General features: G+C 50.2%; 2 protein-coding genes across 3 annotated transcripts; both read left to right on the forward strand.

Annotated features, from left to right (window-relative positions):
• The first annotated feature begins 314 nt into the window (after positions 1 to 314).
• ALPK3 (alpha kinase 3) lies at positions 315 to 41730 on the forward strand. 2 transcript variants are annotated; one of them, XM_084869015.1, is made up of 14 exons: positions 315 to 528; positions 5797 to 5835; positions 9333 to 9454; positions 20740 to 20857; positions 21427 to 22657; positions 30582 to 32577; positions 33544 to 33691; positions 34043 to 34170; positions 34299 to 34334; positions 35020 to 35300; positions 36049 to 36137; positions 37317 to 37537; positions 39513 to 39561; positions 40164 to 41730. In XM_084869015.1, the coding sequence occupies exons 1-14, from the start codon at positions 383 to 385 to the stop codon at positions 40501 to 40503; spliced, it is 4944 nt and encodes a 1647-aa protein (XP_084725141.1). In that variant the 5' UTR covers positions 315 to 382; the 3' UTR covers positions 40504 to 41730. The 2 variants fall into 2 exon arrangements, with proteins under 2 accessions (XP_084725141.1, XP_084725142.1); XM_084869016.1 differs by lacking the exon at positions 5797 to 5835 and having other exon boundaries at positions 345 to 528.
• Positions 41731 to 44574: 2844 nt separating this feature from the next.
• Positions 44575 to 89642, forward strand: SLC28A1 (solute carrier family 28 member 1). The gene is made up of 19 exons (XM_084869129.1): positions 44575 to 44675; positions 53742 to 54324; positions 55569 to 55680; positions 56429 to 56517; positions 58351 to 58442; positions 60101 to 60284; positions 61833 to 61974; positions 62661 to 62774; positions 65145 to 65222; positions 72573 to 72653; positions 74523 to 74603; positions 76458 to 76583; positions 81194 to 81324; positions 83636 to 83804; positions 83909 to 84106; positions 86840 to 86921; positions 88114 to 88212; positions 88326 to 88437; positions 88658 to 89642. The coding sequence occupies exons 3-19, from the start codon at positions 55585 to 55587 to the stop codon at positions 88728 to 88730; spliced, it is 1947 nt and encodes a 648-aa protein (XP_084725255.1). The 5' UTR covers positions 44575 to 44675; positions 53742 to 54324; positions 55569 to 55584; the 3' UTR covers positions 88731 to 89642.
• Positions 89643 to 106974: the final 17332 nt, after the last annotated feature.

Below are 106974 nucleotides of genomic sequence, written 5' to 3' on the forward strand. Positions count from 1 at the left end.
GACGTCGGGAGTCGCGGAGGTGCTCGAGCAGCCGCTGAGGGAGCAGCCGCTGGGGTCTCTAGAGCGCGCCCCTGCTCTGACGCCGGGCGACCCCGCGGTGGACGCCAGACGACGCGTCGCCCACGGAGCAGCCGTCGGGTTCTCCAGGGCGCGCCCCTGCCCCGACGCCGGACGACCCCGCGGGGGACGTCGGACGCGTCGCCGACGGAGCAGCCGCAGTGGCCCCTCCGGCCGGGCCCGCCGGGGGAGGGACAGCGGCAGGTGACGGCCGCCGGGGCTATAAATAGGGGCGCGCGTCAGCCGCGGGCGGATCGGGCGGCGGCGCTGGGCCGGAGGGCGCGCGGGGCCAGGCGGGCGGCAGCGGCGGCGGCGGGGCAGCAGCATGGGCTCGCGGAGGGCCCCCAGCCGGGCCTGGGGCGCGGGCGGCGGCCGGGCCTGGGCCCGGGGCGAGCGCGAGGATGACGGCCCCGTGTGGACGCCCAGCCCCACCAGCCGCAGTTACCTGCTGGGGGTGCGGCCGGAGACCAGGTGAGTGGCGCCCTGCGGGGTCAGGGCGGGTGGGGCGGGAAGGGTAAGATGGGGGGCACTGAGGAGGACTAAGCCTGGGAGCGGGGGGCCGGGCCTCCGTGGCCTTCAGGTCCCCTCAGGCTCCTTCCGGCCCCTCACAGCCCGTGGGCCTCAGGCCTCACGCCACTCGAGGCTCCAGAGGAGACAGGGCTTTCTTGGGGCGATTTCACAGGGGCCCCCAAGGCGTGCTTATGGCCCCTGGCCTGCCTCCCGCCCTGTGGGTGGCCCCCCGCGCCCCACACTGGCTGCTCCTGCCTCGGCCTCGGATTCCACAGGGAGAGATAAGGAAGCCCGAGCGAGAGCCTGAAATTCCTCGGGCTGGAGGGAGGGGAACAGACACCAGGTGGGAGGTCGGGAGTGGGGGCTCTGAGCTGGGGGTGGGGGTCACCGGGTGGAAATAAACCAAAACCAGTGAGGTTCTTCCTATGGGCCCAGGATTCTGCAAAGTCTGCCCGGGATCTTTGTGGAGGGGTGGGAGGGAGTGGGGTGGTGAGGTGAGGGGGTGAGCTGGGATGCTGGTTGGCCCTGTCTGAAGATTGCCCTGCCCAGTTTTGGGGAGCAGGAAGCTAAGGGAGGAGCCGAACTGATGTGCCCTTGACTCCTTTCGGGGAGTCCCAGAGGTGTGGGGTGCTTTGTTATAAGATCTGTGTATCACCCCAGGTCTAGAGAGACACAGGCAGTGGAGGAGCAGGCAGGCACTCAGGAGGCACGCAGACACACAGGGACACGTGCATTGCCATGGAGATGACCCTTCCTGACCCCATCCGGGCAGCTCAGTTTCCCTCCCACCCCGGAGCATATTTTCCAGAGGGAATGGCGAAGGTTGGCCCCAGAACCTGGGCTTTGTGGTCGTGCAGAAAGCAGCCAGCTCGGGGGGAAGCTGCCGGGACACCTCTCTCTTTGTTCTCAGTTCCCGAAACGGCACCAAAACAGTGCACCAAGGACATTTAGGAAAAAGTCCCGGGCACTTCCTCGTGAATTGGCTGCGTTCTGGTGACCTTGGAGTCGGAAAAGTTCAAATGTAACCGGAACCTGTTTCTGCATAAAACTCGTCAAATGGTATCACATGTCTGGGGCAGGGCCGAGGGCTTGTGTTAGGGACTGAGTCAGACTGGACACGGCCCCTGGCTGCCAGGAAAGAATGCCCCCTCGCTCCTAAGTCCCGGCTCTACCAAAAACACTGGCATTCCAGCCCGTGGGGAAGCCGACTGCCTTGTGGACACCTCACACTTGTCTCACACTTGTCACAGTGACTTATCTGAGCTTGGTCTCCCATGTCTGGCCTTTGTCAATACCCGTGGAACAAGTAGGAGAGAGAAGCGGGGTCTTTCTTGGAGACAGAAGCATTGGAGGGAGGGAGGGGGGGGGGGAAAGGGTGGTTTCAAAACCAGGCAGAATGGGGGGCGGGGGCAGCGGTCTGGGTTGTTAGGGACAAGGCTGGAGAGTGGACATCATGCTCACTATCCAGCTGCCCGGCCGAGCAGGAGTCTTGGCTCAGGTCTAGAACCTCCCCTTCCCACAAACCCTGGCCCTGGAGAGGTTTCTAGTCCATAGTCAGCTCAAGGGTATTTCTAATGTCCCCTGGGGTCAGAGATCCAACATATAAGCAGTCCCACCAAACTGTAGGCCCAGCCTCCTAGGGAGTCCAGCCTCTAGCACTTCAGCCCTATAGGCAGGTTAGGCTAGGGGAGGTTAAGACACTACGGTGGGATGGATGCAATTACAGCTGCCTCATTTCTGAGGGACACTCAGAAGTCCCAGAAGTCCTTGCCCCCTCATTTCGTGGAGGCCCTGGTCCAGCCAAGTGAGCTCAGAGGAGCAGCAGAACCTACGATGTCTGCTACAGATGACTTTGTAACACCTGCTTTGCTTAGGGTTGTCTAGGGCTTTCAGATCAGGACTTTCCAAGGGCCCTTTATGGCCCCAAATATCCGAAAGCCAGAAGGATGGGAGGCCTCCAGTTTCCATGGCCAGGCCTGGTTCTCTCCAGGTCCGATTCTATTTTTATGAAGAGACATTCCTTCCTGAGCCCTGAGTTTCCATTCTTTACAGTTAAAGTGACATTAAGAGCTCCTTTAGGCCTTTCTGCCCCAATGCTTGACATCTCTGATTCTGACCCATCAGAGCCAGTAAACGAGGAGTTCCCTGCCTGTGAGAGCCCTGAGGGTCAGCAGGGTGTAGTCATTTTTCCACCTTCTGAAGACACGGTGCCTCCATCGCCCAGGATTCCTCCTGATCTGGTGGACATCTATGGTGGACCCCAGAGAAAGCAGGACAATGGGGTGAGGGAGCAGAAACTCGCAACCAGCCCCGGAGAGAGAACCGGGGAGGGTCCCTCTCCCAGCTGAGTGCCTCGCCCACTTGCAGGTGGAAGCTGTGGAACCTGTCGTTTTTTCTCTGCAATTTAGATGATTCTCTCCCTCTACTTCTCAGGGAAGAAATCCAGAGCCAACAAAGGAGAAATCTTACTCGATTCTGAGGAGAAAGGCAAAGGAAGTTCATGGTCAGGAAATGATGGAGTTGGCCAGTGCCTCGGAACCATGGGAGATCCCTCCCACGAGAGGATTTTTTTTTAAGGCTCTGAGCAAAGACTGCATTCTTGCTTTCTCCCTCCCATCTTCTCTGGAGCAGCAGTTCCTTCTGGGAGGCAGGACCTTTCCTGTCTGAAAGATGCACTTCCCTTCTTTCCTCCCCTCCTCTTCCCTTCTCCTGTTTCTTTATTCTATTCAACAGTTGTTGAATACCCACCGTATGCCTAACACTGTGCTAGGGGCTGTAGAAACCACTAAAAGATCTGGGTTTGAAGGCTGGGTGGGCAGGATTTAGTTGAACAGAAGGAAAGAAGAAGGGCTTTGCAAGCATGGAGGACAAAAGTAAGGTGACCAGACGTCCCGCTTTTGGCGGGACAGTCCCGATTTTTGGAAGGAATCTTTTGGAATTTTTATTATTTTTTTATTATTTTTATTTTTTAAAATATATTTTATTGATTTTGTACAGAGAGGAAGGGAGAGAGATAGAGAGTTAGAAACATCGATGAGAGAGAGAGTCATTGATCAGCTGCCTCCTGCACACCCCCCACTGGGGATATGCCCGCAACCAAGGTACATGCCCTTGACCGGAATCGAACCCGGGACCCCTCAGTCCCCAAGCCGACGCTCCATCCATTGAGCCAAACCGGTCTCGGCTCTTTTGGAATTTTTAAAAACACCACGGGACATGGGACAAATTGTTAAAAATCGACTGTCCCGCCAAAAGCAGACGTCTGGTCACCTTAGAGAAAAGGAGTCCAGTAATGGACATGTCATGCCAGTTAGGAACAGGCCTGGTTATAGTAGAACCTGACTAAGTGTTGGAAATCAGAGAACCATGGCTGTAGTGGGAGTGTGAGCAGATCAGGGAGGGGCCTAAGTGCCCAGCCAAGGAGTAGAGACTCAATATAATATATGGTGGGGGGACTGTAGCTTTTTATTTTTATTTTTCAGGGGAGGGGTGTGGTATGAGGGGTGAAGGAGAAGGGGGTTGAGGTGGTCATCAGCTATAGAGCCATGAGGGTCTAGGTCAGAACACAATAGCTGGAGTAGACAGAAAGGGAGAAAGAGGGCCAAGAAGTGTTGATTGACTGAACTTGGTGGTTGAAGGGGAGAGAGGAGTCCAGAATGGCCTGGGTTAGAATTCCTGAGTTTGGGTGAGTGCTGGTGGTATCCACAAACCCACTGGAGTGGAAGCCAGGTTTTTTGGATAGAGAGGACGAGTTTGGCATTTTGAGTAGAAAGAGAGAGGCTGGCCGAAACCGTTTTTGGCTCAGTGGTAGAGCGTCGGTCTGCGGACTGAAAGGTCCCAGGTTCGATTCCGGTCAAGGGCATATACCTGGGTTGTGGGCACATCCCCGGTAGGGGGTGTGCAAGAGGCAGCTGGTCGATGTTTCTCTCTCATTGGCGTTTCTAGCTCTCTATCTCTCTCCCTTCCTCTCTGTAAAAAAAATCAATAAAATATATTAAAAAAAGAAAAAGAAAAAAAAAGAGAGGCTGCCAGAGGAGCTTTCTTGTGGTGGAAGATGTACACCTCGAGTGCCATTGAGCAGGCGGGGCTGCTGACAGTGAAGGGAGAGCTGTTCCCATGGTAGGGACAGCGGCAAGGAGTGAGTGTGGATGGGGTGGCCCCCGAGGTCTCCCGAAGAGCTGTGGGAGGTGGTGGTCCTAGACCTCACTGGAGATATTTGTGTCAGGAGGGAGGAGGGAGAGCTAAAAGTTGGCTCATGTCTAGTGGCCTGGATCTCCACTATGGGGCAGCCCTAGGTGGGTCCTCCTCACCAGCCAGTGGCCTACACATCCCCTAGCTAGTGCCCACTCTCAGCTGCCCGGTGGCAGATGGATGACCAAGGCTCTAGGCATAACGGCCCTTGTGCTGGTCTGACTGAACTGGGCACCTCCTGGTTCCTGCTGAATTAACTGCTTTGTTTATTTCCTCATCACTGTCCCAGCTGATTTGCCTCGTGTGGCCTCTTTAACCGAATTTTAACACATTAATGGGTGTTCTCCAAGCCCCCTGAATCCTCCCCAGCCTATGAGGGGATTTCTAGGAATGGGGGTTCTTTTCCCTCAAAAGGCTGAGGGTTGCCGAAACCGCTGTGGCTCAGTGGATAGAGCGTCGGCCTGCGGACTAAAAGGTCCCAGGTTTGATTCCGGTCAAGGGCATGTACCTTGGTTGCAGGCACATCCCCAGTGTGGGGGTGTGCAGGCGGCAGCTGATGGATGTTTCTCTCTCATCCATGTTTCCAGCTCTCTATCCCTCTCCCTTCCTCTCTGTAAAAAATCAATTAAAAAATAAAATAAAATAAAGGCTGAGGGTTGAAGCAGGAGCTGCCCTGAGGATGCTATGCTGCGGGTGGAGAACCGTGCCATGCAGCTCTAAGCCTTTTCTCAGGGACAGTGACTGAAGTGCCTGGGACACAACTTTCTCAAAGCGCAGCCCTCATGGGCTTCCCTTCTGCCTAACCATCTCCCCGGACTCTGCTGCATTTAGTGCGCTCTTGGTTTCAGAGAGACTGGTGTCTGGTGGTGAGGCCACTTGCTAACCGGAACAGGCCAGCTAAGACAGCTGGTCCCTTTTAATAGAAAGGCCTCTGGGCCCTAGGTGATGGCTGGTTAATACTTTGCAGACTGTTGATCTCGCCTCCCCCCCCCCCCTTGCTTTTTTGGCCTAATGATTCCATTTGCTGTTTTTGCTTAGCTTATCAAGCAGCCGGTTGTCTCTCCCCAGCTCTGGAAGGTAAATGCACTTTGCATTACATTTCTCTGACTGCCTTTTTCTCTCGGGTATGGACACTGAGGGGCCCTTGGGTGACTGCTTGTGCACTGCTAACCAGGCTGCATGGCATGAGGAGAGGGCTGGAGGGTGTGTGGTGGAGGATGTGAGAGATTCTCGCGTGAGCATGGGTTTCACAGGGGCCACATATGACGCTTGCATGGACCATTTGAAAGGGGCGCAGGGACCCAGAAATAGGCGTGGGTTCTGAGATGTCTACACTACATCTCTGTGCACTTGGGAGAGGCATCATGGAACCAGAACAGGGAGCCACCGGTCATGTGACCCACTTCTTCATCCTAGGCTTTCATGGCTTTTGTGACCACATATCTAGGTTTGACACCTCATATCTATCTTCTAACCATGGCTATTGCCTTACATTTTTTTTTCTTCAGTCACAAGTCCTCCTGCCACCTCTCATTCTGAATTTCCCGTTCCTTTGGCTCCTCTATACGCATGCAGACTATGAACTCTGTGAGGTCAGGGGGCACCAGGTTAGTGTATTCCTGCATTAGCTTGTTCTCTGAATCTGCTGCACAGCCAGGGCAGGGCCAGAGCAGGCCATAGATGGGGTTTGCCCATTGAATGGCTGCCTCCTGAGCTGGGAACAGCTCCTTACCCCTGACTATTATAATCCGTTGGGAGCATTTCCTGGCTATTCCCACCACTTGGACCTCATCCCAGACTGGTAGATTGAGGGAGTTTGCTATAATTTCTTTCAACAGAGAAGGATTTCTAAGTAGCTAACTGGTCTGAAAAGCTAATATTGGTACCTACCATGTAGGTTTCCTTTGATGGGGAGGACATCCTTTGAACATTATGTAAACCACTGATTCTGGTTCTCTGGAACAGCGGTCACCAACCGGTGGTCTGTGGACCACTAGTGGTTCATGAGGTCTGAAAGATTGGTGGCTGCTGCTCTGAGAACACAGGATTAGGCTGTGATTACCGTACAGAGTCACAGAGTTGGAAGGACTTACAGGTGTCAGGGTGGGAAAAGACCAGTTTCAGGTGTGTGGACTTCCTGGAAGCACACTGACTCCATCCCATGTCAGAGTGGTTAGGAAGATGGGGTCAGAAAGCATGTGACCTTCAGTGGCACATGACAGTGTCTGCAGTTATTGTCCCCTGACATGCATCCAGACCCACTCCCCTGGAGGGCCTCATCCAGGCATGCCCTCCAGCAGTTCCCATGATTTTCCAATTTAAACATATTTTTTTTTTATATCATAGCTTAAGACCTAGTGTGGAAAGTTTGGGGAGGTGTGTTTTTTCCCCTTCCCAAAAAGTAATAACACAAAATGACTACCTGTTGTTGAGTATCTAGCTTGAGTGCTTGTCTCTGCAAATTTTCTTGAAGCTTGATTCCCATGTTTTCTTTCTTACTCAATAGTTGAAATTATTTTCTTAATCTTGCTCCAGGAGCTTCATCCTAAGAGCCTAAGCTGAATATTACATCCAGGCTCATGTTCGTGAGTAAGATAGGATTCAGACTGAGCAGGGAGGACATAATTAGGAATGTTTTGAATTAGTTGCAAAATCATAGAAATATGATTGCTTTTGGCATGGCAGTTTCCTCCAGAAACCGTTGGCTGGGATTTTGTATTCCCCAAAGTCAGAAATTGCTGTTAGTACAAGAACTGCAAGAAATGTTTTCCGATGTTATATTTCCTGAGTGTCAGGGAGTTGACAGGCTAGGTCCTGATGGACCCTCTGTTTTTGAGTGGATTAAAGGGAAAGAAAAAGACACTTACTGGACAGAGGAGTTGTAGGTGAGAATGTTGCAGGGAGTGTCTAACTGAGACCTCAAGCGTTCAGTTATTAGAGGTCAGTCTTTGTTGGGGAGGACTCCTGTTCTCCCGGAAAGTCTGGGCATCTGGATTCCTGTAGAGACGCCATGGCTGCAGCCATCCGTCTAGAAGTCTTACTTGATTTTAGATACTTCTCTTGGGATGCTTCCTTTTTCCTCAAACTCAAGTCCAGAATGATCTCCGCGGAAATGACAAATTGAATGTGAAAGGTATAGGGTTGTAGTTCTTGTTTGCTTGTCCCCACAGAATCTCACCCTGCCTGCTCCTGGTAGGAGAGATCATGGGGAGACACACCCACTGCCTGTGGGTGACCACCCCCTGCTCTGAGGCGCAGAGAAAGGCAGCTTTGAATGATTTGTCGTTTTCATCACAGTGCTTACCGCTTCTCTTCACTTTACCTCTCACGGTCCTCACCGCTGCTCACAATGGGGCGTGTGAATTGGAGGGGGAGAAAGGCTGGGCACAGCTTGTGTTCCATACCACCTGGCTATGTGGTTACGCTTCACGCCCAGGGACGCACTGAGTCTCTGCTGGCCCACGAAAAGGTCTGGCATGGTGGTTTGCTTCCTGTGCCCGGGAAGGAGAGGACTGTAAATGCTGAGCAGTGTTGGTGAGTCTGCGCTGGACTCAACGAGCCCACAAATGCCTCTGGATTCTGCGAGTTGGACTGCCACAGGGAACTAAAAGTCCTGTTTGCAGTTTGGCAGTCCTGCTGGTTGGTCTTGGAGCTGCCAGCCATGTGTTCACTTGAGCATGTGGTTTCCAGGGATGGAGCAGGGGGCCATGGCTGGCTTCCCATGGCAGGTCCATAGCTCTGTTTAGGGTCAGAATTCATTTAAGTCTCTCTTTCAATACCCCTAGGAACTTGGGTCTAGACCAGTGGTCGGCAAACTGCGGCTCATGAGCCACATGCGGCTCTTTGGCCCCTTGAGTGTGGCTCTTCCACAAAATACCACGGTCTGGGCGAGTCTATTTTGAAGAAGTGGCGTTAGAAGAAGTTTAAGTTTAAAAAAATTTGGCTCTCCAAAGAAATTTCAGTCGTTTTTACTGTTGATATTTGGCTCTGTTGACTAACGAGTTCACGGACCACTGGTCCAGACCCCTGGCATTGGCTGGCTTATTCTTTGTCTGCTATGGGTCTGTGCTTGCAAATGCAGGCCCCCCCAAACCCCCCAAATCCCAAGCTTTAGAATAGGCTCCTGAGCTCCTAGGACCCATGTATCCTTGAGAGTTGGCCAGCTTTTCCCTCTCTGGCATGAGTGGAGGATCTGCTATGCTGAGGTCTCCCTCTCTGAGGCTGGGTCTATACATGCACGAGCTTCCATGGAGGCGAAAGGTGGAGGGTGAAGCAAGGCCCCTAATGAGGATGGGTGGGATGCCAGGCTGGTGACTGGCATGCTCAGGAGTCTGGCCTGTGGTCAGAAGGCTTCCTAGTATAATGGGTCTGGGTCAGGATTCCCTTTAGCCCTTGGTACCTCGGCTGTCCCCATCTGACGAAGAGGCCTAGGCTTCCTTGAAGAGACTTAGTTAAGTGCCGGCCATGGCCCCAGGATGACACATGGAAATGGTAAGACCTAAGCCGCCGCGGGCTACACCAGGCTGTGGCATATTGTGGGGAGGCTGCTCTGAACAGTCCTTTGCCTTTCCTAGGAGCACCTTCTGCTCCATCATTGCTCAGCTCACAGAGGAGACCCAGCCAGTATTCGAGACCACACTCAAGTCCCAAGCTGTGTCCAAGGACAGCGACGTCAGGTTCACCTGCATCATCACAGGTAACGCGGCCATCCACAGGCAGAGTCCCAGGGGGCTGTGGGATGGACGTGGGGGGGGGATTGGCCGCATGCACAGAATTATGCACGTTGACATTTGTCTTCTTAGTTTTTCTCTCCAGTTTAATCACCCTATGTCGGCTGGGGTCCCTTTCACCTCCCATTCTGGAGCCATATATACACTCTGCCCTTTTTTTTTTTTTTAAATATATTTTATTGATTTTTCACAGAGTGGAAGAGAGAGGGATAGAGAGTTAGAAACATCAATGAGAGAGAATCATTGATCAGCTGCCTCTTGCACACCCCCTACCGGGGATGTGCCCGCAACCAAGGTACATGCCCTTGCCCGGAATCGAACCCGGGACCCTTCAGTCCACAGGCCGACGCTCTATCTACTGAGCCAAACCGGTCCCTGCCACTCTGCCCTTCTTCAAAACTCATCTTCAATGAAGGTTCCTCACCTTCAAGCATATACATACGCTACTGATGAATCTTAGTTCTAAGGGAAGAGGCAATTCAGTTGAAAGTTTTTGAAACCATCTCTCCCTCAAATCCCTTTTTTACAGATGAGTAGTTTGAAGCTTGGGAGTCCCAAGCCTACAGACTATTGTACAATGATTCTGACTGCAGACCTTGGAGGCAGACTGTCTGGCTTGGAATGCTGGCTTTCCCCCTTTTCAGTCATGTGATACTGAGTAGGTTACATAACCTCTTAGTGCCTCATCTGCAAAGTGGGGAATGATAATAATATGAACTTTATACTGTTATTATGAAATGAAATGCATCAATACCCGCAAAGCATTTGGAATAGTATCAGGCATACAGTAAGTACCATATAAGTGTTAGAACAGAAGGCCATTATTATTTGCATTTCACTGAGCTCCCTGGTAGAATCTGAAGCCACAGGTTGGTAAAATAGGAAGCAAAGTGATGTTTCTTAGAAGGGGAGGGTAGAGGAGTGAGAGTACTGGAAAGCTGGACCAGGCATTGCCCCTCCCTCAAACCTCTCAACAGAGTCTCCCACTGTACCAACCTGACCCACTTCAGGTCCCGCAGGACTCACCAATAGATGCCTACCCCTCCCAGCTGTGCAGCCAGCAATTCAAGGGTTCTAGGTCAAGGTTCCCTCCACAAGCACATATTTTATTATTATTATTTAATTTTTTAAAACATATTTTATTGATTTTGTACAGAGAGGAAGGGAGAGAGATACAGAGTTAGAAACATCGATGAGATTGAGTCATCAACCAGATGCCTCTTGCACACCCCCTACTGGGGATATGCCTGCAACCAAGGTACATGCCCTTGACTGGAATCGAACCCGGGACTCTTCAGTCCCCAAGCCGATGTTCTATCCATTGAGCCAAACCGGTTTCGGCTATTATTTAATTTTTTTAAATTTTTATTGTTGAAAGTATTACACATGTCCCGTTTTTTTCTCCCATTGGCCCATTATAGCCTGTCCCCACTTCCCGCCCCAGGCCTTTCTCCCCCTATTGTCTGTGTCCGTGGGTTATGCCATATGCGTACAAGTTCTTTGGCTGACCTTTTCCCACCAACCTTTGTCCTCCCTCTGAGATTCTATAGTCTGTTTTGGCATAGCAGTTTCCTCTAGAAACCGTTGGTTGGGATTTAGTATTCCCCAAAGTCAGAAATTGCTGTTAGCACAAGAACTGCAAGAAACGTTTTCAGATGTTTTATTTCCTTCTATGTCTCTGGATCTATTTTGTCCAGCAGTTTATTTTGTTCATTAGGTTGCACATATGTGTGTGATCATGTGATACTTGTCTTTTTCTGACTGGCTTATTTCACTTAGCATAATGCTCTCAACGTTCCTCCATGCTTTCTCAAAGGATAAGAGAGCCTTCTTTTGTATAGGACAAGCACATATTTTATATCAAAGGCATTGGTGGTTTCCAGCTGTGATATGTCCTGATTCTGGGGGACTTGTCTGCTCCAGCCAGCTAAGCCACTTCTCTGGGATTGGGTTCCCCTGGGCAGTTCTCACCCTTACCCAGAACCCTCTGAGCTCCAGTTTGAGAACGCTATCTATTCCAGGGGACACAGAGATGTGCCTGCTTCCCTTACCTTTGCACAGCATAACACATTTTACAACATCTGTTTCCATCGTCATTGAATTCTTACAAAACCCAGTGAAGTAAGTGCTATTATTCTACACAGAAGGAAACTAGAATAGTTTAGGTGATTTGCCAGAGCCTACATAGCTGGTAAAGAGAGATACAGCCTTTGCTCTGCAGCTTCTGATGCTGTTTGCTTATGCCTGCTTCTCCTATCTTACTGTGGCACTAACTGTTAAATGTGGCTCTCTCACAACTCTAGGCTTTTGCATATATTTTCCCTCTCTATATATAGAGAGAAACAGACAGACAGACATTGATGTGGATCAGTTGCTGCTCGCATGTGCCCCAACTGGGGATTGAACCCATAACCTAGGTATGTGTCCTGTCTGGAAATTGAACTGGCAACTGTCCAGTGCGTGGGACAATGCTCCAACCAACTGAGCAACCCAGCGGGGCCCTAATAGCCTCTTCATACAATTTCCTGCTAAGTCATTGCCCTCAGTACTCTGTCACTTACTTCCTTGGAGACATCTCTCTTGCACATCTCTATTCTTCTGGCTGAACCGGTGGCCTCTTAGGTCTGATCCACTGGTGGCCTATTAGGCCTTGTCCATAGCTATTCTCCTTGGTCTTCCCTTTTTCTTTCTCCTGGGTTGACTCAGTTTCCTGGGTCTCACATCTTCCATCTTTTTTGTTTTGTTTATTGTATGGCTTTATTGAATAACATCCTTCAATAGTTTCAGCAGGTCTTAAAGATGGTACAATGGCAGGAGGCATTGTGATGACCAGATCTCAACCTGTCTTTCCTGTGATTCATTCTGCACCAATGTGATTTAGTTGCATTCTGTGTCCAGTGCATGGCTGACATCCTACGTTCTCACTTCACTGTCATCCTGTAGATTCCCTTTATATCTCTCCTGTAATGGATTTCCTGTGTTTTGTATTCCAGGTTTTTCTTTCTTTACATTTTTGTCTTGGTAGATTCCTCGGAGGAATATTTGGGAAGTAGATGTTAGACAACTTATGTCTGAAAATGTCTTTTTAGCTACTTTACTCTCTATAGAGCGTTTGGCTGGGTATAGAAGTTGAAATTGAAAATAACTTCCCTTTAGAATTTTGACAAGATTGTTCCATTGCCTTCCTGCTCCTAATGTTGCTCTTTGGAGCAGGAAGAGAGTTTGGTTCCTAATTCTTTGCATGAGACAATTTCCCCCCACATACCTACCCCCCTATGGAAGCTTGTAAGAATGTTCTACTATTTCATAATGATGTATCTTGATATGGGTCTCTTTTCATCCTGGGGCATGCTTGGGCACTTTCAACCTGGAAGATGAATGCTTTTAGTTCCGAGAAACTTGAGATTATTTTGATTTTGATTCTTCCTCCTGTCATGTGGACATCCTCCTCCCAAGGACTCATTCTCTTCTTTTCTGGTCCTTTTTTTCCTTTCCGTCTGATTATCTTTCTGCTCTACTTTCTGGGACATTTCCTCAGTGTTACCTTTCAACTCTTCTAAAATTTTTAAATTTCTAAAATATCTTTGTAAATCCTTTTGTTGTTGTTTTGTTTTGTTAATCTTCACAGGAGGATATTTTTTCCATTGCTTTTTTAGAGAAAGTAGAAGGGAGGGAGGAAAGAGGAGAGAGAAAGAAAGAGAGAGAGAAAGAGAAAGAGAGAAACATCAGTATGAGAGAGATATATTGACTGGTTGTTTCATGTATGAGCTCCAACTGGTGGCAGGGAGTGAACCCACAAATCAGATATGTGCCCTTGACCAGGAATCGAACCCAAGATCCTTCAGTGCTCAGGCCATCATTCTAATCACTAACCATTTCAGCTGTCCAGGGCTTAAATTCTTTTCTATAGAATCCTGTTCTTTTCATGAATGTAATATCTTCTCTTTATTCTCTGAGACTACTAATGATACTTTTCTAAGAGTTTCCTTCTCCATGTATAGCTTGTGTTTCTTCCAGTTGGCTTTGTAAAAATTTGTTTTGGTTCATAATCATCTATTTACAGGCTTTCTTTAGATATCTAAGAGATGACTGGCTGGTAAGGTTAAGAGTGGGAGACTAAAAAGCTGATTGGAAGTTCTTAGCAAGTAGGAGGGGCCTGAAAACTTGGGTCTTCTCTGTAGGGTGATTTGGGGGCCACTGTTAGGAACCGCCACTGTCTTTAGTTCTTTTCTCTTGGACGGCAAGATTCCTCATTGTGTAATCTCCAGTATCTTGTCTAGAGGGTAAAGGTTTTATGGGAAACACAGATTAAAGGGTTGAGTGGGCTTTCTGTATAAAGCATTTATTTTATATGTATGGTTATTACATTTTTTCCATTTTCCACACAATAGTCATGCCCTCCATGGCTTATCCTCAGGGCTAAGTTTTATCTTTCTAGTTATAAATCTCACCTTTGGGGAAGGAGCTGTCACCCAGGGGTACAGAGTGGATAAAGAGACCCAGAGAGGTGATTGTTTTTCAAATAACTTTTTACCTTTCCAGCTCCTCCTCTAGCCCCAGTTTTTTGTTTTTAATATATTTTATTGATTTTTTTTTTTTTTACAGAGAGAAAGGGAGAGAGATAGTTAGAAACATGGATGAGAGAGAATCACCGATCAGCTGCCTCCTGCACACCCTCTACTGGGGATGTGCCCGTAACCAAGGTATATGCCCTTGACCAGAATCGAACCTGGGACCTTTCAATCCACAGGCCTATGCTCTATCCACTGAGCCAAACTGGTCTCGGTTCTAGCCCAGTCTTAAAGGCACATGTGGCCAGTTCTTTTGCCCTTTGGGGGTTTTAGTGTAGGAAGGGTAGTTGTCAGTTTTCCTCATGCTGGGGTAGGGTCAGGCAGTTTTGGGTCTGCTAAGCAGTTTATCTTTGTCCATCTGCTTTCCAATTTTCAGTGCTGTTGCTCCTATTGCTCTCCTTGCCTGTTCTCCCTTACTTGTGGTTTTATATCTTTAAGAAAAAATCTCTTTAGTGTAGTCTTAGTGGTTTGGGGGAGAGAGAGAAAAATAGATGGTCTGCTTATTTGGACTTTTTACCTAAAAGCCTACTACTTCTTTGCCTGGCAAATTCCTTCTCATCTTTTAAGGCCCAGCTCAAATGGCTCATCTCCAGGGGGTCATCTTTAGTATTTGCATTTAGAGCTCTTGCTCTCTCCTCAGTGCCACAGTCCGTTTATACATCTCTCTCTCCAACAAGACTGTGGGATCTGTGAGGTTAGAGCACCCCCCTGACACATTGTGCCTCTTGGGAGCAGGCACAAAAAGGTGCTCAGTATGTATTTGCCCAATGACTTTGGAATGAACAATATCCCCATCTTTTCCACTTTCCATGTTGCCTGTACATTGATTTCAGCTGCAGCTTCGGTGCCTTGGCAACAGCACCTGCTGTGGGGGCCTCTGGCCACTTGAGAGGTGCAGGCCTCAGGGCTGGCTTTCCCTTCTCTCCCTTTGTCCTTCTGTCCTTTGTAGCCATGGACTCTGAGAGCAACGTAGAGATCCCAACATGAGTCTGACATATAGGACGTTTTATTGAACTCTTCCAGTGTCATCAAGGGAGTGCGCTTTTCCCTGCTTCAAGCCCAACCCGAAGGGGCGAACTTGTCTCCCCTCAGTTGCCATGACACCCAGGTCTCCTGAGACGGGCTGGGGTTTTCTGTGCAGGAGCCCCTACCGTGCTGAGATCTATACTGTCAACAAGGTTGTAAGATTTCCAGGATTCTGTATCTCTACACTCCATACCCGTGTCCATTGTTGTACCTAACTCTCTCTCCCCGCTCCTCACCTCCACACATACAAACTCTCTCGGGTTACCTGGGTTTTATGCAGCAGATTAGGCAAGAATTCTCTGTGATCACCATAGTAAAACTGTAACTAAGCCATTTCCAATTAGCAATGAGAAAAGAGAAAATACAGACTGTAGGAGAGGGGGAAGGGTGATGCAGAATGATCAGAGAACAAAAGAAACAGGGTCAGAAATCAGCTTCCCAAGAGGAGAGATAGAAGTGGGTAAAGGGTACATGGTGATGGAAGGAAGCTTGACTTGGGGTAGCGAACACACACTACAATATACAGATGATACGTTATAGACTTGTATACCCGAATCCTATATAATTTTATTAATCTCTCTCACCTCAATAAATTCAATTAAAAATATTGGCTCTCCACATATCGGAAAGGTGGGTGGTGGTGGATGGGTGGATGGCTGAGATGGGTCTGTGTGTGTGACTGGCATGGTAATCCTGGCTCGTTTCCATGGAGACAGTAATTACAGTTGCCTCTCTCCCTCCACCCTGCTGGTAGCACTGTCTGTACTAGGCGGTGATGAGTCAGTTCCTGGTGGGTCAGACCTAGTCCAGGTGAGGGAGAGGCGGCTGTGCTGGCTCCGTGTGGGCTGAGCTGTGAGGGATGCCCTTTGGAGGCCCAGAGAGGAAATGTTTACCCTGAGATTCTTCTCTGTCCGTGTTGCCAAGTAGGAGGGTAGTGGTCCCTGACTGGTCCTTCTGCCTCCTATCTCCCCTAGGAGCCCCTCAAGCCAGACTGCTACTATCTTCCTTGAGGCTGTCTAGCCCATTGCTGTCTAGCAGAGTGGCCTCCTTCCCCACTCTCCTCAATACTGTCGTAGATTCAATGTTGGCGTGTGTGTGAATGTGTGTGCGCAAGTTAGGGCAGGAGGAAGAGGAAATACCAGCGGCAGGCCAGATGGATCAAGGGACTGAGCCTTTAGACAGAACCAAGTTCCTAAAGAAACTTTTTTTTTTTTTAAATATATTTTTTATAGATTTTTTTTAACAGAGAAAGAGAGAGGGCAGAGAGTTAGAAACATCGATGAGAGAGAATCATCGATCAGCTGCCTCCTGCACACCCCCCACCGCGGATGTGCCCTCAACCAAGAAGGTACATGCCCTTGACCGGAATTGAATCTGGGACCTTTCAGTCCACAGGCTGACGCTCTATCCACTGAGCCAAACCGGTTTTGGCTAAAGAAACCTTATTAGAGACATAAGTCTAACTAATGACTACTGGTGCAGAATGATCACTTAGCAGCTGGATGAATTTGGTAGGAGCCTTCATTTCATAGGCCTTGATTTTCTCTTCCTCAAATTGGGAGTTAATAACATTCTTCACAGGATTTATGAGGATTAGATGAGATGATACATGAAAAATGTTCCGCTCAGTGCTTGACTCAAAGTAAATCATCAGTAAACATTAGCAATTGTTTTCCCAGGATTGTCTCGAGGGCCAAACAAAACTCTGTGCTTGAAAGCTCTTTGAAAACTTGACATTTACATTCATCATGACTCTTGAATCTGAGCGTCTCCAAACTGGGAATGGTTGGGAGGAGTCGGCCAGTTCCAAGCTGAGCCCCAGACTCAGGTCTGCTGGCTGTGAGGCAGAGTCACAGGGTGTGACAGGAAAAAGGAAGGCACGGCTCCAGTGCCACTCTGGGCACATACTTCAGCATGTATGTGTGTGCAGCAGGGAATGAAGGATCTCTCCTGCTTTTATCTGTTTTATTTTTATTTATTTTTAAAAATATATCTTATTGATTTTCCACAGAGAGGAAGGGAGAGGGATAGAGAGCTAGAAACGTTGATGAGAGAAACATCCATCAGCTGCCTCCTGCAACGCCCCCCCTCCCCTCGCCACACACACACTGGGGATGTGCCCGCAACCAGTGTACATGCCCTTGACCGGAATCGAACCTGGGACCTTTCAGTCCACAGACCGATGCTCTATCCACTGAGCCAAACCGGTTTCAGCTGCCTTTGTCTGTTTTAGAATACAGTTCATATTATACAGGGGACAAGACATGTTTTCTCCCCAGTTAAAGTTGTTTCCAAAACTCATTGTTGCCATGGAGCCCTGAGCTGTCAGGTTGGTCCCACTCTGTGAAGAGGCACAGTGGGTGTCACGGGGGCTTTGGCCCCAGCCTTGAGGCTGTGGAGTTCAATCAGTGTCCACCTTCTCTCCCCATCCCTGCCCCCTCGCTCCCTCCTGGCTGGACTCAGATGCCCTGAGGCCGAGGTCAGGTCATGGGGCAGGGAGGCTGGGAGCCGGGCCCTTGTAGGGATGAGATCATCCCACAGGATGGTGAGGGCACCCATCCTGGTCCTGGCCATACGCATAGTGATGTAACCAGGGGCTTTAGCTCCCAGTGGAAACATGGGGTTCACTTTACAGCCAGGGCTGCCCAGAGTTTGTTCCTGGCCGACCTGGCTGCGGCCCTGCCTCTCTTGTTCCCAGCTCCTGTACACAGTTCCCAGGGTGCCCTCTGCTCTCGCCCCCCCTACCCCCACTCTACTGTTGTGCTCCTTTGACAGGCATGCCCTTCCTGTCACCTCTGATTTGTTTGTTCGCTCATTCTCTTACTTACTCACATACTCAGTTATCCAGCAGGTTTTATGAAGTGACTGCTGTGTACCAGGCACTGTCTTAGTTGGAGGGGATATACCAGTAGCAGTAAGGAAGACATGGTTCCTGCCCACATGGGGCAAAGTCAAGGAGGGGAGGCAGCCAAGGAAATAGTCCATTACAGGGCTGTGAAGGGGAAGTGAAGAGGAGATGGGATCCAGTGTGGGTGGCCCACATTTTCTGGTCCGCCCTTCAAAGCTAGTTCAAAAGCCACTCCTACCATAAAGCTGTTCCTGATTCCCCAGCCAGGAGTGCTTGCTCCCTTCTCTGCACCCTGAACACTTAGCGCATTGCTTCATTCATTCATCTATAAATACGTAATGAGCGATTCCATAGCTGGCACTGTTCTAGAAACTGGTGACACAACAGTGAATAACATAAGTCATGCAGCTGATATTTCCATGGGCACCCTGGAGAGGATGGACGTAAACTAACAAGATCATAATGTATAATATGTCAGGTAGCCATGCATTCTGTGAAGAAAGATAAAACAGGGTAAGAGGATTAAGAAGTACAGGGAGAGGCTTCTCTGAGGACAGACAAGGATTTGCTGTGTGATGTTCACATGGTGTGTGAGGAGGGAGCCTGCAGGATTGTGGGGCTGGATGGTAGGAGGTGAGGTCAATGTGCTAATGGGCCCCAGATCAGGAGGCCTTAAGGAAATGGGAGATATTGGGGTGTTTTGAGCAGAGGAGCGTCATGGCCTGACTTTATTAATTTAATATATTTTTACTGATTTCAGAGAGAGGAAGGGGAAAGAGAGAAAAAAGAGAGAGAGAGAGAGAGAGAGAGAGAGAGAGAGAGAGAGAGAGAGAAACATCAATAATGAAAGAGAATTATTGATTGGCTGCCTCCTGCACACTCTCTTCTGGGGATCGAACCTGCAACCCGGGAATGTGCCCTTGACTGGAATCAAACCCAGGACCCTTCAGTGCACATGCTGATGCTCTCTCCACTGAGCCAAACCATCTAGGGCCTGACTTTATTTAAAAAGGCTCCCTCTGGTTGCTGTGCTGAGAATGGATTGAAGAGACTCAGGGTGGGAGTAGTGAGACCAGAGAGGAGGTTATTGCAGAAATTGAGGTGTGAGATGATGCTGATTGACAGAACAATTGTTGGAGAGGTGTCCCTGATGAGACAAGAGGAGGGGGATCCAGTGTGGGCAATTTACCCATAGACAGTAGGGAAGGGAGAGCAGGTGTGTAAGGACCTGTCTTGTCTTGTTTTGCTGTGCAGTAGGTTCCCTGAGAGCAGATACCCTGTCCGTCAAGCTTCTCTGTCTTCATCATCCTCACTTGGCAGTCAGCACATAATATATATATATTTGAGGGGGATGTACGTTAGGGGTCTTAGTTTTCTAATAAATATTGCAAATCAATTATAGTTAGCTGAATCCATTGGTAAGGCTAGCCAGGTTTTTTTTAAAATATATTTTTAATTGATTTTTTACAGAGAGGAAGAGAGAGGGATAGAGAATTAGAAACATCGATGAGAGAGAATCATCCATCAGCTGCCTCTTGCACCACCCCTACTGGGGATGTGCCCGCAACCAAGGTACATGCCCTTGACCAGAATCGAACCCGGGACCTTTCAGTCTGCAGGCTGATGCTCTATCCACTGAGCCAAACCGGTCAATTTTTTAATGAAATTGACTGGAGGGTGGCCATGCGCAGGCAAGGAACGGAGACAATATTTGGAAGGATATTGGGACTCTCTCTGGCTCTGAGCTCTCATTCTATCCTGCACATTGAATTCATTTTTCCATCTCACTACAGACCAGTTTTGTCTGCTTCTCAGTCCATGTGGCAGAGCATGGTTGTGCCCCTTTGAAGTTATATTTCCAGACAACAAGGGAAGACTGTCTCTTGGTCCTAACTCCCAATCCTAGGTCAGTGATTTGGACTAGATTAGCAGATTGGGTGTCCATTACTGGACCAGTCAGCTATGTGACTTTAATTATTAGTAAGAATCTCTCCTTGTGGGTAGAGCTACAAGTCCCCAGAGAGGAGGGGCTGGGAAGACACTTCAGCCAGCCTAACAGCAGTAGGGGAGGTAGGTGTGGATGGTTTGGTGGGTGGGTGGGTGAACGGATGGATGTTTGGGCCATGTCATCAAATAATTGCTCAGGAACCTGGAATGCGAGAAGGAGGGCTCTTGGCGGTGGTGTTGGTGTTGAGGTGTTGGGGGAGATTTCTGAGGACAGAGCCGTCATTACAGTTGAGGATGTGCACAGGCCACTGAAGAAAGGAAGCTTATTACTACCAGCCAAGGTTTGCTTTCTTTCTTTTAAAAATATATTTTATTGATTTTTTACATAGAGGAAGAGAGAGGGACAGAGAGTTAGAAACATCGATGAGAGAGAACATCAACATCGATCAGCTGCCTCTTGCACACCCCCTACTGGGGATGTGCCCGCAACCAAGGTACATGCCCTTGACCGGAATCGAACCCGGGACCCATCAATCCGCAGGCTGAGGCTCTATCCACTGAGCCAAACCGGTTTCGGCAGCCAAGGCTTTCTAGAAACTTCTTCCTTCTCTTCTTACCAGGAAGCTAGGAAGTTTCTCCTCTGTGTTTGCCTTCCCGATGCTGAGGAGGAGCAGTTTTCATCTTTGACAGGGCCTCGATTCTAAAATAAGCTGAACCATGTGATAGCTCCGTTCTGCCAGCAAGCCTGGGGCACGCGTGCCAGTCCAGTCTCTTCAGGTGGTCCGGGGGAGCCATGACATCCTGTTCTCTCGTCTCACTCTTTTGAAATTGCTCTTCCAATCTCCCGTTTCCTTCTTAGGGTACCCAGAGCCAGAGGTGACCTGGTACAAGGACGACACGGAGCTGGACCGCTACTGCGGCTTGCCAAAATACGAGATCACGCACCAGGGCAAACGCCACACGCTGCAGCTCTACAGGTAAGGCGGCAGGGCTTGCTCTGACTCTGCTGAGGGCTCCGCGGCCCAGGCCTGCCCTCGGCTATAGAGACAGCTGCACGGAGACGTCCCGGCAGGCTGTCAGCCCGGAGGCGGGGGTTATGTTGTTGAGTTGAAGCACCTGGCGAGCTGTGTCTGCCTGCCAGCGTCTGGAATCTCCGAAGGCCAGGGTGGGAGTGTTTGTGACAGCCAGAGGGCTGAGTGCAACAAGAGGAGGTCCTGACCCGTGGAAACATTTTCCATGAGGTCTGCGGCCAGAAAAAGCTCCTGTGTCATCCTTCACAAGGGGCCGTGTGGGTCACCTGCTTCTGGAGGGAACTCTCCTGTGCCCCAAGTCTAATCCCCCCCCTGGAACGGCATGATCTTGATCAGCTTCCAACAAGCTGGCCTTAGTTTCCTCAACTATACTGAAGAGTGATGGGCGTGGCACTCAGAGCAGCACTTTTAGGGACTGGGGTAGCTTGCTCAACTCTGAGAGGCTCTGTCTGTGGGGAGTGGGGGCCCCTCACATCCCGGAGGGATGAGTTGGCATCTCATGCTCCTGCCTCCAGGTGTCAAGAAGAAGATGCTGCCATCTACCAGGCCTCCGCCCGCAACACCAAGGGCATCGTGTCCTGCTCGGGGGTTCTGGAGGTGGGCACCATGACCGAGTACAAGATCCACCAGCGCTGGTTCGCCAAGCTGAAGTGCAAGGCCGAGGCAAAGATGCGGGAGATCGAGCAGAGCTGGAAGCGCGGGAAGGAGGTGGTGGGAGAGGCGGACACTCTGCGCAAGCTCAGCCCCGACCGCTTCCAGCGAAAGCGGCGGCTGAGTGGGGCTGAGATGCCAGTCCCCGCAGCCCCCAGCAGGGAGGCTGAGGACAGGACCTCCGCAGCTTGGCAGGAGGGGGAGCCCGAGCCCGGTCAGCACCCAGGTTTGGGCCTGATCAACAGCTTTGCCCCCGGAGAGGTGACCACCAATGGAGATGCTGTCCCTGAGAACGGGGAGGACGGGGATCACGGCCTATTGACATACATCTGTGAGGCCATGGACCTGGGGCCTCAGAGAGCCCCCCAAAAGGAGTCTGGGGCCAAGAAGAAAAAGAAAGACGAGGAACCTAAGCCAGGCCCGCGGAAGCCAGAGTTAGAGAAGGCAGCTCGAGGTCACCGCTCTGAAAACTGTGTCCCTAGTTCAGACACGCCTGACGCCGGCGGGACACAGGGGCCCATGGACGCGGAGCAGATCCAGGCCTGGTCCAGAGGCCGGGCTGCACGGGGGCCTGGGGCCTCGGGAGTAGAAAGCACCAGGAAGCCAGCCTCTGCCATGGGCTCTCCAGACCAGGCCCAGAATGCCCCAGCCCCTGTCCCAGGCCCAGACCAGGAAGTCTATTTCTCCCTGAAGGACATGTATCTGGAGAGCACGCAGGCGGTCAGGCCTCAGGGGGAAGAAGCGTACCACACACAGAGCGGCAGGGCATCTAGAGAGATGCCCTCAGGGAAGGTGCCCAGTGAAGCAAAAAGTGAGATGGGGCCCCCCGCTCCTGGCCAGCCGATACCTCCAGCCCCTCAGCCAGCAAGGCCTTTCAACAGGAAGAGGTTTGCCCCTCCGAAGCCCAAAGGGGAGCCCACCACCAACAGCAAGCCTGATGCTCCCCTGAATCCACTTCCCGAACCCGGAGCCCAGAGCTTAGGCAAGGCTGCACCCCAGGCTTCTGCCCAGGTGCCCACACCTCCTGCCCGGCGGAGGTACGGCACCAGGGACGGCCCCGTGCAGGGACAAGCAGGACGTGGGACTCCAGGAGAGGTAAGTGTGGGTGCTGGGTGCCCGGGGGTCGCTCTGGGAGGCTGACTTCATGGAAACTCTTGCTACAACAGCTCGGCAGCCAGTGAGCAGCGGGGTATTTATAGAAGGGGCGGGGTGGGGCAGGGATGGAGTGCCAGCCTGGAGCAGGGGCCCTTGCCCCAGCCGGTCTCCAGATGCCAGGCATGTGGGCAACTCAGCCTGACTGTGACCCTCTCTGACAGTGTGGGAGTTCACAGCCAAGAGGCCTGTGCCCCAGGGGGAGGAAGACGATATTTTTTGTTGAGGAAAAAGCCAGTGGAGAGTTTTCTGTGGGCTTTTCCTTAGACAACAGGTTCGTGGGGGAGACAGGAGCAGGAGTGGGCTGTGGTATGCAGTGGGGTCTCAATGTAGAAGCTCATTAGAAGACTTAAAAAACATCAGGTGTCCAGGAAATTCTGGCTTCATGTGGGTTTTTATCTTTGTACAAATTTGACTGTCCTTAACATTGTGTGATCTCGGGCAAGTTGTAACATCATCCTAATAACAAGACCGACTTCATAGGCTGTTGCAAGCATTAGAGTGCTTAGCACGGGGCTTAGTGCATATTAAGAACTAAGTCTTCGATCCTGGGTTTTGGCACAAAAAAAAAGAAGAAAAAAAAAGAAAAAAGAAAAAAGAAAAAAAGAAAAAGAAAGAAAGAACGAACGAAAGAAAGAAAGAAAGAAAGAAAGAAAGAACTAAGTTAATGGCAGGAGGTATAGGATAGTATGCTGGTGGAAGACAGAGGCAGACTGTTTTACCTGCGAACAGGAGTGTCATCATTTTCTGGGGATCAGGTAGCCAACAGAGAAAAGATGATGTTTTGTGTGGAGATGGGCAGATGAATGACAACATTAAGGCACTTGATGGGGGTGGGACAACATGAAGGAGTCTGATGGGGGTGGGGAAAGAGGTGAGAGGGCTGGGATTGAGAGGATGGACAGAAGGGCGTCTGTCCTGTGTGACCACTGCTTCATGGTTCAGGGGGAAGAGGGCAGGCAGTATTTCACAGGAGTTTAGGGAGACAGTGTTTTATAGAGGGGCAGAAAGAAGGCAGTATTTCTTATGAGTGGCAGGGAAAAAAAGTGTTTCAAGAGTAGGGGTAGCATGGCCAAAACCGGTTTGGCTCAGTGGATAGAGCGTCGGCCGGCAGACTGAAGGGTCCCAGGTTCGATTCTGGTCAGGGGCATGTACCTTGGTTGCGGGCACATGCCCAGTGGGAGGTGTGCAAGAGGCAGCTGATCGATGATTCTCTCTCATCGATGTTTTTAACTCTCTATCCCTCTCTCTTCCTCTCTGTAAAAAATCAATAAAATATCTCTTTTTCAAAAAAAGACTGGGGGTAGTGTGGATAAGAGATATGGGACACTCTGATACTGAGAAATTATTGGGTGTTTATCTGAAATACAAATTTAACCTGGTGTCTTGTGTTCCTTTTTGCTAAATCTGGCAACCTTAAGTGGAAACAGCATTTTGGCGGGAACTGAGATAAGACTTGCTTGGGATCGAGGGAGCAGAGCCTGGGCCCCAGGAAACAGGAGGAGCATCTGGAAGCAGCACCTACAGGGGTCGGGCAGAGGACAGACGGCTTCTTGGAACGGGGAGGGACAAGCTGCTACGGCACCTCAGGGCGGGCAAGGGGGACGGGGTGCTTCATGGAAAGCAGCGAGGGGCTGCCTTTCCCGTGGAGAGAACTTGTATGGGAGAAGGAGGGAGGATCAGTTTCAAGGGTGAACAGGGGAAATGGTTTTATTTCAGTGAATGCTGCGGTTAGTCTGTGTGGACAGTTCAGAGGGCGCTGGATACAGTGAACCTCAAACCAGTCTGTTTAGAATCTGTTGCTGACCCTCATGCTTGGTCTCGGGAGATGTTAGCAGCTGGTTTGGTGAGTCCTAATGGCCCAGATGGGGCTGCCTCATGTACTTGACAGCCACAGGCTGGACAGCAGGGCTTTTCTATAGGGATGGCCCTCATGGGGCCCTAGGCATTTCATTTGGGAAGTGACCAGGCTGGCAGCCAGGTCTGGGAGCGAATCTGGCTCCTCCACCCACAGGGGTGGGGAGCACCATAGCCAGGATCCTGGCAGGGTCCTCCTTGCCTCTCAAAAGTGAGAGAAGAGGGCTCAGGCCAGGTGGACATGGGAGAGGCTGGCTGCAGTGGTTCTGCTGTTCCTGCAAAAAGTATCTGTGGCTTTTAGTTTTTTATATTTAAAAAAAATGTGAAAAATGCATTTAACATCTGGGTATATTTTGAAGCTGTTGCTTTTTAGTGACTGAATTTGACTGGTTTTTCATATTTTCACAGTACCAAATCTTTTTTAAAAAAAAACATTATTTTTTGGATTATGAAAGAAACACATGGTCATGGTAGAAAATATAAGGCAAAACCCTAAAAATTCACCTATAATTCTATCATACAGACACATCCTGGTATATCTACCAGTCTTTTTGCATATGTAGTTTATTAGTTTTTAAATTTAATTCGTGCAGTTATTCTAGACATGATACTCTACTTCTCATTATTTCATGAACATTTTCTTATGATTCCTAAAAATTAGTTGGAAAAAACTTCATATTTAATGGTTGTATACAACCATAGTGTTTATGCTTTCCTTCCCTATTTGAGGTTAGTTAAATATTAATCTTTATTAAGAAAAATTTTATTGCTTGAATTATTTCATTTGATTTTTAAATTAATCTGGAATTGATTTGCTTGTATAGTAAAGCATCACTCTCTAGATCAATTTTTGGTTAAGCGGGTAATTTCCCCAATTATCATTTGTTAATATTCAACCCTTACCTATTAGTTTGTGATTCTTTTTTATATAATAACTTTTATAAACACTACAGCCTATATATACACATCTGTCATAATCCATTCTGTTTGTTGATTCTTACAACAGAATGATCTTGTTTTAATTATTGTAGTTTCAATTTCTGGCAGAGCAACCCGCTTATACTTAAAAAAAATTTTTTTTTTAGCTCTTCTCTCTTGTTTATTCCTCTAGAAAAACTTTAGATTCGTTGCTTGAAATTGTCCAAACTCCCATGTCATTTTTTGTTTGTTTTTACCTCATATCTTTATATTCACCATTTAAAAACAACATATTTTTAAAAGAAGTGATGAATTGTTTTAAGAAAAGTAAGTCTATTCAAAGGAAAAAAAATGATGAATTATTTTTAATAAGGTCAAAAGCCTATTAAATACTTTCCTGGAAAACTAAAGTCATATTTGCATTTTGGATGGTCTCTTAGTAAAACTTGCTAGATAATATATTTTTAAACAGTTTTATTGAGGTATAATTTATATACCATAGCACTTACCTCTTCAAATATATAATTCAGTGTATACAATTCAGAGCTGTGCAGCCATTGCCACAATCCAGTTTTAGAACATTTCCATCATTATAAAAAGATCCCTCTTCCTTTTTGCTGTTAATCCTTGTTCCCACTCCCAGACCCAGGCACCAATTTATCTGCTTTCTGTCTCTATACCATTGGCATTTTGATTGGGATTACATTAAATATAAGAATTAGTCGAAACCGGTTTGGCTCAGTGGATAGAGCGTCGGTCTGCGGACTGAAAGGTCCCAGGTTCAATTCCTGTCAAGGGCATGTACATTGGTTGCGGGCACATCCCCAGTGAGGGGTGTGCAGGAGGCAGCTGGTCGATGATTCTCTCTCATTGACGTTTCTAACTCTTTATCTCTCTCCCTTCCTCTCTGTAAAAAATTCAATTAAATATATTTTTAAAAAATGTTGCAGAGAGGGGTAAATGAAGAATATGACCAGAAGGACCCAGAAAGTACAGGGGAGATCCTGGAGAGGGGGAAGTTTGGGAAAGTGACTTCATAAGCTGTTTATAAAGTCCTGGACTTATTCCCAAGCTGTTCATGCATAGATCTGGTTCTGAACAGCATATCAAACATGTTGAGACTGGGACTAAGAGACCATCATTCAAATCCCAGACTGGCCACTGGATGGCACACAGAGAGGACAGCACAGCAGAGGCTTTGAAAACACAACTTGCATTGCAACTACAACCTTAGAGGCCGAAAGGAACTTGCATCCTGAACACAACCAAGTACATTTGCCATAGGTACACGGGGTAGGAAGTCACTAATTTTGCAGGGGTGAGTGGGGTGGATGGAACGGGAGAAGAGGAGTGAACTCATAAGTTTTCAGAGAAGAAAAAACTTGAATGAGGTCTTCAAGGAAGATAAGAAGTCCTCTAGTTGAGCAAGGAATAGGGAGAATGTCCAGTAGAGAAAAACCAAAGCGGTTATAAAATAGCACCAACTTGTACAGTAAGTTAGTGTTGGGTGGAGGGACCCAGGAGGTGAACTTTGGAGAGAGAGACCTGCTGGGACCCTTGCTGATTGGAAAGGCCTCAATGATCATAGAAAGGTTCATTTAGTTATTTATCTTCATTTTAATTTCATTTCATTGTGTACGTGTCATGCATGTGGTATAAAACTCAAAAAGTATAAAAGGTATTAGAGAATATTAAATCTTCCCTATCCCTACCACTCAGTTCCTCTTCCTGAAGTCAGTCTCCATTACTGGTATCTTGAGCATCCGTTCAGAGCTGTTTTCTGTGCATTTACATATATGTGTGTGTGTCTGTGTATTTTCCATATAAAGGTGGTATATGATACTTTCAAGCTCATAATTTGCTTTAAATTTAAAGAAAATTGATTTTAGAGAGGAAGGAAGAGGGGGGGAGAGAGGGAGAAACATTAATAAGAGAGAATCATTGATTGGCTGCCTCCTGCACACCCCCTACTGGGGATCAAGCCCACAACCCTGGCTTGTGCCCTGACAGGGAATTGAACCGTGACCTCCTGGTTCATAGGTCGATGCTTAATCACTGAGCCATGCTTGCTGGGCCGAACCTTGCTTCTTTTTTATTTGTATGTTTGTTTTATTTATTTGGAATGGGGTTGTACCAGAACTCATTGGATCAGTCCTATGTTTTTTTTTTGTTTTGTTTTGTTTTTTTTAAAATATATTTTATTGATTTTTCACAGAGAGGAAGAGAGAGAGAGAGTTAGAAACATCAATGAAGAGAATCATCGATCAGCTGCCTCTTGCACACCCCCTACTGGGGATGCGCCCGCAACCAAGGCACATGCCCTTGACCGGAATCGAACCCAGGACCTTTCAGTCCCCAGGCCGACGCTCTATCCACTTGAGCCAAACCGGTCCTGGCGGATCAGTCCTATGTTGATGGCATTTAGGCAATATCTAATCTTTGGCCATTGTAAACTGCGCTGCGATGAATATTGTCAGTGGAGACAGAGAGGGAACAGACATTGAGAAACTGAGGAAGTGAGTTCAATTGCACTCGGACTGATCAGCTGGGGTGAGAGAAGTGAAGATACTCTAGCCAAAAGTTCTCTTTTCATGAGCCTTGTGTGCAAAGTCAGAATTTTCTTTGTAAATTATAGATTTTATGTCCATATTAATATTTCCTCATCCTAGAATATCAGAAATTAAAAGAAGTTTCTAATATATTACTAATTGCTGTTTGTTGGCTCCAAGGTATTTTTGTCTGTTAATAACTTACTAATTATAAGAGAAATTGGAGGAGTGTTTTTATTAAAATTCTTTCCTCAGTCAGACTTAATATTTGACAGTTCTTGATATTTACCAAACTCTTCTATTTTTCTCTAGTCATATTCATTCAAAATTCTATATTCAGTAAAGTACCTGTAAATTTCCTAATTTATATTTTCATTATATATTTAAAAAATCATTATATGATCTTTTTGCTTTGTGTTTTTTTTGTGTGTGGTTCTTCTGATACTTAGAAGTATTTGTGTATAGTAATTTATAATTAAAATTTTGTTGTTATTAATCCTCACCCAAGGATATTTTTTACATTAATATTTTGTTAGTAGAAGGGATGGAGGGAGAGGGATGGAGAGAGAGAGAGAGAGAGGGAGAGGGAGAGAGGGAGAGAGGGAGAGAGGGAGAGAGAGAGAGAGAGAGAGAGAGAGAGAGAGAGAGAGAGCACGCTCGAAAGAAACATCACTGTGAGAGAGACACATTGACTGGATGCCGCCTGCACACACCCTGACTGGGTCCCAGGATCGAACCTACAACCCACATGCATGCCCTTGATGGGGAATCAAACCTACAACCCTTTGGTTCTTGGGCTGATGCTATAACCACTGAAAACATTGGCCAAAGCTGTGATTTAAATTTTATATATATCATTAATTAATTTATATTTTCTGTCAGTGTTTTTTTTAAGTTTTTTTTATAGTGGGCAAGAATAGTTTCCACTTCCTTTCCCCCTTTATTTTCCATCTCCTATTAGTCTAAATTTTTATTTCTAAGTGATTTTCTTTGTATTAGTTAAATATCTTCTATTCCTATATCACCTGGCTTTGCAGCTTTGAGTCATGTCTTTGGTTCCTGGCTTGTATATGTCAGACATTTACTCCACTCGTCACCTTCTTCCCCTTCCCCTTTTGTGCTAGTTAAATAGTTCCTGTATTGTCAGGGCGTAAAACATGGACATTATGATCTGCCACTCCAAGCTCCTATGATTTTAGTCTTGGTTCTACAGTTATATATTTAATGCTTATCGTCTGTACTTTGGCTGTAGTTTCTCTAGTCACCTTTAGTTGAATGAAGTTCTCTAGAAGTTTCCTCAAGCAGGGCACATGGGAACAATATTCCTTAACTCCTTTATGTTCAAAAAGAATTTTCTTAGCAATTTTCAGGAGGATTCTTCAGTAGTGTACTTTAAAATTTTTTGTTTTTATTGATTTCAGAAAGGAAAGGAGAGCGAATCAATCACGAGAGAGAATCACTGATTGGCCACCTCCCAGAGGTCCCCCACTGGGGACCAAGACTGCAACCCCGGCATGTGCCCTGACCAGAAATTGAACCGTGACCTCCTGGTTCATAGGCCAATGTCCAACCACTGAGCCACACCAGCTGGACCAGTAGTGTACTTTAAATGGTGTTTTTTGAGATCTGCTGCCACTTCCCGTTCCGTTTCCTTGGACACCTCCCTTATAGGGCTTCTGCTTGATTTCCACCCAGCCCTCCAGGATCCTATAGCTCTTGTAGGTGGAGTTTTGGGGCTTATTATCCTAGGATGAGTCCTTTATGTACAGTAACTGTTTTGGGGTCATATTCTGAGACCTGCTGAACGGTGTCACTATTTACCTGCTGAGCTGTTTCTCTGATTATTTCTTCCTTTCTGGATTATTGGTTCCAGCTCAGTCTCCCGGTGTTGAATCTGTCTGCTTTTGACAACTCTGGCCCCTTTTTTTTTAGGCTGTGTTTTTTATTTGCCTCCAGTTTCATAACAGTAGAGTTTGTTTTCTTGTTTACTTTGTTGGTTTTGATGACATCCAGGAGGAAAGAGGCAGATTACTATCTTATACTACTATGTTTATGTTTAAATAGTAAGTCCTTTAATTAGGATTTAAATGGGTGGCATTATAGTATAACAGCAAAGAACATGGGATTTGGAGCTAGACACACCTGGCTTCTAAACTAAACTCTGCCACTTACTATCTGATAACGGACGAATCAGACGTCAGTGCTTTCCTATCAAAAAGATAATCACAAAACTATCTCACATGGTTGTGAAGAGTGAGGTCATATATATCCTCTCTTCACCCATAATAATCCAATCCGGGGCAATGAGGAACAGAAGGATTGCTCAGAAGCCCCTAGGGACAACTCCCCTCCAAATGCCGGGAGCGGGCGGATATACACAATCAGGGGCTTTCGGGAAAGGCAGGATTTCTTCAGGGAGAGGGGGGAAGGGCCAGGCTGGTCCTGGTTGCCGGGGATTCTGGGATCAGGGGTTGGGGCGGGATGCCAAATTGGAGATCCTGAGGCCATGAGCTAGGTTATTGCTTTTGTCCCTTTATTCTCAGGTCCCGGAGTCCCAGGCAACCATGGCTCCCACTGTATCGGCCAGCGGCAGCACTGGGACAGCCTCTGCTGGTGGCAGCACCCCCAGGAGTCAGGGCGTCATGGAGCCCATGGACACAGAAACTCAGGAGAGCAGAACGTACGCTGACTGGAGACACGGAGGCACGAAGAATTCAGAGACGGATGGGAAGATGCAGGTGGACGCGAGGACACAGGCAGACAGGAAGACACAGATGGACATTGCGGCACAAGAAAGCGAGAGGACAGAGTCAGGCAGGCGTGCCCAGAAGGATGTGGTAGGACAGGGAAGGACAGGGACACAGGAAGACAGGAAGACACAGGCAGGTGAGAAGACACAGGAAGACAGGATACAGGAAGACAGGGGGACACAGTCAGAGGCGGGTGTACCCATAGTCACTAAAGTTCAGCCCGAGAAGAAGTCAGTGACCAACCTCAGCCCACAGTCCAGAGCCCCTGAACGCTCCCTTTCAGAGGGCCCCGCTTCTCAGATGATTGCAAGGTCCTCTGTCCCAGAAAAACCTGGCTTCACGCTCAGATCTGGGGAGGCAGCAGAGATGGCCTCTGGTAACCAAGAGGAAACAGGGGGCCTCAGGCTCCCAGCACAGCTGCTTCCTGAGGAGCAGACGGGAGGAGGGAGGTGTTGGGGGCCGGAGTGGCCAGGCCCAGCCAAGGACAAGCCGGAGGACAGCCTGTTCCAGCGCCCCAAGGAGGAGCAGCCGGGGGAGGTGCTGTCTGTGGATGTGGGGGGCTCTCCTCCCGCAGGCCTGAGCCCAAACGTGCCTACTCTGCCTTCTCCTGCTGCCACTGGCCTGACCCACAGCTCCCAGCAGGGGCTGCCCAGCACCCCCACTTCTCAGCGCATGCGTGCAGCGTCCATCTTGCCCTCTGGGGACCAGGCCTTGCTGAGTTCTGCACCCTCAGTGCACCTGGGGCCTGGGACCCCCACTCAGAATCACCCACCAGAAACCAGAGCGGCCAGCAGTGAGGGAGCCTGCGCCAAGATGTCAGATGGGGAAGGGAGGCCCACAGGCGCCCAGAGCTGCGACCCTGGCCTCATAGATTCCCTGAAGAATTACTTGCTTCTCCTGCTGAAGCTGTCCAGCACAGAGACGAGTGGAGGGGGCACCAAGTCCCAGGAAGGAGCTGCCCCCAGGGGTTTGGCGCCCTCACCCACGCTGGCCCCCACTCTGGAAGTGGCTGGTCTGAGTCCGCAGACATCACGGCGCATCCTGGAGCGTGTGGAAAACGACAATCTGGTGCAGAGCGCACAGACGCTGCTGCTCAGCCCCTGCACCTCCCGCCGCATCACCGGCCTCCTGGACCGTGAGGTGCAGGCTGGCCAGCAGGCCCTGGCTGCTGCCCGGAGCCCTGGCTCCAGCCCCCTCGCCGTGCCTGCCATCGTGGTAGGCGAGGAGGACCCTGGGCTGACCTCAGGAGAGTCCAGTAAGGGTGAGGGAGAGGTTCCCCTCGAGAGGCCTGGTCTCCTGGGAACCTCTCAGGAGAGCGGTGTGGGGGAGGCAGGTGGGCAGGGAGCCTTCAGTCAGGAACCCCTCTCAGCAGAGAGCAGAGCCCAGGAACCCTCCCGAGGGGGACCGGAGGCGCCAGCAGGTCTGCCTGCAGCCACCCCTGAGGAACTGGCCCTGGGCGCGCGGAGGAAGCGGTTTCTGCCCAAGGCCAGAGCAGCGGGGGATGGGGAGGCAGCCAAGCCCGAAGAGAGGGAGAGCCCCACGGTGTCCCCCCGGGGCCCCAGAAAGGGCCTCACACCCGGGTCCCCAGGGACCCTGGGGCGGGAGAAGCGCTCTCCTACCCAGGGCCGAAAGGCAGGCCTGCTGGAGGTGCCCCGGGCAGAGGAGGAGCAGGCGGCAGGAGACCCGGGCCCCAGCCCCAAGCCCAGCGGGCCGGATGCAGAGCTGAGCCTGGAGGAAGACAAGCAGGAAAGCCCGGGCAAGGCGAGGAAAGCCAAGGACCTGCTCAAAGGTGAGCGATGGTGGGGCCCGGGGTGTGGCTCCTCCGAGAGGGCTGCCCGGCCGAGGACATTGCTGCAGCCGCTGGGGTGGCACGTGCCTGCTAGGGATATGCAGAGGCCGCCTACAGATATTCTTGCGTCATAATCCCACAGGAAGGCCTGCTTCTCTCCTCCTGGCTTTGCCACTTGGAGATGGTAATAGTAGCAGCTTTGTAACATTGCAAGGGGTTAAATAACATAGAATAAATCAAGTACTTAGCACAGAGATTGTCATCCTCTGTCATCATCATCACCATAATCCCCTCTTTCCAGACTTGGCCCATGAGTATAGAGTGGTAGGGACAGGGTTCAAATGCAGGTTCTTAGAGTTAGGAGCCTGGAATGCAAATGATAGTTCTCTCTCTCTCTCTCTCTCTCTCTCTCTCTCTCTCTCTCTCTCTCTCTCTCTCTCTCTCTCTCTCTCTCTCTCTCTTTCTTTTTAAATCCTCACCCGAGGATATTTTTCTCCATTGCTTTTTAGAGTGAGTGGAAAGGAGGGAAAGAGGGAGGAAAAGAGAGAGAGAAGGAGAGTGAGGCAAACATCGATGTGAGAGAGAGACACATCCATTGATTGCCTCCCATATGAACCCCAACTGGGGCTGCAGAACCTGCAACTCAGGTACGTGCCCTTGACCAGCCAACACTTTCTTTGGTGCATCGGCCAACGCTCTTACTTCCCAGCTACGCCGGCAGGGCCGGAAGTGTCTCTTTTGACTGTTGTCTGTATCCTCAGCTGGGTTCTTTCAAGCTTGGATGTATGTTTTTGGGGTCAGGGAAGATACCTCGGGGTTGTGAAGGAGTGCCTTGTGTGGAGACTTGAATCCTGTTTTCTCCCAGCCTGTTGCAGCAGGGACACCCAGGGAAGCAGGGGCAGGGCCAGAGTGGACACAAGATGGACGGGAGGAGCTCAGTCCTCTCCCCTGGTCCCCTGCTCCCAGCCCCACAGGTAATTCGGAAGATTCGAGTGGAGCAGTTTCCCGACGCCTCGGGGAGCCTGAAGCTCTGGTGCCAGTTTTTCAACATTCTTAGTGACTCAGTCTTGACTTGGGCCAAGGATCTGCACCCAGTGGGCGAAGTGGGCAGGAGGTAAGCTGTCTGGAGGCTCCCTAATGATAGCAATCATAACATCATCATGTTGGGCATTGTCCTCATTTAGGTCTGTCGCTCACTCAACCCTCACACTAACTGTACGAGGGGGATTCCAGCATTCTCATAGCAGAGAGGAGGCAAATAGAGGCTCAGAGGTACTGAGCCATTTGCCCAAAGTCACACAACTAGTTGAGTGTCAGCCCCGCAAACCAGACCTGTGTGATCTTACTGCCTGTCCCAGGGCTCCCAGCAGCCTGAGCGCTGGGTCTGAGGAGCCCCGGGACCTCCTTCTGGCCCTGGCTGTGCCGTGGCGATGGCTCTCACGCGAGGGGTCTCCACTCTCTGCAGTGCAGGGGACGAGGGGCCGGCGGCCTTGGCCATCGTGCAGGCGTCCCCCGTGGACTGTGGCGTGTACCGATGCACCATCCACAATGAGCACGGCTCAGCCTCCACTGACTTCTGCCTCAGCCCCGAGGGTGAGTGTGCCCCCAGGGCTCTGCCTGGCCCCACTCCTGAGGGAGGGCAGCGGCCGTCTGCAGAGATGGTCTCTCGCCGGGCAGAGCAGTCCGACGACAGCTGCTTTCTCTCCTTTTGCTCCCCTCAGTGTTGTCAGGATTCGTCTCCAGAGAAGAAGGCGAAGGTACGGAGCCCCTTGGGGGAGTGGGTGGCCTCATCCCTGCCCTGCCACCTGCAGGGGGACCTTCTCCAAGGACTTGGATCTGCTCCAAATGCTGTTTGCCTTCCCAGACAGCCACTCTTTGCCTCCTAGTTCAGGAGATGCTTGAGGAGGAGAATGGAAGAGGGTGGCTATTTCAGAAGATGGTGGGGGCAGAGGGGGCTAAGGGGGTCCATTCCACAAGGAGTTAATTCAGCTTTGTGCCCTTTGCCTTTGTCGGAGTGCTTGACGAAGGGCACGACAGGCCTCCAGGACACATCCTACCCTGCCCAGCACCCTGCCCAGGATTTCTCCTACATGCCCCACTCTGGGGATTGAACCCACAAACCCGGGCATGTGCCCTTGACTGGGAATCGAACCATGACCTCTTAGCTCATAGGTCGATGCTCAACCACTGAGCCACACTGGCCAGGCTCCAGTCTTTTTCAATAGCGTCTTTCTTTTCTGGTCTGACAGATGATTCAGGCCCATCCAATAGACTTTCTGCCTTAGGCTTGGAATCAACCATTTCTTCAGGGAGCTCTGGTTCCTTTCAGTGGGAAATGGCATTTAGTGGTTACAATCTGAGCACGAGGCGGGGTGCCCTGCTACTGGACTGGTCCATGAGGCAGGAGCTTGTAGTTTTCCACGTTTTCCTGTTTCCCTTCAGTTGGAGAAGAGATTGAAATGACTCCCATGGTGTTTGCTAAGGGTCTGGCTGACTCTGGCTGCTGGGGAGACAAGCTCTTTGGACGCCTGGTGAGCGAGGATCTACGAGGGGGTGGACATAGGTACAGCCTTCGGAAGGCCTCCCGGGCCAAGGTCATCTACGGGCTGGAGCCCATCTTCGAGTCAGGCCGCACGTGTGTCATCAAGGTGTCCAGCCCGCTGGTGTTTGGGCCCAGCAGTGAGACTGCCCTCCTGGGCAGGAACTATGATGTCACCATTCAGGTACTGCGTCCCATTCCCGCCGCCATCCTGCGTTCTCTCCCCTCCTCCCTTTCCCCAGCCCGGGGCATGATGGGGAGCCCAGTACAGAGGCAGAAGCCGTCTCAGCCTCAACCTGGGAGGGTCCTGGGATGATCTTTGAGAGCCTGAGGCGTAGCTCACGTTACATCTTTGGGGCCTTAGTTTTCAAACTGGATTTTTTTTTTTTTTTAATTACGCACATACAGACTCAGCTGTTATCTTTCTTTTCTTTTCTTTTTTAAATAATATATTTTATTGATTTTTTTACAGAGAGGAAAAGAGGGATAGAGAGTTAGAATCATCGATGAGAGAGAAACATTGATCAGCTGCCTCTTGCACGCCCCCCACTGGGGATATGCCCGCAACCAAGGTACATGCTCTTGACCGGAATCGAACCCGGGACCTTTCAGTCCACAGGCCGATGCTCTATCCACTGAGCCACACTGGTTTTGGCTCAAACTGGATTTTTGCAGCAGAAATCTTTCCCACTGCCCCCAGATGCACCTTACACAGAAGCCTTACCTGAGAGAGAAGAAGGGAGTGCTGGGTGGGTGGTCTGTGTTCTGCCCATTCAGAAGCCTCCTTGCTGTCACAGCGTGGCCCTGGGGCACTGGCACTCATCACCAGGGCCCCCTGGCATCCTCTGGCAGATGGCCTTCCCACGTGGAGCTGGGCATGAGAAGACAGGGAGCTTGCTTGCTGATCAGGATACCTTCTCTGTAATCCACAGGGGTGCAAGATCCAGAACATGAGTCGGGAGTATTGCAAAATCTTCGCAGCGGAAGCCCGGGCTGCACCTGGCTTCGGGGAGGTGCCTGAGTAAGTGCACAAGGAGGGGGCGTGGGGTGATTTCACATCCTGAGAGGGCCACATGCCGGTGAGCCCACAACCAACCCTGTGCGTGGCTTGATGGTCCTACGAAATCTAGAAACAAAGACCCCAAGATTCACTGCCTGCTTTAGAAAGCCTCTGCTCCTGTCTTCAGTCTCCTCTCAGCTGCCTCAATCCCCTAACCTAGGGGTGTCGAACTCAATCAGAGAAGGGGCCAAAATCTAAAATCCAGCCTAAATCGCGGGCCGAATGGTTTACTGAACAGTCATAAACTGACAATGTCATAAACTGACAGCGGAGTGCAGTGATGACAGCGCGGTGCGGGCCACATTGCAAGGCCTGGCGGGCTGGATTTGGCCTGCGGGCCTTGTGTTTGACACATGTGCCCTAACCCGTCGTCCAGTTTCTGCTGATTGCAGAATTTGAACCCAGCAGGTAATGGGCCTCTCCGAAGGTGGTAGGCACACTGGCCAGGACTCTTCTGTGGTAGCCGGCAGAGCCAAGTGGGTTTGTAGGTGTCAGCTCTAAAAAGTAATTGTTTTCACTTTGACATCTGAACTCCTACTTTTTAAAAAAATATATATATTTTATTGATTTTTTTTTACAGAGAGGAAGAGAGAGGGATAGAGAATTAGAAACATCAATGAGAGAGAATCATTGACCAGCTGCCTCCTGCACACCTCCCACTGCGGATGTGCCTGCAACCAAGGTACATACCCTTGACCGGAATCAAACCTGGGACCTTTCAGTCCACAGGCCAACAGTCTATCCACTGAACCAAACCGGTTTCAGCCTGAAAGCCTACTCTTGAATATTGGGGTCTAGCTGACACTGAGCCACACACAGTCTGGTTGAATCTTCTCTAGAGGGTTTCCTTTTTGTTTGACACATGCTGGTCTCACTTCCTCCCTTAAGCACAGAGACCTTCTTGGCCCTAGCGTGGACCAGTTCTACTCCCTCTGACCTCAGAGAATAGACAGGACTCTGAAGTCAGCGCTTCCATTTTCTCTCCTGAACTCGGGGCGGAGCTCCCCTCCCTCGTTGCCCTCCAGGCTCAGAGCTGGGGGTTCTTTCTTGGAAGGGCCCTCCTTTTAGATCCAGTGGAGATGGAAGTGGGAGCTTCCTGCCACCCTACTTGTGCTCACTGCAGGGTGAAATTGTGTTTAGGATCATTCCGCTGTACCTGATCTATCGGCCTGCAAACAATATCCCGTACGCCACGCTGGAGGAGGACCTGGGCAAGCCCCTGGAGCCGTACTGTTCCCGGGAATGGGGCTGTGCTGCCGCACCAGCATCAGGCAGCTCGGAGGCCGTACAGAAGTGCCAGGCCTTCCAGCACTGGCTGTACCTGTGGACAAATGGCAGCTTCCTGGTCACAGATCTGGCAGGTATGAGGGTGTGAAGGTACCAGTGCACGTGTGTGAGAGCAGGCCCAGCGTCAGAGGAGGGTGCGTGTGTACTGGTCTGCAAACCACTTTCTCACTTTCCTTTGCTGTTGGCAATAAGCTTGTGAAGTAAATTGGACAGGCACCATTTGTATGCAAGCCTAATACACACCAGGGCTTCCTGTAGCCTCGTCTAATCACGGTTGTATTTAAAGGCATGCACTCCAGCTGAAACTGGTTTGGCTCAGTGGATAGAGCATCTGCCTGCAGACTGAAAGGTCCCGGTTCTATTCCGGTCAAGGGCATGTACCTTGGTTGCGGGCACATCCCCGGTATGGGGTGTGCAAGAGGCAGCTGATGGATGTTTCTCTCTCATCGATATTTCTAACTCTCTATCTCTCTCTCTTCCTCTCTAAAAAAAACAATAAAATATATTTAAAAAATAAAAATAAAGGCATGCACTCCAAGCCCACTTAAAATTTTAAAGGAGTTTGTTTAAAAAACATTACATGGGATCTAATTCAAAACCCACGACCATCTTTTCAAAATCTTCCTTCCTCCCTTCCCTGCAGCTTTGCTCTGGACTTGCACTCTCAGTACTACCCAAACTCTCTTCCACCTGCCTCCCTTTCCTCCTCCTCCATCCTCCTCGTTAGCTTTTTTTTTTTTTTTTTTTTTTTTTTAAATCTATTAGGCTTCTTCCTGTTTCTCCCATTACTCAGATTCTTCCGCAGCAAAGGAAGGCCAGCGAGCATGAATCCTCCCTCCATCCCTGACCATCCTCTCCAGCCTACTCTCTGTGCACAACTGGGCAGGAAATAGGAAAAGATAAAACACTCTCTACAGTGCTGGAGAGGAACGCTGGGAACATCACACATTATTTCATATAGCCCCTGGTGTAAATAAGTGAGGAGATGAAAGGCCAGAGAGAAAACTGGCTCAAACGTGCTTTTCAGTGAGGTTAAACTGTATAATAAATACTGTTTTTTATAACTCGATATATTTAGGGGCGGGAGGCTAGTAACACATTTAGCCATTGTCATTCACAGTATTTGTAAACTCGGAATTGACCCTTCCTTCTTTCCTCCCATCTATCCATCCATTTAACTTTACCGAGTATGGGAAAGGTAAAAGGTGAGTTAGGAATGGTCCATGTCCTTAAGAAGCTGTGATCAGTATAACAATTTCTATAATGAGTAACATGATAGAGTAGAAAGACTTGAGAGTTAAAGAAATAGATTTCAGTCTAGACGCCAATCTCTCTGAGCTTCAGTTTCCTTTCTCTCTCTAGGAATAATAATATTGTCCCTGTCTGGCTCTAAGATTTGCTCTAATTAACTGAGACCATATTTGTGCAAGCTAAAATTCTGTGCAGGTGTAAGGGAGCATCATTATGGTAATGTAAAATGAAATGTGGTGAATGCTGAAAGAGACATCACAGAATTAATATTCATTGCATAACTGCTGTGTTTCAGACACTAAATTGGAGTCCCACATGCTCTGATTTCCCCAATACCTCTGCAAGATGGGCAGTATTACCCCATCTACATGGAGATAGTGAATGACTTACCAAGTTCAAACAGCTCAAATGACAGAGCTAAAATGTAAATCCAGGTCCGTCTTGACTCTCAAGCCCACATTTATGCTGACTATGGTACTCAGCCTTGTTAGTGAGAGGCAGATTTCAAGAAGAGTACTGTCAGACTCTTTGAAAAATGCTCAGTTACTGAATGAATGAATGAATGAATGAGACCTTGCTTGAGTCACTTAACTCCGAGCCTTGCTACTCACCTGTAAAAATGGGAATATTATTACTACTACTGATACAGAAATACCCAGTGAGATAGGCCAATGTTGATGACCTACTGACAGGATACCTAAAGATATACCCTGAAACTGGCAAGTTTCCATCTTGGAGACATGGGGGCCTAGAACCAGCCCTGGCTGCCATCAACTCAGCTCCCAACTTCCTTTCCAGGGGTTGACTGGAAGATGACTGATGTGCAGATTGCCACCAAGCTGCGAGGGTGAGTACTTCTCAAGGACAGAAGCCTTCTGAGGGTCTTCTTAGGGTCTACCATGTCAAAGTTCTCCTGGTCCTTCATCCCTGAGGTGCTAGGCCTATGGCCACATGGTCCTAGTTGCACCCGTGGCCATGTAGTAACACCCCAGGGGTTGCTGGTCCCCACATGCTGTGCCCTGCCCCAGATCGGGACCAGCAGCTAGTGACGCCCACACACAGGGTCACCTGCAATGTTGGCCTCTGACTGTACCTGCTCCTCTTCCTTCTCACTTGAGAAAGCTCCACGACACAGATAAGCAAGGGCCTGTGAGCAGAGCGATGCCCTAGAGACGGCTCTAATTTATGGTAAAAAGGCAGATCGTCTTCACACCAGTTAGTGTCCCACACGATGAATTCCATGTGCCAGGGCATCATGAGACCTCCGTTTAGAATTGAGGTTTTTAGATCCTGCCACCTGAGGCAGTACCAGGTAGACTCCCCAGTACTGCCTGGTAGGGGATATGGACCTTGGCCACAATACCCTGGCCATGGCCATCCCGAAGCCAGCCCCTCAAGGACCCTCCGTCTGGGTGGGACTCGCCCTCAGCTCTTCCTGTTTGGCTGCAGATACCAAGGCCTCAAGGAGAGCTGTTTCCCTGCCCTGCTGGACCAGTTTGCTTCCTCCCACCAGTGCAACACCTTCTGTGAGATGCTGGGGCTGAAAGCCCTCAAGGGCCCCGAGGCTGCCCAAGCCAAGGCCAAAGGCTCCAAGAGTCCATCTGCCGGCAGGAAGGGCCCCCAGCTGAGTCCTCAGCCCCAGAAGAAAGGCCTCCCCAGCCCCCAGGGCTCCCGGAAGAGCACCCCAAGCTCCAAAGCCACTTCTCAGGCCTCAGGGGCAGTCGGCACTCAGTTACTGGGACAGCCTCCCAGCCAAGAGGGGGGCTCCAAGGCCCAGGGCACGCGGTAGCCCCTACAGGAGGCTGGGGGCCTCCACCCAGCAGCAGACCAACAAGGAAGCAGCTTGAACCGATGGAGACTTTCCCGATACAGACAAAGCGGAGACGTGCACTGAGCGGGCACCACGTGGGGGCCTCTCTGCGCAGCCTCTCAGTCAGCTCCGCCTCAGACGGCTTTGGTGCATGGCACACAGCCCGGTGGCCTCTCCCGGTGCCATGTCACCAGGGCTCCCAGGCCCCACCTCCATGTTTCCCAGGGGCTGAGGCCCTCCTTGAAGTTTACACTGGCCACTGCTGGAGGCTCCCTGAGTCCTCTGCATGAGTTCTGCACCCTGACCCTTTGCCCCAGCCAGACCCTGCCATGCAGGCCAGCACTTACCCTCTGCCCTTTGCTCGACCCTGACCTCAGGGCTTCGGGCTGCCTCTGCTGTGTGACTCTCAGGGTGTCTTCTCTTTCAGACTACTTTGCCTCATTCATCCCAGCTTACCCTGCAACTAACCTGTTCCTGTGCCCCATTTTGGGCTTGTGCAGTCCTTATGTGGTAGTCTTTGGGGGCATGTATTCTTGCTTTCTTCCCCCTTCACCCAGGCACTCACTTGCCTGCTTCCCATGCTTTCTGGCATCCCATCTACCATCCCTGGCTTTGAGCGCAGTTGCAGCCTGCTGCCTGCCCTTCACTGACTCTGCTTGTTCCCTTGCCTGTTGGCTTTTCTAGCCTGACCTACCCCCCATCCACCAGGACCCAGGTAATGAGAAGACCCTCTGGCCTCTGGTATATCCCTGTCTACTCCTCCCCTGCTTTTCCCAGGCCCTTTGCCTGTGAGGTGAGAACTGGAACAAGGGTTGTGTCAGCAGCTGTGGCCAGAGGGAAAGTGTGGACTCTGAGGACCTTGTGCTCCAGATTGAAGGAGATGTGAATTTCACATGCCCTCCTGGCAGGGAATGGAGAGCCGGGACTCTTCTCCACGGGGACATGGCATGGGAGTTTTAGGAAGGATATAAACCATCTACCTGCTGTGAGGGCTGTCTCTGAGCCTGGGACTTAGGACCCCGATCCCCAACCATTAGCTCTTAATCCTGAAGCTCCAGCTCAGGGACCTCATTTATGGGCCCCAAGGAACGGCTGTGCTCAGCCCAGCGCTGAACGCCTAACCTGGAAACTCCCGATGGGGCTGGACTGGAGCTAGCCTGCTCCCCCTGGAATGCAATAAAGGCAGCAACTGTGTTTCCTGCTCTCCCTCATCTGGTGTGGTTGTAGGTGTATGGGCTCAGGGTCCCCTCTCCCCAGGCAGGTTCTCCTTGGGCCGACTGGAAAAAGGAATCCATGTTTTTGCTCTTGAGTTGACATTTAGTCTCAGCCTTCTGTGGCCACAGCTAGATAGTCCATGGGCTGATGGCTTGTGCCCCTTAGCAGGATGTCTGTGAACTTGGGGGCAGATCGGAATTGCTCATTCATTTGGGAGAGGAACACAAAGAAGGAACCCAAGAGGGTAAAGCAGAGCTGGCGGCTCTGCAGAAACACCACTGTCTCTGGCTTCTTCCACTGCAGCCAACGCAGCTCGGACAGCCTCCCAGCCACTCACGGACCACTTCCTGCCTCCCACGCAGCAGGAAGGCTTGTCATTCCTAACCCATTCCCTTCCCTCTCTGGCCTGGGGTTTTCCTTGCCTGACGTTTGCCCTCTCCATGCTGATATTTCTGATTTCTCTATCTCCTCTTGTGACTTTCCCCACTTGCCCCATTGTGCCCCAACTCTCCCACCTGCCTATCCAGATTGCCCAGGTGAACTAGAGCTGGAATGTTTTCCATTCATTCATTCATTCATTCATTCATTTATTCATTCAGCAGACATATAATGAGCACCTCCCTCCTTGATGCCAGACTCAGATTTAACAGTTGTTGGGGATCAAAGATGCATGATGTAGGCTCAGAAGAGACCCTTTCCGTCAGGTTTCTTGGGCTTTTGAGCAACAGAAATGGACTTGCATCAACTTAAAGAAAAAAGGGTTCATGAGAAGAGAGTTGGGGTAGCTCACAGAGGAATAGCTGGACAGTTGGCCTTGAGAAGGGGGGAGCCAGGGAATTCCAGAGCTTGCCTCCCAGGAGCTATTGCTGTTGTCAGGTGGACACCATCGAGCCATTGGTCCCAGTGGGTCTCCCTCCAGTGGTCACATTCCTAGCATGGGGCTAATGGAATAGGAGGAGCGCAGGTTCCAAAGGATGGGGATTCTCACCAGAAGAATGGGGGAGGGCGGGAGGGTAGAAAAGGCTTGGTGGGTGACGACAAATGATACCCCAACACACACACACACACACACACACACACACACACATACACACCGTTCTTCCCATCTGATTACGACTCTTCCACATACAACCAAACACACATTTCTCCCTGCTTAGGGAGACCATTCAGGGTCACATCCAATGACTGAATCCACGGGCAATGACTAAGCTACCATTCTCCAAAGTCCAGTGCCACTAGTAATACTCTACCCTATCTTTTATCACAATCCCATTTTGAAATCTTGCAACCTGTGGATCAACTGGTAAAATTAACCATTTTCACATTGATTTTTTAAAATATATATATTTTATTGAGTTTTTACAGAGAGGAAGGGAGAGGGATAGAAAGCTAGAACATCTATGAGAGAGAAACATCAATCAGCTGCCTCCTGCACACCCCCTACTGGGGTTGTGCCTGCCCTTGACCGGAATCGAACCTGGGACCTTTCAGTCCTTAGGCCGATGCTCTATCCACTGAGCCAAACCAGTTTCGGCAAAATTAACCATTTTCAACCAAAATAATATAACCTAGCAAGAAAGTAAGTATGGGTAAAGGCTACCACTCATATCTCTACCAGGTCATGGGAATTAGTGTTTGTGACTAGGGATTTTTGCCTGTCAGAGGATTTATAACAAATGCCAGGAGCTGGATGGCTTTTCTTTAGCAAGAAGACCACTCTGAAGCAACACCTGCAATTGGAGTCATTGATTTTGAAAGTTTACAGCAGTCCGAAGACCTCCCGGTGTCTTGCGCTGGCCAAGCTGAGCTGTGGTAGGAACCACTGTGACTTCACTCTCAAGACTTTGGTAGTAACACTACTGTTTACAGTTCCCCAGGAATATGGTATTACTTTCGATTTACCATTTTGCTAGAGAGGGCAAATTCTAATGGCTTGCACTTGTCCTCCTATAGTCCTTCTTACCCCACAAACCAGAGAGCCATTGAGGTTTATACCTATCACCCGGGTATGTCCATTTCAACTATACACTCAGCCCCTGTCTTTGGGATTTCACTAAAGCATAAAATTTGATCTATGAATGATTCTCATTGATTGGCAGACCACATGCTTTTCTTTTGTTCCCAGAAACTGGACTAGCGTGGAGCCAGTGTCCTACACAGGACACCCCTCTCCCCAGGTTTGGGTATTTACCCTTTCCTTCTATAGTCCCCAGATAAATGCCCAAACAGATCTTTTTGGGAAGGCTGCAAAAGAAGGTTTACAATATTTACCTAAGTCAGGGGTCTTCAAACTACGGCCCGCAGGACACATGCGGCCCGCAGAGGAGTCTGATCCGGCCCGCCAGGTTTTTTGGGCAGTGAGCGCAGCCGAGGTGTTACAGTAGGAATTAGTAGTTCATATAGTCCGGCCCTCCAGCTCTCTGAGGGACCGTGATCTGGCCCCCACTTTAAAAAGTTTGAGGACCCCTGACCTAAGTGCTAAAATAAGGTTTCTCTTCAAAGATACTTGATTTCCTCTCCATTAAAGGTCTAGAAGATTTTGACTCTACCTTGGCGTCTTGAGAAAGACCTGTTTTCCCGCTCAGAAATCCTCAGTCATGGCAATAACTAGGTGTTATCTTAGGGGATACCTGTGTTGTTTTTTTTCATTCCTGGGACCCTGTGATGGATTAGCCACAGCTCGAGGTCTGCTTTTCATGCCTGTGTGCCTTATGATGACTCCATACTTTGTTCCTTCTCCCTGTCTCTGCTGCTGAGACAAGGGAGCTCATTTCCACAGCAGCTCCCAGGCCTGGAGAGGAAAACCAGCAGAGCCTCGCCAGTTAATTTCTCATGGCAAGGAGCGAGACCGCGGGTCCTGCCAGAGGATAGTGAGAGGGTGGATGGACTGGATGCATGCCCAGGACCCAATAAAGCATTCTTGTCTCCTGAAATCTGTGAGTTCCTGCCTTTCTTAGATTTTTGGTCTTTTCATTTAATTTTGTATGGTCAACATTTGGTTCAGATTTATATTATTTAACAATCCCCACCACCCAAAAAAACCTGGTAAGCAATATACCTGATTGACCGAGCTTCTACTTTGAATGTAGAATCTCTGGTGAGTGAACATATAAACAAATATAAAAGATAACCTGCACCAAAATTATGTCCTGCTATCTTGATCAAATAGCCTTAAAGGAGTTCCCATAAAGTTTTCCTTTATTTTCTGACAATGTATCTAGTTCGTATGGTTTCTTCTGGGTATAACTCTTCTTTTCCTGCTCTAATTCTGCCTCACATCCCCTAGGCTATGTTGAGTGTGGGTTCTGGTTACTAGCAGATCAACAGTATAGAATGGGGCAGGTCTCCATTTTTCAGTTCATGCTGTAGGTGCCCCTGAGCTGATCAAACTCAGGGAGGCTGTCTCATTGACTAACTTACAAGAAAATGAAAATTGTACACCCAAAACTCACCACCTTGCTAGTTTTTGTTTTTTTTAAATATATTTTATTGATTTTGTACAGAGAGGAAGGGAGAGAGATAGAGAGTTAGAAACATCGATGAGAGAGAGTCATCGATCAGTTGCCTCTTGCACACCCCCTACTGGTGATATGCCTGCAACCAAGGTACATGCCCTTGACCGGAATCAAAACCAGGCCCCTTCAGTCCCCAAGCCGAGGCTCTATCCATTGAGCTAAACCGGTCCCCGCACCTTGCTAGTTTTTTTTTAAAAAAATTATATTTTATTGATTTTTTTACAGAGAGGAAGAGACAGAGATAGAGAGTTAGAAACATCGATGAGAGAGAATCATCAATCAGCTGCCTCTTGCACATCCCCTACTGGGGATGTGCCTGCAACCAAAGTACATGCCCTTGACCGGAATCAAACCCGGGACCTTTCAGTCCGCAGTCCGACGCTCTACCCACTGAGCCAAACTGGTTTCGACAACAGTGATCTTAAGCAAGGGAAAGTTGTTTCTTCTGTAGAAAGAAGTCTGCAGGCAACAGGAGAACTGGACGTGATTCATCTGGGTGGGCATAGGGGCTGTAGAATGTCATTGAAACCAAGGTTCCTCTCCACTCTCTCCCGTCAACTCAAGCAAGAGAAATGATTGATCCCAAGTGCAACATCATGAACAGAAGAACTAAAATAATGATATATCTGTCAAACATCAGACAACTAAATTTTTGTTTGTATATAGTCAACAGATAATGTCTATAGATAAATAAAAATAGTATCTATATTTATGTATCAGCTGTCTGTCTGTCCGTCTATCCATCTACCCTATCATCTATTCATCTATCTATCTATCTATCTATCTATCATCTTTTATCTATTTATTTATAGAGCTTACTACCAAAACCAGAATGGCTTGTTTGTAGTTGTCTGGGGTAGGGGTTAGGGAGATGGGACTGGTCTCTGACTTTCTCAGCTCTGGTACTCCTGAGACTGCCCAGTTGATGAGCTTCCATTGCCAATCACTCGTTTGGATTTTACTTGAAACAGAAAGTTCTTCAGAGAGACCAACCTCCTTTGGCTTCAGAAACTCCTGACAGAGATTGAATTGCATGCTCTTCAACCAGGCAAATTTGAGCTTCATTGTTAAATTGCAAAGGCAAATACAAGATTGATGGAACTCAGCTGGACAGGAGCAGCTGTCATCAGGAGGTGGTGGTTATATGGATGGAGCTTGCCTGGGTAGGGGGCACCTACTGACACCCAAAGGTCCTATAATAGAACCCGGAGGCCCTGTCCTCTGACCTCAGAACTGATGTGGTTCAGAGATGGCTCTTTCCTGTTATTTCCAAAGGGTTCAAGGGACAGCAGCTACCAGACACTCAGCCTCAGGGGACACACCACACACGAGAATGACCCTGGCACTTGCAGCACATACCTGGCTGGAAGTTATAACAAGACATGATTATCTGGATTCCTGGGCTGAGGAAATGGTCGTCAATGCCTTTGGCCACTTTTAAAATTAGTTTCAGAGAGAAAGGGAAAGGGAGAGAGAGAAACATCAATGATGAGAGAGAATCATTGATCAGCTGCCTCCTGCATGCCCCCTCCTGGGGATTGAGCCCACAACCCCAGTCATGTGCCCTTGACCAGACTTGAACCTGGGACCCTTCAGTCTGCAAGCCGATGCTCTATCCACTGAGTCAAAACAACTGGGGCTGGCCACTGTTTTTTTTTAATTATTATTATTTGAATAGCACATCCAGGCCCAATATGGGACATGTCCCTGTGGATTAAAACTGACATTTTTTTTTCTTTTTGTGTGTGTGTGAGAAAGCCCAACAATCAGAGGCTGTTTTGCATTTAAGTATTTAACACTGGCTATATACAAAAGGGACAGCATTTCAGTTAGAAATATTTCACCTGTTCCCAAGTTCTTGCTGTTAATAGAGCAACATTTAGCATCTTACTCTTTTGACATTTAAAAATCAGGAGGCGTAGTGCTACTCTTTTATCCTTTGGTTTCCAGCGACAAATAATGCAATAATAAGGCCTGCAGTTTTCGGTTCCTCTTGAGTGACATTTATTAGCAGAGAGAAACCTGATGCTTTAGCAGAAATTTGGCAGCCCAAGAGGTACACCAACTGCTCCAAAGCACCCCATGAGCTAGAAGCAATGCTTTCAGTTGGCCTGACTGGTAATCCAGTGGCTATACCAAGTTTCATCGAGAGAGTATTGACTCATAAAAAGTTTCCAACAGTGACAGCTCCGTTTATTTTCTCATTCACAGCACACATTCCTGCCACACAACAAATGCTACTGGTGGTACGGTAGTAATTTAAATAGCTCTTGCTCGATCCTCTTTACTAACCAATCCTTGCTTCCCCTTATAAACTATATTGCCAATCGTATTGCCAAAGTTAGATGCTACAGCCCAGCCCGGCAGGTCAAATCTTCCACGGTCTCCTGGAAATAATAGGAAAGAGCCATCTCTGAGCCACGTCAGTTCTGAGGTCACAGGACAGTGCCCGATGGGTTCTCAAATAAATCACCTGAACAAAAAATCCTCATCTCTGACTAAGGAATCTGCCTAAGAGGCGCCAGGCTACCTGCTGTGCAGACTGTCACTGGGCAGACATTTCACAGGGTCTCTTCTTTCATCAGGGCAAAATGGATGTTCTTGGACAAATTGGAGTTGGACTTAGGTTTTGTGGCTGGCTGCCCAGCAAATCAGCCCCTGCAGAGTTGGTGCTGGGTCTTGCTCAGGAGGTAACTTAGGGACCTTGTGTCCATGATGTCATGGAGTCTGACCAGAGGTCACAAATCACAGCCACCGGGTCTAAGTGTGGGCTCAGAATCCATCCTGCCTGCCAAGGTGGAGTGGGAACGTGGGGTGGACACATCAGGTGTCAGTCGCCTACAGTCTACCTCAGCCTGTTCAACTTCTCAATAGTTGCTCCATTTATGAAGCTGGCTGCCCCTTCCACATCTCCATGGAGAACAGATGGCGGATGTGGTGACCAGTACCTACCTCACTGATTGTTATGAGGGTTAATTGAGATACTGCAGAAAAAAAGTTTTTAAAAAAATATTTTATTGATTTTTTTATTTTTATTTTTTTACAGAGAGGAATGGAGAGGGATAGAGAGTTAGAAACATCGATGAGAGAGAAACATCAATCAGCCGCCTCCTGCACACTCCCCACTGGGGTTGTGCCCGCAAGCAAGGTACATGCCTTTGACCAGGAATCGAACCTGGGACCCTTCAGTCCGCAGGCTGACGCTCTATCCACCGAGCCAAACCGGCCAGGGTGAAAGCTCTTAGCACAGCCTGGCACATACCACGCTCTCAGGCGTGAAGGTGTCAGCTGGTGCCTCAATTGTCACCGTCTTCTGGAACCACAGGCTCCATCACAGGGCCCACTCACACACTGCTCTTCTCCAAGCGGGGAGACCCCGGGGCTTGTCCCTTCGCTCAGATGAGGTGGCTAACCAGCATCTCTGCTTCATCCCTGGAAATGGTCTCATCCTAGCACTGCCTCCTGGCCCACACGCTAGGCAGTGTTTAGCTCCCGTGTTGGGTCATGTTCTCCACAAACGGCCACTGTCATGGAGCTGAAGGGAACTGGATACAACCTTTGGAATAGTGACACTTGCTTCTACAGGCATCGCGAAATGGAAAGGATTGGTTCAATGGCAAGGAGTGGTTCCGAATGAGTCATGGTGTATGATTGCCAAGTCCACATAGGAGGGACACTTGGCACCAGTCAGAGATGAAGCCAGGCCTTTCGGTCTTTGGCACACTGTTATCAGCGGAATTCCACCTGCGTGGAGGAAGCCAAGATATGCCTGGAAAGTTTCAACGTCTAGATGTGACAGTCGGAGGTGTCCGTTTTTATTCTTCCTAACAGTCGTGTTTAGTTTGTGATGCCTCACTTGTCAGCACCTTCCTTATGGATACTTCTGGTCTGTGGTAGATTTATTTTACCAGCTCCTCCCCGGGAGGCCTGAAGTCCTCTTGATGCAAATTTTCGTAAAAAAAGAATTTCTGGCTTTGCTGTAAGGCTCAGTGGGTGCCACACCAGACCACTTCTCTGACAGGGAGAGAAGACGGAGCAATCAAGGGATTATTTTTGCCTGTATAAATAACCAGCTTATCAGCTGGGACTCAATGTCAGGCTCTGAGCCAACAAAGCAATGGAAATCCAAATGAATAGCCTTACAGCCCTTCCCAGAGGCTGGAGGAAAATGGTGCCCCTCAGATGGAGGATATGGCCTAAAAGCCATAATTGATATATTTGAACCCGAAGGGATGATATGCATTAAGAACTACTTGCTTTGTAGAACATCCTAACCTGGATCCGACTGAAAATGAAACATCTCAATCTCTCGTTATATAAAAAGCTCATGAAATGGAGAAGAAAGAAGGATAGAAAGTGAAATAGCAAAGGGAGTATTCTTCACAAAATAGTAACCAGTTAAATATTTTGAAACAGTGATCTTCTACCTGCTTGGGGAAAACTCCCCTTGCCTGGTGGCCTTGGGCCCTCTTGGATGTGGGACCAGGTGTCCTTATGTCACCAGCCCTTCTTTCCTTCCTTCCTTTCTTCCTTCCTTCCTTCCTCTTTTCTGAATGGAGAGGGAGAGAGAGATAGAAACATCAATGGTAAGAGAGATTCATTGATTGGTTACTTCCTGCATGCCCACACTGGGGATTAAGCCCACATCTGGGCATATGCCCTGACTAGGAATCAAACCATGCCCTCCTGATTCATAGATCCACTCTCAGCCACTGAGTCACGCTAGCTGGGCACTAGCCCTCTCTTGTTGGTTGAGATCGAGATGAGCCCCAGACCAGTTATTTCATTTTGTATTAGATAATGGCCATTTGTGCCCATCTGTTCTCCGTGAACAGAGTCAAGGGGTGGACTATATCAGGGGATACTTGGATAGTCATGCCAAGCAGCCATTGTAGGGGTATTCGACCTTTTGGGTATTGGAGAGAATGACAAGGTCATATTCCTACAATTTTTTGTCCAGTGCTTGGACACATGAATCAATGCAACGAAAGAGACCTCACCTGTGAAGAGCCAAGTGCCGGCAAGATTGTGAGAAGAAAATAGATTGTTGAACACCCTTTCCGATGATGGTTGCCTCTTACAGCCCTGAATGTTTCACTCACCACTTATAAAAATGCCCTCTTTGTTGTATCAAAGCCTGGCAAGGAGAAGGTTTCTTTCCCATGCCTTGGCCAAGAATTCCCTGGAAACAGGAAGTGGCCCCAAAGAACTAAACCCAGAAACAGGTAAGTGGTTGCCTCTAAAGAGTGGGACAGGCATAGGAGAGGTGGGACAGGCATGGGAGAGGCGGAGTAGCCTCTTCATTATAAATCCAAGTGCTATTTTGTTTTGACGGGAAAGGAAATATACACCCAGTGGCCAGATTATTATCTCTGAATGCATAATAATCGGGCCACTCAGTGTATATCCTATAGAATAAAAGGCTAATATGCAAATTGTCCCCTTGACCAGGAGTTGGACCAGCAGGCAGGCCAGCCAACCGCCCATGTCCCCTCTCCCTGGCCAGGCTGGCCAGACCCCACCCATGCACGAATTCATGCACCGGGCCTCTAATACACACATTGATTGGCCAGATTATTATACATTCAGAGATCATCATAATCTGGCCACTCGGTGTATATGTATATTTATTCCTTATCTTCCTCTGCCTGGCTCAGACCCAGGCCTCACTCTACTATCTGGTGGATGGGATAGGCCTCAGAGCTAAACATCTCAGGAACAGGCCCCAGGGGGTCACGTGATGTGCTGAGTGCTGGGGTCACACAGCTGGATGGGGCAGAGCCACGCATGACCCCTGCGGTCCTCCAGCTCTTGGTCTTTCCCTGGTGGCCTCAACTCAACCCACCCAGCCTCCTGACTGCCCAGCCTGTGGCTCTCAGCCGAATACCACCTCAAAAGAGATCTGGTGCCTGACCTCAGTGGCTCAGTGGTTGAGCATTGACCTATGAACCAGGAAGTCACAGTTCAATTCCTGGTCAGGGCACATGCCCTGGTTGTGGCCTCAATCCCCAGTAGGGGGTATGCAGAAGGCAGCTGATCCATGATTCTCTCTCATCCTTGATGTTTCTATCTCTCCCTCTCCCCTTCTCTCCAAAATCAATAAAAACATGTTTAAAAAAAAAAAAAAAAAGAGCATCTGGCTTCTGGGAGCCAGTCACTACTGGTCCCTCCACCTTGAGTGGGGGCAGCAGAGGAGAAGCACGGGTCTCTTGACCTGGAGGAGGAGAAGATGCCAAGACATCTCTGAGATGGGACTGTGGCAGCGATGACACCTGGCAGCCCCAGGGTGCCAGGCTGTCTGCCAAACACCCACCAGAATTAGCTTGCTTAATCCTCATGAATATTTATTTCAGAGGCAGATACCATTCCCCTCCCCCACTGCGTTACAGATGAGGAAACAGGCCGACTCGGAGAGACAGGAATGAATCCAGACCTTTAAGCTCCAAGCTCAGGGTTTTATCTCATGACACACAGTCCTTGCTTTGGAGATTAGGCCGGTGTGGCTAAATGGTTGAGCATCAACCTATGAACCAGGAAATCATAGTTTGATTCCAGGCCAGGGTACATTTTTTTGGGGTTGTGGGCTGGATCCCCAGAGTGGGATGTGCAGGAGGCAGTGGATCAACAATTCTCATCATTAATGTTTCTATCTCTCCCTCCCTCCCTCTTCTCTAAAATCAATTTTTAAAAATACTTTAAAAAAAGAGATTAAGGACATGCGCTGAGATATAGGGAATGCTTTGAAACAAGTTTGGCTGCTTCTGGATGTGTTGTGCTTCCAGGCTTTCGTCTGTCTGGACACCAAGAGAGGAGGGGAGAGCCCTGGCAGGTGTGGCTCAGTGGATGGAGCGTTGGCCTGCGGACTGAAGGGTCACAGGTTCGATTCCGGCCAAGGGCACATGCTCGGGGTTGTGGGCTCAATCCCCAGTAGGGGGGCATGCAGGAGGCAGCTGATGGATGGTTCTCTCCCATCATTGATGTTTCTATCTCTCTATCCCTTTTCCTTCCCCTCTGAAATCAATAAAGAAATATATTTTTTAAAAGAGAGAGAGAGAGAGAGGAGGGGAGAGAGCAGGGAGGAAGGGAGGGAAGGGCGAGAGGTTAGAAGCAGGCAGAGGTTAGAAGGGGATGGAGGCAGAGAAGCAGGTTCAGTCCCCTCTGTCTTTTTTTTTTTTTTAATATATTTTATTGATTTTGTACAGAGAGGAAAGGAGAGAGATAGAGAGTTAGAAACATCGATGAGAGAGAGTCATCATCAGCTGCCTCTTGCACACCCCCTACTGGGGATGTGCCCACAACCAAGGTACATGCCCTTGACCGGAATCGAACCCGGGACTCTTCAGTCCCCAAGTCGATGCTCTATCCATTGAGCCAAACCGGTCTCGGCAGTCCCCTCTGTCTTGACTGTGACTTCTTCCTTGATGAGGCCCCCTCTGACGGCAGCTCCGTCCACCCTTGTGGAGGCTGCACCCAGAGGCACTGGTCCCGCTCAGGACACACCAGGTGACGTCACGGGCACTGAGTTTACCATCGTTGACCTGAAATAAATAGCCAGATATTTCTCCAGCAAAAATGGGTTTATTTGGAAACAACAAAAAATTGCAATTCAGGACAGGCAGCCTAATAGCAAAGCATTCCAAGTTCCGACAAAGGAGAGGAAATTCTTTTGTAGAAGAGGAATTCCGGAAAGCTAAGATAAACAAAGACCCCTTCCTGCTGGGCTGCAGGGACCACGCACCTTAGAGCTCTCTCTTCTGGCCTCCCAGCTTCATTTTAAATGGGCTCTGTGTTTATTACTTTTTACAGAATCAGGCACCCCCAAAGAGCGGGTAGGACAGAATGTGGCTTTCTGCCAGGAAAGGAATTTTGCAAAGAAACTGGTATAGTCTGAGTCCCTTTTGTAAAATGAATACCATTTGACAGTATTCACTTAAGAAAAAAGTCTGGACCAAAATGCCACAAATGCCGAAACCGGTGTGGCTCAGTGGATAGAGCGTCGGCCTGCGGACTGAAAGGTCCCAGGTCCGATTCCGGTCAAGGGCATGTGCCTTGGTTGCAGGCACATCTCCGGTGGGGGGTGTGCAGGAGGAAGCTGATCAGTGTTTCTATCTCATCTGATGTTTCTAACTCTCTTTCTCTCTCCCTTCCTTTCTGCAAAAAATCATTAAAATATATTTTTTTAAAAATAGGTGGGGAAAAAAAAGAGGGGGTACCCTGCCCTCCTTGCATCAATCTCCAGGTTTTTTTTTTCCCAGAACAACCAGCACGTGCAGGAACTGCACTCTGTGCTACAAGGTAATATTTATGCATCATAAAAGGTTTTGTCCTGTGTGTTTAATTATTAAAGAGATGTAAATCCTGTCAGATAGGTTTAATGATTAGTTTGAGGATTGAAACACTAAACGGTTTGTCCCTTGACTTTGCACATGGTTGCTTAGGTGTCAAAGAGAAGAATGAGCAAATTGTGTGATTTTGTTTTGTGTGTAGGATGCTCAGACCTGAAAACACTTTGACCATCTGCGACAGCTACACTGCATCCTTTCCCTTCAAGCTCAGGTAGACAGATTGCTGTGACAATTACTGGTGGAGTGAGAAAGGGAGACTGGGTAAGAGGTAAAATGAAAGGTAAGGTGCACGGTCTGAGACACTGAGGAGCACTGAGGGCAGGGGCACAAGGAGGCCACAGGAGGGGCCGTGGGAAGGATGAGCATAATCACGGTGGGCTTCCTGGAAGAGGTGTGAGTGTTTGGGAGCAGAGGAGCGTGGAGAGGAGGGCATCTCAGAGGAGGAAGACAAATTAAGTTAAGAGGGCAGAACCCAGTGGGTCAGGCCTACTGGGGGGCCCACTTGCCCTGGTTCCCCTGTTCCCTGAAAGAGGTTGGGGTCCCTGCCTTTGCTGTGACAAAGCTGAAGGGGAAGCTCAACAACCTACACCGAATCTGAACTCTGCCCAGGAATTCCCATGAAAATGAGATCAGAGGCCAAAGTGCAAGCAGGTTGTGCCTGGCCTATCCTCCCAGAAATCCACGCTGCCGCCTGCCCCTGAGAGAGGCTCGTTCACCACAAAAAGGTGAGTAGGAGGAGGACCCTGCCTCCCTCGGTGCGGCCGTGCGTTTGTGTCTGTGTCTGTGCGGCCGTGTGTCTGTGTCTGTGTGCTCATGGGTAGGTGGGCTCTCCCAGGAAAGAAAAAGAGAGGGAACAGGAGTGGGGAGACATGGGGTCTCAGGGCTCTTACTTACAGATGAGTTTAAGTCTATGAACTGAGCTTCAGTTAAAAAAAAAAAAAAAGGAGCCGAAACCAGTTTGGCTCAGTGGATAGAGTGTTGGCCTGCAGACTGAAGGGTCCCAGGTTCGATTCTGGTCAAGGGCATGTACCTTGGTTACGGGCACATCTCCGGCAGGGGGTGTGCAGGAGGCAGCTGATCGATGTTTCTCTCTTATTGATGTTTCTAGCTCTCTGTCCCTCTCCCTTCCTCTCTGTAAAAAAAATCAATAAAATATTTTTTTTTTTTAAAGGAAAGAAAGAGGATTATATTAGCTCTTGTAATTGATAAGTCCAGGGGCAGGGCTGATTTCAGGGACAATTGGGTACAGGGACTAGAATGAGGTTTTTAGGACAATGTGTCTCCACCTTTCAGAGGTCGGATGACAGTACAATACAATGAAAATATCACTTAATGGCAATGGTGGGTGTTTTTTTTTTGTTTTTTTTTAAATAATGTATTTTTATTGATTTCAGAGAGGAAGGAAGAAGGAGAGGGGGAGAGAGAGATGGAAATATCAATGATGAGAGAGAAAATCATTGACTGGCTGCCTCCTGCACATCCCACACTGGGGATGGAGCCCGCAACCTGGGCATATGCCCTGACCGGGAATCGAACCGCGACCTTCTGGTTCATAGGTCGATGCTCAACCACCGAGCCACGCAATGGCAGTGGTTTTAATGTACTGTGGGGAGCGTTGAAAGCTAGGGCCTCTCTTCACCAAAATACCTGTATCAAGTACACATACGTGTTACCCAGAATTCCTTCCTTCCCCTCCCTGTGTAGCGGGCAGACTTTTCCTGGCCTCGTGGGTTTCTGAGAACTTGCCTCTCACTGGTTCAGAAGTGGGCACGGGAAGGCCTGCCTTCCGCTGGCCCTGGGGAGTCACGGTCATGCCCCCGGCCAAGATGAGGGTTGGGTTCTGGGATGACAGGAGCTACGCTAGGTGACTGGTCCCCCCTGCCATCCCTCTCCCTTCCCATCCACCTTCCTCCCTCAGCTCCCTCCCTGGCTGCCACCTTTCAGCTCTGGGCCTCCCTCTGTTTTCCAGCTGGAAGATCTGGCACATGGAGACCAACACACCGAGGCCCCAAGAGTCCATCTCTCTCGCATCCGTGGCCAACGGTCTGGACAACATGGGGGCTGAGATCTTGGAAAGCCTGGTCTGTCCCCTTCCCCAGCCCCCTCTTGGTCCCCTAGTGGGAAGGACTTTTGTTCACCATCTTCCTTCCCCACCCCTCCAGTGTGATGGCCTCCTCAGCGCAGAGCAGTCCCTTATGTCACTTCTTAAACACGCGTGCGCCCATCATGTGCCCGTAGGGCCCGCCCTAGTCTGAACGGTCAGGAAGGTCTCAACCAGGAGGAGCCATGGGGCTGCGATGTAAAGGATGAGAAGGAGAAAGCACGTGGGGGCCGGGGTGGCGTGGGGGTGGGGGTCCCCGAGGAAGCCTCAGCCTTTGGGGAGCTGGCAGGCCTGTCCTTGCTCTGGAACGGCCAGGTCGGGTCCCACCACTCAGAACTCTGGAGCCTAAAATGACACCCTCTTCCCTCCCCAAGTCCCCTCCCCTCACCTCACTGCACCTTTCACACTGCAATTTGTAAGAGTCACCCCCCTACATGTCAGAACCCAACTCCACAGACTATGAGGTTATTGGTGGTGACCTAGGTGGCCCTGCCTGGCACTCCCCACCGGCAGAGCCCAGCACACAGTAGGTGCTCAATGCATGCACGCTCTGCAGAATTTAAGTTGCCTTCCATTTACTTCCTGTGCAAAAGCTCACCCACCCCGGCCCACTCCCCAGGCGACTGTGGGCACACTGGTGGCAGCCAGGGCCTCTCCCATTCTGGGCCCCCGCTCCAGTTCTCACTTGGGGCGGCAGAGACACTGTGGTCACTCTCTGGTGGCTTTAGGAGGAAGGCCAGACTCCAGGCGGCGACTTGAGCCCTGCAGAGGGCGGGAACAGTTCGAACAAAGCCAGCCAGGAGCCCTTCTCAGGAGGGTAAGCAGTCGGGGGGGGAGGGGGGGGGCGGGGGGGGAGGGAGGGGGGAGGAAGTGGGGGACGCGGACTGGATGGGGAGGGGGGGAAGCCGCCAGGGGGAGCAGGGGTGGGAGCGTGCTCTCTGCCAGGCAGAAACACAACTCCCTGTATCTTTGCTGACAGAAGGAGAAAACACGATTTAACTCACGAATGTGCTCTGCTGGCCTCTGCCTCCATCCGAGGCAGGCCAGGCCCGAGGCTCCCAACCTGCCAGAGTGAAATCACATTGGAAACCCCCAAATATGGTTTAACTCGGATGGGATCCCCCAAGGCAGACTGGCCCTCCTCTTAATTATTCAGTCTCTGACCACCTTGGGTAAGGTGACCAGACGTCCCGCTTTGGGCTGGACAGTCCCGATTTTTAACAATTTGTCCCACGTCCCGAGGCGTTTAAAAAAAAAAAAAAAAGTCCTGATTTTTAAAACGCCGTGGGAAGGCTGGAGCCCAGAGAAGGAAAGGGGCAGACCCAGGTCACACAGGCAGCAAGCAGGAGCCTCGAACGGGGCCTCCCAATACGTGGGCCCGCTGGGGTGCTCACTGGCCAGTCCTGAGCCAAGGAGAACAGGGGGTGGGGGTTCCGTCTGTCTGTCTTAGAGCAAGATTGGCGAAGATGCATGGAGGCGGTGGGAGATGGGACAGAGAAAGGGAAGAGAGGGTCCTTAAAGCTAAGGTGATTAGACATCCCGCTTTTAGATTCTTTCCAAAAATCGGGACTTATTTATTTATTTATTTATTTTATTGATTTTTTTTTTTTTTACAGAGAGGAAGAGAGAGGGATAGAGAGTTAGAAACATCAATGAGAGAGAAACATCGACCAGCTGCCTCTTGTACAGCCCCTACTGGGGATGTGCCCACAACCAAGGTACATGCCCTTGACCGGAATCAAATCTGAGACCTCAGTCCGCAGATCGACGCTCTATCCCACATGTGTCAAACACAAGGCCCGCGGGCCAAATCCAGCCCGCCAGGCCTTGCAATGTGGCCCGCACCGCGCTGTCATCACTGCACTCCGCTGTCAGTTTATGACATTGTCAGTTTATGACTGTTCAGTAAACCATTCGGCCCGCGATTTAGGCTGGATTTTAGATTTTGGCCCCTTCTCTGATTGAGTTCGACACCCCTACTCTATCCACTGAGCCAAACCGGTTTTGGCAACCGGGACTTTTTTAAAAACGCCGCAGGACACGGGACAAATTGTTAAAAATCGGGACTGTCCCGCCAAAAGCGGGACGTCTGGTCACCTTACTTACAGCAGCAGCCGTGCAGCCTGTGAGACCCCAGAGGATAATCAGATTCCAGCCTCTATGCAAGGATAGGCCAGTGACCAGATGCCCGGGAAAGAACTGGCATTGCACTGGGCCTGGAAGGCAGTGGGGCCACAGCTGCTGGCATAAAGCGGGCTGTTCCCATATTTCTGAGGGGAGCCGCTGACTCGGCGAGGAGTGTCCCGGGTCCCCAGGGGGTAAATGCAGAGCTGGGAGCCTCTCCCCCTTGCTCCGTGGGGGGGCGGGAGCGGGGCGGCCGGCATGGTTTGTGCGTGTTGTTTGGCAGCTGTTTGCTGGGGAGTTCTTCCTGCTGGCAGGCGATTCCCCTCCAGCCCTGCACAACCTCAGGGTGGTGCTGAGTAGCCTGAGCCTTTCCTCTGTTTGCTCAGCGCTGTGGGGTGTCAAGGCCAGTGCCTGGCTCACCCCCTATCACTCTTTCATTGGAGCGGCTTCCACCTGGAGGTGTTGAGGGTCCCCATGGGGACGGAAGCCTGGGGGCCACTTGCGGACTCTCTGGTCTTCTCCCCAGGAGGAGCCTGCAGCCAGCCCTGAGAGCGAGGCGCTTCTGCAGGGAGCACACACAACTGTTCCGATGGATCCGCACGGGCCTGCTCTGTACCGGTGAGCCTGGGCCCCGCCCCGCCCACCCCGCCCACCCACGTCCGTCATCTCCACCCCTGTCTCAGTTCACTCACCCAGCAATTCAACAGAACTTTGTTGAGCGCCAGCTCAGGGCCAGCGCCCGTGCCGGAAGCAGGGTCAGCAGAATTAAGGCAGACCAGATCTTGTTCCCCAGGCACTCTGATCAGCAAGGGAGAGGACAACAACTGTGTCCACACAGGGCAGCGTGCCATCTGGCTGGGAGCACCAAGGAAGGATGAGGGTAATCAGGGAGGACTTCCCGGAGGAGGTGGCATCTGAGTCTCACTGATTGAGCAGGAGTCGGCCAGGTGGAGGGGAAGGACAATAAGGAGTGAGAGGCACTCCGTGCAGAGGAACCCCAGGAGCAAAAGTGAAAAGGGACAGGGTGCGGACAGGGAGCTGATCAACAGTCTAGTGTGGCTACAGGGTAATGTTGTGGACAAGGAGCCAGAGGATGAGAGGACGCTCAACCACTGAACCACACCGGCCGGGCTCATATTTCTTTCTGGAGGCATAGCAAGGACTGGTTTAGCTCCTCAAGGGGGAGGAGGGCATAGGGGAAAAAGGAGATTCCAGGAAGAAAATGTCACTGATGAATACTGCAGACCGGGATCCTTCCTGGAATACCTGACTTCTTTACCTCTGTCCTCTGTGGAAGCCAGTTCGCTCCGGAGCACAGCAGGCACTCCTTTGATGCTAGAATAAGCCATGCTGTCTAGCTTCCTCCAAGCACATCTCCTCACTCCCGTTGGGTCAGCACTTGACAGTTTGCAGAGCTCTTACACGCTATCAGTTAACTCTGTAACCACCCTCAACACTAAGGTGACCAGACGTCCCGCTTTTGGCGGGACAGTCCCGATTTCTAACAATTTGTCCCGTGTCCAGCGGCGTTTTAAAAAGCCCTGATTGCCGGAACGGGTTTGGCTCAGTGGATTGAGTGTCGGTCTGTGGACTGAAGGGTCCCAGGTTCGATTCAGGTCAAGGGCATGTACATTGGTTGCGGGCACATCCCCAGTAGGGGATGTGCAGGAGGCAGTTGGTCGATGTTTCTCTCTCATTGATGTTTCTAACTCTCTATTCCTCTCCCTTCCTTTCTGTAAAAAATCAATAATATATATATATATATATATATATATATATATATGGCCCCGATTTTTGGAAAGAATGCTAGGGAACGGCGGGAGAACGGGAAGGAAATATACGGTTTTCGGTGGCCATGTGGTTATTTAGCCAGGATATGAGTTTTATATTATTTTTGTTAATTTTATAATGTTAAACTTTAATAATAACAAATAATTGTTGAGAACCGATTATCGAGAACTGCTTATCAAAGTTCGCATTGAAAATTCGGGACTTTTTTTAAATGCCGTGGGACGTGGTTAAAAATCGGGACTGATCCGCCAAAAGCGGGACTGTCCCGCCAAAAGCTGGACGTCTGGTCACCTTACTCAACACAGGAGGGATGACTGTTCTCACTTCCAAGCGAGGAATGTGGCTCAGAGGGGTTGGGTGAAATTCACGCCCACCAAGTTCTGGATGGGGTCGTTGGAGCCAGAGGGCGGGGCTTCAGGGACCCACAGGGACCCACGTCATCACTGACCCCCCCCCCTTCTCATCCTTTCCCCTGCCACTCCCAGCGTTTGCGGCCTTCCTGCTGATCGCCTGCCTCCTGAATTTCCAGAGGGCCCTGGCCCTGTTTGTCCTCACGTGTGTGGTCCTGGCCTTCTTGGCCCACGGCCTGCTGAAGAGGCTGCTGGGACCCAAGCTGCGGAGGTGTGCCAGGCCTCTGGGGCATCCCCGCCTGAGCCTCTGGCTTAAGAGGTGAGTGAGCTCGCAGCCCCCAGCCAGGGCGGGGTGAGAAGGTGCGGGGCACAGAGGCTGAGGGCCTCTGTCTGAGTCAGCTCTGGGGGCACAGCCAGGGCTGGGTGAGCAGGGCCTCCTCGGCCCATCCCACCGGCCAGTTCCTGTGCCGTGGAGAGCGGACTCCACCCTGCTTGCCGTTTGGAGGCCCCAGGGCAAGCGTTGCTGGGTGGCATCAAAGATGGCAGCGATCTCTGTGGAGATGTGCCAGTTGCTGGCTGGTTCTCTGCCCCAGTTACAACAGCTGACTGACAGCGGAGGACAGGACTCGACAGTTTCCTAAAGTAAGAGGTGCCAGCTCATCCCGGCGGGGAGGGCCCCTCCCCCCGCCTCCCGTCAGATCTCCGGGGACACGTGTGAGACGTGTAGCTGCGGGGTGACCACCCTGGAGTCTGAATCAGCAGGTCCCCCTCCCCGGGGATTTCGTTGGTGTCGTCGTCGTTGTTAATCCTCACCCGAAGATATTTCTCCCATTGATTCTCAGAAACTCGAAGGGAGGGAAGGAGGGAAAGGGAGAGGGCAAAGGAAAGGGAAAGAGAGAGAAAGAGAAAGAAACATCGATGGGAGAGAGATACACTGATTGGTTGCCTCCCACACACACCCCGACTGGGACCGGGGATCAAACCTGCAACCCATGTAGGTGCCCTTGACTATGAATTGAACCTGAGACCCTTTAGTCCACAGGCCGACGCTCTAACGCATGAGCCACACCACCCAGGGCAACAGCGAATTTTTTAAAAATATATATTTTATTGATTTTTTTTACAGAGGGGAAGAGAGGGATAGAGAGTTAGAAACATCAATGAGGGAGAAACATCTACCAGCTGCCTCCTGCACACCCGCCCACAACCAAGGTACATGCCCTTGACCAGAATGGAACCCGGGACCCTTCAGTCCGAAGGCCGATGCTCTATCCACTGAGCCAAACTGGTTATGTCAGTGGTTGGCAAACTCATTAGTCAACAGAGCAGCAAACCTCTGCTCTCGAGCCGCATGTAGCTCATGAACCACAGTTTGCCGACCACTGGGTTAGGCCGTTAAGGCAACGGAATTTTTTTAAAAAAAGTATATTTTTATTGATTTCAGAGAGGAAGGGAGAGGGAGAGAGAGAGAAATATCAATGAGGAGAGAGAATCGTTGACCACCTGCCTCCTGCACGCCCCCCACTGGGGACTGGGCTCCCAATCCGGGCATGTGCCCTGACCAGGAATCAAACCCTGACCTCCGGGTTCATAGGTCAGCACTCAACCAACTCAGCCGTGCCACTGGGCCTAACACCACATTCAGAGTAAATAATGGTGGGATCTGATTTCACTGTATTATATAGTTGTTAGTCCTCTCCCAACCCTGAGAAGTGGGGAGCCTTTTCCTTTTCCCCGTGACTCAGAGAGGCTAGGTGGTTTTCCTGAAGTCACACAGCTCTCTCTCCTCCCACCAGCCCTGAGTGTGCTTTCCTTGTGAGGTTGGGGGAGATGCTGAGGGCCATGTCTTTCCGCCTGTCCCCTGCAGGGGCGTAGCCCTCGCCGCTTTCCTGGTCCTGGTCCTGTGGCTGGCCCTGGACACCTCCCGGCGGCCGGAGCAGCTGGTGTCCTTCGCGGGAATCTGCGTGTTCATCGGCGTCCTCTTCGCCTGCTCGAAGCATCACCGCGCAGTGAGTGCTTAGCTGTCAGGCGTGAGCGGGGCTCGGCCCTTTCTCTCCCTCTTGGCATGCCACCACCCCATATCAGGACCCCTCCCGGTTTCACAGTGTGGCTAACACCTCACCTCCCCCAGACTCCCCCCCACTCCCACCCCCGGCCCCAGCCAAGCCTCCCAGAGATCCTGGTGCACACCGGGGCTTGGGGGTGTCGCCACTAAGGAATCATTAAATGCTGAGAGGCATCCAGCTCCCTGCTGCTGGAGTGAGGGCTCTGACAGAGGGGGGATTAGGTAGCAGGGACCCTGCCTATGGAGGCAGAATGGGGGGAGGGTCCAGGCAGAGGGAGGTTACAATGACGCCAGACCCCTGAGGCCATAACTCCGCCCACCCAGCGATGACCCGGGACCAAGTACCATGGCATGCCCAAGGCTGGTCAAGGCTTAGACGGGTCTCCGGTTAGACCTGCCCACGCCCGCCTGCTGCCCCAGTCTCACTGCCACTGAGAGTGTGGCCTGTTATGAAGTCCAGGGAAGGTGTGACCACTGGCAAGAGGTCCCACCTCTGGCTAGGTCCAGCCCTGTCCTACAGGCAGCCAAATTCCCTCAGAGCAGCCCCTGGCCTCTGCTCTCACCCCACCTGACCCCAGAGGACGGCCCCCGGGAGCTGAGCTCATCAGGACCTCTCTGTATCGGCGGCAGGTGTCCTGGCGGGCCGTGTCCTGGGGTCTCGGGCTGCAGTTTGTACTCGGCCTCCTTGTCATCAGAACGGAACCTGGATTTATCGCCTTCCAGTGGCTGGGCGACCAGATCCAGGTGTGTACGGGGAGCCCGGCTTCCCAGGGCATCGTGGGTGCCGGGGAAGGGGGGAGGCGCCATTCTGTTGGGGGACAGTAAGGGGTGAGGCCTTAGAGAGTGATTGGGACCAGGATGGTGGGTGTGTGGTGGGCCCCAGACCAAGAGGGCAGCTGGGGGCTAGGCTGTGCAGCTGGTACTTCCCTCGGTCCTGGTGCCCCCAGACAGACTGAGGCTGGGTCTGATCCGGGAGAGAGGCAGGTGGTCCTTGGCAGTCTTAAGTGATGTGGAATTTATAATGGGAGTGCTGAAAAAATGGCAAATGATTTACATCGTGTATGTGTGTGTTTGAAGACAATGTTTAGTTTATTGAAGTTATGCTTTTTAAATTTCATTTTTATTGTAGTAAGTACACATAACCGTTTACCAACTTAACCATTTTTATTTTTTAAATGTATTTTTAAATATTTCAGAAATTAAGAAAGAGAGATAGAAACATCAATGATGAGAGATAATCATTGATTGGCTGCCTCCTACATGCCCCCCGCTAAGGATTGAGCCCACATCTGGGCATGTGCCTTGACCGGAATCAAACCTGGGACTCTTCAGTCTGCAGGCTGACGCCCTCTCCACTGAGCCACACCGGCGAGGGCCCATCTGAACCATTTTTAAATGTCACTGAGTTTATTCACATTGTTGTGCAATCATCATGACTTACTTTGTAAACTGTGAATTACGGAAGACAGAAGGTTAATCCCATACTCAGCCCTGACACACATTTCCACGTGCCCCTGAGGAGAAAGCCCTGCGTGTCTGGGCTCTGACTCCGTGTGGGTGTGGAGCCGAGAAGACGGAGCTGCTACTCCAGTCATGTCCCATTTTACAGATGGGGACGCTGAGGCCTGGATAGGAGGAGTGACTTGTCCCTGCAGCCTCAATGCAGGTTCTGGACCTACGTCTGGTCTTCTGTGGAAGTGTGTCCAGATTCAAACACCAAAGCCACTAGCCTGGGACAGGGACAGATGAGGGGGGAGCAGGCAGCCTTTGACAGCTGTCTCCCCTCTCACTGTCTGGCTCCCTTCCTTGTTTTTTTCTTTTTCTTTTTTTCATATATTTTATTGATTTTTTAAAAGAGGAAGAGAGAAGGGGGAGGGAGAGGGAGAGAGAGCTAGAAACATCGATGAGAGAGAAACATCAATCAGCTGCCTCCTGCACACCCCCTACTGGGGATGTGCCCGCAACCAAGGTACATGCCCTTGACTGGAATCGAACCTGGGACCCTTCAGTCTGCAGGCCGATGCTCTATCCACTGAGCTAAACAGGTCAAGGCTCCCTTCGTTGTTTTTTTTTTTTTTTAATTATTATCATTATTATCTAAATAATTCTCATCTCAGGACATTTTTTTAAAATGTATTGAAAGGAGGCCCGGAGCAGCGGCTGCCAGGCTGGGAGCGGCCAGGCCCGGAGCAGCCAGGCCTGGAACAGCTCGCTCCTCGCCTGCCCCTGCCCCACGGCTGCCTCTCAGACATGGCTGGAAACTTTTGCGGGAACTTGAGGGTCTGCTGAATCAAGTGATGAAGGCTTAGATCTGGATGTGTTGAGTTAGTATAGTGCTGGGGTGTTGATCTGTGAGTGCCTTGGGTGGGGCCTGGATGAGGCTGGTTGACCGATTTGGAAATGTCTTTTGTGTGAAGTGAATCATTGGGCATGTGGAGGTATTATTGATATGAGAAAATGCTAAGTAACTGATTTACTATCTGAAAAGGGATTTACTAAGGGGGAAAGGGAGGGAGGAAGAGACTGAACATAAACTGTGCACCTATGGATGAGGACAATGGGGGATGGGGAGGGGGCGGAGGGTGGGGTGGGAACCTGGTGGAGGGGGGAAGAAATGAGGAACCTTTGTAATAATATGAACAATAAAGATTGATTTTAAAAAAATAAAAAATAAAAAATGTATTGAAAGGGCCGAAACCGGTTTGGCTCAGTGGTAGAGCATCCGTCTGCGGACTAAAAGGTCCCAGGTTCGATTCCGGTCAAGGGCATGTACCTTGGTTGCGGGCACATCCCCAGTGGGGGTTGTGCAAGAGGCAGCTGGTCGATGTTTCTCTCTCATCGACGTTTCTAGCTCTCTATTTCTCTCCCATCCTCTCTGTAAGAAATCAATAAAATATATTTTTTAAAAAATAAAATAAAATGCATTGAAAGGGTGTATCTTCTGGAGAGAGTGGCCATGAACTTGGCTTTAACAACGCACACTGCCACGTAGTGCCCAGCCCCTACAAGACCAAGGCCTGGGGGCCTAGTCCTTGGACCAACCCGCCCAGTTTCCTCCCTCCTTCCTTCACGGGCTCACTCTGGATTTCGTTTTGTTTTGTTTTCTCCTTTCAGGTCTTCCTGAGCTACACCGAGGCCGGCTCCAGCTTCGTGTTTGGGGAAGCGCTGGTCAAGGATGTCTTTGCCTTTCAGGTCAGCTGACTGTTAGCAGCCTCTCCCAGGCACCTCCAGCCAGTGGGGAGCCCGAGCCAGCTGTGTGGGCCAGGCCTGGGCGGGGCTTCTAGAAGCTATTGAAGTTAAGCCTTGGGTCCTGGGAGGGAGGCCTGGCTGTGGGATGGCTTGGCTTAGCGGTTTGCTTTTGGTTCTGTTCGCTGCATCCTTCATCTTTTCTCCTTTTCTGGAAGAATGTGCACAAACCTGAAATTTGCATCTCTTCCCACCCCCCCCCCCCCAAGCACGCTTCAGACCCTGAATTCATAGCCCGTTAGGCTACGAGGATGCTCAGTGATCCTGGGCCTCCGTTTATATGACAGGGGGTCACCCCGAGGGGAGTGGTAACCTGGCCACAGTGGCCCAGCGAGTTAGGGCGGAGCCACGCCTAGAGCTGGGTCGCTGGACTTTCGGTCACGTGATGTTTCCTCCTCATGCGCTGAGAAGTCAGTGACGTCATACCTTCCTTCCAAAGAGCATGTCTAATCGCAGAGGTAATTCATGTAAATCATATTAGTGGTTGCGAAAGACTTTGAGATTGGATGTTCTGTCAAGAGATAAAAGCACGAGGGAGGGAGGGAGGGAGGCTTATCATTAACCAGCCTCAGCATTTCCCTGTCAGACACTAACTGTTTCCAGGCCACTGCGAGGTCCTGGGCGGTGGACAGACTGTCAGTGGATTAGCCAGGGCTGGCTTTCTTTTCTTTTCTTTCTTTTATTTTTTTAATATATTTTATTGAGTTTTCACAGAGAGGAAGAGAGAGGGATAGAGAGTTAGAAACATCAATGAGAGAGAAACATCCATCAGCTGCCTCCTGCACACCCTCCACTGGGGATCTGCCCACAACCAAGGCACATGCCCTTGACCGGAATCGAACCTGGGACCCTTCAATCCACAGGCCGACGCTCTATCCACTGAGCCAAACCAGTTTCGGCTAGCCAGGGCTTTCTGAGCAAAGATGGGCAAGGAGAGGGAGGACTTCAGACAAATGGTCCTTCGCCACAGAATTCCCTCTCTCACAAGATTCAGATTTCCCTCCTCCCTGCACTATGCACACGCACACATAAACACATACATTCACGCATGCATGTGTGCGCACATCCATGCACGCACATGCGAACACACACACACACACACACACACACACACACACACTTGCCAGGCTTGGGACTAATCCTCCGTGTAGGAGTAGCTTTGTTGCTGAGCCGACCAGAAGACTCAGAAGCTTTCTCTTGGTTCTTTCCATGAATCATGTGGACCCAGTCCAAGGCCCTTGGCCCATGTCAGCCCCGGGGAAGTCTTCCCCGGGGCTCGTTCAGATTTTCAGAATCCCAGCTGCTTCCCGCTGGGCCACGGTCCAGCTCATCACTCCTCCAGGAAGCGGAGCCCCTGCGGGAGGGAGGCTCCCTCCGTCCCCTCCGCCCCTGGCCTGGCGTCCGGCGCAGCTGAGGCGGCGGCCCGGCTGGATCATTTTGATTAGTCATTCCGCCTTGGCTCCGGCTCCCTTCTGGTAACTTTCCACCCACACGACGGCCTCCCCGCAGGCTCCTGCGTCCTTCCTGGGTCTGGCTGAGCTGGCGCACCACACGTTTGCTCATCCCTTTCCTAACACTCCGGCCTCTGGAACGTGCACCCGCTTGCTAAGCTCAGTAGTGCTGCTCGCGTGGTCTTTTCTGGGGGAGCCCTAGGGAGAAGGAAATGTTCTCACCTCTCAGGGGTGCAGCTGCTGCAACCCCCGATGGTCAACAGTGCCACATTTTTTAAAATATATTTTATTGATTTTTTTACAGAGAGGAAGAGAGAGGGAGAGAGTTAGAAACATCGATGAGAGAGAATCATCGATCAGCCGCCTCCTGCACACCCCCCACTGGGGATGTGCCTGCAACCAAGGTATATGCCCTTGACTGGAATCGAACCTGGGACCCTTCAGTCCTCAGGCTGACGCTCTATTCACTGAGCCAAACCGGTTTCAGCAACAGTGCCACATTTGGGGGGTGATTATATATATATATATATAAAATAAGTAAGACAGGAACAAAAAACACCCCAAATAAAATAAGGACTGAAAGGTACCACCGCATTGCCTGACTGCTGGCTGTGGCTCAGTGGTTGAGCATCAACCTAGGTACCAAGAAGACATGGGTTCAATTCCCTGTTAGGGCAGGTACCCAGGTTGTGGGGGTCTATCCCCAATAGGGGGCATGCAAGAGGCAGCTGATTGATGATACTTCTCTCTTGTTGATGTTTCTATCTCTCTATGCCTCTTCCTTCCTCTCTCTCTCAAATAAGTTTTTTTTTTTAATATATTTTATTGATTTTACACAGAGAGGAATTGAGAGGGACAGAGAGTTAGAAACATTGATGAGAGAGAAACACCGACCAGCTGCCTCCTGCACACCCCCCACTGGGGATGTGCCCGCAACCAAGGCACATGCTCTTGACCAGAATCGAACCCGGGACCTTTCAGTCCGCAGGCCCACGCTCTATCCACTGAGCCAAACCGGTCCCGGCATCAAATAAGTTTTTAAAAGCATATTTTTTAAAAAGTAGCATTGGGATTTAGTGACTGCCACTTTCAGGGGAGGGACTGGGAAATCAATGGAGACCAAGCTGGGATGCGGAGGAGGGAGCTGGGGCATCTGAGCCGGGCGAGGTCTCTGCAGCGGACTGGGACAGGCAGGGGCAGGCGGAGGCGTGAGAGGTGAGGTCAGCAGGAAGTCAGGAGGCACGTCCAGCTTATCTGCTTCTCTGTAAGGTGGTGGCGGTGCAGCAATCAGTCCGAGGCATCTCCTCCCTTGGGGTCACTGTGGTTCCTTGCTGCCTGGGGCTGCAGTGCGTGGGCCTTGGGGCTGGGGCTGGACTGTTGCTCAGCTCTCTCCAGGGAGAGGAAGCAGCAGGCCTCTGGCCCACATGGGTCTAGTCCTGCCTTTGGAATCTGCTTCCTGGTGAGAACATGACATCTGCTCAGAGGTGTGGGTCTCAGAGGGCGGTGTCCAGATCAACAGCACCGGCAGTGTCTGCAGAGGCTCATCTCGGATGGGGGTGGGGGAAGGGTCCTCAGAAATCGCATTTTTAAAATTTTATTTTTATTTTTATTGATTTTTTACAGAGAGAAAGGGAGAGGGATAGAGAGCTAGAAACATCGATGAGAGAGAATCATCAACCAGCTGCCTCCTGTACACCACCCCTCCCCCCACTGGGGATGTGCCCCCAACCAAGGTACATGCCCTTGACTGGAATCGAACCTGGGACCCTTGAGTCCGCAGAAACCACTGAGCCACACTGGTTTCGGCAGAAATTGCATTCCTAATGAATTCTCAGGTGGTGCTGCTGGTCCAGGGACCACACTTTGAGAACCACTTGCCGAGTAACGGCCACAGCCTCATACAACATAGAATCAACTCACTGGTCCCATCTATAATAATAAAAACGTAATATACTAATTAGACCTTGAGTTACGGGTGACCATTGGTACTAGCAGGCACAGCCTGCTCTGAGTATCCACAAAGCGGTGGTCACGCCGAAACTGGTGTGGCTCAGTGGATAGAGCGTCGGCCTGCGGACTGAAAGGTCCCACCCAGGTTTGATTCTGGTCAAGGGCATGTACCTTGGTTGCGGGCACATCCCCAGTAGGGGGTGTGCAGGAGGCAGCTGATCGATGTTTCTCTCTCATCGATGTGTCTAACTCTATCCCTCTCCCTTCCTCTCTGTAAAAAATCAATAAGATATATTTATTTTTTAAAAAGTGATGGTCAGGACTTACCGGGTTAGCTACTCCCTGGGCTCAGGCTAACCGTGGAGGGGATGGGTTTGGGCCTGAGACAGAGAAACGAGGCCCCAGGGCTGGCCGAGAGCAGCGCTCCTCAGGATCATGCAGGGTCTCGGCAAGCTGCTTGGTGGGCCAGGGGGTACGCTGTTTCTCGGCAGGGGTGTGACCTGGGGCAGGTACCCAGTATCTCCCAGCCTCAGTGTCCCCACTTGTGGAGTGAAGTTTCCCGGCTGGGAGGCCCCATTGGCCTCAGGGACGTTTTTAGGGTCAAATGCCCCACCTTAAAAAGATCAAGTCCGCCGAAACCGGTTTGGCTCAGTGGATAGAGCGTCAGCCTGTGGACTGAAAGGTCCCGGGTTCGATTCCGGTCAAGGGCATGTACCTTGGTGGCGGGCGCATCCCCAGTAGCGGGTGTGCAAGAGGCAGCTGATTGATGATTCTCTCTCATCAATGTTTCTAACTTTCTATCCCTTTCTCTTCCTCTCTGTAAAAAAATCAATAAAATATATTTAAAAAAAAAAAATCAAGTCCATCTCTCTTCTCTCCCACACAGCTTCCCTCCCTAGACAGTCACCATTTAATGCAAAGCTTAGCCTCCCTCCCACCATCGACCCCGGTCTCACAGAGAGAAAATGTCTCTGATTGATCCCCCCCCCTATTACTCCCCCTGAGAAAGTCATTCTGCAGTCGGGTCCAGCGCCCGGGGGCACCCTCCTTCCTCCCTCCTGGCCCCAGCCTTCCCCGCAAGCCCTGCCAGCCTGCAGAGCGGTCGCCTCGTATGATAAATCGGACAAGCTGTCTAGACAGTACGTGATCCAGCCGTGCGTTTTGCTCCAAGGGTACAGCGGAGTGATGTCAGCGCAGCCTCGTGCTGGGGGTGTGTCCGGCACCAGGCGGTCACAAGGAGTCACAAGGGGCAGGAAAAGGGTTTATCCGGACAAGCGCCCGTGTGTCCCCTGTCAGGCCACATCCCCCACGGCAGCGACGTGGGTGGGTGACAGATGCCAAGGGGAGCAGGTCCGGATAAATCCCACAGCCTCTCCTCGGGAAGGAAAGCGAAGGAAAGCCCCTCTCGTCCCGTCTCGGCTCCCTGGGAGCTGCCCCGGGCGGTCTCTGTTCCCACAGGGCCGCGCTGTCATCCGCACGCATCCTGAACGAGAGCAATTCTGATTGCTCAAGATCCTCTCTCCTTAAAAACAACAACCACCCTCCCTCCACCCCTCTCTACACCAGCCCCTCTTCCTTCCCGCACAGCAAGCTTCTCCACAGAGCTTTCACTCTTGCTGTTTCTACTACTTCTCTTATAGTGTATATATTATATTATAATTAATTAATTAATTTATTTATTTATTTATTTTATTTTATTTTTTTTTACAGAGAGGAAGGGAGAGGGATAGAGAGTTAGAAACATCAATTAGAGAGAAACACCAATCAGCTGCCTCTTGCACACCCCCCACAGGGAATGTGCCTGCAACCAAGGCACATGCCCTTGACGGGGAATCGAACCCTGGACCCTTTAGTCCGCAGGCCGATGCTCTATCCAGGGGTCCTCAAACTTTTTAAAGTGGGGGCCAGATCACGGTCCCTCAGAGAGCTGGAGGGCTGGACTATATGAACTGCTAATTCCTACTGTAACACCTCGGCTGCGCTCACTGCCCAAAAAACCTGGCGGGCCGGATCAGACTCCTCTGCGGGCCGCATGTGGCCCGCGGGCCGTAGTTTGAAGACCCCGTAGTTTGATGATCCACTGAGCCAAACCAGTTTTGGCTCCCACTCAACCATCTAGCATCAGAATGCTCCCACGTTGTTACCAAACTCTGCCCGACTTATTATTGTAAACCTGTTTGGAACAGATCACACGTTCCAACAGAACAAAAGGGGAGAGAGTAGAAAGTGGGTCTCCCTCCCACCTTCCCCACACCCCCCGCCCCCAAGTCACCCAGTTCCCTCCCCACGGCAGCTGCCATCCCAGGCACTCGCAGATCCTCCTAGTGATATGGCGTGCCCACACAGGAGCGCACACAATGCCACCCCCACCCTTTTCCGCACATACAACAGCACCCCGTTCTGCACCTTCCCTTTTGTATGTAACGGCTGCCTTGGAAATCGTTCCAGAGAGAGCTGCCTCGTGCTTGCTTCCCTACCTTAGTGCTCCACTGTGTGGCCGTCCGTCACGTTGTTGAGCTCACCCGCCCCTGAGACACATTCGCGCATTGCTGCCTGTCCTGGTGATTGGAAATCAGCCTGCAGTGAGTGAGGCAGCCCTGGGGTGGGGCCCTGGCCAGGAGGCGGGGCAATGGAGGGAGAGAATTTTATTTTATTTTTTTAAAATATATGTATTTCATTGATTTTTTACAGAGAGGAAGGGAGAGGGATAGAGAGTTAGAAACATCGATGAGAGAGAGATACTGATCAGCTGCCTCTTGCACACACCCCCTACCGGGGATGTGCCCGCGACCAAGGTACATGCCCTTGACTGGAATCAAACCCAGGACCCTTCAGTTCGCAGGCCGACGCTCTAGCCACTGAGCCACACCGGTTTCAGCGAGAGAGATTTTGAAGGAAGAATTGGTGAGGCTCAGAATGAGAGAAGTGATAAGCCATGTAATAGGGAACAAGGTGATAGGAGGAAACACTGGCTGCAGGCCCATGAGGAGTCTCATTCTGGGCCAGATGAGGGGCCCCTAACTCAGGCCCAAAGCACAGGAAAGAGGTTGAGGCCAGAGTCATGGGCCAGGGAGTGAGCTTACAGCCAAGGACAGACAGTGTGCAAAGAGAGAGAAAGAGCACTAGGTGGTTTGGCTCAGTGGATAGAGCGTTGCCCTGCGGACCGAAGGGTCCTGGGTGTGATTCCGGTCAAGGGCATGTACCTCAGTTGCAGACTCTTCCCCGGCCCAGTCCCTGGTCAGGGCTCGTGCAGGAGGCAACCAATCCATGTGTTTCTCTCACATCGATGTTTCTCTCTGTCTCTCCCTCTCTCTTCCATCCTCTCTGAAAATCAATGGAAAAAATATTCTCAGGTGAAGATTTAAAAAAAAAAAAAAAAAAAAAAGAGCCAAAAATGGTGTGGCTCAGTGGATAGAGTGTCGGCCTATTGACTGAAAGGTCCCAGGTTCGATTCGGGTCAAGGGCATGTACCTTGGTTGCAGGCACATCCCCGGTAGGGGGTGTGCAGGAGGCAGCTGGTCGGTGTTTCTCTCTCATCGATGTTTCCAAATCTCTATCCTTCTCCCTTTCTCTCTGTAAAAAAACAATAAAATATATATTTTTTTAAAAAGAGCGAGAGAAAGACATCTTATCCCCATTTTACAGGCCTCGTCTGTGGTGAGGGAAGGAAGAGGGATGATGGCTGGGTAAATGGTCAATATTTAGAGGGGACAGACGTGCCTCTGGAGAGGCCCCATATGCGGTCCCATGCACTGAATTCAGAGCTTCTTCGCTGGCCCTGTCAGGCCTTGAGTGGCAAGGCCTTGGACGGAGAGTCTGCCTGGTCTCTCTGAGGCCCCGCCCGGCCCCTGCCGCCTGCCTGCCTCTCACCCGGGGCCCCCCGCTCTCCCTGCAGGTCCTGCCCATCATTGTCTTCTTCAGCTGTGTCATGTCCATCCTCTACCACGTGGGCCTCATGCAGTGGCTGATCCTGAAGGTGAGTCCCAATGACACCTGCCCCAGGAGTCCCAGAGACACCTGCCCCCCCCCCACTCCAACCCGGGGCTCACAGTCTCCCAGAATGCCTTGTTCCCATGCCTCAAACCCTTCCCCAACCCCTTACCCTTTCTCAGATCTACTGCTCACCAAACATCTTTTCACAGAGTCTGTTGTCATGATACTAGGCAGAAATGGCACTACAATCCAGGGTCATCTTAGTGGGAGGGAAGTTTGCAGAATGGAGGGTGCATTGAGAAGAAATGTTAGAGGAAAAAATAATTCATGCCAAAAATAATCTCGCGAGACTGGAGCAGGGGGCCACACTGGCCAGATTTAGCGGGTGTACATGCCAAATCCTGTGCTTATTATCATAAAATCTGGCCACACAAAACCAGGATGCAGGAGACAGCATTGCACTGGGCAAAAGATTTTTAAAAAAATATATCGAATTGATTTTTTACAGAGAGGAAGGGAGGGGGATAGAGAGCTAGAAACATCGACGAGAGAGAAACATCAACCAGCTGCCTCCTGCACACCCCGACTGGGGATGTGCCCGCAACCAAGGTATATGTCCCTGACTGGAATAGAACCTGGGACCCTTCAGTCCGCAGGCCGACGCTCTATCCACTGAGCCAAACCGGTTTCAGCTTGAGCAAAAGATCTTGAGGTTTTAGCTGATTGAGCTCAGAATAAACGGTTAAGAGTTCACAGAGTATGGCATGAGGGAGGCAACGACGATGCCTCAATCTGGAGAATGTGTCTAACCAAGGGACTGTGACAAACTGAACCGTCAGAGGGAGAGTGCAGGGCTAAACGTAAGCTCCACAGACTGGCTGGAGGAGGCAGGGATGACGGACATTGGAAAGAGAAGGCCAGGGTGGAGGAGGTTACGGATAGGATAGCAGTCTCCAAACATGCAGGGAAGGGGCAGCCTAGGAGGTGCCTACATTGAGGAGAAATTCCAGGGAAACAGATTTCATCTTAATTGAAAGGAAGAAATTGCTGAAACCGGAGTGGCTCAGTAGATAGAGCGTCGGCCTACAGACTGAGGGGTCCCAGGTTGGATTCCGGTCAAGGGCATGTACCTTGGTTGCGGGCACATCCCCAGTGAGGGGTGCGCAGGAGGCAGCTGATCGATGTTTCTCTCTCATCGATGTTTCTAACTCTCTATCCCTCTCCCTTCCGCTCTGTAAAAAATCAATAAAATATATATATTTTTTTTTAAAAAAAAGAACTTTCTAATATAGTGTTACCAAAGCCTTTTTCATGAAACTCTGCTTCCATAGCAGCTTAATAAATGCCACTTGGTAAAGGGAATCCCACAGTCAAGTGATTTTTTTGATGCTAACAAATTTAAATATATTTTATTGATTTTGTACAGAGAGGAAGGGAGAGAGATAGTTAGAAACTTCGATGAGAGAGAGTCATCGATCAGCTGCCTCTTGCACACCCCCTATTGGGGATCTGCCCCAACCAAGGTACATGCCCTTGACTGGAATCGAACCCGGGACCCTTCAGTCCCCAAGCCGACGCTCTATCCATTGAGCCAAACCGGTCCCAGCGATGCTAACAAACTTAAACAAGTCTTGTGTGGGACTTCTCAGAGCAATATGTAGTAGTTAACTCCAAGGTGTGTGTGTGTGTGTGTGTGTGTGTGTGTGTGTGTGTAGTAATTCTCAAATACATTTGACCAAGGAATCCTTTTCTCATGGATGGTAAGTCCCCGTCAATGGCGGCCGGAGGGGAAGATGAATGGACCTTCTGGAGGAAATGTGGGTGAAAGGGGAGTTGGAAGGAAGCCTTGTGAGGTGACTCCTGACTCTCTCTGCCTCTGGGCCTCGCTCACGCCAGCCCTGCTTGCTTCCAGATCGCCTGGCTGATGCAGGTCACCATGGGCACCACGGCCACGGAGACCCTGAGTGTGGCCGGAAACATCTTTGTGAGCCAGGTGGGTCCTGCAGCCTCCTGCCCTCCTGCCCGTCAGCAGCCTCCCCACGGAGACCAGCTGCCCTGGGTCCCCGGAGCGCTGATTTGATCAGCAGAAGAGCCATTGCACCTTTTCCCAGGTCACCCAAGGCGGCTGCCCCAGGGACGCACATCTGGGTGATGCTACGGAAGATGGGACCTGGTACCTCATACTGCTCTGGGCCTAGGCTGCCCTCATCAGCGTCCCGTAGAGTAAGGTGACCCAGACGTCCCACTTTTGGCGGGACAGTCTCGATTTTTTTTTTTTTTTTTAATTTGATGGGATCATTAACAAGATCTCTTGTTCAAAGAGGATCCCAGCATGTTTTATTTTTTAATTTTTAATTTTTAAAATATATTTTATTGATTTTTTACAGAGAGGAAGGGAGAGAGAGAGAGAGAGCTAGAAACACCGATGAGAGAGAAACATCGACCAGCTGCCTCTTGCACACCCCCTACCGGGGATGTGCCCACAACCAAGGTACATGCTCTTGACCGGAATTGAACCTGGGACCTTTCAGTCCGCAGACCGACGCTCTACCACTGAGCCAAACCAGCTTCGGCCAGTCTCGATTTTTAACGATTTGTCCTGCGTCCTGCGGCATTTTTAAAAAGTTTTAAAAAAGGAGGCGAGACAAATTGTTAAAAATCCGGACTGTCCCGCCCAAAGCGGGACATCTGGTCACCTTAGCGTAGAGACTCACAAATCCCAGAGATGGAGTCGAACTTTCTCCTTCTGTACACGAGGACACGGGGGCTCAAGGGTAGGAATGACTGGCTAAGATCCAATGAGATAAGCCAGGACTTAGAATCCCATTTATTTATTTATTTATTTATTTTTTAGTTCCTGACTAGGGTTCTTTCTACTACATCATTTTGTCTTTCTTTTCCCCTTCCTCCTTCTAAACATGTATTTCTCATAGTAAGTGTGACTCTGAAGGCACTGCTAGTCCTGAGTCCCTTTCGGAAGGGACTGACCCTCCCGAGGGTGAGTCTCTCCAGACCATTCCAGGATCCAGGCCCACCTGTCACCAGAAGACATTCTTGCCTTTCGTTCTGGCAACCCCCAGTCTTCATTAAAAGCTCAGGCCTGGCTGGCATGGCTCAGTGGTTTAAGCATCAACCGATGAACCAGGAGGTCACACTTCAATTCCCAGTCAGGGCACATGCCCAGGTTATGGGCTCAGTCCCCAGTGTGGGATGTGCAAGAGGCAGTCGATCAATGATTCTCTCTCATCATTGCTGTTTCTCTCTCTCTCTCTCTCTCTCTCTCTCTCTCTCTCTCTCTCTCTCTCTCTCTTTTTCTTCTTCTTCTTCTTCTTCTTCTTCTTCTTCTTCTTCTTCTTCTTCTTCTTCTTCTTCTTCTCTCTCTCTCTCTCCTTCTCCCTCTCTTCCTCCTTCTCCCTCTCCCTCTCCCTTTCTCTCTGAAATCAATAAAAATATATTTTTAAAAAAACAAAAAATTCAGGCCCAAGTTACAATCTGCTCCTGGCCCGTTGCATGAAAAGAGGTCATTCTTTGAACCTCTCTTATCCTCTATTTGCTCTCATGAAAAATGGGCATGATGTCTTTTTTCTCAGAAGGTTGTGTGAGGTGCTTGGCCATGGTAGTTGCTTGACACAGGAGCATTACCAGGCCAAGTGGCAGGGCCCAGGTCCTTGCACAGAGCCAGGCTGACCGTAATGTTCTGAGCAGTTCAGTCAAGTACAGACCACAGACTTCACCCCACCTGCTGTCTCTCCCCCTGGGAGCTGCCCACTCTGGTGGGGAGGAAACTCCCCGGGTACCTGTGCTGGCCCGGCCGGTTCTGTGTGTCTGACATCTTTTCTGCTTGCAGACTGAGGCTCCACTGCTGATCCGGCCTTACTTGGAGGACATGACACTCTCCGAAGTCCACGTTGTCATGACTGGAGGGTATGCCACGATTGCCGGCTCTCTGCTGGGTGCCTACATCTCCTTTGGGGTATGAACACACTCCTGATGGGAGTGCAATTTGCTGTAAACCTTCCAGAGAACATCTATCATTTAGTTGTGTGTTGTTGTTTTTTATAAAATATATATTTTATTGATTTTTTTTACAGAGAGGAAGGGAGAGGGACAGAGAGTTAAAAACATCGACGAGAGAGAAACATCGATCACTACAGGGGATGTGCCCGCAACCAAGGTACACGCCCTTGACCGGAATCGAACCTGGGACCTTTCAGTCCATAGGCCGACGCTCTATCCGCTGAGCCACACTGGTTAGGGCTATCATTTAGTTTTAAGAGACTTTCCTTTGATAGGCTTCGGAGTATTGGGATACAGAAATATTTTCACAAGTGGTCAGATAGGCAAAATCCCACTATTATTTGCAATAGAAGAACAAGACAAAACAAGAAACGACCTAAATGTCAAGCAGTGAGGTGATGAGTTGGGTAAATTTGTCCATACGATGCCGTGCCACTAAGCCCCTAGAGCAGTGGTTCTCAACCTTTCTAATGCCGAGATGGGGTTGAGAACCACCAGCAGGGTCACCTAAGACCATCGGAAAACATAGATATTTACATTACGATTCATAACAGTAGCAAAATTACAGTTATGAAGTAGCAACAAAAATAATTTTATGGCCGAAACCAGTTTGGCTCAATGGATAGAGCGTCAGCCTGCAGACTGAAAGGTCCCAGGGTTAGAGTCCGGTCAAGGGCATGTACCTTGGTTGCGGGCACATCCCCAATGGGGGTGTGCAGGAGGCAGCTGGTCAATGTTTCTCTCTCATTGACGTTTCTAACTCTCTATCCCTCTCCCTTCCTCTCTGTAAAAAATCAATAAAATACACTTAAAATAATAATAATAATTTTATGGCTGGGGATCACCACAACATGAAGAACTGTATTAAAGGGTCGTGGCATTAGGAAGGTTGAGAACCACTGCCCTAGAGTGAGTGGGCCGTGGTCTGCTTTTCACTGTCCCTGATGCTGTGTGTGTGTACGGGCTGGGGGATGACAGAATGACCCCAATGTCCTCTTCTGGGCTCCCAAGTTCCCCTTCTCATCTCTGGCCTTGGAGGTGGTCGAGGGGTTAGGCTTGAGGACAAGCCAGGCAGCCCCTCAGCACTTCCTCCCTCAGGACATGGGGCTGCACTCTTCAGCTCAGCTTCCCGTCCCACAGAGCTGCCTGGGCAGAGAGGGCAACTCTGGGACTTCAAGAAGTCCTCTTGTCTCTGTCTTCCAGCCTGGCACCCTCCCATCTAGAATCTTCGAGGTCACCTGCTTCTCACGGAGGCTTAGGAAAGGCCCACTGCACCTCCAATCAATGTAGGAAGGTGTTTGATATTTAAAAACTGGAAACTCAAAACTGTTCGCGCAGCTTTTTAAAAAAAATATATATATATTTTATTGATTTTTTAACACAGAGGAAGAGAGAGGGATAGAGAGTTAGAAACATTGATGAGAGAGAGAGAGAGAGTCATCGACCAGCTGCCTCTTGCACACCCCCTACTGGGAATGTGCCCGCAACCAAGGTCCATGCCCTTGACCGGAATCGAACCCGGGACCCTTCAGTCCGCAGGCCGACACTCTATCCACTGAGCCAAACCGGTTTCGGCTCCTGCAGCTTTTTTTCAAGGTGGTGTATGAGGGGAGAGAATGCCATACTATTTCCAGGACTTAAGGCTTTTGACTGTCTTAACCTGATTCTAGGTCTCACAGCTTGTTTTAAATAAAAAAAAAAATGGTCCCCTTTCTGCTGTCTGAGTTGGCTACTGTGGCTTCAGACTAAAATCCTGGAAGAACTCTCTCCCTTTTCCACAACCTGCTCTCCGTCCCCTTCTCTGGCAGAAGTCCAGGGCAGCCCCAGGCAGTAGGGGCCTGGGTGCCCACTTCCCTGGAGCTCTACAGAACGTGCAGAGGCTGCCAGCACCAGCCAATGAATGACCAGGGTCTCCATTCACAGCCTCTAGCTGGCAGCCCCCTGGCTACCGCCCAGCTGGCCCGGGTAAAAAGCTCATACTAGAGAAGTCTGGTTTCAGAGAAGCTCTCTTCTGCCCCCACCTGGCTCTTGGCCGCCACTGCATCAGCCTCCGACCTCCCACAGCCCCGCCTTCTTCCCACCTGAAACCTTCTCCTTTCACTCCCTCCTCGAGGCACTTCCTCATGGTATCCTTGCTCTGCCCTCAGCCTCTGACTTACAGGAGGATCCATCCCTCTTATTTCCTCCTCCTTTCTCAGTGTTGCTCAGCTCCTGGCTCCCTTTGCCCTGCACCCTCCTATTGCTAATATCTGGTTACTATTTCTAGACCTGTGTTGTCCAACCCAGTAGCCACAAAGCCACAGGTGGCTGGCTGTGGAGCACTTGAAGTGGGGCTGGTCTGAAATGAGATCTGCTACGAGACCTAGAATGGAAAAAGTCCATATGTCTTATTAATAAGTTTAATATTGTTGACATGGGTGGAAAGATAATACTTGGGATAAATTTGGTCAAATAAGATGTGTTATTAAAATTCATTTTACCTTTTTTTTTTTTAAATATTTTAAAAATAGCCGAAACCGGTTTGGCTCAGTGGATAGAAGGTCAGCCTGCGGACTGAAAGGTCCCAGGTTCGATTCCGGTCAAGGGCATGTACCTTGGTTGCGGGTGCACCCCCGGTGGGGGGTGTGCAGGAGGCAGCTGATCGATGACTCTCTCTCTCATCAATGTTTCTGATTCTCTATCTCTCTCTCTTCCTCTCTGTAAAAAAATCAATAAAATATATATATATATTTTAAAACAGAATACAGTTGACTTACTATAACATTTAAAAAGAAGTCTATTTTACTCTTCTGTTTATAAAAGCAATATATGCCCTTGTGATCATTTCAAAATACACAAAAAGCCGAATCCGGTGTGGCTCAGTGGTAGAGCGTCGGTCTGCGGACTGAAGGGTCCTGGGTTCGATTCCCGTCAAGGGCATGTACATTGGTTGCGGGCATATCCCCGGTAGGGGGTGTGCAGGAGGCAGCTGGTCAATGTTCCTCTCTCATCGATGTTTCTAGCTCTCTATCTCTCTCCCTTCCTCTCTGTAAAAAATCAATAAAAATATATTTAAAAAAGAAAAAAAAAAAAAGAAGAAAAAAGAAAATCACTCCTGACTTTCCAGGGACAGAGGAAAACTGGTTGACACTGTGGTGTATTTCGTGTTATGCTTAGCTTCGGAGTTTACTTTCCCCATCATTGTGGTTATGCTCTCCATGCCATTTTGTGGTCATTTCCCCTGTGATTGTGAAGCTCTGGTGACCATTGTTTTCCATGGCAGCTTGACAAGGCCTGGCCACTCCCCTGCTGTTATGTGTTTGGCTTGGCTCTAATTTCCCCGTTTGGTAAACAACGCAGTGGAGGAGACCAGGGAAGCAGAGGGGTTGGGGCCCACCGTGAGGAGAGAAATCCAGGAAGGGCCATTCCTGGGGCTCAGGTGGCTCCGCCATCTTGCTGGGAAGGGTTTCTAAGCATGGCTCCCGGAGACATCAGGACCCAGGGCCTGAGGGTGGCTGTGGTGGGAGGCTGAAAAGAGCTCTCCAACCCAGGAGTGGGTGTGACGGGCTGCCTTGAAGAGGTGAGTATTCAAGAAGTGCTCTTGCCTTGGCCAGTTTGACTCAGTGGATAGAGCATTGGCCTGCAGACTGAAGGGTCCCAGGTTCAATTGAGAAACACTGATGACAGGCAAAGGTACATTCCGGTCAAAGGTACATGTCCAGGTTGTGGGCTCAATCCCCAGTAGGGGACATGCAGGAGGCAGCCAATCAATGATTCTTTCTCATTGATGTTTTCTACATATCTCTCTCTCCTCTCCCTTTCTCTCTGAAGTCAATAAAAATATGTTAAGAAGTGACTTTTTAAAAATATTTTATTGATTTTCCATAAAAAGGAATAGAGAGGGACAGAGAGGTAGAAACATCGATGAGAGAGAAACATCGATCAGCTGCCTCCTGCACACCCCCACCCTGGGAATGTGCCCGCAACCAAGGTATATGCCCTTGGCCGGAGTCGAACCTGGGACCTTCCAGTCCGCAGGCTGATGCTCTATCCACTGAGCCACACCGGTTTCGACTATATGCAGATTTTTAAAAAAATATATTTTATTGATTTTTTACAGAGAGGAAGGGAGAGAGATAGAGAGCTAGAAACATCGATGAGAGAGAAACATTGACCAGCTGCCTCTTGCACACCCCCTACTGGGGATGTGCCCGCAACCAATGTACATGCCCCTGACCGGAATTGAACCTGGGACCTTTCAGTCCGCAGACCGACGCTCTATCCACTGAGCCACACCGGCCTCGGCTATATGCAGATTTTTGACCATCCTGGATTCGGTGTCTCTGACCCCTGCTTTCTCAAGGGCCATCTGTACTCATCGCCTGACTTACAGACGTCCTGGGGGAAATATGAGCTCTGTTCTACAGCCTGGGACCGGCTGCACATAAAAGGAATTATAATTGACAACGGCGGCAGCAGTTCTGACAATAACGGCACCCCAGTGGGGCAGAGTACAGTGGCCCCCACTGCCCTGGGCTGCGCTGCTCGGCCCCCATGTCCTCCTGTAACCCCATCTCACTCTCGCAGATCGACGCCGCCTCTTTGATTGCCGCCTCTGTGATGGCCGCCCCTTGCGCGCTGGCCCTCTCCAAGCTGGTCTACCCGGAGGTGGAGGAGTCCAAGTTCAGGAGCGAGGAGGGAGTGAAGCTGAGCTCCGGGTAAGCACAGCAGGACTCATGCGGGTGGGGAGGTGGGCACAGCAGTGGGTCCCGTGTTCCCTGCCCTTCCACCAAGCCCAGGCTCACCTCTTGCCTTAAACTGCTCTCTTTGTGACTTTGCTTAGAAAAACACAAACTCCAGTTCCTGCATCTTTTTAAAAAAATATATTTTATTTATTTTTTTTACAGAGAGGAAGGGAGAGGGATAGAGAGTGAGAAACATTGATGACAGGCAAACATCAATCAGCTGTCTCCTGCACGCGCCCTACTGGGGATGTGCCCGCAACCAAGGTACATGCCCTTGACCGGAATCGAACCTGGGACCCCTGAGTCTGCAGGCTGACACTCTATCCACTGAGCCAAACCAGTTAGGACCAGTTCTTTTTTCTTTTCTTTTCTTTTTTTTAAAAAATATATTTTATTGATTTTGTACAGAGAGGAAGGGAGAGAGATAGAAAGCTAGAAACATCGATGAGAGAAAAACATCGATCAGCTGCCTCTTGCATGTCCCCTACTGGGGATATGCCCGCAACCAAGGTACATGCCCTTGACCGGAATCGAACCTGGGACCCTTGAGTCTGCAGGCCGACACTCTATCCACTGAGCCAAACCAGTTAGGACCAGTTCTTGCATATTAATGTCCATCTTGGACCAGCAGGAAACAATGGGCTGGTCAAGGCCTGGGAGAGTGGCCTGGGTCTTGTGTGGTGAGGAGGGTCTTGCCACCTTCTCCACAAACCTCGAGCTCTGACCGCCAGTGCGTCAGTCATATATTCACTTATCGAGCGCTGTCCCAGATCTCACTCACCTCCTAACATCTCTTCATCGTGATCTTAACAGCCCCGGAGTAACATCTACCCTTTAAAAATGTTAAAAAGGGTCCTAGCCAGTTTGGCACAGTGGCTAGAACGTCGGCCTGCAGACTGAAGGGTCCTGGGTTCTATTCCAGTCAAGGACACATGCTCTGGTTGTGGGCTCGATCCCCAGTAGGGGGCCTGCAGGAAGCAGCCGATCAATGATTCTTATCATTAATGTTTCTATCTCTTCCTTTCTGAAATCAATAAAAACATATTAAAAATCAATCAATCAATAAATAAATAAATAATAAATAAAAATAGTCCTAGCTGGTTTTGCTCAGTGGATAGAGCATCAGCCTGCAAACTATAGTCTTCCTGGTTCGATTCCAGTCAAGGGCACATGCTGGATTGCGGGCTCAATCCCCAGGAGGGGGCATGTAGAAGGCAGCCAATCAATGATTCTCATCGTTCATGTTTATAGCTCTCTCTCCTTCTCCCTTTTTCTCTGAAATCAATAAAAATATTTTTTAAAAAGATAGAAAAATCTTGAAAAGATATCACTTTTGACAAATGTGCTTGGGGCTACAGTACCCGGCCCCAACCTCACAAACCCTTCCAGAGCAGCGAAATATGATTTAAAATTTTCTAGTCGCTGTGTTTAAAAAAGTTTTTAAAAAGCAGGAAATTTTAATAAAATACTTTATTAAACCAAAATATCCAAAATATTATCTTCTCAACATTTTTAAAAGATGCATTTTATGATTTTTTTACAGAGAGGAAAGGAGAGGGATAGAGAGTTAGAAACATCGACCAGCTGCCTCCTGCACACTCCCCACTGGCGATGTGCCCGCAACCAAGGCACATGCCCTTACCGGAATCGAACCTGGGACCCTTGAGTCCGCAGGCCGATGCTCTATCCACTGAGCCACACTGGTCAGGCCTCAACATTTTTATAAATGTTTTTAATATTGATTTTTTTTTTTTTTTTTTTTTTTTTGGTACTGAATCTCTTAAAAACCTAGTGTCTCATTTCTACTTACAATATACCTCAATTCCGAGCAGTCTCCTTTCAAGTGCTCCGAAGCCACATGTGGCTCGTGGCTCCTGTCGTGGGCAGCTCTGCCCTGGGAGTCTGGGTCTCGTCCCAGGAGTGGGACCAGCCCTTCTCTCCCTGGGTGTCAAAGGGAAAACAAGGACCTTGGGCTCTGAACAACATTGTCCAGGGTTCTCCTCTGACCCCATAGGACACATGTGTCAAACACGAGGCCTGCGGGCCAAATCCAGCCCGCCAGGCCTTTCAATGTGGCCCGCACCGCGCTGTCATCACTGCACTCCGCTGTCAGTTTATGACATTGTCAGTTTATGACTGTTCAGTAAACCATTCGGCCCGCGATTTAGGCTGGATTTTAGATTTTGGCCCCTTCTCTGATTGAGTTCGACACCCCTACCATAGGATGAGAGACCCTGTGTCTGTGGGGCTGGGGCAGTAAGATGGCTCTTGCTCCCCACAACAGAGACGCTCAGAACATCTTAGAAGCCGCCAGCAACGGGGCCGCCATCTCCGTGAGGGTCGTCGCCAACATCGCGGCCAACCTGATCGCCTTCCTGGCCGTGCTGGCCTTCATCAACGCCGCCTTCTCCTGGCTGGGCGACATGGTGGACATCCAGGGGCTCAGCTTCCAGGTGGAGGGGCCAGTCCCGGGCAGTGGGCGGCGGTGGGCAGCCAGCAGAGCCCAGGCCTGCCCGGGTCCCAGCAGCTAGCTCCGCTTGCCCTGTGTCTCACTCAGCTGCTCTGCTCCTACATCCTGCGGCCCGTGGCGTTCTTGATGGGCGTCGCCTGGGAGGACTGCCCGGTGGTGGCCGAGCTGCTGGGGATCAAGCTGTTCCTGAACGAGTTTGTGGCCTACCAGGAGCTCTCCCGGTACAAGCAGCGCCGCCTGGCGGGGGTGGAGGAGTGGGTCGGCGCCAAGAAGCAGTGGATCTCCGTGAGTGTCCGAACCGTGACCTCCTGGTTCATAGGTTGATACTCAACCCCTGAGCCACACCGACTGGGCTAAACTTCATTTAAAAATACATTTTTTTAAAATTATTATTGATTTCTGAGGGAAAGGGAAAGGGAGAGAGAGATAGAAACATCAATGATGAGAGCCGAAACCGGTTTGGCTCAGTGGATAGAGCATCGGCTTCCAGACTGAAAGGTCCCGGGTTCGATTCCAATCAAGGGCATGTACCTTGGTTGCAGGCACATCCCCAGTAGGGGGTGTGCAAGAGGCAGCTGATCGATGCTTCTCTCTCATCAATGTTTCCAGCTTTCTATCCCTCTCTTCCTCTCTATAAAAATTCAATATATATATATATTTTTTTTTTTAAAAGAAAGAAACATCAATGATGAGAGAGAATCATTGCTCGGCTGCCTCCTGCACGCCCCCCACTGGTGATCTAGCCTGCAACCTGGGCATGTGCCCTTGACCAGAACTGAGCCAGGGACCCTTCCGTTCACAGGTTGATGCTCTATCCACTGAGCCACACCAGCCAGGGCTAAGCTTCACTTTTTATATCTCTATCCTCACCCATCGCATATATCAAACATGATATGGATATATCATCAATTCAGGTTAATTCCATTATTTGGTGATTATATACAGTGCAGAAGGGGAGAGGTTTGTTTACAGAACTTCTCCCTGCTCTCGGGTCATTTCCTCAGGAGCATTCCCAGATGCGGGCTGACTCAGTCGCGGGGCGGGTCCTCCTGTGGTCGCCAGTAACGTTCCCAAAGGGCCATCGCAGCTGCAGTCACCCCCAGCTGGGCCCGTGAGCAGTGACTTCACCCCACACGGAAGGACACTGAGGAGCCTCTTCAAAAAAAGAAGCTCCGCTAGCAGCTAGTTAAATTGGGCAAATAATAGCACATCGTGTTCATTTATGTTTCTTGGGTAACTAGGAACTTTTAACATGAAATAGGCTTTTTGTCTTTTAATTGTAAAGGAATGTACTCATTTAAAAAAAAAGTTTATATGGAGTAAAAAGCACAGATCCTCCCCTCACTCCTCAACCTCAGCTCCTCCCTCAGTCTCTTCTCTAGAGATAGTGGATGGTACAGGACCATTTTTAAAAATCCTTATTCGAGCCTAAACCGGTGTGGCTCAGTGGATAGAGCGTCAGCCTGCAGACTGAAGGGTCCCAGGTTCGATTCCGGTCAAGATGTGCCTTGGTTTTGGGCACATCTCCAGTAGGGGGTGTGCAAGAGGCAGCTGATCAATGATTCTCTCTCATTGATGTTTCTTTCTTTTTTTAAAAAAATATATTTTATTGATTTTTTACAGAGAGGAAGGGAGAGAGATAGAGAGCTAGAAACTTCAGTGAGAGAGAAACATCGACCAGCTGCCTCTTGCACACCCCCTACCAGGGATATGCCCGCAACCAAAGTACATGCCCTTGACCGGAATTGAACCCAGGACCTTTCAGTCCACAGACCGATGCTCTACCCACTGAGCCAAACCGGTTTCGGCTCTCATCAATGTTTCTAACTCTCTGTCCTTCTCTCTTTCTCTCTGTAGGAAATCAATAAAATATTAAAAAATAAAAAAAATAAAAAATAATAATCCTTTCCCGAGGATATGTTTATTGATTTTTATAGAGAGGGAGGGATAGAGAGAAACATCAATGTGAGAGAGAAACATTGATCTATTACCCTCCATATACTCCCCCCGACCAGGGATCGAACCTGTAACCTAGGTTTGTACCCTGATCAGGAATCAAACCCACAACCTTTTGGTGTATGGGACGATGCTCCAACCAACTAAGCCACCCACCCAGAGCAGGGTCATTTTTAAAAATATATATATATTTTATTGATATTTTACAGAGAGGAAGGGAGAGAGATAGAGAGCTAGAAACGTCAATGAGAGAGAAACATCAACCAGCTGCCTCTTACACACCCCCTACCGGAGATGTGCCTGCAACCAATGTACATGCCCTTGACCGGAATCGAACCTGGGACCTTTCAGTCTGCAGGCAGACGCTCTATCCACTGAGCCAAACCGGTTTCGGCTACAGCAGGGTCATTTTTTTTATGAACTTCATTACTTCAGCAAGTATCTGTTGAGACTTCTGAGGTGCCATGCATTCTGTGAGGTGCCAGGAATAGAAAGGGGAATTAGACAGATCCTGGTGTCATGGAACTTACATCCACCTATGAACTAGGAGGTCGAAGTTCCATTCCTGGTAGGGGCACATGCCAGGGTTACAGGCTTGATCCCCAGTGTAGAGTGTACAGGAGACAGCCGATAATGATTCTCTCCCACCACTGATGTTTCTTTCTCTCCGTTTCCCTTCCTCTTTGAAACCAATAAAAATATATTTAAAAAAAAAACAATCAAGCATGCCGAAACCGGTTTGGCTCAGTGGAGAGAGCATCAGTCTGTGGACTGAAGGGTCCCAGGTTCGATTCCTGTCAAGGGCATGTACCTTGGTTGCGGGCACATCCCCAGTAGGGGGTGTGCAAGAGGCAGCTGGTCAATGTATTTCTCTCATCGATGTTTCTAGCTCTCTATCCCTCTCCCTTCCTCTCAGTGAAAAATCAATAAAATATATTTAAAAAAACAAACAAACACACACACAGAGCAAGTGGGTGGTGTGAAGGCCAGGGAGCCGGGTGGTGTAGGGTGCTCCTGTCTCGTCTGAGGGACCCCCTCCTCACTCATCCTCTGTAATTCCAGGTCCGAGCAGAAATCCTCACGACGTATGCCCTCTGTGGATTCGCCAACCTCAGCTCCATTGGCATCATGCTGGGAGGCCTGAGTGAGTCTTGCAGGGGGTGGGATGGGGGGGGGGGGGGGCAATCCCGGGCGTCCTGGACTGTCGGGGACCTGGGCTCTAGTCCTGGCTAAGAACAACTTCCTGGGTTCCTGTAGGCCTCAGCTCCCCGCACATGTGTCAAACACAAGGCCCGCGGGCCAAATCCAGCCCGCCAGGCCTTGCAATGTGGCCCGCACCGCGCTGTCATCACTGCACTCCGCTGTCAGTTTATGACATTGTCAGTTTATGACTGTTCAGTAAACCATTCGGCCTGCGATTTAGGCTGGATTTTAGATTTTGGCCCCCTCTCTGATTGAGTTCGACACCCCTAAGGCAAGGCCTGAGCGAGATGGCCATGGAGGTTCCTCCCAGCCCGGGAACTCATGATTTCTTGGCTTCCGGAAGCGGCCCAGGCCGAGCCTGGCTCTGGGGTCTGGGGAGGGACCGGAAGCACAATGCTGCTCTCTCCTGAGACCCTGGCCTGCCATTTCCGGCTCCCAGTGGACCAGCAGGCCTGGGGCCCAGCTCTCAGCTCTCTGCAGAAACCACTTCCACCCTTCGCAGTCCCCCTGCCTGGGCGTGCAACCTCCCCGTTTCACAGAGGAGGACACCGATTCGTGGAGAAGTGGAGTGATGGCCTAAGTCACACAGCTAGCCAATGGCTAGGCCCGTATTGAATCCCAGGTCTGAGCTATTGAATCCCAGGTCTGATTCCAGTCTCAGGTTCTTTTTTAAAAATATATATATATATTTTATTGATTTTTTTACAGAGAGGAAGACAGAGGGATAGAGAGTTAGAAACATCGATTAGAGAGAATCATTGATCAGCTGCCTCTTGCACACCCCATACTGGGGATGTGCCCGCAACCAAGGTACATGCCCTTGACAGGAATCGAACCTGGGACCTTTCAGTCCGCAGGCTAATGCTCTATCCACTGAGCCAAACAGGTTTGGGCCAGGCTCAGGTTCTTTTCCTGCCTCTGCCTCTGGGGATGTGTGTGGAGAGGCGTGGGGTGCTACCTAGTGGCCCATATCAGGCCAAGGACTCCCCAACTCAGCCAGCGTCAGGGGGACAGTGTCCATCCCCTGGCCACCTAGAAGAGGAAGGAGAGTCAGCAACTGCAGCCCGCGGTGCAGAGCACACACAGAGGGGCCCCCCGGAGTCCTGGCCCTGAGCATCCCTGTCCCCTCGCAGCCTCCATGGCCCCCCAACGGAAGAGCGACTTCTCCCAGATCGTGCTGCGGGCGCTGTGCACAGGGGCCTGCGTGTCCCTGGTGAACGCCTGTGTGGCAGGTGAGTCCCGATTTCCCCCTGGGCCGGGCCCTGGGGCTCTGGACTCTTCGGGGGGCCCTGGGGGTGGGGAGTGAGGGGATGGGCCCTGCTCACCATCTGCTTTCCCTGCACAGGGATCCTCTACGTGCCCTGGGGAGCCGAGGTCAACTGTGCGAGCCTCCTGAACGCGACCCTCAGCAGCAGCAGCTTCGAGGTGTACCAGTGCTGCCGCGAGGCCTTCCAGAGGTGAGGGCCGGGGGCTGCGTGGGCACCCGGGCATGGGCTAGAGAGGTCATGGCCGTGGTGGATGACGTGGCCAGGGGTGGAGGAAGCGGGGCTTGAGGACCAAACTTGGGGAGGAAAGGTGGACCAGAGACGTGGAGCCACTTTCCCAGGGTTGCACAGCCTCCAGGGGGCCAGCAGAGCCAGTTCTGGAGGTCGGACCGCAGCCTTTGCTTTCTTTCAGTGCCGGCCCGGAGTTCGGCCCCGAGGCCCTGATCAACTGCTGTCGGTTTTACAACCACACAATCTGCGCATAGTGGGGCAGCATGCCTCGATCTGCACATAGTGGGGCAGCATGCCTCGAACTGTGCATAGTGGGGCGGCATGCCTCTGTGCCTTTCGGGGGGGTGTTCTTTCCCAGAAGGCAGCTGACCCCACCTTCCCCTCTCCAGGCCTGTCCTCAGGGAAGCCCACGGGGAGGGAGTGGTGGCCTGAGTGGGCAGAGGCTGAGAGGGTGTGTACGGAATTCCCAGGATCCCATCAGCCTCCTCAGTTCTCCCCTCCACACCCAGCAGCACCCTGGTCTTTGTAGTCCCCTGCCCACCGTGGGCCTCTCCCATGCACCCTTTCCTTCTCTATGGCCCTTCGCCCCTGGCATCTGTGCCCCCTCCTTCCCTCTTCTCTGGCACGTGGGGCTTCCTGTGGCCGACCCCTGCCCACGGTTTCTCCCAGAGGCCCCTTCCCCTACTTCCAGAGACTCCCCACTGCCTTCCTGTATTGCGCTTCCCAAACTGGGGTCCCGTGGAACACTCCCACACGGTGTCCAGAGCTTCCATGGTCCGCTACATTTGGGAACCACTAGGCTGAATAAAGTTAGACAGGTTTGGTGTGGGTTTTTTTTTTTTTTTCCTCTTTCTTTCTTTAAAAAGAACCCACTTTTATTTATTGCTATTATTGTTATTATTATTATTATTAATTATTTTAATCCTCACCCGAGGATATTTTTTTCCTATTGATTTCTAGAGAGTGTGGAAGGAAGAGAGGAGGTGGGGGTAGAGAGAGAGAGAGAAAGAGAGAAACATTGATGTGAGAGAGAGATACATCAATTGGTTGCCTCCTGCATGAGTCCCTACTGGGACTGGGAACCTGCAACTGAGGAACAGATACATGCCCTTGACTGTGAATCGAACCCTGAACCCTTTGATTCATGGTGAGCCGATGCTCTAACCACTGAGAAAACTGATCAGGGCCTTTTTTTTTTTTTTTTTTTTTTTTTTTAACTCCAGACATGCCAGCTTGTTGTGGATATGATAGAAGACATTTTCCAAATTGATTTAACTGTAAGAATCTTTTTGGTGGAAAGAACACTTCTTAGTGGAACACAATTTGGGAAATATTGATTAATGTGCACTTTACCTAAGTGTACTACTCACAAATGTTTACATAGTACCATGTGCCAGGTCCTGCTCTCAGCGCTTCATACATTCTAAGGCAATCCTTCAAACAACCCTGGGAAGGCAGGGACTATTATTACCCCCAGGGGAGGCCCAGAGAGGTTAAGTAACTTGCCCCAAGTGGCACAGCTGGGGAGAGGAAGAGGCAGGATTTGAACCCAGGCCACCCCATTCCACAGGCTGTGACGTTTAATGCCTTTGCTGGGCTGCTAGGAATCAAGGAACTCTATTGTATACTTGAGTTCCTCACCTTCTTTTTTAAAAATGTATTTTTATTGATTTCAGAGAGGAAGCGAGAGGGAGAGAGAGGTAGAAACATCAATGATGAGAGAGAATCACTTGAGTAGCTGCCTCCTGCAAGCCCCCTACAAGGGATCGAGCCCACAACCTAGGCATGAGCCCCTGGATGGAATTGAACCCGGGACCCTTCAGTCCACAGGCCAATGCCCTATTCACTGAGCCACACCAGCTAGGGCTGCCCTCACCTTTTTACCCCGCCTTTTCTCTCCGCTCTGCCCCTCAGACCAGGACTCTGATGTGTTTTCCCTGCCCTGAGCTTTTATCTCCGGAGTCCCGTCATGCATCAGTCCGCTCCTTCTCCCTTTTGTCTCTGCTGCTCCATCTCAATTCTCAGTTCCCCAGTAGCTGTGGCTGTAGTGACCTGTGATCACTGAGCCCTGTTTCCCCACCTCTCTGTCAGGGTGAGCTCCCCAGTTGTGGCCAGTGCTGGCCTGGGGCAGAGGGAATCTGGAGCCTGGTCAGCACTCACCGGCTTGGTCCCAGTCAGCCAGGTGCTGCTTCTGCTCCCTCCGTGTCAGTGTTTTCTGGACATCACTGGCTCTGCTCCTTGTGAGCCCCCCTGCTAGCTTGGGGTCCCTGACCCCAAGGAACTTAGGGTCTCAGTGCTTCCGCTTAGCTCTGTATAGTGGGATCTTGGCCTGCTTCTCCTACCCCATGGCCAGATCCTTGCCTTGCTCTCTGCAGCTCCCCCCCCCCCCCCCCGCTTTGTCCCTATCCTCCCCCAACCCCCCTCAAGCCGTCACAGCACACCCTGCTGATGTGGATTGCACAGCTGTCACCCTGCATCGGACCCTGGTCCCTTTCCTGCATGGCTGTGGGGTCATGAGCTGCCTAAGGGAGTGGCCCCCTGCGCCCCTTCCCTGGACTCCCTGCTCTCTCAGTACATGGCTGGTGTCATTCCCAGAAGACTGTAAACCCCGGGAAGACAGGGCTCAGTACTCAGTACCCAGTACCCCTCACAGTACCCAGCCCAGGGCTGGGCCCAAGGAAATGTGCTGGGTAAATGCTCATGGAATCGAACCGCACCTTCTCCCAGAGCCATCAGCGCATGCACCATCGTAGGAGACAGAGTGTAATGTGGTGTTGTTACAGGGGGTCAAATTGTGTCCCCCCCAAAATATGTCCAAGCCCTAACCTCGGAACCTGTGAATGTGAACTCATTTGGAAATAGGATCTTCCAGGGGCCGTTAAGCTAAGTATCGCAGGATGAGATTATCCCGAATGTAAGGTGAGCCCTAAATCCAACGATTTAGAAGAGAAGGGAGAGGGCGATGTGAGACAGGCACCCAGACGTGCAATGAATGAAGGTCATGGAGAGACGAAAGTGCAGGCCGGAGTCCTCAGCTCTGAGGCATAGCTGCCCGTGGGCCGCCAGGGGCCGCCCAGGGCCGCCCGAAGCTGGAGGAGATGTGGAAGGATCCAGATGGAGACACCCTGCAGGTTTTGGACTTCCGGCCTCCAGAACTGTGAGAGAATAAATCTTGATTGTTTTAAGCCACTACGTTTGTGGTCATTTGTTCTGGGAAACTTACATGGGTTCTTTGAATGGGATCCTAAAATGGAAAAAATTATATCAGTGGGCCGAAACCGGTTTGGCTCAGTGGATGGAGCGTCGGCCTGCGGACTGAAGGGTCCGGGTTCGATTCTGGTCAAAGGGCATGTACCTTGGTTTCGGGCACATCCCCAGTAGGGGGCGTGCAAGAGGCAGCTGATCGATGATTCTCTCTCATCGATGTTTCTAACTCTCTATCCCTCTCTCTTCCTCTCTGTAAAAAATCAATAAAATATATTTTTTAAAAATTATATCAGTGGAAAACTGATTGTAAATGTAAAACTATTTTCAAATTTAAAAGTTAATTAATTTTTTAAAATATATTTTATTGATTTTTTACAGAGAGGAAGAGAGAGGGATAGAGAGTTAGAAACATCGATGAGAGAGAATCATCAATCAGCACAGCCTCTTGCACACCCCCTACTGAGGATATGCCCGCAACCAAGATACATGCCCTTGACAGGAATCGAACGTGGGACCCTTCAGTCCACAGGCTGACACTCTATCCACTGAGCCAAACCGGTTTCAGCTAAAAGGTAATTTTAAAACTGCATGTAAAAAAATCTGCATTGATACAGATGGAGGGTAACTTGCAATTCAGCCAGCGGGTGGCTCTGTCCCAGACTCCGTGTGTCTCAGCAGGCAACCTGTGTGTAGGCCTGTGAGTTGCCCCGTGGGCTACTGCTACTGCCTTCTCATCACTTCTTCCCACGGCCTTGCCCCCACCTCTCCTGTCCCCTCACTTCATTTTTTGTTTTGTTTTAATCCTCATCCAAAGATATTTCTCCATTGAATTTTAGAGAGAGTGGAAGGGAGAGGGAAAGACAGAGAGAAACATTGATGTGAGAGAAACACATCGATTGGTTGCCTCCTGCATGTGCCATGGCCAGGACCCGGGCTGGGAAGGAGCCTGCAACCGAGGTGCATGCCCTTGACCAGAATTGAACCTGGGACCCTTTGGTCAGCAGGCCGATGCTCTACCCACTGAGCCAACCAGCTAGGGCTCCCATCCCCTCACTTTCATTCAAGTGGACGCCTTCAACTGAGTAGTAATTAGTCCTGACCTCGTTACAACCCCACGAAGAACATCACCTGCATGGAATCGTTTTTGACTCCGAATGAGTTTGGACAGGAGCATCATGTTGACAGTGTCTGCCCTCCCAACTTTTCTGAGAATTTTTACCCCCACAGCATGGAGGTCTCTGTCACATGCTCTCGTGTTTGCATCGCGAGACTCCACCCCCATGACCACCGCGGACTGAACCAGGACTGAAGGCCTGACTCAGAGGAAGCCATATCCAAAGTCCTGCCAATGGCCTTCCAGATTCCTGGGAAAGAACGTGAACTACAAAACCCCCGGAATCAGAGCCGAGAGCTGAGTCACCACAGTGGGGCCGGCCTGGAGCTGATCTCATCCCCCTCCTCCCGCAGCCAAGTTGCTTGGGTTTTCCTGGGGGCCAGTGAGAGCTGCCTTCTCTCCAGATTTCCCACCTCACCTGAGCTGCCGTGAGAAGGTCACTCTTTTATTTTTATTTATTTATTTTTAATATAGTTTATTGATTTTTTTACAGAGAGGAAGAGAGAGTTAGAAACATCGATGAGAGAGCCGGGACCGGTTTGGCTCAATGGCTTGGGGACTGAAGGGTCCCGGGTTCGATTCCGGTCAAGGGCATGTACCTTGGTTGCGGGCATATCCCCGGTAGGGGGTGTGCAAGAGGCAGCTGATTGATGACTCTCTCTCATCGATGTTTCTAACTCTCTATCTCTCTCTCTCTTCCTCTCTGTATAAAATCAATAAAATATATAAAAATAATAATAATAATAATAAAGAAACATCGATGAGAGAGAATCATCGATCAGCTGCCTCTTGTACATTCCCTACCAGAATGTGCCCGCAACCAAGGTACATGCCCTTGACCGGAATCGAACCTGGGACCCTTCAGTCCTCAGGCTGATGATCTATCCACTGAGCCAAACCGGTTTCGGTGAGAAGGTCTCTCTTACTTTGTAACCGGAAGGACACTGGCTGGGAGAGCCCTCTGTCAAACTCCCCATCCCGCTTGGGGTCAGGTGGTTGTGGTCATTCACAATACCATCAAAACAAGACTCTCGCCCTGGCTGGTTTGGCTTGGTGAATGGAGCATCGGCCTGCAGACTGAAGGGTCCCAGATTCGATTCCGGTCAAGGGCATGTACCTTGGTTGCAGGTACATCCCCGGTAGGGGGTGTGCAGAGGCAGCTGTTCAATGTTTTTCTCCCATCAATGTTTCTAACTCTCTATACCTCTGCCTTCCTCTGTGTAAAAATATCAATAAAATATATTTTTTTAAAAAAACACCAAGACTCTCACTTTGCCACGCAACCCGTTTGGTATTGGACAGTTCTGCTTCTTAGATGGTTCTTTTAGATTTTGCATCAAGAAGTGTTCCCTTTCATCCCAGTTTTGCCATTCCGGGCCCTTCAGAACAAGTCCCATCTTGGGTGTCTATCTTTATTGTTCTATTTTTTTTTTTATTTACCAAAGTAATACTTGTTATAGGAGTCCTGCTTACCCACCATCCAGAGCCCAACAAGTGCCTAAGTGCTTCCCATCCTCAGAGGTGAAGGGGATTTCTGCTGTGGACCCAGGCCAGGCAGAGATGTGGGATGGCGGAGTGGAGAAATCGCGCCAACAGAGGCTGTGCCTGGGAGTGACGGGGCGGCTGGCACAGCCAGGCACTTGTGCTGCGGACAAATGCATTCAGGAAGGAGACTCTGAGAGTAAGTCAGCCCTCGAGAGGAACTCTGGTTCTGATGTGGCAAACTATCCCAAGGAGGAAAGGAAAGCACAGGTGACAAGAGAAATCAACATGCCGTAAACCTGGTTTATAAGCTCAGAATTTTAACAGGCACTGCCCTAGCTGGTTTGGCTCAGTGGCTGAAAGTGGATTGAAGGGTCCCGGGTTCAATTCTGGTCAAGGGCACATATCCAGATTGTGGGCTTGATCCCCAGTAGGGGCATGCAGGAGGCAGCCAATCAATGATTCTCTCCCATCATTAATGTTTCTATCTCTCCCTCTCCCTTCCTCTCTGAAATCAATCTCTCTATATATTTTTTTCTAAATATTTTATTGATTTTTTTTACAGAGAGGAGGGGAGAGAGATAGTTAGAAACATCACCTGGGTCTCTGGCATCCCTGAGACTCTAGGGGCCACTCCTAAAATGTAAAAAAGTCCACATCTAAAATATACCGCCCGCTGGCCACCAACACCTGAGAGAGGAGAGTCCTGATATGTGAAGAGACAAGGAGTGAGAGACAGAGAGAGCCAGGTGGCCAAACTGCAAAGGTTTCCAATTTAGCGTCGTGACAGTGATAGGGGCACTTATAACCCAATAATAGAGCACCTGAATTCATCTGAAAAAAAATAATTATCTTATTTTAACTCTTAGAACACAAATACTTGTGTGACTAGGAAGTTAAGTTTCTTATATGTGAATAGGGGGTTAAGTTTTTCTTAAGTTTTCTTTTTCAAGGCCTGGGCGAAGTGGTTAAGGAGGTGACTCAGCTGAGAATCAGGCAAGCAGATCTTGTAAGCAGGGTCAGACTGACCCACCAGGAGTCAAAAACATCATCCCATCAACATCCTCTCATCGCCTGATGGCTAAGGACAGTAGCTGCCGTCTGAGCACCCCCAGGGCTGCATGTAGCTACACTCCATTCCCAGCTTCACCCCAGCCCCTTCCCCTTTATAGTCCTGTCCCCTGCACCTTGCTGTAAGACAGGATTTGAATGCTTGTAAGACCCCTGTCTTGTTGGTTGGCTGGCCTTCTCAATAAACGCCTTATATGATTCGTTATTGGACACAGCAACAGGCAGCCAGAGCCCAATGGTGCGGGGGGTGGGGGGGGGGAGGGGGGAGTTGACAGCCTGATTGATGCCTAACTGCTCCCCTGCCAGCCTGATTGCCCCTAACTGCCCTCCCCTGCAAGCCTGGTCACCCCTGACTTCCCTCCCCTGCAGGCCTGGCCACCCTTGACTACCCTCCCCTGCAGGCCTGGTCACCCCTGATTGCCCTCCCCTGCAGGCCTGGGCCCCCCACTCCCATCCCCCCACCCCACCCCCGCCAACTGCTCTGCCCTGCATGCCCGGTTGCCCCCAACTTCCCACCTCTGTTCCTGATAACAACAGGAGAACAGAGAGAGAAAGGAAGAGGGGTCCTATCCTATCAGCTCCATGCCTCAAGCTCACAGGAACAGGAAATAGAAAAGAGGCTGATCTGCTATGCATGGCCTGTTATGGCGGCCCCGCCCACAATGTGCACTCAAACCAATCAGATCCTCACGAGCAGGAAGGTGGCACTTAGAAGAACACTTCCCACTCCTCAACCAGCAACTGCCACCCGCCAAGCCTTGCATGCATAACACATAACCCACGGACACAGACAATAGGGTGGTGAAGGCGAGGGGCGAGGAGGGGGAGGAACTGGCTAGAGGGGGTAAATGGGGGCGGAAAAGGGACATATGTAATATGTAATACTTTAAACAATAAAGAATTATTTTAAATAATCAATGAAGCCCTAGTTGGTTTGGCTCAGTGGATAAGAGCATTGGCCTGTGGACCAAGAGGTCCTGGGTTCGATTCTGGTCAAGGGCACATCCCTCGGTTGTAGGCTCCTCCCTGGTCCAGGCCTTGGTCAGGGTGCGTGCAGGAGGCATCCAATGGATGTGTTTCTCTCTCTCTTTCCCTCTCTCTTCCACTGTCTCTAAAAATCAATGGAGCCGAGACCGGCTTGGCTCAATGGATAGAGCGTCGGCTTGGGGACCGAAGGGTCCCGGGTTCGATTCCCGTCAAGGGCATGTACCTTGGTTGCGGGCATATCCCCAGTAGGGAGTGTGCAAGAGGCAGCTGATCGATGACTCTCTCTCATCGATGTTTCTAACTCTCTATCTCTCTCCCTTCCTCTCTGTAAAAAATCAATAAAAAAATATTTTTTTAAAAAAATCAATGGAAAAATACTCTATTAAAAAATAAAAATGTTTAAAATAAATAAATAAAATGAAATAAAAGATGGCTGTACATCAAGAGACCAGTCTGTGTCCCCATCCTCTGGCCTGGGCAGGCTTGTGACCACTTTGACCCATTGAGTCTGGTGGGAATGATGCTGGGGTGTGCAGGAGGCAGCTGATCGATGTTTCCCTCTCATCGATGTTTCTAACTCTATCCCTCTCCCTTTCTCTCTGTAAAAAAAATCTATAAAAATATATTTTTTAAAAGTAGTGATTCTCTCTCTATATATATTATTTATATATACATTTGTATTGATTTCAGGAACGAAGGGAGAGGGAGAGAAACATCAGTGATGAGAATCACTGATCAGCTGCTTCCTGCTCGCCCCCTACTGGGGGATCGAGCCTGAAACCTGGGCATGTGCCCTTGGCCCGAATAGAACCTGGGACTCCTCAGGAGTGATTCTCCCCAGCAGGGAAGCTACAGCAAAAAGCACACAACAGCATCAGGCTGCAATCTCTCTTCCTCCACCAGGTGGCGCGGGTGCACTGTCCGATGTCGCTGAGCAGCTCCCCTCAGCCGGTGGGAGCGGGACCCTGGTGCTCAGCACTGTGGATGACCTTCCCTAGCGGGATCCCGGCTCCACTTGGCTCCGGGGCTGCAGACGGCAGAGCCCCAAGGGGCAAGGGGAGGCCACAGCCTCTGAGGAAGGTAAGACCTGAGAAGGAAATGCTGACGGGGATCTGCATCCCACTGTGTGCCCCATGATGGGAGCTCCTTGGGGGAGAGAAGGAGGACGGGGAGGGTCTGGGAGAGCAGCAAGGAGGAAGGAGAGAGCTCTGCTCCAGAGGCAAAGGGGTGGACAGTAAGGAGGCAGGAAGCGTGGGAAGGTCCCATGCCCAGCTCCCAGGCAGTGTCCAGGGGGTGACAAGGCTTTGGCTGGGTCAGTGGCTGCCGAGTATACCCAGGAGGGATGGGTCCCAGGCTCAGAGCTCACACCCCTCCCCCACCATCCCCAGCAGAAAGGAAAGGTCAGGCTGAGTGGAAAGCCTACATGTTGTATGACTTCCAAAGAGAGTCCTTAGGGGCGGATCCTTGCCCTTCTTCTGAGGTGAAGCCCTTGTTTGCCTGAGACTCCCCTGGTTTATTTTAGTATTATTTTTTAAAGAATATTTTTAGCCGAAACAGGTGTGGCTCAGTGGATAGAGCGTCGGCCTGCGGACTGAGGGGTCCCAGGTTCCATTACTGTTAAAGGGCATGTGACTTGGTTGCGGGCACATCCCTGGTGGGAGGTGTGTGGGAGGCGGCTGATCGATGTTTCTCTCTTATCGATGTTTCTAACTCTCTCTCTCCCTTTCTCTCTGTAAAAACCCAATAAAATATATTTAAAAAAATAAAAAAATATATATATATATATTTTAATTGACTTCAGAAAGGAAGGGAGAGGGAGACAGAAACATCAATGATGAGAATCACCGATGGACTGACTCCTGCACACCCCTTACTGGGGATCGAACCCGCAGGCTTGGCATGTGCCCTTGACCAGCATCCAACTCGGTCTCCTTCAGTCTGCAGGCCAATGCTCTATCCACTGAGCCAAACCAGCTAGGGCTATTTTATTTTTCAATTACAATTGGCATTCAGTAATATATTAGTTTCTGGTGAGCTCTCAGTGATTAGACATTTATTAAGCTGCGAGTGATGCAGTTTGGAAGCCCCTGCTTCTTAAAGGACCCGCTGTCCTACTCGGATCCTCCCCTTCCCTGCTGTTTAGCCACTTCTCACCCTCTCACCTACGGACTGCACAGAATCCAGCCAGACAGAGACAGGCTGATGAACATAGAGGCCAAAAAAGAAAAAGATTAAATCTTAGGAAAAGTTGCAGCCCTAGCCCATTTGGCTCAGTGGATAGAGCATCAGCTTGCAGACTGAAGGGTCCTGGGTGGTTCAGTTCTGGTCAAGGGCACAGGCCTGGGTTGCAGGCTCCATCCCCAGTGTGGGGCGTGCAGGAGGCAGCAGATCAATGATTCCCTCTCATCATTGATGTTTCTAGCTCTCTCCTCCTTCCTTCCTCTCTGAAATAAAATATATGTGAGTGTGTGTGTGTATATATATTTTCTTTTTTTAAAATATATATTTTATTGATTTTTTACAGAGAGGAAAGGAAGGGGACAGAGAGCTAGAAACATCGACGAGAGAGAAACATCGACCAGCTGCCTCCCGCACAACCCCCACCGGGGATGTGCCCGCAACCAAGGCGCATGCCCCTGACCAGAATCGAACTCGGGACCCTTCAGTCCGCAGACCGACGCTCTATCCACTGAGCCAAACCGGTTTTGGCTATATGTGTATACATATATATATATATATATTTAAATATATTTTATTGATTTTTATACAGAGAGGAAGGGAGAGAGATAGAGAGTTAGAAACATCGATGAGAGAGAGTCATTGATCAGCTGCCTCTTGCACACCCCCCACTGGGGATATGCCCGCAACCAAGGTACATGCCCTTGACTGGAATCGAACCCGGGACCCTTCAGTCCCCAAGCCGACGCTCTATCCACTGAGCCAAACCGGTTTCGGCTATATGTATATTTTTTAAGTTGCATAAGCCTAAGCCCTCAGGAGAGAGCTAGCACCAGCTGGTGTCGCCGGCCGCAGTCCTGGGGGACTTGCTGCCACAGGTCCCACTCCAGGGGCCACCGTGGGAAGGAAACCTGCTCCCGGGGGTGTTGCATCAGGCCCCACCGGCCTTGTTTCTAACAAAGCATTACTGTTCCTGGAAATACCGGCCTCAGCCACAACTGTGCAACCCAGGAACTGTCTGGCTTTGTGAGTTAGACTGAGGGTGGCTTGTCAGGCCAGGGCTGAGGGCCCAAGGCAGGTTTCTGTACAGCAAACAGGTCAAGTTCAAAGGCTAGCACAGGCCAAATAAATAAGGCGTAAGTGAACGTGGGCCGCAAGAAAACAAAAGCTTCCATTTTCACAGAAACGTAGGTTTATTTCGATAGAGACATGCTGAATGCAAAGGGCTGAAATCTCAATGGATAGAGCTTCGGCCTGCAGACTGAAAGGTCCCGGGTTCAATTCTGGTCAAGGGCATGTACCTTGGTTGCGGGCACATCCCCAGTAGGGGGTGTGCAAGAAGCAGCTGATCGATGTCTCTCTCTCATCGACGTTTCTAACTCTCTATCCCTCTCCCTTCCTCTCTGTAAAAAAAATCAATAAAACATATTTTAAAAAATAAAATAAAAGCCGGGACCGGTGTGGCTCAATGGATAGAGCGTCGGCTTGGGGACTGAAGGGTCCCAGGTTCGATTCCGGTCAAGGGCATGTACCTTGGTTGCAGGCATATCCCCAGTAGGGGGTGTGCAGGAGGCAGCTGATCAATGACTCTCTCTCATCGATGTTTCTAACTCTCTATCTCCCTTCCTCTCTGTATAAAAATCAATAAAATATATTTTAAAAAATAATAATAAAATAAAATAAAAAATAAAATAAAATAAAATAAAATCATAGAACCTTTTGATCAAATTAATTTTTAACATGAATTTACCAGACACTGAATCACTGCACAAATGAATAAGCGTAACGCCAATAAACATATTTTTCTTGTTCTCTGAAAGCGAAATATTTCCCTTTGCACACACCAAACAAGTCAGTCCAAGACGAATGACGTGGCCATCAGCTGCTAAAATATTCACTGCTTGCCCTAACCGGTTTGGCTCAGTGGATAGAGCTTCGGCCTGCGGACTGAAAGGTCCCAGGTTCGATTCCAGTCAAGAGCATGTACCTTGGTTGCGGGCACATCCCCAGTAGGAAGTGTGCATAGGCAGCTGATGGATGTTTCTCCCTCATCAATGTTGCTAACTCTCTATCCCTCTCCCTTCCTCTCTGTAATAAATAAATAAATAAATAAAATATTCACTGCTGGTATTAGTGGAGAGAAATGGTGTGGCAGTGAGTAATGTGTGTAAGGGAAATGAATGCAGTGCGATTATAGTAATCAGTCATTAGTGAACGTTGTAGTTTGTTATTAATAATTATGTATAACAGGATATTGTAAAAATTAAGTTATAAAATTTTTATTAAAATGTTTCTTTCAGCCCTAGCTGGTTTGGCTCAGTTTTTAGAGCGTCAGCCTGCAGACTGAAGGGTCCCAGGTTCAATTCCAGCCAAGGGCACATGCCTGGGTTGCTGGCTCAATCCCCAGTGTGGGGTGTGTTAGGAGGCAACCGATCAATGATTCTCTGTCATCATTGATGTTTCTATCTGTCTATTCCTTTCCTTTCCTCCCTGAAATCAATAAAAATATTTGTTAAAACTAAAAAAAAACCATTTCTTACATACCGTTACATTGGCTGGGCCGCAAAACTATTCCTTGTGGGCTGCATGCGGCCCGCAGGCTGCGAGTTTGACATGCTTGATGTACACACAGTTTCCCTCTGGCCCACTATTGGGTGGTTCGGAGGTGGCAGCAGAGGCTTGTACAGGAATATCAGGGCCAGGGGGCACCCAGGGCAAATGGCATAGAAGAGGGGGTTTCTTTCTTTATTTTTTCTAACATATATTTTATTGATTTCAGAGAGGAGAGGCGCGAGAGAGAAAGAGATAGAGATATAGAAACCTCAATGACGAGAATCATTGATCGGCTGCCTCCAGCACGCCCCCTACTGGGGATGGAGCCCGAAAGCCAGGCATGTACCCTTGACAGGGTCCCTTGAGTCCATAGGTCGACGCTCTATCCACTGAGCCAAACCAGCTAGGGCCCAAGTTCCTTTTTGGCTTCAGGTAGGCAGGCTTGATTCTCTGACTGACAACCAGAACCCTTGGCTGATCCACAGAGCAGGCCTCGGCTGTCGGCCTTGTTTAGGGAAGAGGGGAGGGTGGGCTCTTGGGCTGTCACTCCGAGCCCCACGGGTCTGACCTGGCCTTCCAGGATCCGAGAGCAAGCCCCCGGAGAGGAGAGAGAGAGAGAGAGAGAGCCCAGCGCCAGCAGGCCCCCGGAGTCCTGGCGAGTTAAAAATAAAAACAGAGGAAGAGCAAGGCTTGCTCTAATGACATGACTGGCTCTGTCTGTGTCTCCAGCGAGCTCTGTGGCCGACTCTCCGTGGAGGAACTGAATCCTCCTTCTTCTTTCGCTCCTGACTAGACTTCCTGCTGAACTTTTGGGCTTGGACTCTTTCCAGCAGAAATTCCCAGCTTCTGTCCCTTGGACGGCCAGCAACCAGGAGAATCTTTGAAGTCTCCACCAGGGACTTCACTCTGCAGGCCAATGCTCTATCCACTGGGCCACACTGGCTAAGGCTGTAAGAAACATTTTAATAAAAATGTTGTAACTTAATTTTTACAACACTGTGTTTACATGAGGCTGTTCTCCTTCCAAAGGTAGGCCAGCCCGGCCAGTGTGGCTCAGTGGCTGAGCACCAACTGATGAACCAGGAGATCACAGTTGGATTCCCGGTCAGGGCACATGTCCGTGTTGTGAACTCGGTCCCCAGTGCGGGGTGTGCAAGAGGCAGCTGATCAATGATTCTCTCTCATCATCGATTTTCTATCTCTCTCTCCCTCTCCCTTCCTCTCTGAAATCAATGAAAACATTATTTTTTTTAAAAAAGGTAGGCCAGCCGAAACCGGTTTGGCTCAGTGGATAGAGCGTCGGCCTGTGGACACCAGGGTCCCAGGTTTAATTCAGGCCAAGAGCATGCGCCTTGGTTGCGAGCACATCCCCAGTAGGGGTTGTGCAGGAGGCAGCTGATGGATGTTTCTCTCTCATCGATGTTTCTAACTCTCTATCCCTCTCCCTTCCTCTTTGTAAAAAAAAAAAAAAATCAATAACATATATATATTTTTTAAAAAGGTAGGCCAGGCCCTGACCAGTTTGGCTCAGTGGATAGAGCATCGGCCTGTGGACTGAAAGGTCCCAGGTTCGATTCCGGTCAAGGGCATGTACCTTGGTTGCGGCCACATCCCCCAGTGTGCAGGAGACAGCTGATGTATGTTTCTCTCTCATCGACGTTTCTAGCTCTGTATCCCTTTCCCTTCCTCTCTGTAAAAAATCAATAAAATGTATTTTTTTTAAGAAGTCCAGGCTCACTGAGCTCTGCTGCCTTCATGTGGGCACTGGCGGCCTCTCACATTTCAGAAGGATGAGGAGCCTTTTGAACTCACCCCTTCTGATCTGCTGGCTCCGCTGTAGCTGGGAGCACAGCAGCCCGGTGCCCACAGGAGCTGGCACAGCCCCAAGCCCAGCATGCTAATTGTGTGCTAGGGAAGAGCCCTGCCCTCACCCAGACTTCTGTATTCTGCTGGGCCCCGAGGGCACACATGAGGAGGGGCAGGCTTCAGGGTGGGAGCAGTCTAGGATCACCTTCATCCAATCCCCGGACTCCCCTTCAACCAGGAGAAGTGTAGGTAAGTGCAGAGGTCAGCAAACTCATGAGTCCACAGAGCCAAATATCAACAGCACAACGATTGAAGTTTCTTTGGAGAGCCACATTTTTTTTATTTTTTACAGAGTCAAAATTGATGTTAGAAACATTGATGAGAGAGGATCATCGATCAGCTGCCTCTTGCACACACAGCTCCCCTCCCCACTGGGGATGTGCCCGCAACCAAGGTACATGCCCCCAACCAGAATCGAACCTGGGACCCTTCAGTCTTCAGGCCGACGCTCTAGCCACTGAGCCAAACCGGTTTTGGCAAGAGAGAGCCACATTTTTAAAAAAAATATATATTTTATTGATTTTTTTACAGAGAGGAAGAGAGAGAGGGATAGAGAGTTAGAAACATCAATGAGAATCATTGATCGGCTGCCTCTTGCACACTCCTTACTGGGGATGTGCCCGCAACCAAGGTACATGCCCTTGACCAGAATCAAACCTGGGACTCTGTTTTGGCAAGAGAGAGCCACAGTTTTTAAAGTTAAACTTCTTCTAACGCCACTTCTTCAGAATAGATTCGCCCAGGCCATGGTGTTTTGTGGAAGAGCCACACTCAAGGAGACCCTGCTAGAGTGGTTCTCATCCTGTGGTTCGTCACCCCTTTCACAGGGGTGGCCTAAGACCATCGGAAAACACAGATATTTACATTACGATTCGTTAGCAGTAGCACAATTACAGTTATGAAGTAGCAATGAAAATAAATTTATGGCCAAAGCCGGTTTGGCTCAATGGTAGAGCGTCGGTCTGTGGACTGAAAGGTCCCAGGTTCGATTCCGGTCAAGGGCATGTACCCTTGGTTGTGGGCACATCCCTGGTAGGGGGTGTGCAAGAGGCAGCTGGTCGATGTTTCTCTCTCCTCGACATTTCTAGCTCTCTATCTATCTCCCTTCCTCTCTGTAAAAAAAATCAATAAAATATATTTTAAAAAATAAATAAATAAATAAAATAATTTTATGGTTGGAGGTCACCACAACAGGAGGAACTGTATTAAAGGGTTGTGGCATTAGAAAGGTTGAGAACCACTGGTCTAGGAGCCAGCTGGTTAGAGCATCGGGTGGAAGGGGAGGGACAGAGGCCCAAACAGGACTCATAAGATAAATATTGACAGCGTGGACTTCCGAATCAGAGAGGCCTAGGTTTATGTCCTTACTCTCTGACCTTGAGCCGGTTACCTTTGTGTGAGATTTAGCTACTACCTTACCTGTAAAATAGGAGTGATAACCCACCTATCTCGGAGTACGGTTGTGAAGGCTCAAAAGAAAATTATTAGATAGCCCTGGCTGGCGTGGCTCCATTGGTTGGGCATTGTCCCGAGCACTGGAAGGTTGTTGGTTCAATTCCCGATCAGGGCACATGCCCAGGTTTCCAGCTCAATCCCCGGTGGGAGGTGCGCAGGAGGCAGGCAATTGATGTTTCATACTTACAGCAATGTTTCTCCCCCCCCCCCCGCCCTCCCTCCCCATTTCCCTTCCTCACTAAAAATAAATTAAAAAATATTTTTTAGCTGAAACTGGTTTGGCTCAATGGATAGAGCGTTGGACTGCAGACTGAAGGGTCCCAGGTTCGATTCCGGTCAAGGGCATGGACCTTGGTTGCGGGCACATCCCCAGCAGGGGGCGTGCAGGAGGCAGCTGGTCATTGTTTCTAGCTCTCTATCTCTCTCCCTTCCTCTCTGTAAAAAAAAAAAAATTTTTTTTAAATGAATAAAATATATTTTAAAAACACACACTCATTAACTCTGGGCTGTTCACGTGCCCCTCTCTCAACCAATGTCTGTGGCCAGGGAAGGCGCACAGGCTAACCAGGGAAGGGGTACAGTTCCTCCCAGATCTTCTGAGCTGATGTGAGGGGTGTCTGTGGTTCCCCAGAGGAAGGGCTGGCATGGTTATCAGAAGGATGAACAGCCAAAACCGGTGTGGTTCAGTGGATAGAGCATCGGCCTGCGGACTGAAGGGTACCGGGTTCGATTCCGGCCAAGGGCATGTAGTACCTTGGTTGTGGGCTCATCCCCAGTAGGAGGTGTGCAGGAGGCAGCTGATGGATGTTTCTCTCTCTATCCCTCTCTCTTCCTCTCTGTGAAAAAAAAAATCAATAAATATATTTTAAAAAAAGAAGAAGAAGAAGAAGGCTGTGGTGCATGCTTCAGCTTAGGACCCCACCGGCTGGTGCGCACCCTCCCGTGTCCAAAATGTGTCATTTCCTACTGACACGCTTCTTGCACGTCACGGCACTCGTCAGCCTGTAATTACATGCCTCTCCCGCCCGCACTCTGAGCTCCAGGGGCTAATTTTGTCATCACCAGGCCGCGGCCCAGCGCCTACACACACTGGACACTCAATAGGGTCTGACGTTGAAGGGATGTCTCTGGGGCCCTGGTTAGGATCTGGCCCAGCCTGCTACCCTCCCTTCCTCTCTATAAAACAAATAAAAAATATTTTTCAGCCGAAACCGGTTTGGCTCAGTGGCTAGACTCGCAGGGGTCCTCAAACTTTTTAAAGTGGGGGCCAGATCACGGTCCCTCAGAGAGCTGGAGGGCCGGACTATATGAACTACTAATTCCTACTGTAACACCTCAGCTGCGCTCACTGCCCAAAAAACCTTGCGGGCAGGTTCAGACTCCTCTGCGGGCTGCATGTGGCCCTCGGGCCGTAGTTTGAAGACCCCTGAGAGCGTCGGCCTGCGGACTGAAGGGTCCCGGGTTCGATTCCGGTCAAGGGCATGTGCCTTGGTTGCCGGCACATCCCCCCAATGGGGTGTGTGCAGGAGGCAGCTGGTCGATGTTACGCTTTCATCGATGTTTCTAGCTCTCTATCCCTCTCTTCCTCTCTGTAAAAAAAATTAATAAGATATATATTTTTAAAAATATTTTTTTTTCAAAAATATAAAATTATTATAAAGAACTTTTAGCAGAGTGGCCAGCAGCTTAGATGCACAGCCACTGAGGTCAGAATGTACACACACACCCCCCCTCCCTCTTTGAATGTCTCCTCCCCCTGCAAACAGGCTTGGGGACACGTACACAGGACACACTCCCCAGAGGAGAAGAATGAGAACAAGAAAGATAATTCTCCCAGGGGGGGCGGGGCGGCCTGCCACCCAGAAGGTTGGGCAGAGATGACGTGATGAATGAGGAGAGATGCGGGGAGGTGGGGGAGGGGAGAGCAGGATTTTGGATGAAGCAGCTTTAAGAGGAGTGATTCATGACCCCTGCGGCCGGCGTTCAGAAAGCCCTGCATGCTTTCGGGAAGCAGGGTGCCACTTGCACCACGTTGGCCCCCGGGAATGAGGCAGCCCTCCGTGGCTTTGCTGCTTCTCAAGCCCCAGTGGAGTTTGGCTCCTGGGTTTCCCGTATGTAACTCATTATCGCCAAAGCTTCTATATATATATTTTTTTTTACAGAGAGGAAGGGAGAGGGATAGAGAGTTATAGAAACACCGACGAGAGAGAAACATCAGTTCAACTGCCTCCTGCACACACCCCTCCCCCCCCCCACCATCACGGGGGACGTGCCCACAACCAAGGTGCATGCCCTTGACCTTGGAATCGAACCTGGGACCCTTCAGTCTGCAGGCTGACGCTCCATCCACTGAGCCACACTGGCCAGGGCAAGGGTCGCAGTCTTTTTGATTGCTAACCCCTGGACTTTTCAATCAGGCAATGCTGCTATCCAGCAGTTCTCTGGGACACAGAGAGGGTAACTGACCAGCTTGGGATGGCACAGGGCGGCCCAGAAGGACAGTGAGGTGGGGGCGGGGAAAAGCACTCTCATGGCCCACATGAGCACAGGGTTCAAGGATTTCCGCGGGGAGCCTGGGCGCCTGC

Source organism: Pipistrellus hanaki (genome assembly GCF_964339955.1).
Source record: "Pipistrellus hanaki genome assembly, chromosome: 21".
In the NCBI taxonomy this organism is placed as follows: domain Eukaryota; kingdom Metazoa; phylum Chordata; class Mammalia; order Chiroptera; family Vespertilionidae; genus Pipistrellus; species Pipistrellus hanaki.

What these genes read in the sequence shown, in the direction of transcription:
- SLC28A1 (XM_084869129.1), top strand. Translation starts at nt 55,585, where the DNA reads ATGGAGACCAACACACCGAGGCCCCAAGAGTCCATCTCTCTCGCATCC. An exon ending in CACGGGCCTGCTCTGTACCG is followed by an intron (nt 58,443 to 60,100) that starts GTGAGCCTGGGC and finishes TGCCACTCCCAG; the next exon opens with CGTTTGCGGCCTTCCTGCTG. An exon ending in GCTCGAAGCATCACCGCGCA is followed by an intron (nt 61,975 to 62,660) that starts GTGAGTGCTTAG and finishes TATCGGCGGCAG; the next exon opens with GTGTCCTGGCGGGCCGTGTC.
- ALPK3 (XM_084869015.1), top strand. Translation starts at nt 383, where the DNA reads ATGGGCTCGCGGAGGGCCCCCAGCCGGGCCTGGGGCGCGGGCGGCGGC. An exon ending in AGCCAAGGACCTGCTCAAAG is followed by an intron (nt 32,578 to 33,543) that starts GTGAGCGATGGT and finishes CCCTGCTCCCAG; the next exon opens with CCCCACAGGTAATTCGGAAG. An exon ending in GGCTTCGGGGAGGTGCCTGA is followed by an intron (nt 36,138 to 37,316) that starts GTAAGTGCACAA and finishes AATTGTGTTTAG; the next exon opens with GATCATTCCGCTGTACCTGA.